This window comes from Vipera berus, assembly GCF_964194415.1.
Source record: "Vipera berus genome assembly, chromosome: 3".
Classification (NCBI taxonomy): domain Eukaryota; kingdom Metazoa; phylum Chordata; class Lepidosauria; order Squamata; family Viperidae; genus Vipera; species Vipera berus.
This window is the reverse complement of record NC_138204.1, coordinates 180966907-181111085: the sequence shown is the minus strand read 5'-3', so window position 1 is coordinate 181111085 and position 144179 is coordinate 180966907. Positions and strand designations below refer to the sequence as shown.

The following is a 144179-nucleotide window of genomic DNA, read 5'->3' as shown; positions in this document are numbered from 1 at the left end:
TTGTGAAAAAGCGTCTTTGGGACAACTAGGACCTGGATGACTGAGACTCTCCATAGACACTCTCTCTAAAGATGCATCACTTTTCTCTTCTTTCTATAAACTATCTTTTCGAACCATCAAAATCATAAATCACATTCACAAAGTTGTATATAATCTTTTAAGTAGTCCATTGAGTTGAGAAATTGTGAAAAAATGAGTTACTTATGGTAAAAAAGTATCATGGGTCCTTCAAATCCAGCTTTATTGCTAATATTCATGTAATTGGTACCGGTATAGAAAAGATTTTGTGTCTTTTGCTTTTACTTCTCAGTTCAGCCTACATTCCCAAGAGCCACCTGATTTTCTCATCTGATCTAAGCCAACCCTGAGTTTCTGAGTCCATTTAGAGTTTAGCTGGAGTTATCATACAAGTAGTCCTCAACTTACAGCCATCTATTTAGTGCCCATTCAAATGTAGAACAGCACTGAGAAAAGAGATTTACAACCAGTTTTCACATGACTTTTGCAGCATTCCATGGTCATGTGATCAAATTCAGGCATTTGGCAACCACCATGTATTTTTATCTCTTACAATGACCCAGGTTCATGTGAGTGTCACTTGTGATCTTGCCAGTTGGCTTCCAAGCAAAGTAAATGAGGGAAGCATTAATGATCACAGTGATTCATTTAACAACTGTGGCAGTTTTAAAAGGTCATAAATTTAGGTGCAACTCCCTTAACAACCACCTTGCTTACAAATAGAAATTCTTGTCCCAATTGTGGTCATAAGCCAAGGACTTACCTGCATGCTGAGAACTGTTATGATGCAAAGGTATTATAATTTATACTATGTCATTTGAATATGTAGTAACAGCTAAATATTCATAGCTATTTGCAGGTTGATATTCATGTTACAATATGCATTTTATAAAACAATGAGCAATGAGTTTTGTCCAACAGCTGATGGAACAACATCCACCAATAGAAAGGATTTTTTTCTTTCCTCCCTTCATCCTTCATTTTCCAAATTAGTTCAGGGAATTAAAGAAAGGAGAGCAAGTGGAAGTTCTATTGTATGAATGGAATGTTTTCCCCACAGAATGTTGGTTAATAGGCTTCTATCAATAAAAGATGGAACACTTTTTACTCAGGTACACTTCTCCCATGTTTCTTCACCCAAGTCACCTGGATGTTGTAGGTCAAAATATATGCTTTGTGGATTTTCTTTTATCTGATACATTTATTTTATCTATATGTGGATATAATGTGGCAGCAATTAAAATCCACAAACAGAACATGGGCAAATATACATAAAAAACCAGGTTTTTTTTATTCTTTATCATTAATACTATCATCAATAGTGTTTTAAACTGAACCCTTTTCCTTTAATTAAAATCAATTTCTTGATTCAATAACTTAGCCATTCCCTTGCAGATAAGTTTGTATTATATAGATAAATAGTTTTCTTGCTTTAAGTCCCCAGTTTTTTTTTAATACTGAACTTCAATATCTTAGTCTATTTATTTTAGTCCCTGTAATATATACTGCATGTTACTGTTACTATTACTAATGACCTATTGTAGACTCAATTTCCTTTCTTCCTCTCCTGGGACGGTGTTATTCACATTTGTATTTTTAACTCTCCTTACGGATTTTTGAAAAAAATATTTTCCCTAATTGGCTATGTAGCTGATAACTCATATAATTCTTATTATGAAGATGCACTATTCACCAATTACTTTCCACTATTTTCCCTCTCTTTGTGGATAAATTCAGAATATTAGTTTTAGCTCTGAGTTTAAATCTTGGTAATATTCTGTTTTACTACAGCATGTTATAATTCTACAATACAAAATACAAACGTTGTTCAAGAGCTCATATGGATCTACTTTGTATTTCTTTTTTTATTGCTTCACTGTTTTTGTTACGCTTTGGTTTTATGCTTGTCATTAACTGAAAGAAAGGAATATGCATGTTTCTTCCCTTCTTGCAAACAGAGGCTATCTCATATTTTTCGTGGAGAAAGAAGGCTTTGACTGCTCAAAGGAGGCAAGGCTGCAAAGCTTTCTTCAGTGCCACAATAAATGGGATAGTGGCAGAAAGCTCATTTTTGAATTCTAATTTGTCTTGAAAGAAAGCTATTTGAAATATTAAATACTTAAATTAAAGTAATTAAAATTAATATTTAAATATACTCAATGTATTCAAAACAACACAATAAATGCAACTGTTGCTTGAGGTGCACCACCATATAGTGTCCTGGCTTTTAGATCAAGGCTCATGCTATGCAAGACTGATTGAAATATTACAGCAAATGTGACAGAAACTCCCAGAGTTTCTTCCCTCCTTGCAGTGAATACACAATGAATACACAGTGAATAACAGTAAATAAATAGCATGTTCTCCTAGTCCATATCAGCTGCCTAAAGTGATGGTGATGTTCTGCTTAATGATAGAGCTAGTCCTATGAAATGCACTTCTTCCCAATAATCTGGAGGAATATATTGCAGAACAGAGGCATTTATCAATTGTATTGACAGGCTATCATTGCTTCCATCAGTGGAATCAGCTGTTGCATCGTCAACTCTTTGATGTTCTGGTCCCTTAGAAGTTGCTGTTGATGATTCCCAATGGTTGTTGTTCACCTTCATGAAGGAGGTGGAGTTTTCGTGTGTGGTATGGCAATGAAACAGATGTTTTCAAGGCGAGTCACAAAGCAGGGGTTATTTTCTTTTGTAATGGCAGGTGGTTGAGATACGTACGTACCCTGTTGACACATGAGTACAATGCTTTATCATTAAGAAAACATGCTATGAGAAACTTTGAGATGAACTGCATCACTTAGCACATGCTACCTACATAACTTGTTTTAGTCTTATATGTAAAAAGCTTATCACCTGTATCATCTGAATACATTCTGAGTGGAATGTTACTCTTTTCATCCAATTACTTTTCTTTATTCCTCACCCAGATTGTTCATTTTTAAAAGTTGTTGTGGAAACATTCAGCTTTCACTGAATGTAAAAAATCACAAAGAAATTGCTCTCCATGGTGTTGGTTATGGTCTATTAAAATTGTAATTTGTTACAATTACAAATAGCAATTGTCCAAGTTAAATTGTCCAAGTTAAATTCAAATGTCATAATTTTATTTAAAATCATCTTTGTAGGATAAATGTTTTATAAAGTAGAGTAAAGATTTTCAGGCCAGGAAATATATCTGGAATGTTGTGAAATTTTCACACACCAATTCCTTGACCATGATTTTTAGTATCTTATGGCAGTGTTTCTCAGCCTTGGTGACTTTAAGATGGGTGGACTTCAATTCCCCGAATTCCCCAGCTAATTCTGGGAGTTGAAATCCACTCATCTTAAAGTCACCAAACTATCTTACGGCATCACTGAGACACTACTAAGACAGTATAAAGCTTGCTGCTATTATTATTAGAGTATCTCAGTGATGTTTGATGATCCTAGAAGATGCTATAAATCACTAGTGAAGAAATGACCACAAATATAAAGAACAATTTATATACAGTGATTGTAACCAGTCACAAAAATATATATTTCCCCGGAAAGATACATGCAACATGTCTCAGAATAAAAATGTAGATAGGGATCCTGACCCCCAAATAAAAACACATTTTTAACCCATAGAAATATATACCATTGAGAATAGCAGATAAGTAATGCTAAAATGGAATGCAAACAGATGTAGAGGTAAAGACACATCCAGTTCAAAGACTAACATCGTTTTCTCCAGTCTGTGTGGCAGTGCAAAGGATACCAGTATAAATCTGCTCTCCCTCCATAATCTATGCTTTGTTAATTAGGCAGCCAAGAACAAGTGAATATTTCCTGAAATTTATCTCAGACAGATCTCTGGAGCTGATTTTGGGACTGTGAAAGAAATGGGATGGGAATATCTGAATACATGAGTAGTGAACATCAGGGATATTTTAAGTCAGTCCTCTCTGGGAAATAATGGTTAGCTCTTGGGTCTTGCATTCTGGGAAAAGGAGAGTCAAATAACTCTTGGAGACCAAATTTTAATGGGTTCACTAAAAAAAGTAATAGAATTTTAGCTTATTCAATTTCCAAGATTTTGTATTTAACCCCTTGCCTTCTTGACAAAAAACTTACTGTGGGACAGTAAGGTGCAGTAAATGGGAAGAAGTGCTCTCCATTCTTTTCTGATAGTAAAAATAAATAAATAAATCTGGTGATTTCTAGTGTGGACTGTGGCCAGGGAAAAAGATGACAGGACAGATGGCTAATCAGCAGGTCTAGTCATTTGCCAGAACCTTTGAATATAAGTAATTTTCTAATGATCATTGTGAGATTTGCTTTCAGGCAACATAGAAAAAAGTACATTGTGACTATTTTGGTCTGAGAGGCTGGTTACTTTAGAGAGTTCCTGGACTATGGTTTTCTCTCATGTGCTGCTTTTCCTTTCTTGAGGTCACATCAGCAAAGGACCACAAATCAAAAGAGCCATGATGATATGCCAGCAATTAGTGGGAAAAAGGGGCATAACCACAGTAGCTGAAAGTAGCAGATGCAGCCCCTGCCACATAATTGTCACAGTGGCTGCCTAAGTGATATTATGTACTTTAGCAAACTTTGTGTTGAGAGTAGGTATAAACACCACTAGTATCAGATCAGCTAAATCCAAAGTTGACTTTCCTCAGCTATGGGCTAGGATGAAAATAAGTTTGAGTCATGAGGAAGGGCCTTTCAAAAATGGTTAGTGAGGCATTTTTAGTTGCTGACAGGGGATGTGTGAATGTGCCCTGAGCTTCAGAATACGAATTCACACATTGGGACTCATAATTGTCTCTCTTGCTTAAGGTACCTGTCACACATCTGTGTTTCTTCTTCTTTCATCCACCATATGCATATAATTTGCTCCACACTTACAATACACAGTTCAGCTCCTAATTCTCAATCAGACATACATATCATACCCAAAGTACACATGCAGGTATCACAAGTTCTTCCCCTGCTTCCCGCCTCCCTCTCTGTAATCTCCACTGTTTCCATAGTCCATCTCCATGTCCCCTCACTTTCTTCACCTTTTAGGTCAGTCTCAATACAGCTACTACACATGGTCCTTGCTCTCCATTCAATGCCTGCTTCCCCAATGTCATCTCCTTAGAGGTTGCTTCTTATCAGGTACTGACAGTAAGATGAAACACTGATTCACAGCTGTCTGAAATTTTTGGTTAATCAAAATAATCCCTGAAGGGTGATACTATCAGTATGGGTGTGGTATCTTTCAAGAAATGCTCATAGATCGTATTTCCTTTTTAGTCATTGGATCTGTGTAGAATGTAGAACTGAGGAGCACAGCTCCTGAAACCTCTTGGCTAAACGCAACATAGATAACTCTACAGTTCCACTCACTACCTTTTTTGGAGTACAACCCATGGCCCTCCAGTACAAAACTGTGGGGTAGGTTCTGCAAATTGTCTAAAAGAGGTGCTTTATAAATAGCTGAACAGGCACGTGAAATATACACAGTTGAGAATAGCTGAAGCACATTTAGAAAAAGCCACAGCTGCTTTCATAATATGAAGGGATGTGTCCTTCTTTTAAGTTGTTGCATGATTTGCGGCTCTTGACTTAGAAAATGATGCACACCTCTGGTTTAGATTCTCTCAGACTGATGCTCTATGCAAGACTGAGGTAACGATAATCTAAGAACACTGTTAGGTTTCATAATGCCTAAACGCCTAGCTATATTCTTGAGCCTAAGGTGCTGAATGTGTTAAGGGCCCCATTTCCTAGCTGTATTGCTAACTGGCTAACCTAGCTAAGTATCTTGGCTGCCATGTCTATTTAATTTGCATGTTTCTATTGTTTTTATTAAAATGTTTTTAGTATTTTGATTGTAATTTTTTTTTAATTATAAGCCACCCAGAGTTATTGACTGAGACAGGCAGCTATAGAAATTAAATAAATAAGAATGTAGTCTTTATTGAATTAAGGAATCCTGATGAATGTAGTTAGATGCAATTGCGCATTAAAAGCTCTTGGCTGTTTCTAAACAGGATTACAAGGATGTACTTTTCAATGCTTAAATTAGTCAATGCCTTCTTTAGTTTTATTTTTTACTGTTTTTAAATATTAAATTATAGTTGTGCCTTGGTGGCTAGCATGAAGAAAGGCTGAATTGTGGTGGTTGGCTGGTTGTACTTTTATTGACAATTCTTGTACATGTTACTTTTAGCTTCTCAACTGACATTTTGGGAAACTGGCATTTTTAAAAAAACTGCCTGCTGCTCCATTGCATCCCTTTCTGAATAACCCACTCCCCCAAAAAACCTTATTGTTCAAGATTTCTTAGAGCAGGGGTGTCAAACTCCCAGCCCACAGGCTGCTTGGATCATGTGAAGGCCGCGCCCACCCCAGCTCCAGCAATGCAAAAAAGTTGTGATATGTCGCGACACATTACGTGATGTGATGAGTTTGACACCCGTGGTTTAGAGGAAGGAGGACAAAGGAGGAAGAAGGATGAGGTGTATCTATAGATTAGGATGTATATACATGCTTGAAATTAGTCTTTTTCTTATAGTCTCTGCCCTAAAAATCTGTGCAGTCCTCAGAGATAAGAATTCACCTATCATATAACAAGACAACTTTTGATATGTAGTGATAGACCACATTCGTACGACATGCTAAGCCATATTATAGTTTGGCTTACCGTTTCATCTGAACCTGGAAACTTGGGCACTTCATTGTCAGTTGAAACCCCATTAATCACAATCTGTAATCTTGCTTTGTCCATGGTTAAGCAGTTCTGGATGTGGCTTAGCATGTCATCCGAACCTGGAATAATGGTTAGCTTATGGTTAAGCAGCCATTAGTCCTCCAAAAAACAATACAGGTACAGGAACAGCTGCAAAGTGTAATTGTGCAGAGGCAACTCCTTCTGTTCTCCATTTTTTTCACCCCCAGTGACCTCTTAGCAACTTAGTTTGGAAACAAGATGTAAAGGAGGGATAACTGTTCATCACTGTAGTCATGACAGCACTGATCATGGCTTGGCTGTTTTGAGTTTGTGATATCATTTCATTAGCTCAAGTTCTTAAATTCTTGCACAAAATAGCAACAAATAGGATATGTCTACCAGCCATCCACTGGAAAAGATGCTGGGTTGCCTTCACAAAGGTGGGTGGAGGAAGTGAACTATGCTTTGCTGTCTTATCTAATCCATATTCATTGGGAAGTACCTTTAGCATATTGTGCTACATTTTGCTTAGCATACCCTATTCTTTAGTGTTCTAAATGTACCATGCTATTCTGACATGAGGAATAAGCATTATGTTCTGGAACACAGAAGTTCTAGAACAAAGAGGGAAAATATGGATTTATCACAAATGATGAGATTCTGAAATATTTTTAGAAAATATTACAAAAGTTATTTATTATGGATAGTGATAATGAAATTTGCTTTGAGATATAATAACGCATCTCTTCACTTCATGTATGCCTCAACCTCAATGTAATATCTTATCCTTAAAATATATGAATCACCAACTAGTCTGCCAATTCAGAGGGAATCATCTAAATCATACAAAAATAAGGTAATAAATAGTATAAATTAAGTGTAAGTAAGATGTTGTTACCATTGTTCTTACTGATTAGTTGCCTTTTGCAAGATTTCTTTTTCTTCTGCCCCCTTCTACGCTGTCGAGACTTTTGGTGCTTAGATCTACAGGCACAACTCTTTCTGTGTCTTGCCATTGTTGTTCAGGTTGATTTCATTAAGTTCCCTAATAAGACGGATACATCTGTTCATTGGGTTAAGATAGCCTGTTTGCTCTGATGGTCTTTGAGCTTCTGAGGAGATACAGTGGATTAATGTATTTTAAGGTGCAAGGTTTTATGATGTAACAAGAGTTCTGGCTGTTAGCCTAACTGTCAGCATCAAAGGCCACCAGCTGTTAAGTGAAAATTACCATAAAATGATCACAATTATAATGATTGCTTCTCTTAACGGATCCTGCTATGTCTCAGATCTACTTTGAGAAGACACTGCAAATGGTATATTTTTAGAATATTATTTCTAAATGACAGTACATGAAGAAAGTCAGCATATGTTTTCTGTCAATTCCTTATGTTTACAATGTGGCATACCATGTAATCTTATAGAACTGTAGACTAATGGCCTCAAGGAAAGTGATTGCAAAATATAATCACCTGCCCATGACCACATGCGGCCCTGAAGATCTTTTTGGTGCCACTTCCCCCCCAAATATCTTGTGAATGTCATTTAATTTCAGCAATATCAATATTGAAAATCAGCAGCACAATTACCATTTTTTTCCTGAAAACGATAGTATAAGATTGAGAATAGACCTAATACAATTTAAACACAGGAAACCCCCAATGCCTCATTTGAAATCTGTCTTCCTTAGCTACTTAGTTTTCTTCCCAACCCATTAACCCACTGCTGCTTTCATAGTCTCCAAAACATTAGGCATAGAATCAGTAAACAAATTGGTATGGTTGGTTTTAACCAATGGTTTTGAGTCATCCATGGTAACTGCTAAGCCAATGAGTAGCCTCTTCCCTCCCCCAATATTCATAGGGTTCCATGTTCAAATGTAAAATCATGTAAACTAATAGTTTGTGGAGAGACATGGATTTTCAGTGTTCTGTATAGTACATCAATTTTTCACTTTTCTCAGGGCCTTAGGTCAAAATTATTTTCAAGATTTTTAGCACAAGCAAGCACAAACAGTACCTTCATGCAAGATCTACAGTTTAACTTCCTATAATATAGGAGCATAAAAAGGATGATGTTTTCAAAGGGATGTTACTAGTAATTAACTTTGTATAGTAGTTTGTTTATTAAAAAGTATTGAGTGACTTTACTACCTTAAGATGGAATAAAATATTATACTGTTTGATACAATAAGGATGCTCCAATGACTTATTATTTTAAAAGACTAGAATGGGCTTCGTTTTTGATGAAACAGCAAAGATAAATGGCTGCTATAAACTCACTTGCTACTGTTATTCTGGAGGTACCTATTATTGTCTTGCTTCACAAATCACATTAAATCAGAAGCTCTGTATGTGTGTACTTTTTTAAACAACCAAAATCATGCAAACCATATTATGGCTTAGTGCAGTGTAAACTTGGATGTGTTGAAAACATTTTTACTCCTCAAACATTTGCACAATTAACATTGTTGAAGCTAAACACCCTATCTGAATAAAAGGAGCTTTATTTTGCTAAAATCACATTGCTCACCTCAAAACACTGTTTCATTCATCTATTTCTCTAGTGCTGAGAAGTTCCATGACTTTCCCTCAGAGCAGACATTGGAAATGTATGGTTATCCTGAAATATATGGTTTTCTGTATAACCTGAGCCTTTACTTATCAATATACAGATCGAGCACACAGGAAATAAATTTACTTTCTGCTTAACTGAGACTCTCTTAAATTTTCTCTGCATTGATAACCATGGTTACAATGATTAAATAATATATAGAACTGACAAGTACCTATTATGAGAATAGCCCATTTTCAATCCTCATGGGAGGTAGTTTCAGACATTTAATTCAGTCTGATTGAGGCATGGCTGAAGATCATGTTACAAAGGCAGAAAGGTTACCCAGGTGCTTCCCTTTTTATAGTAGGAATAGTATTTGTGTCTTTTAAAAACCAAAACAAAAACTGCGTCCTGGGGAGTAGTTAAATAAGTTAGGCAACTGAGTCTTTGAAAAATGGCTGCAATATATATTTTTAAAAAATGAAGAAGGAAGAAAGGGGAAGATTTTTGCTTTAGGAAACCTGTTTACCTTTGAGTAGTAAGTTTAGCTATGTGAGACTATTTTTATGTTGATTGTGTTTTTTAAAAAAAATTCAGTTCACTTTGTTGTCTCTGATGCTTTTTTCTATGCAAGTTCAGCGATTTTATACCAATGCCATCTTACAGTCTTTTCAGAGCTTTACATTTTTCTGTGTATTTCCTGTCATTTTTTTTACTGATATTCATTACAGTATTACCTGTGATTTTCATATTCTCTGCTTCTATTGCCCGTATCATTGTTTTGCAAGTGACCACTTAAACTTAAAAAAGAAGAATTTTTTTCTTTTTCTCTTGTCTGATTTTTAATAAAGCTTGATTCTGTTTATCCCTTGTAAGATTGGCCTCTTTTCTAACAATAGAGGAAGAGGAAGATGAGCTGAGTTCCCTAGCCACATGCTTAACTTAAGGATCAGGAGGTAGATACATTTACTCTTTTTTGTCTTTCCCTTTTACTTGAGAGAAAAGCACATGGTAAGGGTAGTGGGGAGAATGTCAGAAAAAGCCATCTCCCCAGATGATAGATGGTGTCACTGAGAATTATTAAGTATTTTACTAAGATAGAATGTAAGGTATGTAGATTCAGAGCTTTTTTTTGAAAAGGAGATTTGATATCTCTACTCATTCATCTTGTTGGCTCAATCTTGCTGCTATCATGCTATGTGATTAGCAGAGAGTTTTATCACAGCAGTATATGATGGTATGACTGGATTCTTTTAGAATAGGATATGTACTTAGGGTTACAAGGATGGTGGTTGGCACAGAGAAACCACAGAAAGTAAAGGCTTTTATGCTTCTTAAATTTTACTATTATATATAACAAAATTATTTACAATAGGTATTTACAACTATTTGCAAATATGCAGATTCTACTCAGTATCTGATTTCTTTGTTTTCTCTTTTGGAAACTATTCTTCTCTAACTCTTCTCCTAAATGCTCCTAAATGTGTAACAACGGATAAGTGCATTAGAGTTTACGGGAACTGTAAACCCTGGATGACTGCAGAGATACGAACACTCCCGAGAGCCCGGGATTCTGCCTTTAAGGCAGGGGACAGGGATAGATACAGAGAGGCCAGGGCAAATCTCAGAAGAGGCATTAGGATGGCAAAACAACAATACAAACAAAAGGTGGAGAACCATTTAGCGAACAACGATCCGAGGCAAGTATGGCAGGGACTGCAGCACTTAACCAACTATAAGGGCAGCACGAGGAGCATGGCGAACACCGATGCCTCATTGGCTGAGGAGCTGAATATCTTCTTCGCCCGCTACGAGGATAAAAGACCAGATCCCATAGCCTTTGCTGGCCGGCCTTCTGACTCTCAGCCACTCACCCTGTGTGAACACCAAGTGAGAGCTGTATTGAAGGCTGTGAATCCCAGCAAAGCCGCAGGCCCAGATGGGGTGCTGGGGATAGTGGTCAGGAATTGTGCCGATCAATTAGCAGGGGTCCTGACAAGGATTTTTAACATCTCCTTGCAAACGGCATGTGTACCATCGTGCTTGAAAGCAGCTACCATTGTCCCAGTCCCCAAGAAAACTGCAGTTGAGTGCCTGAATGACTACAGACCTATTGCATTAATGTCTGTAGTCATGAAATGCTTTGAAAGATTGGTTCTCCAACATCTTAGGACATGCCTCCCACTGGACTTTGATAAACATCAATTTGCCTACAGGGGAAATAGGTCGACAGACGATGCCATAGCTACTGCTTTACACTCTGTAGCAAGTCATCTCGAGAAACCTGGAAGTTACGTCAGGATGCTTTTTGTTGACTACAGCTCGGCTTTCAACACCATTTTGCCGAGCATTCTCATCGAGAAGCTGACTGACTTGAAATTCTCCCCCGCCATCTGCGATTGGATTCAAGACTTTCTTAGGGATCGGTTACAAACAGTGAGGGTCGGGTCTGCTTTGTCCACCCCCCTGAAGCTTTGCACCGGCACGCCACAGGGCTGTGTGCTTAGCCCCTACCTGTACTCTTTATACACTTATGATTGTGTATCATCTGACCCATCCACTGCGATAATCAAGTTCGCAGATGATACAACTGTGGTGGGTCTTATTACAGGTGGGGATGAGACAGCATATAGGGTGGAGGTACAAAAACTATCCATATGGTGTAGTAACAACAACTTGCACCTAAACATTGGCAAGACGAAAGAGATGGTGTTAGACTTCCAGAGAAAAAAGGAGGAACCTGCCCCACTTTACATCGGGGAGGACTGTGTAGAGAGAGTTTCCTCCTTTAAATTTCTGGGAGTCTACCTCTGTGAAGATCTGACCTGGAAAGTTAACACAACCCAGGTGGCTAGAAAGGCCCAACAGAGGCTTCACTTTCTTAGGGTCTTGCGGAAGAACAGGGTAGAACAACAGCTAATGACCCTCTTTTACCGGTCTACTATAGAGAGCGTCCTCTCGTATGGTATTGTGGTTTGGTATGCTGGTCTGACAGCCGCGGATAGGAAAGTATTACAGAGGGTAGTGAGCACAGCACAAGACATTGTGGGCTGTTTCCTGACACCACTGGATGACATCACCAGGGCTCGTTGCCTTGGAAGAGTGAGGAAGATTCTCAGGGATGACTCACACCCTGGACGGTATCTCTTTACTCTCCTACCATCCGGTAGGAGATATAGGAATATAGCCAGCCGTACCAACAGGCTGAAAAATAGCTTTTATCCGTGGGCTGTTAGGCTTTTAAATGGGACATAATCTTATGCAGAATTGACTTGGGAGGCCGGTGTGTGGTGTAGTTGGTTCACATGGTGTGGTAGGATGGAGGGTTTGTTGTCACTGTGTGTTGGGGGGAGAGAGCACGGGGGGAGGCTCAGCTAATCTCAATGTACACATGTTGTACTTTGACAATAAAGGTATTATTATTATTATTATTATTATTATTATTATTATTATTATTATTATTATTATTATTATTATCATCTTCCCCTTCACTCCATCGCCTCCCCCTGTTTTGGGGTTATCCAGAGAAGGTAAAGAAAGGAATTTCTGGATTCATGGAGGAGTGTGCTCAACTCTGATCTTCTCCTTTCCTTGGATCTTCTCAGCCAGTTATTGTTTGCATCTCACCTGTTGGGGATAGAACCTCTTTTTGAAGACTTCAGTTCTTCCTCAGAGCTTCCTATCTCGGACCTTGGATAAACATTCTGTCTCTCTGGGACTTCATTTCTTTTTCTCCAGGGAAGACACTTGTTGACTTTCCTTCTCCATTTCCAATCCAGGAATCAACACTGTTTCACACACTAGCATCAACTTTAGCCTTCAGCAACTGAGGAGGTAAGTGTCTTCCTCAGGGCTCTAATCTTCACCCTTATATAGAAGGCTGCCTGATAGGAATGTTCTCTCTTTTTGACTGACAAGAACCCTGGCTAGCAGCCTGGTCAGCTCATCAGCCCTCCTGACAGCATGCCTATACCTTAAGGCCAAAACTGAGGATCTTTCCCTCTTTTTCTCTCTTTTTTTCTGACTTAAAGCAGCACAACAGTAGCCTCACCTGGCCATTAAAAGCCATATGCCACACACTATTATAACATAATCACAAAGATGTGTTGCACAATCCATAAAAAATTATTTCCAGCAAACCACATGAAATAATGAGTTAGGTTCTTGCACATCTTTTCTTTGTTTCAATGAGATGTGTTTGGAGTTTTTGCACTATTGATAGCTTGAATGGAGCTTATCTGACTTGCCTCCAATTGTTTCTGAAAGTTTTAGGTCTGTCACATACCTGGTTTTGTTGAATTCATTGTTCTTGACATACAGTTTGAAAAAAGCTGCAAAAGTCAAAGGTGAATTACTTAGCAAGATGACAGCTCTAATTATGAATATTTAGAGACTGTTTAAATGTGTTCCTTTTTAATTACATCATTTTCTACTAATGTTTCACTGAAGTCATTTGTCTCATTTTTCAAACAAAAGTTTCTTCAAGGAAAAGTCTTAACTTAGAATAATAATTAAAAAAAACCTTTAAAAATTATTTTGCTGCTGCCTGACTCTGAAATGATTCCGGATGGCTCACAGTATAATAAAAGGCAAGACAAAAGCATCATACAAAATAGATAAAGAAAATTGGATTTGGCCATTTAATAAAAAAAACACATTTAACAATCAACCTACCACAAGACTTGAGAGAAACTAGGTCTTCAAGGCCTTCCATTAACGTCATCAAGGTGAGAGCCACACACGTCTCAGGAGAGATCCCATTGTAGAGACCAAGTGCTGCAGCAGAGAACATACTTCCTAGATTTTGATAGATGTTTAATGTAAGGAACTTGGAGCACGTACCAGCTGCGTAGAAACCGTGGAAATTTACCATATAATTTTCATTTTTATTTCACAAGGTTTTCTTTACTGTAATGCAGTTGTTTTTCATTCTTGGCAAAATAATTGATTTAGCAAAGTATTGTTTATTTATTTATTTATTTATTTATTTATTTATTTATTTATTTATTAATGGGACTTATATCCCGCCCTATCTCCCGAGGGACTCAGGACGGCTAACAACAACAAAAATTAAAGGTCTCTGTACAGTAAATTAAAATTAAAAATTGAAATAAATTAAAGATTAGAGTTAAAATTGTAAACATAATTAAAATCCCTGTCAGTCCAGGTCAGCCAGGTGGAAAAGGAGTGTTTTGAGGCCGCGGCGAAAGGACTGGAGATCTTGGGCCATCCGAAGCTCAGGGGGGAGCTGGTTCCACAGGGCTGGCGCTCCCACAGAGAAGGCTCTTCCCCTGGGGGTCGCAAGCCGACATTGTCTAGCCGACGGTACCCTGAGGAGGCCTTCTCTGTGTGAGCGTACTGGGCGATGGGAAGTCGTTCCCGGCAGCAGATGGTCCTGCAAGTATCCCGGGCCTAAGCCATGTAGGGCTTTAAAGGTAAGTACCAGCACCTTAAATCTCACCCGGAGGGCAACCGGTAGCCAATGCAGCTCACGCAGGAGGGGTGTAATATGGGAGTATCGGGGTGCTCCCATCACTACCCGTGCAGCTGCACTCTGCACCAGTTGAAGCTTCCAGGTGGTCTTCAAGGGCAGCCCCATGTAGAGAGCATTGCAGTAGTCTATACGGGAGGTAACGAGTGCGTGGGTGACTGTACGTAGGGCATCTCGGTCCAGAAAGGGGTGCAACTGGCATACCAGGCGAATCTGGGCAAATGCCCCCCTAGCCACGATTCCAATATGATCTTCAAAACTGAGTCGTGAATCCAGGAGGACGCCCAGGTTGCGTGCTTTATCAACGGGAGGTAACATCTCTCCTCCTATACTCAAAGATGGAACCTCTTGGACTAAACGAGATGTCGGTACATAAAGCCACTCAGTCTTGGCCGGGTTGAGCCAGAGCCTGTTCTTTCCCATCCAAATCTGTACTGCTTCCAGGCAACGGGACATCACATCGAGGGCATCACTGGGTTGGTTCGGGGTGGAGATGAAAAGCTGGGTATCATCAGCATATTGATGATACTTCACCCCGAAGCCACGGATGATCTCTCCCAGCGGCTTCATATAGATGTTGAACAGGAGGGGCGAGAGCACCGATCCCTGAGGTACCCCACAACTAAGGGGCCTAGGGGTTGACCTCTGCCCCCCTGCCAACACCGTCTGCGAACGGCCCGAGAGGTAGGAGGAGAACCATCGTAGAACAGTGCCTCTCACTCCCAACCCCTCAAGACGACACAGCAAGATACCGTGGTCGATGGTATAAAAAGCCGCTGAGAGATCTAATAGGACCAGGACAGAGGAGTAATCCCTATCTTGGGCCCACCAGAGATCATTCACCAGCGTGACCAATGCCGTCTCCGTGCTATACCCAGGCCTGAAACCCGATTGGTACGGATCCAGATACTCAGTTTCCTCCAGGACCAAAGGGAGCTGCCGTGCCACCACGCTCTCAATGACTTTCGCAAGAAAGCGAAGGTTGGAGACAGGACGAAAGTTGTTTAAGATAGGTGCACACAAATAGTCTTGGGTAAAAGGGAAACCAAACCAGAGAGATGGAGGCTATTCATCTGAAAATAAATTTTTCACTTTCAGGACTAGTACAAGGTTGGTACCAGAGGCATTTTCAATGGTGTAACTGCATCATTGCTCTTTTGAAAATAAGGTGAGGAGCAGTTTTATGAAGTGCAGGCAACAAACCGCCCAATCTTGTCAGAATCTGTGATCACAAGGGAAGTAGTAGCACAAAGCACTCTGCATTTTGGCTGCTGAACATGAGGATAGCAAGTCTATTTCTCTGCAGTGTGAGTGCTCATGGTTCCATCAAATTCGGAAGGAGGATTTAAAAGTTGCAGTTGACATATCTGGTAACCATAGTAAGAATAATGAAGTCAAATCATGAAATGGAAACAAGACCGTCAGACTTAGTTCAGTCCAGTATAGTTATGGTCAGAGTATGAGGGGACAAAAGGAAAGAGGGAGCTTTCTAATTTCTTGCCTTGCCCTGGTTCATTCTGAATTCATACATTAGAATGGTATCTTTTCCAATTTGGTCTTATATTTAGCAACTCTTACACCTGGATCTTTCTGTGCTGTTAACTTAAATGTCACACTGGAATATCACATATTTCTTTCAACTCTACAGAATTTGAAATCTATTTATAGATGAGTTTTTACTCTATAACTAGTCCTGAACTTGGTTGAACTTGGCAAAAAGGAAACCAAGTGGCAAAATTTGAATGGCACTTCTGTTTCAAATTATTTTGTGCATGTCTTTGTATGTTGTTTGAGAATTTTCTGCATATATTATGATAAATTTATATGTGAAGAGAGAAAAATATACTGCAATTTCTGTTTCACGTAGGCTTACTTCAGCCTTTATAAGAAAGTTATGCTTAGAATTTAAATTAGTTTAAAAGTGCTTTCTGTTTTTATAATAGGGTAGAATTTCCACCGTGTTTTCCTTCATGAAGATGCTCTCAAAATAATTAGGATATTATAGGTTATCCAGAGCTTCAGTATATGTGTAGGAGGTGTCAACTAAACACTGGCTAAATTTTGATATTAAATTTAGATAATATGAATCATCAACTATTACAATCTCTTTTTAAAAAATTATATTTAGGGTAAAGTTTTCAATGTTCCTGTAGTGTACCTCTGTGTGGAGCACAAAAAGTATATTGTTTTCCTAGAATATTCCAGTGATAAAATATTTTGTTGTTTTAATATTTGTCTAATTAATCTGATCTCTATTGGCTGGGATGGATTGGATAAAGCATACGATTAAAAATGCTTCAACTCCATTTTGAGACGTAGAATGCTACTGTTGAAAGACAAATCTTCAGGTCCAGTCCAAGCCGGGAATAATAAAATAAAAATAAATAAAATGGAGGCTGTTGGAAAGAAGGTTCTGTTTATTGAAGAACAGAACCAACAACATGTGGTTCTGGGACAGCTGACAAAATGGAGTTGGCATAGGTGGCCTTTTACACTTTCTTTGGGCTTTGTATTTGAGGTTCTTCTTGTTCCTGTGGCTTTGTATTTGAAGTTCTTCCTGTTCCTGTGCAATGTACTTTGACCTGAGTTTGAGTGTGCCTTTTTGGTATTCTAAAGGTGGTGGGTTAATCCTATTATGTTCTAAAGGTCATGTTCCTATCCTTGGGAGTCTTTGTTTTTCTAATCCCATCACCACAAACCTTCTCTGGGGCTGTGGCTGAAGGCATTTTGTTTATGAATAGGTGGTTCCAAATCTGTATTTCTAAAAGCTGGCCTCTGCCTGTGGGAAGGAGACTGGGAACTGCCTAAGATTTTTCTATTATTCCTTTGGGGAAATATAATATTCTGCCTTTTTTAATATCCCCCCAAATATTTCCTTCTCTAGGAAGGGGTTGCTGACTTCCTACACTAACATGTAGCTAGGAGGTTGATTTATCACAGAACAAATAGCTAATGAATGGTTATAATACCATTCTGTTCTTTTCCCCCGGCATATTAAACTACAGGTAGCCCTTAGGTTACCACAGTAATTGGAATTTCTGTCACTAAGTAATGTCATGTGAACACATTGCTTAGCAATGGCAATCCCAGTTGTCCAGTTGCTTCATTAATGGAACCCTACCCAGTTGCTATGTGAGGACTTTCCTCAATCCAAGCCATTCCTCGTCCGTCTCTGCCCTTTTGGCCACCCTGCACTCTGCTTGCTGCCTCTGCCAGCCTGCTGCCCTTTAGTCTGCTAGCTTTGCCACCCTGCATTGTTCTGGGCCTGTTGCCCTGCACTGTGCTGTCCCTGTGCTGGGCCTACCACCCCCATCTTCTTCCTCTCACTGCTAACAAACTGCATAGCCTGGCCCTTCATAGCTGCTGCCCATGCCAGGCCTTCTTCCCACAGCCATGTGCACCCTTGTCCAAATTGCACGTGACCTTGTGCAAATCACATGCAGCCCTTTTGCAAGGCTTTCAAATTGCATACAGCATTGTCCAAATCATGTGGGGACTTCACATGAAGCTTTCAGATTAGACAGTGGCACAAATTGGTTAAGGCTGTGTTCTATTTGGAGAAGGGCAAGCTACCTTGTGTAGAGTCAGACCAGAGGTGCCTTGTCAGTAGCAGGAGAAAGACAATGAAGGTCAGCTGTGGACAGCAGGCCCAGCTCTTGGCTTAGTGGATGGCAGGATGGCAGGGCTGGCAGAGCCAGCAGAGGCAATGGAGGGCAGGATTGTAAGAGTTAGGGAGGAGGTAAATAGATGGGCTGCCAAGTATTGGAATTTTGATCACGTGAGCATGTGGCTGCTGCAACAGCTATAACTCTGGGGGCTGGACATAACTACCATTTGTTCAATGCCACTGTAATTTTGAATGGTCATTGAATGAATGTGTCAGGACCCACCTCAATCCACATTTTAGGAAATAAGAACTCTTGGATGCAAGTTTAGTCCAAAAGGAAAATGTTTACTAGGATGGAATCGATTGTGGGAATACAAGACGGAATCTGAGAAAAGTTACATTTTAATCCTATATAAACCATTCCCATTCCAGCCCCTCCCCTCATCCATTTGGTCAGGCTGTCGTCAGTTGCTAGGTGTCAGGTCCTTCCATGGGAAAGGGAACTCTCCTTGGTTTTATGGTTATTGCTTTCCTTTTCAGTTGTAAATGAAGATACAATCCAGACCTATCTGTCCCCCCTCCCTTCCCCAGTAAAACATCCCCTGTTGTTTGAAAATCGCTTTAGTAACCATCCTCTCCCCCCCCTCGGAGAGATGGCAGAATCCCCAGAAATAGCACGTTGTTCTACCTATACAATTATGAAATGTGATATAAATGGATTCTGACATTCGGCTCTCCTTTCAGAAAAAAAGATGAGTCCATCTGTGGGGAAAGAAAACATATAAATGTTAGCCTGGTTTGTTTGGATATTCTGTATGAAACCTCTTAAGCAACTTAGGTGCTTTAACATGGAGTTTGTTAACCCACTCATTTTCTGAGGAGGGGAGGTGTTTCCATGCCACTAAATATTGTATCGTTCCATGGTATTTTCTGGAATCTAAGATTTCTTTCACTTCAAAATGTTGTTCTCCTTCCACCATGATGGGGGGTGGTGGTGGTGGGATTTTTTCTCGTAGTGGTGATTGTTGTTCTCTCTTTAATAGACTGCAGTGGAAGGTTGGGTGTATTCGTCTAAGATTTTTGGGTAGTTCTAATTCAACTGTTACTGGGTTTATGATTCTTTTAATTGGAAAAGGTCCAATATATTTTGGTCCTAGTTTTTTACAGGGTTGGAGTGATTTCAGGTATTTTGTGGATAAATATACCATCTCTCCTACCCTAAATGGTGTGGGATCGGTTCTTTTTTTTGTCTGCCTGTGTCTTGTATGCTTTTCTGGCATCTTCCAACGCTTTCCTAACAATTGGCCATGTATTTTGTAATTGAGCAATCCATTCCTTCAGATCAGGGATAACCGGTTCTTTTGGGGTTAGTTCTGGTATTGGGTTGAAACTCTGGCCTGTAGCTACTTGAAAAGGAGTGTAACCTGTGCTTGAGTGGACTGCATTATTATATGCTACTTCTGCAAAAGGCAGTAGGTCCGTCCAGTCGGACTGCTGAAAATTAATATAGCATCTCAGATATTGTTCAAGTATATTATTAAGTCTTTCAGAAGCTCCGTCTGTCTGAGGATGGTGACTAGATGACAGTCCTTGGGTGGTTCCTAAGAGGGATAAAAATTCTTTCCAAAATGCCGATGTAAATTGCACCCCTCTGTCAGATATGATGCGTTGTGGTACCCCGTGCAATCTGTAAATATGCTGTACAAAAAGTTTTGCTAATGCTTTTGCAGTCGGGATTTTTTGGCAAGGTATGAAATGTACTTGCTTAGAGAACAGATCTGTGACAGTCCAGACTACGGTGTTTCCATTACTTTCTGGCAGTTCTACAATAAAATCCATGGCTATTTCTTTCCATGGGGCTGAGGGGTTTGCCACCGGTTGTAACAGACCTGGCGGTTTCCCTTGCAGTCTTTTGGCCATCGCGCAAATTTGACAGCTACCCACATAGCTTTCTATGTCCTTTTTCATAGATGGCCACCAAAATTGCCTTTTAGTTAAGTGTAAGGTTTTTACAAAGCCAAAGTGTCCTGCTGATTTTGTATCATGGCACAGTTGCATGAAATTGATTCTCTGTGTGGCAGGTATATATAGCTTCTCCCCCACCCACGGCAGTCCATCTTTAATTGTGCACACATGTTTATTTTTCTGGAACCATTCATCACTTTCCAAAGATTTCCTGAATTCTATTCCAGTTTGGCTATCTACCTTCGGCTTCATTTTTTCTTGTGCCCTGGTGGTGACTGGTGCTGCTAGTTGTTGTTCCGGTACAAGTGGTTTAAAGTCAGTAACTCTTGTGCTGTTATATTGGGGCATGCGGGATAATGCATCTGCCAGGAAGTTCTTTCCCCCGGTAAGTGTTTGAGAGTGAAATTGAATTGGTGAAAATGTTGGGACCAGCGGGCTAGCTTAGGAGTGAGCTTCCTGGGCGTTTTTAGTGCTTCCAAATTTTTGTGGTCTGTCCAGACCTGGAAAGGTATTTTATTTCCTTCTAAAAATTGGTGCCATGTTAGTAATGCCCACCTCAACGAGAATGCCTCTTTTTCCCATATTGGCCAGCGTTGTTCTGTTTCTGTGAGTTTTCTAGATGTGTATGCGCATGGTTGCAATGTCCCCCCATCATTTTCTTGTAATAGTACGGCTCCTACCGCTACATCACTCGCATCTGCCTGTATTACAAAAGGTTTGTCGGGATCTGGGTGTTTTAGGACAGGTTCAGCAGAAAAAAGTCTCTTTAGCCTCTCAAATGCTGCTTGACATTCCATTGACCATTTCAGAGGCTGGCTGGGTTTCACGGGTGACCCCCCCCTTCGTTTTCAACAAATTTGTGAGGGGCATGGCTATTTGGCCAAATGCGGGGATGAATTGGCGGTAGAAGTTTGCAAACCCCAGGAAACTTTGCAATTGCTTCCGTGTGCGGGGGGGGCGCCCACTCTAGTACTGCCCTGACCTTCTCAGGGTCCATTTCGATGCCCTCTGGAGATATGCGATATCCCAGGTAGTCGATTTTTTCCTGATGGAATTCACACTTCGATAATTTAGCATATAAGTGGGCAGCTCGCAACTTCTTCAGGACTGCTCTGACTAGTTTGATATGTTCCTCTTTGGTTTCTGTGAAGATAAGGATGTCATCGAGGTAAACCAGGACCCCCTTATATAGGTGCTCTCTCAGCACGTCATTAATTAATTGCATAAAGACTGCGGGGGCCCCTTGCAGTCCGAATGGCAATACTTTGAATTGATAGCACCCCATTGGGCAGTTGAATGCAGTCTTCCATTCGTCTCCTTCCTTAATCCTAATACGGTAGTATGCTTCCCTCAGGTCTAGTTTGGTAAAAATCTTTCCTTTCGATAGGTGGGATAACATATCCTTCATTAGGGGAAGGGGGTACAGATTACATTCACTAATTGTGTTCAAATTTCTATAGTCCACAACCAAACGAAAGGACCCATCCTTCTTCTCCCTGAACAGAACCGGGGCGGCCACTTTGGGTTTGGCAGGCTCAATAAATCCTCTTTCTAAGTTTTTCTTTATGAATCTCTCCATTTCTGCCATTTCCCTTGGGCTCATGGCATACATCCTGGGTTTTGGGAGTTTTGCCCCAGGTTTGAATTCTATGGTGCAGTCTGTGGGGCGGTGGGGGGGAAGCTCATCTGCTCTTTCCTCACTGAAAACCTCAGTCAGGTCCCTGTATTCCTCCGGTATCTCTGGTAATCCCTTCTCTTTCCCCACTGCTGCTGTCTCCTCCCTCTGGGTTGGGGGGGTGCTTTTGGAGTCTAAGTTATTCTGCCCCCCCTTTGGGAAATTGAGTTCTGCTGTCCTCCAGTTTATCCCGGGGTTCCATTTCTTCAGCCATTCCAGTCCTAGGATCATTGGGCATTCCATGCCTGGGGCCACTATAAACGTTATGTCCTCCTCATGGGGCCCCAGTGATAGGTGGATTGGTAAAGTGGCTAGGGTGGCTGGTCCTCCCCCTGCTATTGTCCCATCTAATTGACTAAAAGAGATTGGTTGTTTTAGCCTCCTCACTGGGATGCTCAATCTCTCCACCAGCGTTGGGCTGATAAGGCAGCGGATGCACCCAGAGTCTATCAGAGCTTTTATTTTGGCTGCTTCAGGCATAGGGGAAGCTAATATAGTCACTGTCTTAAGTATGGGTGGAAGGGGTGCACTTACCAATGGTTCTCCCTCTGAGCTGTCTTCCGAGTTGTCCACCGTCCCTGCGGTGCAGGCCGGAGTCCAGTCCCAGTTCCTGGCAGGAATTGTGGACTCTACAGCCTCTGTCCCCTTCATGGAAGATTCTTTTGTGTTGCCTTGGGGCTTCCCCGGCTTCTTGGAGGATGATGCCTCTGGTTTTCATGGGGGGGCTTTTGAACGACATTCTGCAGCACGGTGGCCCTCTCTCCCGCAGTTGAAGCAACTTGTTGATTTTTTGGCTGTGGCTGGTGGTTTTTCCCCCTCGCGTGTTTGCTCGGGTGGCAGGCGGCCCCATGGTTTTCCTCTGCGGTGTCTCTTCAGTAGGTCTATTTCCACTTCCTCCGCCAGGATGTACCAGTCGTCGAGGTGGGGTGGGTCTCCTCGAGGCAGGCAAGCATCATACAGGTCGTAGTTCAGACCGTCTTTGAAGTGGCTAAGGAGGATGTCTTCTGGCCAGTTCAGCTTGCTGGCAATGGCTCGGAATTCTTGGGTATAATCAGCCACTGCTCGCCTGCCCTGCCTCACCGTTTTGATTCTCTCCCGGGCCTTACGGTCAGCCAAAGGATCCTCGAACCGTCGCCTCAAAGATGACATGAATCGGTTGAAGTCGTTGAGTTCTGGGGCGTTGGAGTCATGCAAGTTCACCACCCAGTCTGCAGCCGTCCCGTCCAGGGCAGATTGCACAATTCGGATGCGTGTTTTGTCACTGGGGATGTCCCGTCCGTACTCTTCCATATAGCTGAGGACTTGGGTTAGGAAAAATCCCAGTCGTGATGGCTCCCCCTTGAATTTGACTTCCAGGGGTGGGAGTCTTTGGCTGGAGCGTTGTCTGCGCCGTGGCCGGTATCGCTCCTCATCCTGGTCCCCATCTGTGGTTCTGGGGGGGGGGGTGGGTACTGCTGAGGCAGCAATTCCTGTTCCATTGGATGGCCCCGGGGTTTCAGGTGTTGGATCCCTTCCGTTACCTTTCCAGTTGCGTCCCCAGGCGCTGCCTTGGTTGCGATTTTCAGCTCTCTCCTCCCTCAGTGAACTCAGGGTTGCTTTCATCAGATCAATGGCCTTTTCCAGGATCCGCTCCTCCTCGCTGGCGTGCAGGGAACTCTCCATCTCTTGCCTCCATTCCGGTTGGTGGTTACTACGCCTCAGGGTCGTTTCTCCCGAAGCCTTTTCCCACTCACTTTTCCTTCCAACGCCCATCGACCACCGGGGTTTTCGGTCGTACTGCTCCACCGCTTCTTCCCCGGGGGAATATGCTGCTTCAGCTTGCCATTGTCTCTGGGATTCCATTTGGGGGGAAGACTCCCCCTCCATGGGGCTTCCCTCCTCTCTTGCTTCGTCGCCAGACATTTTATTTGTTGCAAAGTCCCCCGGTAAGGTTTTCCCTTCCAGGTTGACTCTTAAAGCAGATTCCGTCTACTGTCAGGACCCACCTCAATCCACATCTTAGGAAATAAGAACTCTTGGATGCAAGTTTAGTCCAAAAGGAAAATGTTTACTAGGATGGAATCGATTGTGGGAATACAAGACGGAATCTGAGAAAAGTTACATTTTAATCCTATATAAACCATTCCCATTCCAGCCCCTCCCCTCATCCATTTGGTCAGGCTGTCGTCAGTTGCTAGGTGTCAGGTCCTTCCATGGGAAAGGGAACTCTCCTTGGTTTTATGGTTATTGCTTTCCTTTTCAGTTGTAAATGAAGATACAATCCAGACCTGTCTGTCCCCCCTCCCTTCCCCAGTAAAACATCCCCTGTTGTTTGAAAATCGCTTTAGTAACCATCCTCTCCCCCCCCCTCAGAGAGATGGCAGAATCCCCAGAAATAGCACGTTGTTCTACCTATACAATTATGAAATTGAAATGCAGCTTTTAACATTAATGCTAATATTGGAGTTTCAGAAATAAAGCATGAATTATAACTTGTTATAGAATTATCTGTTTATAGGAAACTCAGGAAGTTTTCTTTATGTTAATAGTGTCATTTGTTTATAGACAGAAAGACCTATTATGCTATTTCTTTTCACTGTACAGAGTATAGGGGTAAGAAATAATAATCCAAATGAATTAAGGCATGAACTGAGAGAAAATAAAATGAAATATGGCTAAATATTTACATACTTTCAATATATGTCTCCATATCTTTCTATCCTTGCAAGCAATCCTTACTTCTTCTTTGTGCATATGTTCCTTTTGGTTCTTTAAACTATTCACCTCTTTCTTTTTGAGGATCTTATCAATTCCATCCAACCATGACCTTCTTTTCTGTCTTTCTCTTCCTCTTAATCACTGGGATCTGCCAGATGCTATGAGTACATCATAAATGTCATGATTTTATCATGCCAATGATACATCCTTGGCATTGATTTACATAATTTACCCAAGCTGCATTATGATGTAAATGACATACAGAACATAATTTGCAGGATGACATACATGACAACACTTCCCACTTGCCTTTTTGCAGATGCACATGTTGTCCATCATTCCTTCCTTCTTCGTATATTTGTTCTGCAATTCAGTCCTTATTCATTCTCTTATGATCAAACTCTTCAATGTACTACTTTCACACCGGTCACTCACTTTTGTATTCAAATCAACATTCATTTGGCACTTATCCATTCTTAAGTTTATTACTTCCTTTATCATGCTTACATTCTAAAAACCCTGCAATAAATTTATTTTTGTCTTTCCTGATATACCCAAATTCCATGTTGCAAAGTAAACAGAACTCTTTTTTCAAGAAACATTCATTTCTTTCAGCAGTTAGTATACTTACTACCTATTTCCTTTTTACTTTCTACCAGCATTTGCACAACTTAATTTTTTCCATTTTGCATCTTTAGAAAACTTTCCACCAAGATACATAAGTTCATCTATTGTTCTAGTTATTCACCATTTATATATTATTCAATCATTAACTTGAGTTTCGCTATCAGATATAATCTTCTTGATTTTTGAGATATTAATTTCCATATCTATGCTTCTCATTGTATCAAGCAATCTAATTTTGTTAGATTTGGATTGAATTGTATAATTATAATTTAGGTTCAGTCAAAAATATGGGATCATCTGCATGTAAACAACTGCAATTGGTATCAATACTGACTGCCTTTAATGTCACCACAAACATTTATTTTACTTTTATTCATAAATATATTATTTGTATTACAGCCTGCTGAATGTTGAAGCATTTGCAAAGTATCCTGTTTATTTTCACTTATTTTACATACTATGTTCATTCTATACCACTCTTACTGCATTAATGAATTCATCTTTGACTCCAGATTCTTGCACAATATTTCATAATTCAAGTATTCTCATTTTATTTTATACATTTCTCTGAATAAAAAATATACAATAAACTTTCTCATATTTATATGCTAAATCAGAATCCTGCCAAGTACCTTCTAACTAACACACTGTAAAGTTTTCATTTACTTTTGCTACCTTTCCCTTTGTATTGCAAAACTATAACAACATTTTTCCAATTGACACAGAGGGAGTCTTCACGCACATACTAAATCAAGTCAGACAGACACTCCACAAGGAAATCAGGTCCATTTGTAACATTTCTCAATTATGTTGTCCACTTGTTTTGCTTTACCATATTTCAATATTCTCATAGCAGTTACAATTTCTTTACATCATTGACTTTTTTGGGGTGGGTGGAGGTGACTAACACTTATAACATTTAATATATCAGGTTTTTTTTTCTTATACAGATTTTTAAATTGGTCCTCTAGCATTCCCCTACTTTAATTTGATCTCAAATTATTTCATTACTTTTATTTTTAATTCCATTCATTCTGTGGGAGTTCCTGATTTAGCCTCTTCACCCATTTCTAAAACATGTTTTTATTTCTAACAAAATGCTCTGCATTTTCTCTTGTCCCTGCACTGTTAACTATTCTTGCTCTTTTTGGCTGTAACTTTTGCAACCCCCTTGATTGTATAAGAACATTATTCAATGTCTTTTTCTTAGTGTCATTTTGTAGCAATTATTTTCGTATATGTATTTCACTTCATCCATAGCCTCTTTCACTTCACTGTTTCACTGAGCATTATTTTTCATTCTTACCATTAATGTCATCTCGGTAACATTCCATAAAATAATTATTTTCATTCTGTTCCAAATAGTGTTGAAATCTTTCCTTTTGTCAACTGTTCATTCATTGTGTCTTCTAATACTTGTTCATACTTGTACAATCACACTTAGCCAATAAAAAATTCTATAATCGATATTACAGTTTCTATTCTTGAACTTCTTTTATTTTCACTTGTTTTTTCATATACAGGTGAAACTCAAAAAATTAGAATATTGTGCAAAAGTTCATTTATTTCAGTAATGCAACTTAAAAGGGGAAACTAATATATGAGATAGACTCATTACATGCAAAGCAAGATAGTTCAAGCCGTGATTTGTCATAATTGTGATTATTATGGCTTATAGCTCATGAAAACCCCAAATCCACAATCTCAGAAAATTAAAATATTGTGAAAAGGTGCAATATTCTAGGCTCAAAGTGTCCCACTCTAATCAGCTAATTAAGCCTGCAAAGGGTTCCTGAGCCTTTAAATGGTCTCTCAGTCTGGTTCAGTAGGAATCACAATCATGGGGAAGACTGCTGACCTGACACTTCTGCAGAAAACCATCATTGACACCCTCCATAAGGAGGGAAAGCCTCAAAAGGTAATTGCAAAAGAAGTTGGATGTTCCCAAAGTGCTGTATCAAAGCACATTAATAGAAAGTTATGTGGAAGGGAAAAGTGTGGAAGAAAAAGGTGCACAAGCAGCAGGGATGACCGCAGCCTGGAGAGGATTGTCAGGAAAAGGCCATTCAAAAGGGTTGGGGACTTTCACAAGGAGTGGACTGAGGCTGGAGTCAGTGCATCAAGAGCCACTACACACAGACGGATCCTGGACATCGGCTTCAAACGTTGTATTCCTCTTGTCAAGCCGCTCCTGAACAACAAACAACGTCAGAAGCGTCTTACCTGGGCTAAAGAAAAACAGACCTGGTCTGTTGCTCAGTGGTCCAAAGCCCTCTTTTCTGATGAGAGCAACTTTTGCATCTCATTTGGAAACCAAGGACCCAGAGTCTGGAGGAAGAATGGAGAGGCACACACTGCAAGATGCTTGAAGTCCAGTGTAAAGTTTCCACAGTCTGTGTTGATTTGGGGAGCCATGTCATCTGCTGGTGTTGGTCCACTGTGCTTCATTAAGTCCAGGGTCAACGCAGCCATCTACCAGGAGATTTTGGAGCACTTCACGCTTCCTTCCGCAGACGAGCTTTATGGGGATGCTGACTTCATTTTCCAACAGGACTTGGCACCTGCCCACACTGCCAAAAGCACCAAAACCTGGTTCAATGACCGTGGGATTACAGTGCTTGATTGGCCAGCAAACTCGCCCGACCTGAACCCCATAGAGAGTGTATGGGGCATTGCCAAGAGAAAGATGAGAGACATGAGACCGAACAATGCAGAAGAGCTGAAGGCCGCTATTGAAGCATCCTGGTCTTCCATAATACCTCAGCAGTGCCACAGGCTGATAGCTTCCATGCCACGCCGCATTGAGGCAGTAATTGCTGCAAAAGGGGCCCAAACCAAGTACTGAGTACATATGCATGCTTATACTTTTCAGAGGTCCAATATTGTTCTATGTAGACTCCTTGTTTTATTGACTGCATGTAATATTCTAATTTTCTGAGATTGTGGATTTGGGGTTTTCATGAGCTGTACGCCATAATCACCACCATTATGACAAATCATGGCTTGAACTATCTTGCTTTGCATGTAATGAGTCTATCTCATATATTAGTTTCCCCTTTTAAGTTGCATTACTGAAATAAATGATCTTTTGCACGATATTCTAATTTTTCAAGTTTCACCTGTATTTTTTCCATGTCTATTTTATTATGTACATCTGATTGCATGATGATGCAATAAGGCTCATTAGAACCTTGCTTTTTTCACTATATATTGCTAAATTCACAATAGAGCATTACTAGCCATAGATTCATTTCTATCCTACTGATCAGCAGATGCTGAACTTCTCAGCAGATGTGAAATTTAGGACAACTTGGTCACTTCCCAAAGCTACCAGAAGCAGCAGCATTTCATTAGAAAGAAAGAGTACAGAGAAGAGCAACAAAGATGATTAGGGGACTGTAGGCTAAAACATATAAGGAACGGCTGCTGGAATTGGATATGTCTAGTTTAATGAAGAGAAGGACTAGAGATGACATGATAGCAGTGTTCCAATATCTCAGGGGTTGCCACAAAGAAGAGGGAGTCAAGCTATTCTCCAAAGCACCCGAAGGCAGCACAAGAAGCAACGGATGGAAACTAACCAGAGAGAAGCAACCTAGAACTAAGGAGAAATTTCCTGACAGTTAGAACAATTAACCAGTGGAAGAACCTGCCTCCAGAAGCTCTGACTGCTCCAACACTGGAAGTTTTAAAGAAGAGACTGGACAGCCATTTGTCTGAAATAGTATAGGGTTTCCTGCCTGAGCAGGGGGTTGGACTAGATGACCTCCAAGATTATTATTATTATTATTGTTATTATTATTGTTGTTGTTATTATTATTATTATTATTATTATTATTATTATTATTATTATTATTATTATTATTATTATTATTATTATTATGCATTTCACAGAATGGCCTGAGCTGTCACTAACTGCACAATAACAGAGCATTGCTTGGCAATCTCTGTATTCATCCATTAGCCAATGATGGCGCATAAAACTAATGGTTCTGTACATTCTTTGTGTAAACTGCAGGCCCATATGGACATAAAATTGCCTGTTCCTATATATTCCTATAATGGACTGGTCATGTAACAGTCAGAAGAACTCACTAAAATGATGTTTAGTTTCAACTGTGAAATCAGATGACTAGCCAACAGAAAGGTGGATAATGTGGAAAACATTTCATTCTCTTGAATATGTGCACAAGCAATTCAGTCAAGATTGCTCTTCTACAGAGTTTTCCATCTTTCTGTTTTATACTTACTGTTCTCTGCAGATCCATATACAGGTGGTCCTCAGCTTATGGCCACAATCAAGCGCCAGATTTCTGTCGCTAAGCAAGACAGTTCTTAAATAAGTTTTGCCCTACTTTACAACCCTTTTACCACAGTTGTTAAGTGGATCACTGCAGTTGTTAAGTGAATTATGCAGTTGTTAAGTGAATCTGGCTTCCCCCCACTGACTTTGCTTGCTGAAGGCCAGCCAAAGGTTACAAATGGTGATCATGTGACCATGGGGATGCTTCAATAGTTGTTAAGTGTGAAAATTGGTCGTATGTCACTTTTCCCAGTGCTATTGTAACTTTAAACAGTCACTAAATGAATGGTTGTAAGTCAAGGACTACCTATAACCTATGTAAACAGGGAATATTTTTCAGCAGCAGGAGCTGTTCTGTGCAAGTGGATTAAAATTTCCAGATTGGTTTCAAACTGTATATAATATGTGGTAATCAAATCACTGCATATAATTAGATGTATTATATCTGTATGTATGTATCTCTCTTGGGTTGGATGATTCAGTGCTGAGAAGAAGGAAGCCAGCAGTATGCAGACCAGACATGATATCAAAGGAAATGTAGGATGGAGAGGTTGACCTGATTAATTAGGCCTACTGGCCACTATCCATTTCCCCTGTTTTATGGTGGAACAAATGACAGTGTCAGAAAGATTCTAGACAGAATATTGAGGGATTATGAATAGCTGAGCAGGAAGACAAATGAGTTTGGAGCATAAGTAGCATTCTTAGCCATTTTTCCAACTTGATTATGAATACGTTTTGCAGCAAGACCACTCAAGATAGGATAAGCATTAATATTTAAAATCAGGAGTAGGGATTTTAACAGTTTATTTCTCCAAATGGAATGTTGACTTTTTGCATTCATTTATAATTAAGAAAAGAATAAACAAAAACCATATTTCCTTCTTAATAGGAGAGAATGATTAGGGACTGTGTAGACTTGGTATGAATTCCTCTGTAAATATCTTTTTTTTTTTGCATCACAGCAAAATGAAATTATAAGATTTGAAGCCTCTTAGATTTAATTCCATCTTACTAAGTTTGTTGAATTCAATTACCTACAAATAAACTCTGTAATGGAGAATGGCAGTATTTCATTGCTTCAGTGTCTAAAAAAATACTGGATGACATTTTCAAATAATATATGTTATGAGTGTCAACATTCTTGTCTGTGCATTTGAAACTGCTATTTCAAAAACATTCAGATGAAGAAGCACACACAGTCTTGCAGTGCTTCTGCTCCTTCCTTAGTGAACAATTCAAATTAGCTCAGCCCAGGATGTTGCATTTATTGGTTTCCTTTCTTTAACATCTGTATGAAGCTCCAGGGACAGGTCATTTGACTGTTGGGAGGTGGTATTATCTTATACATCATTGCCCTGGTTGTAAGGGAATTTCTGTTGAAGTTCTTTCTTGGTGCTTGGAGGCTTTAAGGCAGGGGTCTTCAAACTTGGCCCTTTTATGACTTGTGGACTTCAACTCCCAGAATTCCTCAGCCAGGCATGCTGGCTGAGGAATTCTGGGAGTTGAAGTCTACAAGTCATAAAAGGGCCAAGTTTGAAGACCCCTGCTTTAAGGGTCTAGGCAGAACAAATTCAAACTGAACCTAAGCAAGACTGAGTTGTAGTTTGTATATTGGAAATACTGATCAGTTGTGATTTCTGGATAGGCAGGCATGAGCTGGGAAGAAGCAGATTTGTGATTTGGGGTGGGGTCCTTCTGGAATCAAGACTCATATTTGAATAGTAGGTTCAGCTGGGCACCAATTGTGACTTTTCCTGGTGCGAGATGACTTGACTAGAGTTCCCACTCTTACTCCCACCCAGATTTACATGACATTCCTTTTAAATGCTGTTCAGAAATTACAATTAGGTCAGAAGTCAGTGATCTTATGTTAATTGGCACTGAAGACTAAAGGCATGTAATGCCAATAGTGTGGACCTTGCTCTAGTTTCCAATTCAGTTCCAAGTTCAATTTAAACTTCTGTTTTTATCCATAAATCCAGTTACAGTTTGGTAATTGAGTATCTGCAGAATTGCTTTTTCCAATTTTTTTCCTGAGCATGGCTGGCTCAGGAATTCTAGGAATTGAAGTCCACGAGTCATAAAAGAGCCAAGGTTGCCTACCACTGTACTAGATCTTTGAGACACACATTCTTTGTAGTTCCACATTTCCGGGAAGGGAGGGAGCCAAAGCTGGAAGGCACCACTTCTCAGTGGCAGTGCTGATACTATGGGAGGTTTCCCACGTAGAGATTGGGCTGTCCATTTCCTTGATGGCCTTAAAAAGTTCGTTAAAAATGAAGTTTTTCTGGAGAGCATTCCAGTGATACTAACATGTTACACAATGTTTTTTCTTTTTTTAGCAGTAGCCTTCATTCTATGTATATGCCTGCTTATTAGGGCTTTCACACACACACCCAAGCGGCATTATTACAAAGTCAGCTTAATTGCCCCCAACAATCTGGGTCCTCATTTTACCTACCTCGGAAGGATGGAAGGCTGAGTCAACCTTGAGCCTGGTGGGACGTGAACCTGCACTAATTGCAGGCAGCTGGTGTTACTTAAGGAGGCATTAGCCCACTGCTCCACCAAGGCTCTTTGCGAGATCTTTTTTTTCCCCGCCAGAAGTTGAAATTGATTGATTGATTGAATCCTTTTTTTTTTGCTCACAATGGTGGAGGCCTAAAGCGAAAAGGTTTTATAAAACCCAGCTGAAAGCCTAGGACTGGGGTGACGGCGCACGTGCCCACAGAGAGGGTTCTGCATGCCGCCTGTGGGATGCGTGCCATAGGTTCGCCACCACAGTTCTAGAGGGTCAGCATTATATCAGAGAAGGCTCTTCTCCTGGAGTCTGCCAGTTTGAGTTCCCTGACCAATGGGATCCTCAGAAGTCTTTCTCTGCTGGCACAAGTAGGGCAGGCTTGTCTTAGTGGGATGAGACACTTCATCAAGTAATCTGGACCAACACCTTCAACTGCACTTAGGAAAAAACCGGCAGCCAGTGCAGTTTGTGAAGCAGTGATGTAACGGGTAATTCTACAGGCCCCATAAACTGCTTGTACTGCCATTCTTGATACTAGTTGAAGCTTCTGAATGCATTTCAAGGGTGCCCCAGATAAAGCACATTGAGTAATCCAGATGAGAGATTACTAGGGCTTGAGTCACCAAGCTTCTGGACAGTAGATACAGAGAATTAATGTATGGAGAAAATAATATCATAAAAATTGAAATATTTTCTTCGATACAAAAACCAGAGTAAATTGTGACTATCCTCAAACATGAGTGTTTATTTATTTATTTTTATTTTTTTAATTTTAATTCCATTTATATCCCGCCCTTCTCCGAAGACTCAGGGCGGCTTACAAGCTTAGCAGTAGCCTTCATTCTATGTATATGCCTGCTTATTAGGGCTTTCACACCCCCCCCAAGCGGCATTATTACAAAGTCAGCTTAATTGCCCCCAACAATCTGGGTCCTCATTTTACCTACCTCGGAAGGATGGAAGGCTGAGTCAACCTTGAGCCTGGTGGGATGCGAACCTGCACTAATTGCAGGCAGCTGGTGTTACTTAAGGAGGCATTAGCCCACTGCTCCACCAAGGCTCAGGTTAAAAGATTCTGCTGCATAGGCATCTCTTATAAAGTGGTTGCTTTTGCTATGCAAAGGCAGAGTTATTAGTCAGAAAAGAGGTAGGAAGAAAAGGGTGAATATGTTTTTCAGGCGAATCTGATAGTTGGAGATCTGAATAATAATTTGAGCCTCTGATCACTTTGTATAAGGTAAACTGGATTGGTATATGTACGTGGTTGAATTGTAAGAGGAAGGAGAATCAATATCTGTATGTGAGTTGTTATTTCAGAGCTTGATCTTACAAGTTGCAATTTATAAACTGGCAATTGGCATTAATGTCTTACTGCTTGGAGCCAAAGTGGTCTGCAGAAGAATAATTGAAGTGTCTAGCACTTTGATGAACCAGAACAGTTGGACTGGCAGATTACAAGGTTTGCAAATAAATGTTACCTATTTTTCTTTGGACTAACAGAGATGCCTAGTCTGCATTATATATGTGATAAATCAGGTTACTTGTCCATTAATAATAAGCTGAATAACTGAATTAATTTTCTGTAGCTAGCTACATTTATTATATGAATCCTTTCTTTCTGTTAATTTTGTGTTATGTTTAGTCCATTTAACTATCATACCATAAGTAACATATTTAGGTTTTTTTTACTGTATTATCCCTATTCAATGCACAATACTACTACCCATAGTAGTAAAAGTCTAAACCTGAGCCTTGGCCATAACAACTGGAAATCAAACATTTAAAGTTTTTCAAAATAACTGTTGAAAGTATTTATGCCCAAAAGTAAAGTCTTTAGCTCCAAACTAACTAAGTAGGAAGGTCAAATAAAGCAAATCTCTTTTAACCATTAACAGACATAGTAGTCCTTTTAAAGTAAAAGGTCACTGATTTGATTATTTTTTTCTTTAGAGTAACCAATGCTTTAACATTCAGAAACATGCTTATCAAAGCCAGTCTTCAACAAAAGATGTAGCACTTTTTCTATACTTTATAACTGACCACAGTGTTGAAAAGAAGTTGTGCAAAAGAGCTTGGGCCTCTATCCATCTGTCTGCCAATAGAATAATCTCCTGAAAACAGAACAGAATGGGACCAAATTTGGTATGGGGGCCAAAGTTTGCAAAAGAAAGATGGAGTTTGAAAATGGACTGGATCCAGCTAGGACAGGGCTTTTCAACCATTGGTACGGGTACCACCTGTGGTACATTGGCACCTGGCAGGTGGTACGCAACCATCCTAGAAAAGTGGTAGCGGGGAAGGGGAATGAGCTGAACCAGCGGCAGCACCGCATAAGCCTGAGTGAGAGACGGCTGGAGCTGCAGGGCTGTCAGGGCTCAGTGGAAGTGCCAGGATCAGCGCCAGGTTCCAGCTGGAGCTCGATGCTGATCCTGGCACTTCTGAGCCCAGAAGAAGCGCCAATCAGCTGGAATGTTGCAGCATCTCCAGGGTCTTGTGATTTACATTCAGATGCTTGGCAACTGATTCATATTTAAGATGGTCACAGTGTCCCAGGGTCATGTGAAGTGACCAAAACCTGCTGCAACCACCCAGCAGAGGGGGGGGGGAATAAAAACCAAACACTCCCCACCCCCACTGCCAATCCTCAACAGAAATGCTCACAACAATGAAAACTTTGGACAGGAGGAAGATCGCCGCCGGGCGGACAGGCAGGTGTCTTACTCAGCTGTGGCTTGGGGGGCACTTTTTTAGTGCCATTGTAACTTAGAACAGTCACTAAGCAAACTGTTGTAAGTCGAGGACTACCTGTACTTCATCACTTTTTTCCTTTTTTTTTTGGTCATCAAGTTTTTGACACCTTGCTAGGCAACTGGTGGTACTCGGATGTTGCCATATGCTAAAAGTGGTACAATGGGTGAAAAAGTTGAAAAGCCCTGAGCTAGGAGATTGGAATTCTAAACCTTTCTCTTCTGCCTGCTGGTCACCTAATTCAGAGTGGTATGCCCCTCCCCCCAGGGCATACATACACAGTGACACAACTTGAAAGAAGAATAGCAATCAACTTATGCTCACACAGAAACATTATTTTGTTACACATAAGATGTATAGACAGCTCTATAGCCATTGTGGTAAAAGGATTTTAAAAAGTTGCAGAAGCTATGTTTTGCATATTATTTGTACCTTGCTTATATACAAGTTTGACTTTTGTTACCCATAGACTATGTTAGCAATTCAGTATGTGCAAATAAGCTCAAACATTGTTTATATATGACCTGTGCCTTGAGCCTTTAATGAACTTAGATATTTGGTGCTGTTCGTCCTTGTACATTTTTTCTTGGTTATTAAATAATAATATATTGTTTCCCAAAATTGTCCCCTTCAATTGTGACTAGCTACAGCCTTAAAGTTAAAGCCCTTTATTATTAAAAAATATTATTTCATAATATTTCACTTATTTCATAGGGCCATAAATTCAAGACTTAAAGTTTATCTACGTTTAAAAGGCACATATTTCTCATCTATTTGGCATCAAAAACATCTGTTTTCAGAGTATGTAAACACTTCTTAGATTTAATTTAGCAATAATTGCTAATGTTTCCATGCTAAAAATAAGAAAATAACTTTCATAAATGAACTAAAGTCCATAATTGACACACAGGGGTATTTATTCATGTTAAAATATCTTACACCTGCGATTTATATTTTTTTAAAACTGAACTTCAGTCTAAATTTATATAGGTGACTTTTTCCTAGCCTTTTGTTCTTACACCATACTTTGAATTGCAGTGAGGGTAATCTACATACAGATTGCCTGCTGGGCTAGAAACCATATGAGTCACTTTCAGGGCTGCATCCCCACATGATTACGACTATTCTCTTAAACTAAAAGCATGCACGCAACATAGAACAGATGGTTAGCACACTTAGTTCCAACAGCAATAATCACCTATTGAAAGATTAAAAGTGTAGATATAAAAAACCCCTTAAACAATCTGCTATGAAGATTAAATATTGTTTTATGGCATATTTGCTTTCTCTTCAAAATAAAAATCAAAACTTTATACATTCCTTTTTGAAGGTGAAAATTAAACTGACCAGGGTTTCTTATGTATCAGTTTAGCCTTCAGAACTAAAGATATCAAGAAAATTTGGAAACTAGCGAGCAATAGTTGCTGCTCTTATCATGAGCTGCCCTTATTTAACCTGGTAAACTTTTAAATTCACTTACAGGACATTTTGATTCAACTGGGGCAGTATAATCTTAGCCCCAAGATGGGCCGGCAATCAAAATTAAGAAAATAAAGTAAGGTACAATTTACATTTGTAGGAAGATCTCTTTGAATAAACTCTATTGCCAATAGTGTTTCTTCCTCCATTTATCTCCCTCCCCACAAATGGAATATGACACGGCCATGACAACAACAGAACTTGAGATCTATTAGATATAATGATGTATTGCTTTAGAATATTAATGTATTGAGTGTTGCATAGTGCACTGTATATATCTTTGAGCAGTGCATATATCTTTGAGTTAATGAGATATGGACAATGGTATATGATTCAAGGAAAGTGGAAATAAAAAGGTTGTGAAAAGAATTATGTATTAAAGGCCTGTTGAACTGCATGGAGTTATAGTAATGGGAGGAGTGAAAAAGGATACTCGGTGGAATGATGATGTGAAAGAGGTTATAGATGAGAATGATGCATTCTAAAATGATTGCTGTAAGGAATGTTGGGAGAAAGATAGTGTAGAAAGGAAATGATAGCTGCAGAGAATGCTGTCAAAGAGAGAAAGAAATGGTTAAGAGTAAAAGCGACAAAGAAAAGAGTGAGTTCAATAGAATTTTTTTCAACAACAACAACAATAATAATAAAAATTTAAAAAGTTGGAAGGGATCTTGGAGGTCATCAAGTCCAACCCCCTGCTCAAGCAGGAAACCATATACCATTTCAGGGAAATGGCTGTCCAGTCTCTTCTTAAAAACTTCCAGTGTTGGAGCGTTCACAGCTTCTGGAGGCAGGTTGTTCCACTGGTTAATTGTTCTAGCTGTCAGAATATTTCTCATTAGTCCTAGGTTGTTGCTTCTCTCTTTGGTTAGTTTCCATCTGTTGCTTCTTGTCCTGCCTTCAGGCGCTTTGGAGAATAGCCTGACTCTCTCTTCTTTGTGGCAACCCCTGAGATACTGGAACACTGCTATCATGTCACCCCTCGTCCTTCTCTTCATTAAACTAAACATACCCAATTCAAGCAACTGTTCCTTATATGTTTTAGCCTCCAGTCCCCTGATCATCTTTGTTGCTCTTCTCTGTACTCTTTCTAGAGTCTCAGCATCTTTTTTACATTGTGGTGCCAAAACTGGATGCAGTATTCCAAGTGTGGCCTTACCAATAGCATTGTAAAGTGCTATTAACACTTCATGTGATCTTAATTCTATCCCTCTATTAATACAGCCTATCACTGTGTTGTTGTTTTTTGGCAGCTGCAGCACACTGCTGGCTTATATTTAAGTGATTATTCACTAGGACCCCAAGATTCCCCTCACAGTTTCTACTATTGATCAAGGTACCACCTATACTATACCTGTGCATTTAGTTTTTCTTGCCTAAATATAGAACTTTACTTTTTTCACCATTGAATTTCATTTTGTTAGATAGTGTCCAATGTTCAAGTCTGTAAATATCCTTCTGTATCTTAAGCCTATCTTCTGGAGTGTTGGCTATTCCTACCAGCTTGGTGTCGTCTGCAAATATGATGAGTTCCCCATCTATCTCCTCATCCAAATCATTGATGAAGATGTTGAAGAGCATTTGGCCCAGAACAGAGCCCTGGGGCATCCCACTACACACTTTCCTCCATGTAGATGTAGTTCTATTGAGGACCACACGCTGAGTACAGCTACAAATCCATCTGGTGGTGATGCTGTCTAACCCACATTTTTCTATCTTATCAAGGAGTAGGTTGTGGTCTACTTTATCAAATGCTTTACTGGAGTCCAAATAAATTATATCCACAGCATTCTTCTGGTCCACTAATTTTGTCACCTGGTCAAAGAATGCAATAAGATTTGTCTGGCATGATCTGTTTTTGACAAACCCATGTTGGCTTTTGGTAATGACTTTGTTTGCCTCTAGGGGTTCATTGATTTGTTGCTTGATTATCTTTTCCAAGATCTTCCCCCCAAGGTTCCTGTGGTTTGAACACCTTCTATCATTTCATCTCTGCTAGTGAGATGATTATTTAGCCTTTTTCATCCTTTTAGAAGTGGATGAAGAGGACCAACAAGGGGCCTCCAGCAGGGGATAAATTCAAAGTGTATTTGGAGTGAAACTGAAGCGTGGAAAAGTTAGGAATACTTTAGAGATTTGAATATTGTAGGAAAGATGGTAATATGTCAAAGGTTACAAATTTGAGTTTATATAAAATATTATTAAAGGAATTAATAAATTCTCTGAGGATAGCAATAGCACTTAGACCTACTGTATATACCACTCCATAGTGCTTTAAATCACTTTATAGGAAAAACAATAAATATCAATAGGACTTAAACTTATATACTGCTTCTAAGCGGTTTACAGAGTCAGCATATTGCCCCCAACAATCTGGGTCCTCATTTTACCGACCTGGTGAAATGGAATGGAAGGCTGAATCAACCTTGAACCATTCAGAATCAAATTCCTGGAGTGAGTAGTGAGTTAGCCTGCAGTACTGCATTCTAACCACTGCACCACCACAGCTCAGGAATGTGAGTTGTAGGAATGGAATGTGTAACTGAAAAAATGTTAAAATATTGATTTGAAGTATTGATTGAACGGTTGATGTTGTATGGGAAGATTTCATCTGTGTATGATGATTGGAATAATGGAAAAGGTATAACCTGGAAAAAGTATTAAGATTGAATACAAAACTATGAGGGTTTAGTTTGTTAAGCATGACTGGGAAACTAATTGGCAACTATCTCCTTCTTTCCTTCCTTCCTTCTTTCCCATTTTTGCATTTGAACTTTGACTGAATGGCTTTTGCCTTGACAACATCAGAGCATACCTTATTGCCAGACTTAAAACCCAAATGAGTCATTTTTGTGCTTGTTCTCTTTCTTCCCCACCAGGCTCTTGTCTTTACTGAGTTCCTCTTAAGGATGGCTATGATGTTTCCATTGGGACCTTAGAGTGAGGATTCTCTGTGGATCAGGGAACTCTGTCTTCCTTCACGGAGCAATAGTGAAGCCTCTCAGCCTTGCAGGAGCAAAGGTCTGCACTCCCCCCCCGATCATTTTTGATATAAAATTTATTGTAAGTTTGCTGATTTAAAGTAAGTGTATGATTAAATGAGTAGGACTGAACAGAGGCATCCTTTTGCAAACATGGAGTTGAAAGAGGGTTGCAGAATGTGCTAAGGATGATAAATGGTGGAATTTAAACATGAGTTAAATGGAATATTTAGCAAATGTTTCACTACTGGGGATGGAATAAAGTAAGGTAATTTCTTTGATTGATTGATTGATGTATTTAGATATCTTTTTGGTGACATTAGAAGTGTTTGTTTGGGACATGAATGTTTATGAATGTTTGTATGCAGATAATGCCCTGTGGTCTATGGTGTTTCTCAATCATCCAGGTTATGGTTGTCCCAAAAGTGTTTTTTTCAAATGGCAACTGGAATCTCTTTTTTTTTTATTGAAAATGTTTCACTTCTCATCCAAGAAACTTACAGTTCTGAACTGAAGAAGCTTCTTGGATGAGAAGCAAAATCTTTTCAAAGAATAAAACAAGAAAATCCAGTTGCCTTTTGGGAAAACCACCCTTGGGATAATACTCTGTTGCTGATGGAACTGGAATAATTTGCAATACATGTTAGATAAATTGTATGGTGCAGCAAGGAGTATGGATCTGAACATTAATGTATCGAAGATAAAGATCTGTTGGAGAAGGAAAATGAAGCAAACCATTGAAAGTTGTACATTCATGACAAAAATCAACAGCAAGTACATGCATTTGTGTACTTTAATAAAAAAGTTAACAATGTTTTAAGTAATAGTTTTTATTGAAGTATAAAAAATATAGTGATAAAAATTAATACAAACTAAGCAAAATACACAAAAGAGCAAAAAGTGCAGATATAAAACAGTTTTATATTTTCTTATGTCATACCCTTTTTTTGGTTTTCTACATTTTACTCCTCTTCTGTGTTTTTACAGTATTTTTACAGTGTTGAATAAAACGCTTTTTTAAAAAAAATGGAAGGAAAATTGGTCACACCTGACTTCCTCCCTGTCTCCATCTTGATGTCATACTTTAGGTAAAGGTAAAGGTTCCCCCGCACATGCGTGCTAGTCGTTTCCAACTCTAGGGGCCGGTGCTCATCTCCGTTTCAAAGCTGAAGAGCCAGCGCTTGTCCGAGGACGTCTCCGTGGTCATGTGGCCGGCATGACTAGACGCCAAAGGCGCACGGAACGCTGTTACCTTCCCACCGGAGTGGTCCCTATTTTTCTACTTGCATTTTTTACGTGCTTTCGAACTGCTAGGTTGGCAGAAGCTGGGACGAGTAACAGGCGCTCACTCTGTTACGCGGCACTTGGGATTCGACCCGCCAAACTGCCGACCCTCTGATCGACAAGCTCAGCATCCTAACCCACTGAGCCACCATGTACTTTGCTTGATATTAATTAGTACATCTTTGAAAATGCCATTTTATTTCCTCCCATACAATTAAAATTGTAATGTTTTGCACTAAGGACTGTTCCTCCTTGGAAAGAAAGAGTATGCAGATTCAGGGTTGTTATATACACATATGCACCAACATACAAAGACATGCACAATACATACATGCATGCATTGATACATGCATACATAAGCTGTTGCAAAAGACAAAACATTTAGAATGAAGCAATGGAAAGTTTCTCATTGCATGTTCTATACATATAAGCTGCTTGAACTGAACTGATCTCACTGTCCTTGAACCCAAAAGTTCTCTGGATATTCCAAATATCCTTTATTTCAATATTATATTTTGATATATTATATATTCATTATTCTGACAGCCTTATTTTTGTAGAAAAATGTCATTATTTTAACTGCTCTTGTTAACTGCTAGCAATTACTTCAAATTACCTAGAGTTCTATCAATAGATTGTAATCTTCTTTCTTCACATTACTAGTATAGAAAAGCAGCTTAATATATTATCCCATGGATTTAGTTATGCTTTATCATGGTCTCCTGTCCCAGATGATGAAATACAGGAATTGATTGTAAACCTTGTAATAAAAAGGTCCTCCAACTGCATTTATTGGGACCAATCTTGTGAATCCTTTTTATCTACAAGCTCTGCATCTGCAAAGTTATTTCAGAATTAGGGTTACCGTATTTAAAGTACAGAAAACAACCAAGCTCAGAGAGCACCATAAGGTAAAGGTAAAGGTTCCCCCGCACATGCATGCTAGTCGTTTCCGACTCTAGGAGCCGGTGCTCATCTCCGTTTCAAAGCCGAAGAGCCAGCGCTTGTCCGAGGACGTCTCCGTGGTCATGTGGCTGGCATGACTAGATGCCAAAGGCGCACGGAACGCTGTTACCTTCCCACCAGAGTGGTCCCTATTTTTCTACTTGCCTTTTTACGTGCTTTCGAACTGCTAGGTTGGCAGAAGCTGGGACGAGTAACAGGCGCTCACTCTGCTATGCGGCACTCGGGATTCGACCCGCCAAACTGCCGACCTTCTGATCGACAAGCTCAGCATCCTAACCCACTGAGCCACCACGTCCCTAGAGAGCACCAAGGACCCCTCAAAATTGAGAATTGTCCTTCTGAATATGAGAGGAAGTCTTATCAAATTTGAGACAGCTAATTCTTTCATTGGTTGGGTCTGTAGACGTGCAAACAAAATCTCAAATCCCTGGAATACTGCCAAGTCTTTTTACATCCAAACATTTCCAATTATTAAAAGTATTCTGCTCCATAGTGGTGCAGCTGAGAGCAGCTTTGAGTGGGCAAAGGAATTAAAATGTAGGAAACCATCACTTCTGACTTAAGAAGTGCTTCTTAGATTAGAATAGATGATTTTTCTTTCTGAAGGCTGCCTTTTGTCTTTAAGATGATGGATGCTAGCTTAATAAAGCTGATCGATTAGATTTTTGGTGTCATCCAAAAACATAATGAGGTTTAGTTAATGACATCAGTTGACTAATAGTTCTCTCTTGAAAGGTCATGGGGTGGAGCTAACGTCTTGGCAAATACTTTAAGCTTAGAACTTTCTGAAATAATTATATCTAGACCTTTTTATTGTAGTTTTTATCTCTGTATAATTTTATACTTATGCATCTCAAAATATTTGTTGTTCTATTCATATATTTATGTGTAGTACTAAATATTATATCTTAGATTTATGAGTCCCAGGCAGACTCCTATTCAAAGATTAAACTAAAAAGTTAATACTTAGAATATTCAATGACAAAATGAATATAAAATACAACAATATGTGTAAGTAGGCAGTATAGATCAAATAATGGAGATGTGATACCAAGCCCACCTTCATAAGAATACCATTCTATTCATCATAACAGAAAAAAACCCTTCTGTTCTCACTAACCTAATTTCAGAAGGAAAAGATTTCTAGAGAAAGGCTTTGGAGAATGACCAGACCATTATAGGGAAAAGATCATATATATTATACAAGTTTTTACATGGTTGTGTTGTGTGCCATGTGGGTCTTAAACCTATCCTTTTGTATTGTACTCCACTGGACACTGGTAATAAATAAAATGGTTGTAGAATTGGTGAGATATATTCTATAGAGATGACCCATTTAGTCTATCTGCTATATTTAGAACAAGTGAAAAAATTTAAATCAGGTTTTCACGTTAGCCCCAAAATATGTTTGACAGTAACTGCCCTATCTCTAAAGCACAGCAAATTCACTGAATTCAGGCATAATAATGTTTAGAGTACACAAACGTAAATGTAACAAGTTAATAGTGACTGAAAATAAATTCCACTTACATGTAGTCCTGAATCTACAGCCATTCATTTAACAATGGCTCAAAGTTACAGCGGCCTCAGAAAAAGTGACATGACCCAACCTCAATAACACAACTGTCACACTACCTTCACAGTCATGTGATTACAACTCAAGTACTTGGCAACCAGTACACATTTGTGACTGTTACAGCGTCTTGCAGTCACATGATCATAATTATCTTCCCAGCTGGCTTCCAACAAACAAAGTTAACTGAAGAAGTCAGATTCACTTAACTACTGTTTGATTCACTTAACAACCTTATGAATTGCTTAACATCCACCATAAAATGGTTATAAAATCAGGTCTGGTCATGTGATGACTTAATTAACAACCTTATTGCTTACAATCAGAATTCCAGTCCAAGTTCTGGTTCTTAATCAAGGACTACCTATATTTCAGAAGGATTGTTTAAAATATCTTAACATGTCAATGCTTTGTTTTATAGAACCTAAAATGCAATTTCATATATTAGAGTTTTTCCTGTATTTGTAATACAGATACATAGTTATATATCATGAGTTAACTATGGATATATTTCTATTAGGAAATTTTGTTGGATGAACATTTCTTCATGTATTTATAGTTGTAGTTTACTTAATAGTTTGTTCTGCAGATATGGAGAGAGTAGGAAAGACTTACAGATGTAATAATCTCCATTAAGTAGCAGCCAAGGATTACGCCTAGTTTTGAGTTTTGAATCTGAGTTGCATCCAGTGATGTCATTCCTCTAGTGTAAAGCTTCTATACTTTTATCCATAGTCAACTGTGAGACCCAATATTTTGATTATTCTTGAGCAAATCACTTCACAACACTGAAATATTTTGGTACAGAGTAAAATGTTAAAAAGTCATTCTAGGTCTACAAGCTATGATAAAGCATTAAGCATAAAGTATTTGCTAACAATAAGGATGCAGAGCCAGTGCTTCATTATCTAGTTAACTCTAAAAGCTTCTCTTGCTAGGAAGCTACTCTAAATTATTATTTATGTATTTCTGTTGCTTGCCTTTTTTATTGAACTCAGCAACCTATCCATATAATGCTACTTTGCTTCAAGAAAAGTCTTTAGACTTCAACTATTTTGTTCTTGTTCTCACTAAATCATGTCTGACTCTTTGTGACCCCATGGATCATAGCTTGCCAGGCCCTCCTATTCTCCACTATCTCCCAGAGTTTGCCCAAATCCATGTTTAACATCAGGGTCTAGACTAGTTTGTTTTAAGTATAGCTTTGATGGATTAAGGCAAGGTTCATTTTGTCTCTGCATTTTCTTTTCCACAGGACCTATTGGATGTTGTATGGTCCTTCTGAGGAGGAGGGGAAGGCATAATCTTTTTTTACCACAGTTCTCCTGCAACTGGTACTGTATTGAAGCATGCTGTGTCACTACCTGAAAATAATGTAAGACTAATAGTTTTTAATAGAACTATCCTTCCTGAATTTGTCGAGTTCCCTTTAAAGTAATGTAATCACACGATTATATCATGCCTTTTCTCCCAGGTGAAAGAATATCATTTTTTAAAATCTATTTTAGTTTTAGAGGTGTTCAAACCTCTCCACAAATGGTTTCCCTAATTGGATACTACTATGGTCACGTTGGGAGTGCCAAAGTGCTTCCAGGTTGAAAGGATTAGCCAGTGACATCACAGTTGCCCAGGGATGCCCACTTGGGAGCTCCTTTCATGTTCCCTTTAAGCTGCCCACTAAAATGGTATCCATCTGTCTACTTATATTTGCCTGCTTTCAAATTGCTGGGTCAGCAGGAGTTGGAGTGAATGATGGGAATTCACCCCATCCTGCAGCAGTAACTGGGTCCCAAATGCAAGCCTGCCAATCATCAGCCCAACGTCCTAACTATGTGAGCTACCACGCTCCTTAATAAGGATTATGGTGTTGGCAGTTTATTTTCAGTCCTTTTCCTAATGATCTGAGGCATTGCATTTGCTTTTTTTTTTACAGCTACCACATAATGAATTGACATGTTCATGAGTGGACTATCCACTATGATCTGAATACCTTTTTCCTGGTTAGACAGATTTGGTGGATGAATCTATGTATATAGTTATTTATTAAAAGTTTACGCTGCTGGGTTCAACTGACTCCCGGTTGTTTATCAAACAATTATATACAATTAGAATAATAAAGCAACAACAAAATAATGCTATAAAATCATAAATTCCATCCGAAGCACTGATTTAAAACCAACTAATCACCCAACCAGTTCCAAATGCCCTGAGGTATTCAAGGCCTTTCTGAAGGATGTCAGTGTAGGTATAACTCAAGTCTCTGGTAGAGACTTGAGTTATAAGATGGAACAAAGTATAAATAAAGTGTGTGTATATGTGTGTAGGTGGAGGGTAGGAATTGCCACACAGTGTATATTATTAATTACTTAAAATGAACTGAAATGACCAACCTGATTGACTGGTCCCAACCCAAAGATGTAGCTTTGATGTGACATCTTTCTTCATGCTAGAGGCACATGTCCCACTTCCTTCTTTCCAGGCTTCTTTCCTTCTTCCATTCACTCTAAACTTTCCTTTGGTCGTTTATGGAGATTCTCAATCATCTAGGTCATGACTGTCCCAAAGGTGCTTTTCCAAAAGGCAATTGGACTTCCTTGGTTTTTCTTTGAAAATGTTTCAGCTTCTCATCCAAGAAGCTTCTTCAGTTCAGTTCAGGAAAGTCCAGTTTTCTTTTGGAAAAGCACTTTTGGTTGTTTCTCTGGTTCTTCCCTTGACTGAGGGAAGGCAAGGCAACTTTCCCCAGCTCCAAACTATTGACCACTAAACAAGAACAAATTAAAGCTGAGCACAGGGGAGTCAAGCAGGTTCACCAAGGTGGACTCACTCATTGACCAATAGAAATAGCCAATATTAGGGACTTTCAGACAGGATTTCACTGATTGACAATGACAGTTGATTGACCAATTATGTGCCATCAAGTCATTGTCAACTCTTGGCAGCCATCTAGATAGATATTAATGATATTAATGTTGTTTAACGTGGGCTCATTAATTGCATGGTAAAGCCAAATACTCAAAATTTGCTTACTTCAGCATAGAAGTGCAATGTTTTTATTCAATAAATTAATGACAAAACTTTTACAGAATAACAAGATATCTAGGACAATTGCAAGTGAGTTATATTATTTAGTTGAGGTGAAAATATGATTCATGAGTTCTGGCAAGTGATTTTTTTAAATTAGATTCACAGACGTTGCTAAATCTTTAACTATGTGTTGCCAACCACAGTGGTTGTGTTCATATATATGTGAAGCAATCAAACAATATTGTGATTCAATGCAGTGGTAGCATTTAATCTTTCCTACTTTGACAATAGGGGACGCGGTGGCTCAGTGGGTTAGGACGCTGAGCTTGTTGATCAGAAGGTCGGCAGTTTGGCGGGTCGAATCCTGAGTGCCGCATAACAGAGTGAGCGCCTGTTACTCGTCCCAGCTTCTGCCAACCTAGCAATTCGAAAGCACGTAAAAATGCAAGTAGAAAAATAGGGACCACTACGGTGGGAAGGTAACAGCATTCCATGCGCCTTTGGCGTCTAGTCATGCCGGCCACATGACCACGGAGACGTCCTCGGACAAGCGCTGGCTCTTTGGCTTTGAAACGGAGATGAGCACCGGCCCCTAGAGTCGGAAACGACTAGCACGCATATGCGGGGGAACCTTTACCTTTACCTTTACTTTGACAATGCAATACTCTAAAATGAAGTATGTGCATTTTGCAGCTGCAGAAATCCTACTAAGATATTCATATAATAGACAAGCCCTTGTGTTGCAGCCATTTAGACTGCAGGTATCAGTGAAGGTAAGATAGAAGTCATAATGATGGATCAGTTGACAGCTGCAGTTCCTGGGATATATTTCATTTTTATATTTATTTTCTAAAGATTGATTATTTTTAATTATTGATAAAATGATAGAATTTCTAATTACATATAGGGAAACAAAAGGGAAAAGACAGAAAAGAAAGGGAAAATAAGATTTAGTTATAGGTAATATTTTCATATTTTAGCTTCTCAGGTTGAAAAACTCAATTTCTTTAATCATAGATCCTAAGTAAAGTGACTCCATAAATATCCTGGCCAATGCATCATGGTGGTGACTCACTTGAGGAAGCCACACTGGGTGCATTCTTATAAAGCAGTGTGATGTCAGGAGTACAACCTATCTAGTGCAATATGCCCAAGGTATGGCGTATAGTATCTACTTCTTGACATTTGGCAGACCAAGTTTAAAATTGGTTTTGAAAGTTTAAAGGACTGAAGGAAGATGTAAACTGCATACACTTTTATGGAAAGGAAAGGCTTTGAACAATTTTTTTTTTGGTTCCAATGGAAAACCCCTTGTTTCACCAGTGCCTATTGAAGATGAGCTCTGAAACTATAGAAAGTACTTTCTACTGAGTAACATTAAATAAAATTGAATTCCTCAATGCATCTAAGTAAAATGTTTATGATTAATGAATCAAAAGAGCAAAAATAAAAATTCACTTATTTGTACAGGAGATTTTTTGAATGATTTCTCCCTGCTGATATCTCATCCCCATAACTTTCAGGTACAAGAGCACTATTTCTCATATTTTGCCAAAACGCAGTAGAATCGGAGATGAAACACAACAATCACTCTACTGCAGCAATCTTAACCTGCTCCTTCCATTTTTCTTCCACTCTTTCATACTTAATAGGAAACAAAGTGAAATATAACTTCATTAATTAAAACAGCAGGAGAAATTCTACAGAGACATGCTTTTAACTTTAATTACCTAATCTGGAAATTGACCAATACTTGGGACTTTTTCAGAATTTTGCAATACTCATGTAATTATTGGACATTTATCTACAAGATCTGAAAAATGACAATGAAGATGCTGTACTAGAACACTGGAGTCAATTGTGAGAAGTTTTATTTGAATGGGACAGTATAAGGAAATAACAGGGCTTCAGAATATATTGCGGAGTAAAACAAAAATACTGAAAGAAAGCAATGGTTAATTATATCCATACCAATTCCAAAAAACCACTACATGGATATGTCCATGAAATTACTCAGAGTTGAGCTTCATTTTGCTTACAATTAAAATAGCTTGATGGATATTATCATGTATTGGTAATACCGGTATGATATGCGAGTGGTGAATATGTTAAGCTTATCAGAAGATGGGAATATCAGTCACAAATTGATATACACATGATGTGATAAGTTGCCATCTTTTGTAGAGTTTAATGGGTATCACACAAATTCACAAAATGTTTTCATTATTTTTTTATGTTGTTGATTTATGTTGATTCACATTGTATTCATGTTGCTGGAAGATGATGAATTTCAGTTTATGGTAAGTAAACCATTTGAAAGCTGGACAATTTGGTTCAGTGGTCAAGCAGAAAATAATATAAATGGACAAAGTGGTTCTCAGTTGTTACAAATTGTAGCAGATTTAGTAAACTCTTTAAGTATAACAAGAAATGCATTAAAGTAAGATGGAATGCCAGGACTTGAGTGGATACATGCCAACTTCTCTAAGTGAGATGAATCATGCTGCTTGCCTTCCACAGAACATATCTAGCAGAGTACCGAGTCATTACTTTCACTGGATTCCCTGGAGTTTACTTAGGAGTAAGTATTGGCAAGTGAAGTACATAATGTAACTTGTTTTTGGTATATATGTTAAGCTAAAACAAATAGAATCTGAAAGGTCAGTATTTCTTAATCTCTTGGAGTTATCTTGTAGGCAATAAATAATCTTTTGATATAATAGACTATTTTTAATGTTCAGTATAAGATGTTTAAGGAAAATATCTTCAGTTCAATCCCACAAGTAAAACTTCTGTTTCAAAATTTATCTAGGAACAGACTCATCAGGCTCAGGATCTCAAACAATAACAAGCTGACTTTACCCTCCTGTCCAGAAAAGTGAGTTCCGTACAAATAATTCTTAACATTTTGGATAAAGACCTCCAGAGAATCCTATTCTGCTATGAGGAATTTAATTCATATTGGGTAACTTGGCCAATTTAATTTTCTTTAATGGTTCAAAATCCACATTATAACTTAACATCATGCAATGCCATGCCCGTGCATACTGGCATCTTGGGTTAACCAGACTACTCCATCTTTAACGATGGGGGGTGAGGTGTTACCCCCCGTTGATAGGGCTCGCAACTTGGGTGTCCTCCTGGATTCACGGCTCAGTTTTGAAGATCACATAGGAGCCTTGACCAGGGGGGCTTTAGCCCAGGTTCGCCTGGTGCGCCAGTTGCGACCCTATCTGGACCGAGATGCCATATGCACAGTCACTCATGCGCTCGTGACCTCCCATTTAGACTACTGCAATGCTCTCTACATGGGGCTGCCCTTGAGGACCACTCGGAGGCTTCAGCTGGTGCAGAATGCAGCCGCGCGAGTTGTGATGGGAGTTTCTCGATAGTCCCATGTAACACCTCTACTCCAGGAGCTGCATTGGCTTCTGGTTGCCCTCCGGGTGAGATTCAAGGTGCTGGTGATGACCTATAAAGCCCTAAATGGCTTGGGTCCGGGAATTCTGAGGGAACACCTGCTGCCGGCATCAAGTTCCCTTCGTCCAGTGCGGTTCCACAGGGAGGGCCTTCTCAGGGTGCCGCCGGTAAAAGATTGCCGGTGGATAACACCCAGGGGGAGGGCCTTCTCTGTGGGTGTGCCTGCCCTTTGGAACCAGCTGCCCGTGGAGCTTAGGACTGCCCCTGACCTTCGTTCATTTCGCCGGGACCTGAAGACCTGGCTCTTCGAGCTTTCCGGCCCAGGCTGAGAGTTTTAATTGGGGTTTTTTATATTTTTTCAGGGATTTAATTTAATCTTTTAAAATTGTTTTTAATTTTTGTATCGATGTTTTGAGTATCCTGTAAACCGCCCTGAGTCCTACGGGAAAGGGCAGTATATAAATTCAATAAAATTCAAATTCAAATTATTGAACAAACCACAATTGGTTGAGTTCACATAGGCTAGGCCAGAGGTAGGCAACCTCAGCTCTTTTATGACTCGTGGACTTCAACTCCCAGAATTCCTGAGCCAGCACAGCTGGCTTAGGAATTCTGGGAGTTGAAGTCCACGAGTCATAAAAGAGCTGAGGTTGCCTACCTCTGGGCTAGGCTATTGGTCATGGTTCACAGATTCCAGTGGCTGAGTTTACAAAATATATACAAAATGAAACAAATTACACTGAAAGAGTAATGTGCTATATGAAAACAATGTAAGTATTGTCCAAATCCCTGATCTGTGTTTTGAACACATGGCTTTCCAGCTTCTTGTCTGAAGCCCTGCAGTAAAAAGGAACTTACCACTTCATTTGGCAACCTACTTCACTGGTTGATGGATTCCTATTATAAGAAAATTTCTCCTCATGTCTAATCTGAATATATATCCCTGTAATTTCAGTTTATTAATTCTGGTCCTGCCACCTAGGGTGACAGAGAATGAGTCCATTCTTCTTAGCATTAGGGATGAGCTCAACTAATTATGCCTTCTAATATTGAAGAAAATAAACTACAATCCATGTGTCAATTTAGTCATTGTGCTAACAACTTGAGACATATTATAAAAGAAAATCTATCTTTGCAACCTATTTTTAAACCTATTCCAAGTGTTAACCAAGTGTTCATAAGAAATTCCGAATCTGATTTTAAGCCACATTTCTCATGCCTGTCTGAAAGCTATAAAACTGTCCTTTTATATGCTCCTTTGGAGCAGGAAGAGAAAGAAAGGTTCATTGTTATAACTGATATGAAAAATTAATTCACAGGTGACTGACAAGTCAATTAACAAATCATTTTAAACCAGCAGGTTTCTTTTAACAAGGGCAGAATTGTTCCCATAGAGCTAATGAAGCAATTCAATTTATCTTTAATTTCCATTAATTAAGTATGTGTAAATGGTTGAAAAAGAACATGTTTGAAATGTTACCTTTAGTGGTTGTGTGTGTGTATCTTATAATTATTGTTAAAGATGGAATATTTAATGGTTTGGTCAAGTATGGATGAGGGTAAATGATATTATAAGGAATTGTTTGATAGATATTAACATGAGAAAGCTATTTTCCAGAAGTATTGTTCTGATTGGATAAAAAGCTATGAAATCTGTTGATGCAAAGAACTTTTCAAATTTACACAATTTGCTTAGAAATATAAAATACATAGAATTATTGCTGTGTTGAAATGTGTCCTCGAGTTTAAGTAGTGTTCTTTTTCTGCAGAAAAAGATTTCTATCTACCTTGTTCTTAGGCTCTTTGAAAGCTCTTTAAAATTTCTTTTGGTGTGTTTTTTTAGCTTTATTGTTGAAGAATGATGTAAGGTGCTTCAATGTTTTTGTTTGTTGCACATTAATCCTTCATTGTGATGCTTCCTTGGCTTCCTATACTTCCAGCATGGTGTCTCCTTATGGAATACAATGGAAGGGCAGGAAGCTTGGGAGAATGAAGAAAATAACCATTAGAAGCAGTGGTGGGATTCAGCCAGTTTGCACCACTTCGGCAGAACCGGTGATATGCAGGTTCTGAGGTTTCGCTGGTAAAAAAATACAGGAAACCAGACGTTGCCTTCAAGCTTTACGTTTTTATTCAGTTAAACAAAAAGATGGGCTCCTCTAAATGAGAGCAGCCCCGAAAGACAAGAAATCCTTGTATTTATTCTTTCTGGTTACATAAGCAACCCATCCAGCAAAGCTGACACGCATATGATAAAGATTTCACCCAGTAAGTCTGGCATACTGTAGATAAGAGAGCAGAAGTAACAAACATGTTCCCTTTTGGATGTTTCCCTAAAGATATTGTATGTTGTTGGGCGGGCTAGGACATTGGGTGTTTTCCTTGCTGGCCTTTCATGACCCTGCATCCAAGACTTTGCAAGAGCCCAAAGACAGTAGGGCCATCTGCACATTCACAATTGATATTTCCTATACTGTCCCCTAATTCCGGGTCAACACTGGTAGTTAATTTTTTGTTGCCCAGACCCAGAATGGACTTCCGGAAGTAGCATCCAAACAGAGAACTGGTTATTCACATATTTGAATCCCACCTCTGATTAGAAGGTTATATTCAAACATTGGTTACTCCATATTATACAAATCTCATCAAAATGTTTTGCCATCAAATTGATTTAGCAGGGGGTGAAAATAGAGAAGAAATTTCTATCACAGTATTTTATTTGGTTCAGAGGCAATAGATATTAAGTCTCTTAAGTTATTTATATGGGTTTATGGATAACATCTTTGGCAATGGATAGTGATTCATTATAGAGTAACAATATACAGATTTTGTTCATGTATCACACTACACCAGACGTGTCAAACTTGCAACATCACGTGACATCGTGCAATGTATCAGAGCTTTTTCCCCATTGCCGGCAATGGGGTGGGTGCGGTTTTGTTGTGATGCTCCAGCCCGTGGGCCGGCAGTTTGACACCTCTGCACTACACCATTGTGCCTTATTTAACATAATGTAATTAATCAGATGAGTTTGTATAACATGGTAATCATAAAACATGCTGTTCAAATCACAATGACTGGTTTAATGCAGTATACAGGATCAAACCAAACAAACTTCATGATAGTTTAATGTGATATTCAATTCCGGTAACAGTTAATACATAATACAGGTCAACAAACAATTGAAAATCGTTTCCAGAATAAAATCCAGGATTAAAGACCTCTATGTAAGTGAATTCATGAAACTTTATACCAATCCAATGATTACCCCAGGCTTTGTCAAGTGGCATCTCTCTTCTGTTTCCAGACAGGTTGGTTCATTTTACTGGTACCAGAATTCTTTTGAAATCAACTTGGGCGAATCTTTTTTTGCTGAAATACATGCACCTCACCATCTGCATTACAGTCTCTCCTGTCATTGATTGTACTGGCCATAGAACATTTCCAGATGAAAGTACTTTTGAAGGTACATTCTGGCTTTGGTGTGAAATAAACCCTTGATAATTTGATGATGTGGTAATATGGGACATGACTTTGCAAATCTGATCATCTTATTGTTTTTCTTTAACAGTACTGTTAATGCTGTTTCAAGTCAGCCAGTGAAAAGAGATTTCTGGCTGAGTTAAAATAGTCCCTGCATCTGGAAACTTTGTTCTTAGGAACATCCAGACCCACTGACTTGGAGTATGGCAATTAAAAATGGAGGGTGGGGAAAAAATTGTCAACCTGATTCTATTCACGAATGCAGAGAATGCTAGAAGCTTTAGAAGCCCTCAAATATCTGTCTTCCTTTTCCTTTTTGCTCATGCCTTGGAAATGTAGGATAGGAAGGGAGGAAAGAGCATGTCAACACACATTCATTTTAAGTGTTCTTTGAAAAGAATTCAGATAGGATGGAAAATAAGCTCCTTTTCTGGTAGCGTTTCAAGACTTTGATGATTAATTTGGGCCAAATTATATGCGATGCAGGAGAAAAAGTAGGATGTGAATAGAATTCCAATGCATTCAGAGCATTCCAGCATAAAGGGAATAATAACATGGACAGAGCCTGAAGGAAAGGAGTTGACATTTATTCCAGATGATTTCTCTGATAAAAATCACTTTTCTAACTTGCTATTTGCCTCATAAGGTAAAACATTAAGCAAAGAAAGAAAGAAAGAAAAAGAAAAAAAAGCTTTTGACCCTCAGTCCTCCAAGCAAAAAGTAAGCAGGAGCTGAGAGTGGGTGTTAATTGGGGGAAAGGGCATGGACAGCAATAGGAAAATAATTCCACAGCACTGAAGATACATCGTCTGATTCCTATGGCTATTGTAAACACAAGATAATATACCCACAGCATCCAAACATAGTTATGCATGCTTAAAAGCAAGCATTAAGTCACCATACATATAGAGAAACATTATAGTGATTTTGCTCTACCACAAGCCCAGGAGATAACTTATTATGGTTGCCATTATGTAGATGCTAAGGCTTTTTTCAGGTGTTACCTACATGCATCCTATAACAATAATGAGCCATTCTTTTAAGACTGCATTAGTGGTAGGCATTTAATAAGTTACTTCTTGACCTTATGTAGCAAAATAAAATTGGGTGCTGCTGGAGAAATAGTGGGTGGGGATGGGGGGGGGTTAGAGAGAGTATATGTTCTATGTACTATATATAACTTCTAAAAACAATAAACAGATTTGCTAAAATGTATCAGAAAGGCTTGTATCAGCAGTAATAAGGATAGTAATAAGAATGATTATCATTTAATTATGGAAGGAGCTTTAAAACGCAAAGAAAGGACATATTTACAAAGCACAAAATTAATCTATGGGACAGATTCCATAAGAGTTTGATAGACCAATATGGTATTAAATGTACTGTGAACCTACACTTATAACCACAGTGTACACTTAATATTACATATAATTAACCAATGTTGGTTTGTTTGACAAATCATGGTACACTGAATCTATAACTGATGATGTAGGATCCACTTACAAACTCAAACCACTGACATATATCAACTCTAATCTAATTAGATTTATGTTACTGATTATTTTGGAGATAAGAATTGATTGAAAGGCCAGGAAGATCTATGTGTCTTTGAAAATATATCTATAAGTTTCCTATTCTTTTAGTGCTAATTATTATTACAATACATGCACGAACAGGCAGAGATTATGCAAGTGAATTTCCCAGTAGCTTGTTACAGGGCTAAATGGAGAAGTTTCATTTGCATTCCTTAAAGAACTGATTGAGATTCCAAAAACAGATTGGAAAGTTAAAGGTAAGAAATGCACAGCTTGAAAGTCTTTACTTTTTGGCAAGAAAGAGTAGTCCAGATTGACATAATCTGTGACATAGTTTCTAACGAAGCATTGATAATAAGGCATTTAAGAACAAGACGCTCTTTAACCCATTGGGATAGATACACAAGAGGTTTTTGGTTGAAATTCTGTCAGCCTTGAATAGACAAACTCATCTTGAACTGAGTTTAGAGAGGGATTCAAATGTAAATATAAACTATGGGAGAAAATGCTTGAGGAGGTATGTATGGATGGATGCATGTATGCATGCATATAAATTAGGAACTGGAATTAAGAGTTGCAAGAAAAATCTTTGGGAAATTAAGAAAAGAGGAAGAAATCTTTGCTAATTAACATTCAGCTCAAAGTAATTATGTATTTTATTTTTACAGATGATTCCTTCAAAAGTGACACAATGTAGATAAAAATATAAGATTTAGCTAAATGAGGAAACTCAAACTAATTCTGACAAAACTGACAAGAGGTGAAGAATGGATTGAAGAGTATGTGACTAAATTACAATCAGTGAAAATATATTTCTCATTGTGTGTATATTTCAATTTATTGGGAGAGAGCTCATATAGAAACATACTTCTCAATAGCATATAGAACATTACAGTACAAATGCAAAGCAGGAAGATAGTTATGAGACTGGCTGGATTGCCAAATATCAAATGAGTCAAAAGGCTGCTAAAGGAGAACAGGTAGACAGAGAAATGGAATAATTCCATCAGTCTTCATAATGGAAAATATTAAATAATCACGTAACCATTTTTAAACTAACCAGTTTCAGTATTTAATCAGACAGAACAGTTCTGAGGCTGTCAATCTAAAGATTAAAAAATTCTGTTTACAGTGTATTTATTTATTGAATTCTTATACTCAGTGCTTTTTTTCTAAAAAAAAAAGGTGCCGGAACTCTCATCTTGGCGGGCGCAGGAGGGGTGGGGGGGCACTGCTGCTGCAGTCACAGGTGTGAAGGGTGTTGGCGGCGGGCTCCCATCCCTGGGGCCGGAGCCGGCGTGGCTGGTGCTGTGGGAGCAGCAGAGCCCACTCTATATGGCAGGGCTGTGCAATGTGTGCAATGGAGGCGGTGCGGGCCAGGCGATGTTTTAATCTTATGATTTTAAAAATATATTTTTTCTATTGTAAGTTTCCCCAAACCTCGCCATGTGGATTGCATACAAATATTATATAATTGGTAAATAAAGGTAGAACATATGCTAAATATACATCAAATGATAATATGCTTCCCTACAAAGTCAATTCTTGCTCAATGACAGACCAAAGAGTTAACTCGGAAAGGCAAGAGGAAAATCTAGAAGAGGTCTGTGCAGCTCTTCAACATCTTCATCAACGATTTGGATGAGGGGATAGATAGGCTTAAGATACAGAAGGATCTGGACAGACTCGAACACTGGGCACTATCTAACAAAATGAAATTCAATGGTGAAAAAAGTAAGGTTCTACATTTAGGCAGGAAAAATCAAATGCACAGGTATAGTATAGGTGGTACCTTGCTCAATAGTAGTAACTGTGAGAGAGATCTCAGAGTCCTAGTGGACAATCACTTAAATATGAGCCAGCAGTGTGCTGCAGCTGCCAAAAAAGCCAACACAGTGCTAGGCTGCATTAACAGATGGATAGAATCAAGATCACGTGAAGTACTAATGCCACTTTACAATGCTTTGGTAAGGCCACACCTGGAATATTGCATCCAGTTTTGGTCACCACGATGTAAAAAAGATGTCGAGACTCTAGAAAGAGTACAGAGAAGAGCAACAAAGATGATTGGGGGACTGGAGGCTAAAACATATAGGGAACGGTTGCTGGAATTGGGTATGTGTAGTTTAATGAAGAGAAGGGTGAGGGGTGACATGATAGCAGTGTTCCAATATCTCAGGGGTTGCCACAAAGAAGAGGGAGTCAAGCTATTCTCCAAAGCACCTGAAAGCAGGACAAGAAGCAATGGATGGAAACTACAGTAGTCAAGGAGAGAAGCATCCTAGAACTAAGGAGAAATTTCCTGACAGTTAGAACAACTAACCAGTGGAACAACCTGCCTCCAGAAGTGGTGAATGCTCCAACACTGGAAGTTTTTAAGAAGAGACTGGCCAGCCATTTGTCTGAAATGGTATAGGGTTTCCTGCCTGAGCAGAGGGTTGGACTAGATGACCTCCAAGGTCCCTTCCATCATCTTCTTCTTCTTCTTTTTCTTCTTCTTCTTCTTCTTCTTCTTCTTCTTCTTCTTCTTCTTCTTCTTCTTCTTCTTCTTCTTCTTCTTCTTCTTCTTCTTCTTATTATTATTATTATTATTATTATTATTATTATTATTATTATTATCTTGTAGAAAGGAAAGGCCCACACTAATAAATTAAAAATCTTTGTGGTCTGCAAAGGAATGCTGGTGGGCTAATCAATGATTTGGTGACTAGAGGAGCATCTACAGTGTTGTAGCTTGTGGTCATGGTAAGCCATGGAGGCACTAGGCAACATGACTTTCAGGGCAGTGGTGGTGATTTTATTACTTAAAAAAAAGTCTGTGCTCTGTCCAAGGGTGCTTGGTAGGCTGCATGTACAGGCCTGGTCTAGAATTTATTTTGGAGCTTCAAATATCTAGAGCAGGCATGTCAAACTCATTTTGTTTGAGGCAACTTTTTATAAAAGAATTGCCATTAATTTTTTTAATAAAATAATTTTAATCAATTTTTCACTTGATTTCAAATTAAATGAATGAGATTTTTTTTAGTACAATTGCCAAATGCAATAAACTGGTTTTAGGTATATGTTACTGGAAGGAAAAAGCAATCCCTGTTGCGTTACTGATCCCAGAGAAACATTTGCATGTATGCAGGTATCCTTAGGGTGCCATAGTTATGGATGAGAAATATTGGTTGCAAAGTTGGCATTTCTAGATGTAATACAGATATTTTGGACTTATTTTTGTTTCTTTGCATGTTTGATATTTTTAAAAAGGCATATGCTACTGGCTACTCTTATGCACATATGTAACATGATCACTGCTTGTCCAAAATTTTACTATACAGATAATAAACCCAGAAATTATTTTAGCCTTTTTAATAAATGTTGTTATTGATGTTAAGCTCACCAGGGAAAACATCATATATTGTTATGTATATACTAGGTTAATTATTTAAAGACTGAAGTGCAACATAACTAATTCTAAATAATCTATTTTTCAAAACACACAACAGTCCAAACAGTAAAAGTAAAGTCCAAATTAAGAATATTTCATTCTTAAGAATTGTTTAGATTCAAAATAGTTTTCAAGAGTGTACAAAAGATACTATTTTTTCTAGAATCAGCTAAATTAGACATATTACATTGAGAAAAATCTTTCTCATTTCTTTCCTGTTACCTTTGATTTCATTGCAGAGATGTTAACATAAGAAATAGATTATTTTGTTATCTAATTTTACCTTCCAAAAGACAGAAGCAGATGAAAAATGTGAGGTTCTTTCCTGTTGGCTTTTCTGAATTAGCTGTTTTAGATTCTAAAAGTTTAGTTCCTAAAGAAGTAATCCTGTAAATAATTTTAATGTGCTCCTCTAGTGCAGGCTCTTTTATGACTCGTGGACTTCAACTCCCACAATTCCTGAGCCAGCATGGCTCAGCTTGGAAACCTCTCCCTTTCCCCTCAGCATGGCTGGCTCAGGATTTCTGGGAGTTGAAGTCCACGAGTCATAAAAAAGAGCCAAGATTGCTAGCCCTGCAATAGGCTTAGGAAAACCAATAAGGGAGCTGGTTTTTTTTTTGTTTTTTTTTGCAAAAAATAGGTTCCGGAACGCTGTTCTGAGCGTTCTATGAGAAAAAAAGCCCTGCTTATACTTCAATATTATTTCTACTATTATCTCAAGTGAATGAGCTCAATACTATGTCCAATACAAAACAAACAAAATCTAAGGAGAAACCAAGCACATTATAAGCACAATCCTCCATTGTTGAGTTTTAACTGGAAGAAAGCATCACTGAATTAAATTTTTAAACTATTCTAAGTGAAATGAGAGAAACAAGATTTGCTGAACCAGCATGGCTTCTGAAAAAGAGTTTTCTCTCTTTTGCAACATAAGGATATAAGTGGAGATATGTGATCTAGTATATAGATCAATCAATCAATCAATCAATCAATCAATCAACCAACCCTGTGTACATATCATACACATAAATACAATATCAGTAATAAAAGTATTGTAAAATTAATTCTAGCTCAAAGTGGTCCTATTCCTATCTTCCATTTGGCTCCATGCTATGAATAATTCCTAAGATGGGGATGTGTGTTTTCCCTTTGTTACTCTGAAAGACAGCAGGAGATACGCTCAACAGTGCAACAGCAATAATGAAGGACAGAGGACCAGCATAGCTTGGGAAGTGGAATTTCACTCTCATATGATTCAGATGTTTTCTTTGCAGCCTGAGGATTAGTTTCTTGATGCCTGATTCCATGCTTCCTCATCCCATATTTCACCAGAATATTCAAGCTTATATTTGAGCTTGGGACTATGAGAGGGCCATCTTAGAATAGCCAATCTCAAACTGGCCTATGACTAGCCAAGGTGATATTAGGCTGATTGAAGCAGCATTGGCAGCTTTTTGACATTTTGCCCAGGAAATAGTGTGAAGAGGGTGATAAAAATTATATTTAGAGCTGCAGTTGATTAATTGTTAGTAAAATATTATACTATATGGTATAAATTTATTTAAGCTTATAGGCTTTTTCACTCATGACCAACTCTAAGTGATTATTTTTTTAATAGAACATTTTGGCTATATTTTAAAATTATATGAAAACAGACCCATTTTTTTCTTAACTATATACAAGTAATCTGGAAGCCGCGCCCACCCCATTACCAGCAATGGCAAAACTGTCCCGATACATGCGCGACGTCATGTGATGTTGCAGGTTTGACATGTCTGCTTTATATGAATGTGGCCAATGTGTTGAAAATTAGGGCTGGCTTTAGCTTTGTACTACCAATGTGGGCAAGTTACTAATGTGGAGGGAGCTTATATTCATAGGTTTTTTTCTATTGCTTCCACCTTTCAACTTTTTTTCCAGCTCCCCTACTGTTATATTTTGTCCAGCTGAGCAGATCTATGGGGTTATCTTCCTATTATCTAGCTATTATTTTTGTCTGTGAAGTGATAATTGCATCATGCTCCCTAGCTAATATATCTTTGATTTAGGATTGCACTATTGGGTATTATATGATACTACAATATATACTTTATGTTTAGTTCTGTTATGCAGTACAACATATATGATCAAGAAAAAGATTGTAAGTTCAAATTTTAGACAACCATGGAACTAGTATTTAGGTATTATTTGATTCTGAAATATGTTTACATGACTTAAGAAGCAGAGAGTCTTAGGAAGAAAAATCCTGCTAATGGACAGAGATGGATCTGGAGCCAACCTCTGCCTTAATCACAGCAAGACTGAATTAGTACAAGTCAAGAAAGCACATGAACACTTCATCAGTGACAGTGTTAGTATTAATTTAAGGCAATCAAGTTATTTAATAGCAAATTGGATGGCAACTTATACTGTACCTGGAATCTCAGTGGTGTTCCAATTCACAGTAAATGAGATCATGATGAAAAACACCAAATATAAGGACAATTGGAGAGAAATATTCTGTATGAACAATTAACTCCATCATGAAAATAGCATGGAAGTGGAAGAATAGGATCACTTTTTCCTATGGAGAGAGCCCACTGTATTTTTTAAAGTTCCCATTCTTATCTGGTATCAGGAATATACCAACTAGAAGATAACTAATCAGTTGTTGTTGTTAGTTGCGAAGTCGTGTCCGACCCATCGCGACCCCATGGACAACGTTCCTCCAGGCCTTCCTGTCCTCTACTATCTTCTGGAGTCCATTTAGGCTCATGCCTACTGCTTCAGTGACTCCAGTCAGCCACCTCATTCTCTGTCGTCCCCTTCTTCTCTTGCCCTCAACCTTTCCCAGCATTAGGCTCTTCTCCAGTGAGTCCTTCCTTCTCATTAGGTGGCCAAAGTATTTGAGTTTCAACTTCAGGATCTGGTCTTCTAAAAAGCAGTCAGGGTTGATCTCCTCTAGGACTGACCGGTTTGATCGCCTTGCAGTCCAAGGGACTCACAGGAGTCTTCTCCAGCACCACAGTTCAAAGGCCTCAATTCTTTGGCTCACTAATCAGTCAGTCCTAAAGGAAATAAACCCTGACTGTTCTTTGGAAGGACAGATGCTGAAGCCGAAGCTCAAATACTCTGACTACCAAATGAGAAGAGGGGACTAATTGGAAAAGACCCTGATGTTGGGAAAAATTGAAGTCAAAAAGGAGAAGGGGATGATTAGATAGTGTCATTGATTCAGTGAACATGACTTTGGGAAAACAGTGGAGAATAGGGTGACCTGTCGTGCTGTGCTCCATGGGGTCACAAAGAGTTGCACATGACTTAGCAACTGAACAATAGCAACAGAAGATAACTTGGGAGAACCCAAAGTAGTGGGAGAAAGTCAAATTTTCTTCTGTTGCCATAGAGCTTGTAGAAATCCAAGGCTGACAACTTTAGAAAAATTAAGGAATGCTTGACATAAAATGCATTTAACTGCAGTATTTTTAAAATGCCAGCAGTATTTATTACAATCTTGAGATTGCATTAGTTGTGCAGAGGAATTTAATCCTTTCCTTTTGTGATGTGATCTTCAGACTGTGTGTGAGAAATCCCTTATTACTTCACCAGGCAGAAATTCTCTTTTCATGCTATCCCCTTCAACCCCCCCTTCCCCAGTAGCATCTTCTGAGAAAAGTTTTTATTCACGACTGGGATAAACATTGCTGTGACTGAGATAATTGAATGTATTTGTATTGGCTGTTGCTATCTCATTTTTTTGCTTTTTGTTTTTTAACATTATGGATATGAAATGCAAAGGTGCCATTAATACTGTCCTTAGTTCTTTGCTAAGTTAACTTAATGGTGACTGCAATCATAATGCTAAGGAAATTTAATATTAAGTAACTAAAGCCGAGTTCTGAATAACCACAGCCTGATTCTATACATCTATAATGAGCAAACTGTGTTTCTTGTATGACAAACTGATAAATAAGAATATTGTTAAAGAAATTAATGCTTGGAAAAGACAAATAGAGTCATGGGTATTATGGCCTGGCTGAGAGTCAATAAAAATGGTGATTTTGGTGTTGGAAGGTTTAGGCATTTGACAGTGAATACGAACTGCTTTCATTTGCTAGGCCTTACCAGCAGATCTGGAACTTAGAAATCCTTTTTCCTAAGATTTCCTAAAGCAAATTCCTAAATTCCTAAATCTTACAATAAGATTTTAACTATATTAGATACTTTAGATACAAATAGGTCAACACTCACTTCTCTTTTGAGGTATTTAATCTGATAGACTTCCACAGTTCAGTGCCCTGGGCAGTATTTCTCAACTTTTACCAACTTCAGTAAGTGTGAACTTCAGCTCTCAGAATTCCCTATCAGCGTGCTGGGGTTGAGAAATAATTCTGTAGGGGTGGGTTTATAATTCCAGAATTCCCAGAGTTCATTGTGAAGTTCTAGCACAGTTGGGCAATTCTGATAGGGAAATCTGCTAAAATCTCAAACATATTATCGTACACAAGTCTGATTCTTCCCTCTAAAGCAAAAAAAACACCTTTCTTACCCTAGTAATTTGGTCTCCTTTTCAACCTCCTTTGGGACTGGCAAAGATGAAAAAATAATGATTGAAGAGGAGGGCCTATAGAATTCATTTCTGCAATATATTTGAATATATATCTAATCTCTTCCATGCCAAAATAGAAAGTATTTTTTAAAATCTGACTGTCAAACCTGTGGCTGGGTAACTTTAATTGACTTTTTGTATGACATTCTTAACCCTCTCCCGATGACCTAATTCACACACTTAAGTGAACAAGGCCCACTTCAAAAGATAATCAGGGTCAGTTAGATTTTCAGAACAGAAAATATGAATCCAAATCAAGTTATAAGAGTGCTTAATTTGTCTAAATGAATTCATTTGAATGTTTTCAATTTATGAGCTACTTTATAAAGTGACATCTTTATGTGTCTTACTTAAGTAATATGTAACTCTCCAGATATTGCTGTCCAGCATAGGCAATGGGATGTGATAATGGGAGTTTCAATCTAACAATATTTGGAGGCAACATGTTTATCCCAATGGCATTTGTGTACATGAAACCTAAACAATAGCTGGCAATTACTGTGTTATAAAGTGTATATTCTTCAAGGAAAAGATCAACATTATTGGTAAAGGCAGCACACCTTAGACAGTTGATTCCCATAAACTGACAAATTTTAAATAAATTAAATTGTATGTAATGGTTATGGAATTATCTTGGTTAAGTGTAGGCATTCTTCTTATAACACTTCAATATATTTCTAATTAAAGACCAGTTCTTGCCTGATTATATTTAGTATGGTAATCATTCACCAACAAGACACTTTTTTGATTTAACCAGCTGTTTATTTCCGGTGTAGATTTTCCCAATTATTTCACCTGTCTTCTTTCCTAGACTCCAAACATGCTCTGAATAATTGCTGCTTTGCCTAGCTGCTTTTTTAGTGTTTAAGCATTGATCCAAGTAAGCAACATTTAGATAATATTTTAAAAAGACAAAGGGCTAATTCACTTGGGTACATTGGGGTAGGGAAGGCTAATTGCTTTGTGACTTATCCAATTGGTAAGTACATTTCTTATTATAAAATATAACCAAAAGTAATGCACAAATAAATGTACATCATTCCAATGTGACGTTGATCTCTTGATAATCCAATAAATGTGAGATTACCAGTCCAATTGGAATTTCCATTCAGTTTGAATGTTTCCAAATTTATCATTCTTAATTTGAACTCAAAGCCATTCTGTCTTTCCAGAGTTGAGTCATAGTTGGTTCCTTCATATGCAGGCTTTCACAGCCTCCAGGCACTGGATAATCATTGAAATGGCATCATCTGCTCCACCTGGGATGGAGATGTATAGCTGAACATCATTCTCATATGGATGATATCACATGCCATGGTGTGGAGGGACCTCCCCAGAAACATCCTGTAGATGTTAAATTGGTGAGCTGAGAGACACGAGTCATGATGCACCTCTTAAAAGATGGGCCTAAGGAAGGTCTTATCAGTCTCACCAAGACCAAATGGAATGTGCCACAAAGGAAGGAGCAGAACTACTGGAAAACAACATTCCCCCACTCCCAATCCTGAACCACTCTAGAAAGATGTTATGGTTAATAATATTGAAAGCTACTGAAAGATCCAGGAGGGCCAGGGCGATCACACTATCCCCATCCCAAGCCCACTGTCAATGCTGCTAACATTGGATGCTCTTGCTTTGACAATATATGAAGATGCAGCCATTTTCTCTATAACCTGCGTGTTACTTTTAGAGTTAGAATTAGATGATGCTGTGGGGAAGGAAGAATGTGTATGGGGATTAGTTAGACATAATAATACAGCTGCAGAACATTTTTCAAGGCTGTTTGAAATAAGAGATGATAACCAATGGGGGTTTGGAGGAAGGGGAAAAAGTTTGCCTTCAAACTAATTGGAGAATGTGATTTATGACTGTTAATTGGAGGAGGGAACTGTGCTTTAATTCTATATGCTTGGGGGAGGAGAATTCAGATTTCGCTTTACCATGTAGGTGCCAATGCTATGCAACTTGATTAAAGATTCTTTAAGGTAAACAATGCCTTGAAGTACTTTAGACAGTTCATCTGTCGGAACCCTGACATCCGCTTTATAACATGCAGAAATGCAACTAATCGGTACTATAATCCATCTTAAAATTTGACCGAAAAGGCCCAAATAATCCACATCATCCAAGGTCCTCTGAAGCTTTGATGATATGTGGGAATATCCTGGGAGATAGGAGCACGAGCTGTAACCTTGGCAACCATCTGATAAGAGATAACTCAGTCCACAGATGGTGGAAAATCATGGAAAATATTTCATAAGGGACTCCCCCTTATGAAACATATACCAGAGGGAGAAAATAACTAATAAAAGAGCAAAATAGCCTAATAATTAAGTGTCCAGATTTTTATTTGTATCTTTAAAAATATTAACCTACCACTTTGAGAAGAGTTGTCAATTCTTGGGGACATTTGAAATATAACCAAAATGTTCTCCTTAATGATGCCAACTACACCTTAGAAAGGAGAACCATGTGGAGGACTTCAGTAACACTGTTAGATCAACACATTTGCTAGCTCACATAAACACCCCCCCAAATCAAGGTATATACAATCCTCAGTTAAAAGCTGCCCTATTTAGAGACAGTTTGAAATTGCAACAGTGCTGAAATAGTAACTTTATGACCAGTGTTCGGACATTAGACAGTTGCAGTGTACTTATAGTTACATCATCACAATTTGGAGCTTTTGCAACTAGGATGAGTTTATGACCATTGCAGCATCCTGTGGTCATGTGATCACGTGTGCAAGTTTCACAGCCAGCTTCTGACAAGCAGAGTCAATGGAAAAGTCAGCAGTAAAATTACAAGTTGCAGTCATGTGATGTCTCACTTAACAACTACAAATGATTTGCTTTATGACTGCAGAGGAACTGATGTTGTAAGTACATCATGATCATTTGATGTTTCACTTAATGACCACATTACTTTACAATGGAGTTGCTGGTCCCAACTGTGGCATTAACTGAGCACTAGCTGTATGTAAGTCATTTTGCCACCTGAAGTAGAAAATCCCAGAAGTGCACTCTGCCACTAAAAATACAACAATATTCATACCTAGAAACTGAACATCTGCATGGAATTATGTAAAGTTGTTACCAAGTTTTTAAACCAGAATATTGTCACATAAAAACAGACATCCCATAGTTCTGTTGCCTTATCATTAACCAAGGAACAGCTTTCTAAATATGACTGCCATTATAGCACTAACATGCATCTGGCTGGCATCTGGTTGGAAGAGTAGACTAGAAACAACAAGTCAAATTATTATTCCCAGAAAAAAGTTGTTCTTTCCTGTCCACCAACAAGATGAACAAAGTTCCCCTTTAAATTGGAGAACTATGTAATTCTGAATGTTTCATCAAAACAGTTTCTTATGCAATATCAATTATCTCATTATCAAACTGTCCACATCCATCCTTTAGTATTAATTCCAACTCCTCCTGTCTATATCCAAAAAGACAGTCCACATGGTTTGTGATGATCCAGTCTCTCCTCTCCTCTCCTCTCCTCTCCTCTCCTCTCCTCTCCTCTCCTCTCCTCTCCTCTCCTCTCCTCTCCTCTCCTCTCCTCTCCTCTCCTCTCTCATTTCAAGAGATTCTCCTCTCCCCTCTCCTCCCCTCTCCTCATTACAAGAGATTTTCCTTCTCTCCTCTTTTCATCTTCCCTCCCCTCCCCTCTCCTCCTCTATCCCATTTCCTTCCCCTTCTTTCTACTTTATTATCCACTCCTGTCTTCCCCTCCCCTTCTCCCTCCTCTTCTTTTCCCTCACTGCCCCTCCACTCTTCCTCCCCTCCCCTCTCTTTCCTCCCCTCCCCTCTTCTCTTCCCTCCCTTCCCCTCTCATCCCCCTCCCCTTCTCTCTTCTCTTCTCCTCTCCCCTCCTTTTCCCCTCCTCTCTGTTTCAAGCTCTTCTTCCTCTCCTTTCTTGACCCCTCCTTTCCCCTCTTTCCCCTTCCCTCTCCCCCCTTCTCCCTCCTTCCTTCCTGTCCCCTTCCATTTATCAGACATAGGGAGGGAAATACATCCACAACCCAACTTCTTAACTTGGGCTCAGAGCAACTGGAGAATAGAGAATTAAAAAGTGCTTTTAACTGCAGCACAGTCCTTGCTATAAAGGAAACCAGATGGATTGGTGATGGCATTCACAACAGCAACTGTTCTGGGGTCCAAGTTCAATTCAAGTGTCACAGATTGGGGGTGAGAAAAGAAAAAAAACAGTATAGTGTGTGTGTGTGTGTGTGTGTGTGTGTGTGTGTGTGCTTCATCTCTGATATTGAAGCTTTTGGGTTGCACTGAGGAAAACAATGCTAATTGTTTTGTGTTCAAACTATTTTATGCTTATAAGACTAAGGACAGAAATGGTAAGGGTGACATAGAATCCAATGTAAATACGATTTAAAAACTAAAGAACTAATTCAGATCAACTTGATTCCTAACTCCACGTACATTCCTAACAAGAAAACTCAGGGGTTCTTGATGTTCTCTGAGTTTGCTTGTTTTTTTGCAAATGTTTCCTTACCTATTCATTGGGCTATGAAATGTTTGCAAGAAAACAAGCAAGTTCAGAGAACACCAAGGACTCCTCATTTCAACCCTGAGCTACAAATATTCTCCTTTATTGGTAACAAGAAAATTATTTGGTTGCCCCTATGAAGTCAATAAGGGACGCGGTAGCTCAGTAGGTTTGGACGCTGAGCTTGTCGATCACATGGTCGGCAGTTTGGTGGGTCGAATCCCGAGTGCCGCATAACAGAGTGAGCACCTGTTACTCGTCCCAGCTTCTGTCAACCTAGCAGTTCGAAAGCACGTAAAAATGCAAGTAGAAAAATAGGGACCACTACGGTGGGAAGGTAACAGCGTTCCGTGCGCCTTTGGCGTCTAGTCATGCCAGCCACATGACCACGGAGACGTCCTTGGACAAGCGCTGGCTCTTCGGCTTTGAAATGGAGATGAGCACCGGCCCCTAGAGTTGGAAACGACTAGCACGCATGTGCGGGGGAACCTTTACCTTTACCTATGAAGTCAATAGGAGTTAAAGTGTCCTTGAAGAAGAATTAACTTTACAGACACAAGCAGGCAAAGGGAGGGGCCAATAAAATTAAAAGGGACATTCAGCTATATCAAGTCACCCAGATCAAAGGAAATTTGAGGTAGGATTATCCCCAGCATTACTGTTTACCTGCATGCCAGAGATAAAAGCCTGTGATCATTTTGTTCTACACTTTGAAACGATCTCAGGCTATCAGAAGTGTAGAAAGAACAGCTTGGATGGCCCTATGTAGATTCAGTTGTATACTGTATACGAGATTGTCAGGTGCTAGAAAAGAAGAAAAGGCCATCAGGTCTAACTCCAATAAGGCCAACAGCACATCAAATTTTAAAGACTGGATCTACTGTGTATGGAAGTATAGCACAGTAGCAATAGCAAAAGAAAACCCCTCCCCATTTCTCCCTTCCTCCCCTTTGTGTGTGTTTCAGCTAGCCAGCTGGACTTTCACCTCCATATAATGTCTTTGGAATTCTTTCATGTCACATTCCAAGTTATTCAGCAGGGAAAGTTCAGTTGTAATTCATGGGATTTAATGCTCTGAAAGAAACAAGTTTAAGATTGGCAAACTTGTCAACTTCACCGCCCTGAGTCCTTCGGGAGAAGGGCGGTATACAAATACAATAAAACTATAAACTAAACTATGATCTATTTTAAGAGAATACTTTATCACTCTTTGCCATATCCACCCTCCTCACCACCCCCACCCCGCCCACTATTAGAAACAAAGCAGGAGAGAAAGGTGTGCTGCATATGCTTGCTTTACAATCAGGTAAACCAGGTTTCCCTGGTTTCAGTTTTTCATTTGAATTCTTTTCCTATACCAATAACAAAACCCAGTGAAAAGGTCACTCAATTTTTAAGATGTGTTATTTATGCCCTTGAATATTAGAAATTCTGTGGATACTCTTCCCTCCAAATGAGGAAAGTAGAAAGAATGACTGTTGGCAATAAACCAGACTTACTTTCAGAAGTTCTGCTAGGAACGACTTGTTACCCTTAAAGAAGTGTGATTCCAGTGCTTTGATTTCCTTGAGTTATCATTTCCTTAGAACAAACAAAGTGGAAAGTTTTGACCATCTTGACCGGGGATAGTAGGAGGTGGTGCTTGCTGATGTTCTGTTCTGTCCTCTCCCCCCCCCCTCCAGTTTGGGAACTCTTCATTCAAGAGTTTTTGTCAATGGGAAAGAGTGTCCTGCTGATATTCCCCACCACAGGCTTTGCTGACGTCACTAACGAAGCAATAAATATCTCTTGTTATAATTGGATGTGAGACTTGGGGTTGGGATTGCAGGACGTTGCCCACCGCTGCTATGGAGCGGCCCCCATGATTGATTCAGCAGTGGATCGGGGCACGCAAGCGAGCTGTCAAGGAAGCGTCAGCTTATTAGGCGAGGGCTGCGTGATTCCAGAACAGGGTCTAACCTATAAAAATCACACAGCCAGACTCTGATTAGGACACCAGCGGATCACCAGGACAGGCAGGAGACGTTAGGTACACATCCCAAGAAGGAAAGAGAAAAAGTGGGCACCGACCACTGACTGACTCTACTTCTCCCAGACTACTCCACCGATACCTCTTAAGGTAGGGAGGAAAGAGATATAAGCACAGGTTGCAAACTTTTCTCAGGAAGTCTGTGTATGTGTGTGCATGTTTGTGGATTGTGTTGGAAGTATGTACTATGATCTAAGAAACATAAGTCATCCTGAGATCATGTCATAATTGCGATGATAAAGCAGGAGGAGGGGGGGGGAGAGAAAACATCGTTTTAAAAGATTAAGCGTGCTGATTTATAGGAAGCCCCCAATATAGCGATTTTAGCTGTATAAATCAAGTACTACTCCGTTTATTCTGACCTTTAATAAGGAAGAGTGGATTGGTTTCAGGCAGCTCTTTCACCCAGAGAAAGAATGCAAGTCTTTCTCACGCTTAAGTTCGAGAAAAAGATGGTTCGAGTTGGGTTGATCGTTCCGGGAATAAGTCCGATGGTGTTCTCTGTCCTTTAAGAGTCTTCGCGAGGGTTGCTCGAAAGATTTCAGCACCTCGGACAGTAAATTGCACGGACAGCAAAACTCCCCAGTTGCTTGATAGACAGTTGTGCCTTTTCCCACCATCCCTCCTGTTACATTTTCAGATCTGGCCGTCCTGAATCATGAAGATCCAGCTGCTTGTCTCCACCGGGATCTTATTGGTTGCTCTCCAGCCCTGCCAGGAGTGCAGAACCCTCAGCAAGAGTGGCCCGGCCGCTCCCGCCGCCAGTAGCGCTCTGCAGCAGCTAGATTTCCAAGAACAACCCCAATCGCTTCCCATATTGCTCCGCATGGGAGAAGAATATTTCTTGCGCTTGGGCAGCCTTCGCAAGAACCCCGCTGCCGCCGCCGCTGCCGCCGGCGGATCCTTCTCCTCCACTACCAGCACGAGCACCAGCAGCAGCCACCTAGCTACGTCCGCGTCCGCGGGCAACTTTTTCCGAGCCGTTGTTCAACAGCTGCAGCAGCTGCAGCGCTTCCAAGAACGCTCGTTAGAAGGCGCCACCGACTCCTGGGACGGCGAAGACGACGGCGCCCACCTAGAGGCCACGGAGAAGGAGAAACGATCCGAGGAGCCGCCGATCTCCTTGGATCTGACTTTCCATCTCCTCCGAGAAGTCTTGGAGATGGCCAGAGCGGAGCAGTTGGCGCAGCAGGCTCACAGCAACAGGAAACTGATGGAAATCATCGGGAAATGAAGCGCTCTCCTTTGCCTGGCCCCGACCAAAGAGCTCCTCCAGTTAGCCCACCCCGCGTAGACCTAGATCTACTTACACCGCTCCCTCGCGCCGTCCCCCTTCCCTCCTCGTTCTTTTCATTCGAAAGCTTTCTCGAAGTAGCCTTGCATAGCATGTCCGGCGTCTTACCCAAGTGTCGTCGTTTGTAACTTCTTTTTTTTTCTTCTCACCCGTCCTGTCCTAGGCAAGATTCAGGCTAGGCCTTTCGGGGGGGGGGGGGTCCGTTGGTCTGGCCATCGGAAGCAGGCGAAGGACGAGAAGCGTCTTCTGGGGTTGGTGGGCGGAAAAGGGGGCCGGAGCCTCTCTGTACTCAGCTATTTCGATTTCACTCTTCTTTGTCTTTTCTTTGTAAACATTTCTTTCCACAAATAAAACATATTTCCAGCGCTCGGTCAACTTGGTCGTGTAAGAGAACGTTTAATACCTATCTATATCTATATAATATCTCTCTATATTTTTAATAAAAGCTGCAAAGGAACGTTGGCTTGCATACACTTCCTTGCCTGCCGGTACGTCAAATTTCAGAAAAAAAGGAGGGTTGGAGATCTTTGATGGTGATGAAGAGTTGAAGGAAAAGTCTTCATCAATGGGGTGGGGTGGGGCTATTAAATGGATTAACGGTGGAATATGGGGTAGAAAAACACACTCACACTTACAGAATCCCAGTGTGGGCAAAATGGTTGCGCACCCATATAGCCAAGGGTTCAATTTGCCTGTAGGGAAGAAATGATGTTGAAAAGGAGAAGGGCATGAGGAGGGGAGATATAACTGTCCAAACTGGTGCCCAACAGGGAACAAAAGACTACAAGTCCCATTGACCAAAGATAGCTGAGGACGATGGGAGATATGAATCAGCCCATCTGATTAGAGCAGGGGTTCCCAACCAGGGGTGCTTGCACCCCCCTGGGGGTGTGAGCCGATATTCCAGGGGGTGCAAAAACTTGGGTTTTCAAAATTACGAGAATATATCAGAAGCGTTCTAGGGGTGCGGGGGTATAGAAAATGTTGGGAGCCGCTGGATTAGAGGATGATCTCAATTTTTAAATTGCCTGACACCTGTTAGGATATCAAGTCGAGCTTAGCTCAGATACAAACAATTAAAAATGGGGAGCTGCATTGGACAGGTGCAATGAGCTCCATAGATTTTGGGTAAAAGGATAAAGGTTCCAGGTTTAACAAAATGATTCCCAAGCGAAAGCTCTCATTTTTGCCTTGCCTGTCCTTAACTCTGGGTTCTGAGCTTCCCTGCATAAAGGCAAGCAACCTGCTAGCCTCTGAGTCTTTGGAAAGTCAGCAGGTCCAAACTGTGACAACGGGCTGTGCTAACTGGAATTGATAGGACAGAAATGGAAGGAGTGAGGTTGTTGATCCTGCTTTATGTTTCAAGGAATTATTTGCAGCTTATACTACTCCAGAGTAAGCCTGTGCAAAACTGCCATTTGGTGTATTCATCTGTCTATTCTTTCCCCAGGTAATTCCCCAGGTGCCCTGTTCCAGTTAACTCAAATAATTCACCACAAATCCAACCAAAAGGTGGATTTCCAGGTGAAATATATTATTCAAGCTGCAGTGTTTTCCCCCCCCCTTCCTTTCAGTATATTTTGGCATTACAGGAATACAAGCAATGTTTGCTCTCACCTCAGATAATTAAAGAAAGATATATTCTTAGATCTACCTTTAAAACCATGTAAAAAACAAGCAAAGCTCCATTCTTGTTAATAACACGGCAAACATCCTCCAAACCTTTTACAATCTTTCTTCATCAGAGTTTTGCTTACAGGTTTTTGAGGACAGAGTGAGCAGAAACTATGAAAGAAAAGTAACACATTTTTTGGGCTGGAGTGGGATGAGAATAGGCTTTTTCTTTAGAAATCCTCCCCAAAGAGACTGATGGTTACAATATAGATGTTTGAGTGAACTGCTGGGTATTTCTCACATCAACAACTTCGCAAAGTATCTTATTTAGTGTCAATATTTAGACAAGGGGACAGACCTCTTAAGAATATTTAGAAGAGAAAATCAAGATAATGGATCTGAACTCCTTCCACAATTTACAGACATTTTTGAAAGCGAAATATTTTTTTGGAAACCATAGGATGGTGGCTAATTCAAAATCAACCCAAATGAATGACTGTCAACTTTCAAAGACATTCATTACAGAGAATGTTTTTTTACACCCCAAAATTTAAGCCACTGAAATATAGTTAAGAGAAGGTGGATATCAACCAGTCACTGTTTATCAGCTTAATTTACATCGCCAATTTATGATGAAGATTAAATGGTGGTGGTTGTGAAGATGGGGGACCATACTGTGAGTTTTGGAAGAAATTGTCAGTGATAAAAAGCTAAGTAGATGATTCTGGATGTCTGCATGTGCTCTTGTTGAATAATAAGCTTCTTGGTATGCCTTAAATATGTTTTTCAATGAAGATCTAGCCAATATATAGGTTTTCTTTCCCAGGCACTTGCCATCTCCCTCTGACATTGTGTCTCTTCTACAGTAATCTTCCCCAGATTGTGCTCCCTTGAAAGACTTGAACTGCAACTTTCAGAATTTTGTCTTGAATTTCTGCGAGTTATAATTTCTGGGGATCAGCAGACCAAGAAAAATCTAAAATAAAACATCTGTCAGCTTAATTTATTCAGTTAATTTTTTTCCCACCTGATTCCAAATATTTCTGGGCAGCTCACCAAAAGAATAAAATGTATTGTAATCCAAAAACAAATTACCAGAAAATAAAGAAGAAAGCAGGTAAAAAAAAACAAGATGGTGAACTGACCAAAGACAAAACTCACAAGGGGTTCCAACTAACCTAACTCAAGTACTGGGGAACAGCTGGGACTTCAAAGGTTTTGTGTTTGTTATATTGTTTTTACATTGTCTGTTATATTGTGAGCCACCCAAAGTTGTTTTGAAACAAATCAATTAAAATAAAAAAAGTAAAAATAAACTGTCAACCTGGTGTCCTTCCACAGGGATATTTCCAACCAGCAGTGCCTTTGGAATGGCAGTCAATGGTGCGAATATAGTGAAAATACAGGAGACATGTTCCTTGCTATCTGCAGGCACAGAAGGTCTACTGAGGTTCAGCTTGTCCCTTGGATATGGAAAGATACTTTATGCAATTAATAACCACCATATGCGGGCTACAAAAATCTGGATAATCACTAGATAGCATCAATGTTAGTTTTCTGATTCATTTTTCTGACACAATATTTTATAGCCTAGAAACAGCAGTTCATCTTCATGACCCCAACAAAAGCACATAATAATATTTCAGATTTTTGTAGATATTGTCTGCTTGACAGAATATATTTCTGATGGCTTAGTATGTCCATGGGGGGGGGGACTTGTGGTGAGAGGGGCATGATTGCAGAAGGTCAGGTAGGAATGAGGAAGAACATTTGGGTGGCTGAGGGGAAGAGAGATCATTTTAAGCCTGAAGTCTACTGTAGCAGAGTGTAATGGTATGTAGAACGATCTTGGGAAACAAGAGGAAGAGATGCAGCCTCAACAACTCTCTGATGAACAAAATCTGAATCCAAAGGATGGATGGGGTGGTGGTGAAGAAAGAGTCTGCAAATGGATCCTTCCTAGTTTTGAAGAGTGTATGTTCAGACTCAGATTCTTTTTATCATTCTGTTGACTAGACCAGAGGTCCCCAACCTTTTGGGCACCTTTTGAGAATTTTTTTTCCATGGACGAGAGTGCATAGTTTTGTGTGCTGCCTGCATCCCATGGATGGGGCTTTGCTTGTTTGTGCAGACTGCTTGCTGGCATGCCGTGGCCTGATATTGGTCCACAAACCAGTGGTTGGGGACTCCTGGACTAGACGGTGGGTCTTCCTCCTGTCTCCTAAAGTCATTCCCTCATACCATTACATAGTGGCAATGAAAAAGCAGATGTGTGACCTTCCTCTTCTCTATCTCCAGTCCATTCTAATTGGCTGCAATAGGGAGGGGGCATGCCTTGCCTGATAGTGGGGGCCTTTAACAAGTTTGCCTTGGTGTCCTGAAAGATGTACTTATTACCAACCTATATTATTTGACAGTGACTATCCAAAGTTTCAATTGGAATTTGCCCCAATTCTATATAATGAGGCTATGAGTTGAACCTGAGAACTTTTGCAGGCATAGCATATATTTTTTACAAGTAAAGTTCTACCTGATACCAGCTCCTGCTTCTGTGTCTCTTCTCAGTACATTTAACTCTAAGTTAGTCTGAATTACTTGTAGGCTTAACTCTGTCAATGCTATAAAACAGATAGGCTAATATTTGGTAGGAGGCACAGGAAGAACCAATATGTTCTTTTCTTTGTACATCATCGAATTCACCCTCTCCCACATATATTTGGATGTTCTCAAAAAAGAAAGGTGCAGTCCTTTTGATTTTTAGCATGACCATGACTATGTTCAAAGAAAATTCAAAATTTAGATTGACAGGTAGCATGAATGAATAAATGTATAAGATCTAGGCAGAATTGTCAGAAGGAAGTCATTTTTTTATTAAAAGGGAAAGGAAAATTCAAATCAAATATTTATTCCTTTTTCTCTAATCCATAACTTCTTAATGGACAAATAGGTTGCACACAGACATGAAAAATATTTGGGCTACTACTCACTAAGGAGATTCTATAATGTTGCACTATAAAGTCATGGAAGCTTTGATGAGATAATTTTTTTAAATTCTAAGGAATCATTGGTGTGGCATATATACTTGTTGCACCTTATCTGATTTTAGACACACTTCACATAATCCATGAGCATTGTTTAATCAAGCTAGAGAGGATGGGAGTTGAAGTCCAACATTTAGAGGGCCATAGATTCTCAGTGTAGGACATTTTAATTCATTGTTAATGAGAAGATGAGAATTTAACTTGGTTGTAATATAAAGTCTATGAATTAAAAATATCAGAATCCGAGCAATTAGGTCAGAATTTAGGATACTCCATTATACATCATCATTGTCACAAAGATTTTGAACATTGATTTGAATTGTTATTCTTTATACTATATGCTAAAATTACTTTGAAAAGTCCAAAAATTCAAAACCAGCTCTCTAACAGTGTATATGGCAATTCTGATTAAAAAAAAACACAACTGGAGTCCAAACATCACCAGGAATATTACTGCCTCATTAATTTCTGTGATTTTTCTTATAAATGTCATTTCTCATCATTTAATGTTCAGTAAGTGTCCAGTTATACATCCCCCCTTTTTGTGCAATAGGGCTTGTGGTAATATTCTGAGTTTTGAATTCTCTGCTGAAGAACATTACACTAGCTGTCCCCAAGCTCACTTTGAAGTAACAGATAAAAATATTTCTGTTCCATTATGCTTTTCATCAGTTTTAATTATATTTTTCTGTTATGCTTCCAATATTTGCCTTTTTAGATCATGTTAAAACTATTGTAAGGTTTAGTAATATTATATATATTTGTGCTTAGATTGTAAGCCGCCCTGAGTCTTCGGAGAAGGGCAGGATATAACTGGGATTAAAATAATTAATAAATAAATAAATAAATATATTTATATGCAGTAACATTCTATGAGCTAGACAATCTATGAATATTTTAATAAATATTTTAATTGCAGGGTTACAGAAGTCAATTACAAAAACAGTCAAGTGAAGAAAAGACCAAAGTAATGAGAAATTTATTAACAACGTCTTTAGTGAAGAAATGATAAAGTACAAACATAAAACTAAGAGTATGTCTAAGGCATTTACAAATATGCATAGTGAATCTTTACTTTTACTTTAGTTTTTAGTTTACTTGTAAATATATTATTCTTTTTAATTCATTCTTTCCTTCTGATTTTAATTTTATTTGAACATAAGTAGGGGCACTTGCCACATTCATATAATAATTTGGGCATAACCTAGATCAGCTATTAGAAATACTATAGAGCCTTATGCCCAAATCCCAGTGCCTAGAAGCAAACTGGACAAGTAACGTTATCATTGGATATTTGCCATGAGTTCAAAAATGTCTATGCATTTGACATTCAAATGGTTCAATGCAACTCCTACTCTTTCTTCCCCACCACCACCCTGCTCGAATTGTACAAAAGTCAGATCCAATGTGACAATTTTCAAAATAAAGTCTTTAAATAAAACCTGCTCCACTATTATTTTCAATGTGTTCTTTGTTGTTATTTCCTGCTACAGTATTGAGTTCACTAGATGCCATCTGGGCTTGGAGTCATCATTCATTCAATGAGTTCAACCAGGAGAAAGAGAAAACATGACGGGCTGGCTCATCAACTCTTTCACTGCTCCCAGGCTGTCCTTCCATACGTCCTTGTAAGGATGTCTCAGACCCAGTCTGAGGAAAAAAACAACCTGAAATCATATTTTATACCTATGTAGTTTGATCATATTAAGTATTTTATGTGTGAGAACATAAAATCTTTAGAAAACAGTAAAAAGTATCTGTGTACATGACTTCTAAGATGAAGCAGCACATTAGACTACCTGATCGTACGTACTACTTGATTCATTTCAAAAGGGCTTGCACAGAACTGTCCTAAATTATATGTTTTAGGGATAAAATCCACATATTCATAAATACATCTAGAATGGGATATTGCCAGTTAATTTAAACCTTTGAGAACTGTTATAGGTCTTTTTCCCATACTGGATTAAGGTGCTTATTCTTGAGATAGAATACACTATATAAGCATGAAATTCATGTCCCCATTGTTGATTCTAATCCTGCTTCCATTGCTTCTGTTTCCACCCAGGGCCCATCACCTTACATCTCTCCAAGGTAATGGGTGACAAAAACTCCCATTTTCTTGGAGGATGTCAAAAAGGTGGAAACTGCTAGGACACAAGTACAGCCCTGGACGCCTTAAGCTTGTTTGATTCATAGACTATGAATCATAAAAACATGGCAGTAAAATGATGCTAGGTATGTTTATGCTTGTACTTGTGTTTGTGCACCTCAGAAAGCCCATTGGCTATTACTTTTATTGAACAGTCTTGAGCTTTTGGAATTACATCTGAATCCCAGAAAGCAAACAGATATTATATATTGCTTCCTCTTAAATATATCAAAGAAACTAGGAGACTGTGAGTTTTAGTCCCACCTTAGGCACGAAAGCCAGCTAGGTGACTTTCGGCAAGTCATTTTCAGCAATTCCTCTAATAAGGTTGTGGTTGTGGACAAAATGGAAGGAGGAAGAAATATTAAGTATGTTCATCACATTGAGTAATTTATGAAAACAAGGGCAAGATAAAAATAATAAAATAAAATAAATGTGACTTTTACTTTTCTGTGGCAGATTGTAATAAAATTGCCAACTATGGTACAATTTTTTTTTCTTAGGCAATATAAAGTCAAAGGAAATATTTCTTTAATTTCCTCATAAATTGAGATTACATGCTAATTTTATGAAGAAATGCATATTTACCAGAAGCATCCATAACCACAAATCATAAAAATATACAGTTATAAACTGTCACAGATGCTTGCAAAGAATTGCTACATGAAATAGAAGATGATCTGGCATATTCCAAGCATCTTTTGTAAATGCATTATGTTAAAATTCAAAGCTGAGTTAGTGAGGAATGATGATATGTTATTAATTAGTTCACATGCTGAATGGACAAAGTCATATTACTGTATGACAGGTCCTGTTGTCTAATGATTGTAAAAAAATAAATATTTCTGTCTATTTTTCTATTTGAGTTGCTGCATTATGCAGCTTTATTATCTGGGGCTATCCTCTAAAATAGAAATATATTCTAATGTGGATTATTTTTTTTGCAGTGGTGAAATTATTGGTAATAAAAGAGTTGGTGTACAAATTTTGTATACACTTACAGAGAAGATTTTTAGAATTATACTCTTATCACTACTGAATCCTATACTTTCTTTTTCAGCACCAAGGCTGAGTCTTGGAATACACATTTATGGGCAAGACAGTTTTATCCATTCAAACTGACCAAGAAATAGGGCCATCAGAGATTTGTTAAAATAATAACTATGTTCTTAATCTTTGAAATATGCCATTTTTATTGAAGAGAATGAGGCAGAGAAAAAAATTACTGTCCTATTACCAAGGGGTCAAGATTTGGAAATGAAATGTAGCCGAATTTAATAATAATAATGGGTTTCTACCTCCACTAGGCAGTCACCATTGTTTTCTTTAGAAGCATTTTGATAATATCATTTTTTATTCTTCTGATGAAATGTCTTGCAGTAGGATGATTGTAGAGGTGGAAATTTCAAGTCCTGGGATAAATGTCAGTGGAAACGAACAGCAGTTTTTTAAAAAAAAGATGAACTGGGAATTTTGAGAGCATTTTTTATTACCTGACCCATATCCATTAATTTTGAATCTGAAGTTCCCTATAACTTTCTGTTTGTTTGTTTTTTTAACTCAACCTTAGTATATAACTAGCTCAATTTGATAGTGAAAAGGCTAGAACAGAAACCAGCAAAGGTCAATAGTTATGTGAGTTTCTCTCCTATGTCCTTTTAATAACACGTAGCAAGCATAAGATTCTTACAAAGGGAAGTAATTTTTACATGGGAAAAGTTGGAACTGGTGCATTTAAAATGTTTAGCTCGCTTACCCTAAACATTGCATTTCAATGTCCTGATGTTAATTACCGGTAATCACTAGCTATAGAATTTGGAACAGGCCTTCTGAACATTATACTCCCCTTTGTGACTTTGTTATTTTATTTAAAAATTACATTTATTATTTATACACTCCTCCAGCACTGATTTGAAATCAAAGTAAAGTACATAAGTTAACAGGCAGTCTCCCATCCAGGCACTGACCCACCCAGATTTTTTCTTCTTCTCATTTTTATAAAAATGCTGCAAAGGAGTATCTGGAAGATGGGAAGAGGATAAAAAAAGTCTATAGCCACTACTGTGCAATCAAATCTATCTTTATTTGACAGCCTTCTCTAACCCCCATACTCCCTCCGATAAACCCACTGATGCATGATATACTTTTAGACTATCCTTGTACAACAAACTATCCTTATAAACTCACCATATATCCTCTTACTTCCATGTAATCCCACTAGAAGGTAGAGTGGCAATTTCATTAGATAGCCCAGGAATATGTTGATTCCTACTGGCCAGTTATTAGTTGTAGAGTGTTTATTAACAACAAATCTTTATCCTTCTATTTCTACAAAGTCAAGGTGATTTAAATCATAGAAAAATTAAAGCCATCATAACTCATAACAACATAACACAATACTGAGAAAACTATAGAACATATGAGGTCAGGTGTCTCTTAGCTCAAGGGGCAGAATATTCCTTAACACGGGGACTGCCAATAGGAAGGACTCCAGGTTCCATCTCTTTGAGCTCATGTGGGACAGAGTTCTGGAAGAGCCCATTTGCAGTGGAATGCACAGGATAGGCAAATTCTAGTTGGGAGAGATGATTCTCCAAGCCACAAAAAGCTTAAAAATCTGAACTATTTCTGGACTGTACAGCAAAACAGTAAATTTTACTTTAGTAAATTTTAGTAAATTTTACTTTAGAATAGGGGTCCCCAACCCCTGGGCTGTGGCCCACTACTGGGCTGAGGCCTATTCAGAATTGGGCCGTGTGAGTGGCTGGCCGGTGCAACTTGTGTGAGTGGTAGGCTGGTGGGCAATCACATCTGTGCGTGCATGCTGGCGCCCCACTCATGCAAGCTGACCTGTGCGTGCGCATGCCAGCCCACCACTTGGACAAGGAATGTGTGCGTGCATGCGCATGCCAGCTCACCACTCATGTGGCCCATTTTCCCTCTCTTAACCCCCATCCCCCCCACCCGGCCAGGCTGCCAAGCCAAGGTTGGGGACTGCCGCTTTAGAAAACATGTGGGGCCAAGAATGTAAAGCTGAACAACTGTAATATTAGTTTCATACTTAGTTCAGCTCACATTATTACATGCAGTTTCATTGAGATTCATAATAATCAGGTGACCAAAGTGATATTCTGGGATGATTTATTACATTATTTATTTTTAAGAGTAAAAATAGAAAGCACTCTGTCCTCAGACAATTGTCATGAAAATGTTGGGTTTGATCCAGACTAAGACCATATTTTAAATGAAATGGTGTAAGTTATTTATAGCTAACATATGTTCTGTTCATCTCAGTGCCAGGAAAAACCCCCTAACAATTCAATCTTTTTCTAAATGGTGAATCCATTCCCCGCCAATCATCCACATTTTTACTTGTTCAATCTTATTCACGCATAACAAAACCAAAAGGTTTTTAAAGTCAGAATTAGTGTTTAAACCTAGATTATTTGGCAATTGCTTCAGTAATAAAGCAGAAACACAGATACCACATATATACATTTGCACTATGAATTAGTTTGAAGAGTTTCCTCTTGGGATTTTTTTATTTCAATGGGTGGCTCATTTTCACATAATTATTTTTTGATATAAGTAATGTGCAACTCATAATTTTTTTTATCAGAATTTTATCAGAATCAAAAAGCTTTACCATATTACTTTGGATGAATGTGCATCTTAACTCTGATGTAAAGAAAACTCTGTATGTCTGGCAGAAGAGAGATATCTGTATTATAAGTACACATTACAGAACTGTCCCTTGGATTATACTAAGTCTTCCCTGGCCTGTTGTCTTCTAAGTTGTATTAAGAATTAAATGTCTAGAACAGGGATGTCAAACTCAATTTCATTGAGGGTTGCATCAGCATCATGGTTGCCCTCGGGGTGTGTGTGGCCAGGGTGTGTGTCGCCTACTGGGTGGGCATGCCTGGAATGTGTGTGGCCTACTGGGTGGGCATGGCCAGCTCTACATTGTTTGCGTCAAGGGTGTCTATGGGGGCCTGGGCAGGAGTGTGACAGATCTGAAGGTCTCTGGAAGAAGGAGATGGGACCGGGGCAAGTGCCAAGGCATGGTCCACTGGAGGAGCCTCACTGTTCCTCAGGCCATGCAGGGGGGGGGCTGGATGGTGGCGCGGAGGTCAAATGCCCAGCCCAGCCCTCAAGCACCCACAGCACTAAGCCCAGCCCCACTTCCCCAAGGGGACGCCCAGCTGCACTTATTTCCTCCTCAAGGCTGCTCCTGCTGTGCTTGCTCTCCTTAGCTCATGATGGGTACAAGGGCAAAGTCAAGAGGGAGGCCCACTCCCTCTCCATGTGAGGAGACCTGGTTTTGTATCCAAAGCTTCCTTAGCAATAGGATGGGTGACACCCCAGGATAGGCCAGGAGGAAGAGGCAAGGGGATGGTGAAAGGGCAGCAGGGAAGGACTAAGGCAGGACTTCCCTCAGACCCTCCCTCTCCTTCCTTCCTTCCTTCCTTCCTTCCTTCCTTCCTTCCTTCCTTCCTTCCTTCCTTTCCTTTCTTCCTTCCTTGAGTGGTGGGAAAATATTTGAGATGAGGGAGGGAGAAAAACAGGCAAGAAACGCAGCTGGGGAAGTGTCATCCTTCGTGAGGAATGAAGAAATGCACCATTGCCTAGAAGTGGCCAGCACATGGCTTTTGCCTACTACACATATCCAGCTTGGTGGGCTCTGGGGGAGGGGATACCGTGAGCAGCATGAGAGTCGATGTTACCTGTGCAATGCTGTCCAGCCCCCAACCTGCCCGGTTTTGGCAGGCAGTGAGGTGCTCTCCTCACAGTGCTGAGAGGCTGAGCCGAGTGGCATGAATCTGAAGAGAAGTGCAACGCTGCCCAGCCCCTAGCCTGCCCGAAGTAGGCAGGGCCATGTGCTGGCCACTTCCAGGCGATGGTGCATTTCTTCATTCCTCACAAAGGGTGATACCTCCCCAGCATGCACCCAGTGGGTGGGGCTGACGTGGCAGGGACTGGTCCCTCGCTGTTTCCAGATGGACTTGTGGGGCTAAGACTGAATGTGTTTCAGCATAGATGGCCACCATGAAATTGTACATTGGCTCCCGGCCGGCCTGGGCCAGGGCCAAGGCAGCAGGGGCCGTTCCCTCACTGTTTCCAGGATGGGTTCGCGGGCCACATGAAACCACTTTGCGGGCTGGATCTGGCCTCTGGGCCTTGTGTTTGACATGTCTGGTCTAGAATGTTCACTGCCACAGCCAATGACTGGGTAATCTGGGAGCTGTAGCCACACTACATTTGAAGCATACTAAGTTGGTAAGTGCACCAGAATGTTATTTTAGAAAATCATTAATAATTCATTCTTAAGAATGTAAACTGTATATGCTGATGAGCCACATAGACCAGTGTTTTTTAATTCATGTTTTGTATTAACAAGAAGAAAAGGAATGCCAAGTCCTGAATATGTGTCCAGGGACTATTTTACTACATTAAAAATGTTACAAATGCTGTTATATTAAAGAATTCAAATCTTATAAAAGTATTGGTGTCAAACTCAGTTCAGAGATTAAAAAATAGTACATTTTACTACTTTGATTTGAATTTCATCTATAAAGTATGTGGAGAATGACACAATGGCAAAGAGATTGAAAGAGGATGACTTAATTATAACAAAATAATGCTTATTAGAGCCCTAAAAGGAAATGCCAGGTGTTAAAGATGGCCTTAGAAAAGCCTGAGGAACATGAGACATTACTGCTGATAACTCCTGGATAATTGAGAAAGTCAAAAAATGCCAAAAAGAAGTGACTATGTACTTTATCAACTACTGGAGAAAGGCCTTTGATTATGTCAATTGTGTCAAGTTGTGTTCAGAAAAATGGGAATCCCAGAACATCTCACCATCCTCATGAGAAACTTATATGCAGGTTAGGAAGGCACAGCATAGACAGAACACGGCAAAACAGACTGGCCCCAGGTTGGCAAAGTGTGACGTCTATAAACTTATATGCTGAATATAAGTTAAAGACAACTAGACTGGAAGATGAGTATGGTTTTAAAACTGGAGGAAGAAATCTCATTAACCTTTGCTATGCTGATGACATACCCTGATAACTGAAAATACAAGAGATCTACAACCTTTAGTAATAAAGAAGCAAAGTACAGAACAATTGAGTAAAATTAAATATAAAGAAGACCAAATTAATAAGAACAGATAGAACAGGGGTCTTCAAACTTGGCTCTTTTATGACTTGTGGATTTCAACTTCCAGAATTCCTCAGCCAGGGATGCTGGCTGAGGAATTCTGGGAGTTGAAATCCACAAGTCATAAAAGGGCCAAGTTTGAAGACCCCTGAGATAGAATAACCACAAATGCAATGAAGATTTGGTATTGGAGAAGAATCCTGAAGATACAATGGACTGCCAAAGAAACAAACTAATGTATCATCAAACAAATCAACCCAGAGTTCTTGAACTTAAGGTCTTACTTAAGGCTCAAATTAATTTACTTCAGACACATTATGTGAAGATTCAGCTGTGAAATCAAATCTTATCTCTCAAATGTATATCTCAGCATTATATCACAAATTATCTACTAATAATTTATTGTGCATATAACAGCTTATTTTTAATAGCAAGGGACTGCTTTCTGGCTACTGACCATTTTCAGGGAGTAGAATGATGTGAAAATCTGAGCTACAGGCAATTCTGATTTCCTGACAATAACTGGGATTGAGAACTAACCATGCCAACTTATGAAGCCAGTTTTGGCAGTTACAGTTGCCAGTATTAGGTTGCAATCACATGATTACCATTTGTGACCCCCCTGCTATCTTCCCCATTGATTTATTGGAAGCCAGCAGAGAAAGTTGCAAATGGAAGTTATGGGACTGTGCGACTCTGCAATTTTATAATTCTGAGCAGGTTGCTGAGCACCTTAACCACGATCACGTGACCACATGGACACTGTGCCAGTCACAACTACAGTACAAGGACCTGTTGAAAGTATCGTTCTCCACTGTTATTGTAAGTTCAAATGGTTGCTGTACAAGTGGACTTTTAACAAGGACTGTCTGTACAAGTTATTTTGAAATTTTTATATAGTTTCTGTTTATACTGCATTGTAATATCCTTCCTTCAACAGAACTTTCTATAGCTCACAACTTCTAGCGAAATAACATAGTTAGAGGCTCAAAAATTTCTTTCCTTATGCCTATTTTTAATTCTCTAGGAGCCAAATGAAATTCTTTTCTTATGAAATAAATTGTTCAACTACATAATTGTAGGCAGGTAAAATATGCACCAGAAAACTCCATCCATCATGAGATTAGCTGTTTAATTCTCAGCAAGGTGGTTGGTCGTGAACTTCTCGCACCCATGGGGACTGACTGTCTCACCAAAATAGATTTTCATTCTATTACAATTAGAGCCATGTGGCAAAAGGATAATGTAATGCTGTTTATTTCACACAACCTTAACAATTCCAAAAATAGTTCAGAGCAAATGAATTCAGTGTTCCTCTTTGTGTGTAGGCTGGGTAAGTTCCCTGAAGGATATAATGTCAGGCATTCTTTAGGAAACTTAAACTAATGGAGAAATCTTTTTCTTTTCTTTTCTTGGAAGAGAATTCTTAAAAAAGACTGTATAACGGGGAAAATCCCTTAGAGGTCACCTGAAAATGGTGCAATTTATTGCATCCCTAATCTAACTCAATGTACTATATAGTGGTTGAAAATGAAATTTTGAATATTTCTGCTAATAATCATGTATAATAATCATATTATATCCTGTATTATTTCTATACACTGATGCCCCAGAGACATCTTGCACACAGGGATGACTTTCATTTGGGAAAGGGAGTTTGGGAGGACAGCAAAGACTTGAGTTGTTCCCATGACCATGTTGTAGCTTGCCATTATGCACTGCTTCCTTCCGCATCACATACTGTATCCAAGGAACCAGACAGGGGAAAAAATCAGTCTCTAGTTGGCCAGTATGCTCTCCAAGCTATTTCAGATGGAACAAATAAATCCCACAATTGCTAGATAATTATTAAGCATTTCGTTCCCATCCAGAATTAAGTAAAAGACTAAATTGTATGGACAGGGAGTATAATTTTTTTTATTACAGGTAGTCCTTGACCTACAACCATTGCTTTAGTGAACATTTGAAGTTACAGTGGTACTGAAAAAAGTGACTTATGACTGTTTTTTACACTTACAACCATTGCAGGGTCATGTGATCAAAATTCACACGCCTGGCAACTGGCGTGTATTTATGGCAGTTGCAGTGATCCTCTGACAACCAAAGTCAATGGGGAAGTCAGATACATTTAACAATCATGTTACCAACTTAACAAAAGCAGTGATTCACTTAATAACTGTGGCAGGAAAGGTTGTATAATGGGGTAAAACTCACTTAACAATTGTCTTGTGTAGCAACAGAAATTTTGAGATTAGTTGTGGTTGTAAGACTACCTGTACTTATTCATATTTTAATCCAATAAAATATCTAGAAATAAACTCAATTGAATATATTTAATTCTACTGATAAATCAACACTGATAAAGTTAATTCTTTACCACTGTGATAATTTAAATCCATCAATTAACTATGTTGTTGTTGTTAGTTGCGAAGATGTGTCCAACCCATCACGACCCCATGGACAACGTTCCTCCAGGCCTTCCTGTCCTCTACCATCTTCTGGAGTCTATTTAAGCTCACGCCTACTGCTTCAGTGACTGCAGTCAGCCACCTCATTCTCTGTCATCCCCTTCTTCTCTTGCCCTCAACCTTTCCCAGCATTAGGCTCTTCTCCAGTGAGTCCTTCCTTCTCATTAGGTGGCCAAAGTATTTGAGTTTCAACTTCAGGATCTGGCCTTCTAAAGAGCAGTCAGGGTTGACCTCCTCTAGGACTGACTGGTTTGATCGCCTTGCAGTCCAAGGGACTCGCAGGAGTCTTCTCCAGCACCATAGTTCAAAGGCCTCAATTCTTTGGCGCTCAGCCTTTCATATGGTCCAACTTTCACAGCCATACATGGCAACTGGGAAGACTATAGCCTTGACTATATGCACTTTTGTTGGCAGGGTGATGTCTCTGCTTTTTAGTGTGCTGTCTAGATTTGCCATGGCTTTCCTCCCCAGGAGCAAGTGTCTTTTAATTTCTTGGCTGCAGTCCCCATCTGTGGTGATCTTGGAGCCCAGGAAAATAACTATCTCCAGTTATTTTCAAATAGGCCCTTACTGTTGATTTTTGACAAATCAAAACTGAATTATTGCTCCTGTTCTAGACTATGCTCATTAACTATTTTACAGAATATGCCTAGACACTACTGGCAAATCAATTGCCATAAAAATAATGTGGACTAATTGGTGGATTAACTGGCTGTTTGTTTAATGTATATTAAGTGGGTTTTGTGTTGTATGAAGTAAACTACAAAGAGCTGCAAGAATAAACTTTCTCTCATTGAAGAAAAGAAGGGCAGATATCCCTGCAGTGACGCAGAACAAAGTCTAAGTCTGCCACTTAGGAAGCAGACAGCACTTTAAAATATAGATTGCTCTCTGAAAAGGCCTGATGAATGAGACCCATTAACATTTCAGATTATGACTCATAGCAGAGTTTGTACCATGGATTCATTGGATCAAATAACAAAGACTGAATAATTTGTTGCGTTTGGATGCAGGGATCATTTGATCATGAATGAATGACTGAGTTGAGATGTTTAAAATATTCTAGGAGGGACCCATAAAAACTGCAGAGACCCTGTATGAGCTGTGGAAATCAGCCCAATTTTGTAAGAGCTCTGTAAACAGAGCATCTTGTTGAGACAATCACATTCTTATTTCTTGAAGTCACATAATGGTTGGAAAGAGTTCACAATATGCTGTACATTATCTTCTCTAATTTCCAGTTATTTTCAACTTTTGATCTCATTTGCCTGAGATGTGCTTTCTGCCCACTCTTATTCTGATATGAGTACTGGTAGATGAGAAATGCAAGAACTGTATCCTTGCTCAGCAGTTATGTTCAGAATGGCTAATAACATAATAAAGATAGTTGATTAAGGCTACAGTGCTGTGGTCTAAAGGCCCCTGGGAGATTCTCCATGAGCTTCTTGATATATCCAAATTCTCCATTAAAGAATGAGGGGAGAGAAAATAATTCCTATTTTAAAGAAAAACTGCCTTCCAAATGCCTGAAAAGTTTCTTTTGCTCTCTGATGCTGCTCAAGTTCTCGCCAACAGAGATAAAGAGAAGTGATCCAAGTTGCAGGAGGAGTTAAGAAAGACTTGGATCTACAGCATGGACAGTACCAAAAGGCAAAACGATATGACACTGGAAGATGAGCCCCTCAGGTTGGAAGGCGTCCAATATGCTACTGGGGAAGAGCAGAGGGCTAGTACTAGTAGCGCCAGAAAGAATGAAGCGACTGGGCCAAAGCCGAAAAGATGCTCAGCTGTGGATGTATCTGGTGGTGAAAGGAAAGTGCGATGCTGTAAAGATTTTTTCTCCATAGGAACCTGGAATGTAAGATCCATGAATCAAGGCAAGCTGGACGTGGTCAAACAAGAGATGACATCGACATCTTAGGAATCAGCGAACTAAAATGGACAGTAATGGGTGAATTTAATTCAGAGGACCATCAGGTATACTACTGAGGGCAAGAATCCCTCAGAAGAAATGGAGTAGCCTTCATAGTCAATAAAAGAGGAGGAAAAGCAATACTGGGATACAATCCCCAAAATGACAGAATGATCTCAGTTCGAATCCAAGGCAAACCTTTCAATATCACAGTAGTCCAGGTCTATGCCCCAACCACCGGTACTGAAGAGGATGAAATTGACCGGTTCTAAGAAGCCCTACAGCACCTTATAGAACTAACACCAAAAAATGATGTTCTTATCATCATGGGGGATTGGAATACTAAAGTAGGAAGCCAAAAGATAACCGGAATAACAGGCAAGTTTGGCCTTGGAGTACAAAATGAAGCAGGGCACAGGCTGATAGAATTTTGTCAAGAGAATATGATGGTCATAGCAAATACTCTTTTCCAACAACCCAAGAGATGGCTCTACACGTGGACATCACCAGACGGTCAACACAGAAATCAGATTGACTATGTGCTTTGCAGCCAAAGATGGTGAAGCTCTATACAGTCAGTAAAAACAAGACCAGGAGCTGACTGTGGCTCAGACCATGAGCTTCTCGTTGCAAAGTTTAGGCTTAAACTGAAGAAAGTAGGGAAAAGCACTAGGCCACTCAGGTATGAATTAAATCATATCCCTGTTGAATATACAATAGAGGTGACAAATAGATTTAAGGAATTAGATCTTATAGACAGGAGTGCCTGAAGAACTATGGACAGAGGTTTGCAACATTGTACAAGAGGTAGCAACTTGTTATGGAATTTATTGTGCAGAGGTCTCCTTGTGCTACCAAAGAGTTGCACAGACAAGGAAGGGCACTGAGAGCAGTAAAAGTCACACACAGAAATACACTGAGTTCTAAAAGCAAAAAGTATTTTACTTTGAGGTGGTGTAAAAACATAAATGCACAGTCAAAAATAAACAGTCCAAGTAGCAATCCAAAATACAAAGTCTTCTTACCGGTCCAGAGGTCAATACACAGTTTAGGTTACAACAGTAGTAAACCAACAGCAGAGCAAAAACAGTAATAGTAGAGATCAGTGAATTCAGAGAGAGAAAGAAGCTACGTTCCTAGCTTCCTCTTATGGCCATGAGAACACTTACACACCCATTGGCCAATTAACAACTTAAAGACATAGCATTATGGTTAATATATTTTCAACCCAACATTGTAGGCTAGCACCATATGCCTAACATTCTCCCCTTTGGGTAGAATAATATATAACTCTTACAATCTTATGCACATTCTTTCACAATTAGCATTGTGTTTCACAGCACTTTGTACCTTCGTAAAATGGTCTGCAATATTTACATCAGATGAACAATACTCTAGCTTTATTAATTTATCCTTGACACATTGTCTGACATTTAAATAACGAAGATCAGTATGTTTAGATCTTGTTCTTACTGCAGCATTATTAGCCATCTTTATTGCAGCTTGATTGTCCTCATACACAATAAATGGATCATTTGCATTTAAACCCATATCTAACAATAATTGTTTGTACACTAGCAGTTCTGTACATAACACTGATAGACATGAAAATTCAGCCTCCATTGTAGATAAGCTTATGTGTTTTTGCCTAATGGACTTCCATCCAATCAAAGAATCACCCAACATTACAGCCAACCCTGAGGTAGATTTACGACTGTTTGTATCAGAGGCAAAACTCGCATCTGCATATGCAGTAAGGATTAACTCACGATTTGGCTCTAGATATAACGAGTAGTGAATAGTCTGCTTCAAATACCTTAATACCCGTTTAGCTGATTGCCAGTGTCTAACAGTTGGATTATTGTTGTACCTAGCTAATTGATTTACACAGTAAGAAATATCAGGTCTAGTCCAATTACTCAGATACATAAGACTTCCTATCAAAGATTGGTACATAGTCTTATCAAATACAGGACTCTCCACATTAGTGTCCTTAAAATCCATAGCCATCGGAGTTTTTGCTGGTTTACACATTTCCATATTGTATCTCTTTAATAACTGAGATATTTTACTGGCTTGCGACACCTTAAAACCCCTATTCGTTTTCACAATATCTAACCCCAAATAGTGGCTAATTTCTCCAAGATTTCTAATTGTGAATTTATTTTGCAATCTTGAAATGATAGTTTGTGCTTCTAACTCAGTTTTTGTTATTATTGCAATATCATCTGTGAATAATAAAATAAAAGATAATGCTCCGTTGTGTTCCCTTCTAAACAAACAAGGATCAGCATTACTGGCTACAAAACCTATTGCACTTAACTCATTTACTATACATTTGTTCCACTCATAGCCTGATTGTTTCAATCCATAGAGGCTTTTCTTTAATTCCCAACAATCATGGTCTCTATCACTGGTCAATCCTGGTGGTATTCTTAAATAAATAGTATGTTGCAATGGAGCATGTAGATATGCAGTTTCAACATCTACATGGTTAACCATATATTGGTTTTTAGCCGCCCATACTAAAGCTGCTCTTAAAGTAGTTGCCCTTAGACTGGGTGCAAACACTTCGTCATAATCCTCAGTAGTTTGGGCAAAACCTTGTGCAACCAAACGTGCCTTATGGGTTATAGTTCCATCTACACCCTTCTTTATTTTATATATCCATTTACAACCTATAGCTTGCTCACCAGGTGGCAGTTTTGCTTTCTGATAAACCTTAAGATTCTGCAAAGACTTCAACTCCCTGTTCATTGCAGCTTTCCATGATGCCTGTTCTTTTTCAGGATACATCCTGATCTCATCATAGTTAGAAGGCTCTACACTAACTTGACATACTATACTAGCTTCATAGCGATCAGGTGGATGTCTGATACGCATTGAACGCCAAGGAATTACAGGGCTTTGAATTTCTGACTCCTTTCCTTCCTCTGATTCCTCTATTATCTCCCCTATCTCCTCTTCATCTTTTATATTTACAGGAGATGCATTATCATTACTAGTTACGTTATCAGAGGAGTCCTCAAACACTAGAGGATCAGTATTAACAGTTACTTGCTCTAACCTATCCCAACCAACGTGCTCAAGGAACTTTGCACTAGCACTGTTATATACATTAGTTGTGCCTCGTTCCCAGAAACGATAGGATCTGTGATTAGCTTCGTAACCTACGAAGTATAATTGCCTAGCCCTATGTTGGCCTTTACTCCTGAGTTGTGCAGGAATGTGGACCCAAGCTGGGGTGCCAAATGTGTGCAGGTAATCAAGGTTTGGTCTTCTACCATGCCATATAGTATATGGTATTTTACCAGTAGAAGTATTAACAACTATATTCAGAACATGGTTTGCACATTTTGCTGCCTCCCCCCACAGTCTATCTGTTAAGCCAGAATCTCTTAACATGGTTCTAATCATGGCTTGTAACGTTTGCCCACGTCTCTCAACAAATGCATTATGTTGAGGCCTATATGGGGCTGAACGTTTATGCTCAATACCAGCTGATTGTAACATATCAACAAAACGCTTATTTGTAAATTCAGTACCATTATCAGTAATTATGCACTGAACCTTTCTCTTTGTTTTTCTCTCCACGAACTTCAGCCAGTTTGCAAATTGTTCGAAAGTGTCTGCCTTTGACTTAAGCAGATAACAAAATCCATATCTAGAGTAGTGGTCCAATATACTTAAAATATAACATGACCCTCCTAAACTTGGTTTCATGGGTCCAATTAAATCAGCAAACACAACTTCCAAAGGTACAGTTGTTTTGAAGCTGTTTAACCTGTTTGCAGGAGTTGCCTTGCTCTTTTCCTGATTACAGGCATTGCAATTCAAATACTTACTACATGGCTTCAGTTTAACTCCCTCTACTAATTCCACTGTTTTACGTAGTGAGTTAAAGTTTACATGCCCTAACCGCCTATGCAATAAATGTATACATTCATCATGTGGCTTCTTGTTCTCACATATTGAGTTAGCTTTAACTGTACTAACCTGGTTACTTGTGAGAACGAATAAACCATTTTTCAAATTTGCAGTTACACAGGTTCCATTCCTCTCAATAGTGCATTGCTCCCCTCTGAATGTTACCACAAACCCAACCTTAACCAATTCCCTTACAGATAACAGGTTGAATCTTAGTTTAGGTATATATAACATAGGTAACTGTTCATCAATGCATGGACAATAGGAATTACCTTCACCAGAGGCCTTCATCCTCCAACCGTTTGCTAGTGAAACATATTGGTTGCTGTTTTTCATAGTAATAAACCTCTTTTTCACTTTAGTAATGCATTGTGAAGCCCCACTATCAACAACCCACAATTCATTATTTCTGGATGTTGGTTCACCAGAAATAGCCAAACCAATGCCCTTCTTAGCCTTCCCAAATCATATCCCTGTTGAATATACAATAGAGGTGACAAATAGATTTAAGGAATTAGATCTTATAGACAGGAGTGCCTGAAGAACTATGGACAGAGGTTTGCAACATTGTACAAGAGGTAGCAACTAAAACCATCCCAAAGAAAAAGAAATGCAAGAAAGCAAAATGGCTGTTTGAGGAAGCTTTGTAAATAGCTGAGGAAAGGAGGGAAGCGAAAGGCAAGGGAGAAAAAGAAAGATACGCCCAATTGAATGCAGAATTCCAGAGAATAGCTAGAAGAGATAAGAATGCCTTCTTAAATGAACAGTGCAAAGAAATAGAAGAAAACAATAAAATAGGGAGGACCAGAGATCTCTTCAAGAAAATTGGAGAGATGAAGGGAATGTTTCATGCAAAAATGGGCATGATAAATGACCAAAATGGCAGGGACCTAACAGAGGCAGAAGAGATTAAGAAGAGGTGGCAAAATTACACAGAAGAACTACACAAGAATGAGCTTAACGTCCCTGATAATCACAAACTGGTCTAATTGACTTTTGTTTTCCACACTCACACTATATTATATGTATAACCTAGGAAGGAAGGAAGGGAGGGAGGGAAGGAATGTCACAGACAATAGCCAGCAAATATGGATGAAACCAGAGCAGGAACATTCTCAAAAGAAATGACGACTAAATGAGCCTGGAATACTTGAAAATATAACGGTACCACAATAAAACAGATGGCTGAGGGATGACATAAAAAGTGGAGAGTAGGCCAAAGGGGTACAATGTGCATTCCTTGTACCCACATACAACTGATTTTAAGGCAAAAGGCAGAAGTCAACAATTCTGAGGAAAAGATGTGGTATTAAAAAAAAGAGACTTGTTATTGTTACATTATATTATTTAATAAGCAATTTAGGAGATGACAAGCTATTTTAAGGAAGCAATTTAACAGAAACCAGAATTCAATATTTTTCAGATTTCAATGAAATAAAATAAAAAGGCAAGGTCAGCCCACTGCAATTTCATTTTAAGAGGAAATCCCTCTCTTCCATTATTTTGGGTATAATTACTAAAAAAAGTTCTGAACTCAGATGCCGGAAGGTATGCTGTGACTCATAGTCTGTAGATGTAACTATTAAATGCTAAAGGAAGGAATCACTGACAAAATTAATTACAACAACACCATTGCCTTGAAATGTTACAAAATACTTGGTCTTTGCAACAGCTTTTCACTGGTGTTATTGAATCATATGAGCAATTTCCAGAAATCAGAAGTGAAGACTAAATTAAAAAAGAAAAACTCAGGAATACACTTCCAGATTTAAAAGACATGCTACATTACATTGAAAAGTGTATCTTAAGCACCAATATGTGAGTATTTTTTCAAAAACTGAAACCTTCAGGGGGCAATTGATTAGAGAAATAGGAAAAAAAGTTGCTGTCTGTATCTTTTTCCCCATTACTTCCCTTACCATCTATAGCCAGAACAAGCCCAACTTTCAAACTCCATATGGAAATGAAAAGAAGATTAGGGTGCAAATAAAGCAAGCAAATGGTAAGCTAACTCTACTCCTTATCCTTCCTCTGCTTGCTATGGGGAATAGGCCATAGTTACCTCCTTATGTTGTTCTTTTAAAGATTGAATAAAGATAATTATAGTTAAATAGATTATATGTAAAATCTAGTGTTCACCTTAAAGCTTGAAATAAGGGATTTCATTCCATCATGGAATGACCATCTCTGCCTCTGGATATAAAAAGAAAATTTAAAATGAAAGGGCAGTGCCAGTTTAAAGGGGGAGCCAGATTTTTTATTTAAGTATCTACTGAAGAAGGAACACATTGTTGTTTTAGATTGTTTCTCTGTTAACCATTTAGAGTGTTTTCTTGCATCACCAAAATATTGCTGGGGAAATATAAAGCTTATCATTGTTAGATCAGCACATTGATGGTTCAATGATACTGAACAGGCTATAAAGCACTGGTAGGGATATTTTCTATACTTAATTGCCACAAAATTTATGGCTTAATTTCAAAACCATGCAGCATGGCATTACTGTGTTACTTATTTTAAAACAAACTTTCATGAAGTTTTGCTCCTACTGAGACTCTTAAAAGCAACCAGAGTTTTAAAAGGTTCTTTATTTTTTTTATATGCAAAAAAGATAAAGCGCTCATAAAACACTTTTGATGGATTAAGTCTGGAAAGGTTGAAGCACTAAAAGCTTCTTTTAAAATTGAACCCTAAAATGTTCATTAAAACAGTGAACTTATTTGAGCTGATTTTGGAATTGAGAGCCTGCAGCTTAGAAAACTTAAAAAATGTAATCACAATTTATCTCTTGAAACTCAAATGTAGCATGGTATTAATTCACTGTCTGATCTTTCAGTCCTTTCTTTTAATGATCTTATTAGCCAGCATGCACTTGAAGTACAACCGCACGGTTAGCAGTTGTCTGAGATTTAGCATAAAGTTGACTCCTTTAACACTTGGCATGCTCCATCTCCTAGTCACACATTTTTAAAATGTTAATTCCAAATAAAATATCCATTTTGCAACTGTGGTAAACATCTACTATGCTATATGACCAAGGGAAGAATGATGACGGGAAGATGGAATTAGAATGGGGAATACTTACAGTAAAATGGAAAACAGCACTAACAAAAGAAATTAGTTTCCTTGTTAATTGTAATAAGAAACTGTTTAAGAAGACACAAGTGATGTGAACCATAAATAGAACCACAGTTCTAATAGAATTAACTGTTTCGTATTGATTTTTTAATGAATTTATAATCTGCTTTATAATTTTAGTAGTTTGGAAATGCTTATATAGAGATATGGACTTTGCAAAAGACATGTTTAAAATTTTTGTAACATAAATTTGATTTTTTCCAATAGTTGACATCATTAAGAGGTTAACAAACATTCAATTCAATGCATCTAATAATGTTACTATGCAGACAGTTACAAAAATCTGTATCTATGAATTATATAACTGGCATTTCCATTGCTCTTAACAAGTCAATCAATTAGGCTTGAGTATATCACCATGAGACATGAAATAATAAATTCCTTAACATGTACGTAGCTTTATGAGTAGCTATCTATTATGCTTGAAATAAACCCAGAAAAATATAGTTCCAATAGAAGAGAATATATATAGCTCAGGGTTGAACTGTGGAGTCATCAGTTACTAAGCTTCATTGATTTTCAAGATATCATAACCACAAACGTTGCATTTTGGAAGAACTCTCTCTCTCTCTCTCTCTCTCTCTCTCTCTCTCTCTCTCTCTCTCTCTCTCTCTCTCTCTCTCTCTCTCTCCCTCCCTCCCTCCCTCCCTCCCACCCTCCCTCCCCTCCTCTTCTTCCCTCTCTCTATCCTTAGAAAGTCCAAAATTCGCAAAAACTGAAAAGGAGCATGAAGTATTAATGTAAGTTGAACTGAGTCTACAATAGCAATATTATAGCACTATAAAACTTGGAAGTGCTATAAACATTTCAAATAATTGTGTTGGTCAACTACATGAAAATCATCTTGTAATAATAAAATAGTATCATTGTTAGGACTAGCTAAAAGACTACCAAACAATGACAAATATTTAGCAACTCTGCAAAGATTATTAAGCAAAACTAGTTAATTAAATGGCATGAGGGTTTTTTTAAAAAAAAGATGAAGGGCATGGTAGAAACCCCCTCCCTTCCATCTAGACTTCCTAATCTTTTTTAAAATGGACCAAGCCACCAAATGTCAGCATCAAAGAGCATCTGAAGGAATTGATTCTACTCAATTCTTACCATAAAACATATGGTTTGTCTCCAGAACATGTCCTGGCAATCAGCAACAGTGTTTCAGCATTGTGTTGCAAGCTCTGTCCCTTTTCTGTGTATGTTATGATGTTGCACAGATGTTTAGGCTGGTTAATATTTGAATGGGAGACTGTCAGAAAATCCCAGAAAATCTCCAATTTCCAATGGAAAGTCAGTAAAGTATATTCAAAATATGATTTCATGGTTACTATAACAAAAAGCTGATCTATAAAATTTGGAGGGAAATCAGGGAATGTGAAATGCATGCAAAGGACAACATGTTTAATACTTCCCCTTGATAGGAAACCTCCTGCTTATAGTAAATGAACGCACTAAGGAGAAGATTAGATTTAAAATTAGGGAGCAAGGACATGTTGGTTGGGTTCACTTAACATGCTAAGCCATAATGTGGTTAGTGTGATGTGTGAACCCATTCATAATTTCAATCATGTAGTCCTCTCTGTTTTGAAATATTTTTTTTCATGACAAGAGGAAAAATACAGAAGTAGTTGGCTATAAGGGACAAATAATGTTGCTTCCCAAGGTCTTCTGTGCTGAGAATAATCTGCATACATTTGGCAATCATTAAGATGCCTATTTATGTGGAAATTGCTCCTTGTTACACCCACCATTTAAAACATCTTCAGAAATGCTGACATATAAGTCCATGGGATTAATATGGGATTGCCAAGATCTTTTTTTTTCTTTTACTACAACTACAAGCTCTTATTTTTTAATCATGCACTGTAACATCCAGGATAACATTTCAGAGAAGGGAAAAATGAGGAGGAAAAGCTTTAGAGCATTAATGACATGATAGCATGGTCCTTTTAGATGAAAAAATGAGATCTTTGTTTCTTAAACTACCTGCAGGCATTGCTAAAGAAAAGGCTGGTGCTGTTAGTTGAGATAAAACAAAACAGTTCCTACCCCTTAAAGAAAAAACCATGTACTGAATCTGATTCCAGATATGGTGCAGTAAGATAAGAAAAGCCAAAACTGATATGCAGAATGTCAACCCCTGTGAGGAAATAATAAAACACGATTTCACTAATGTCACCAAAATCATCTGCTCATAACTGTTGAGCCAGGTGAAGAAGACATTCCACTCTCAGTATACATTGTGCCCAGTTTTTAAAATGCCCATATCAAGTAGACTGTGCCAGTTTAGTCCTTGTAAGAAGCACGTACAAACTAAAATGTCAGGCAACAATAAAGACCCTCAACTTAGAATATCTTGTTCAGTCTTTGCCTGCCCCAATTTGAGCTAAAGAAATTAAAATGCTGGCAGAGACCCAGCAGTAATTAGGGTGAACTCTCTGAATAGGAGTGAATTGACTCAGTAGGGGCTACACCATGGACAGAACCTCAAATTTATTAAAATGACACATATTGTGGTTTGTTTGGCTTTGGTTTATAGTCTGAATCCACTCACCCAAACTGATAAAGTGGGCCTTCTGAGCAGACACACCTAAAAAGGGCTTCCTTCCTCACAAAAAGATCCTCCTAGCTCTGGTACATTTCTGTGTGATTCTCAGTTCTGATCTCAGTAGGATCTTGATTCAAAGCTTTGCACTGATAGGTCCCTAGCACATTTATATGGCAATTTCAAAAGCACCAATAAGAGGTATAATTATACAGTGATACACTATACCAGGGGTAGGCAACCTCGGCTCTTTTATGACTCATGGACTTCAACTCCCAGAATTCCTGAGCCAGCTTGGCTGGCTCAGGAATTCTGGGAGTTGAAGTCCATGAGTCATAAAAGAGCCGAGGTTGCCTACCCCTGCACTATACTATATGGTAAGCTGCCCAGATTCATTTGGATAGGGAGATGGGCAGCATATAAACCAACCAACCAATCAAACAATCAAAACCCAACCAAACAAATGTGAATTAAATAAAAGGGGCTGTACCTGGGAGCAAACTATTTGGGGCAAAAGCTGTTGTCAGTGCCCCATTCTGAGGAGACCAGATGGCCACCAGCAGCATGGTGGCTAGCCACTTCATCTGCCAAAAGGTATTGACACAAGCATGACCTACGGCCAGGCAAGTAAGTGGCTCTGCTTTCAATACTCTTGGGTAGGTTCTTTATTTTGGGCAAGAGAACCCTGTTCAGCAATAGTAGCAGAGAAAGCCAAACAGTTTTTTTTTAACCAGAGTCTACCCATAGTGGTGACCTTGGTACTCTGCTCTATTCCTGGTTCTGAAATCCTATGGCCTGAAGTATAAGACAGGTGTAAATACAAACAGATAAAATTAAAGAATGTGGCTCTTGAATTATATTTTATCTTAATCTTTATATGCACTACATAAATGAACTGTTAGTGAATCATTTAAAATAATAGGTCTCAAGATCTTCACCCATACAAAAATGAGTTTATGATAATAATTGTTTGTATATGGAACTTGGAACTTTGTCTCAGCATAACTCTTTTATCTGAGAACTACATAAGGAGATTTGTTTGGAATCAGTGAAGATGAAATCTTAACTTTCCACTACAACTGGAGCTGGTTTTATTAACATACCATCAGTGTCAAAGCCATTAGCATCCTTTTGCAAATGCGCTAAATTATACTTCAGCCCAATCATTTCTTTTCTGAAATAAGCCCCTTTGAACTCAGTGTGATTTTCTCTTAATATCATTAGTTATTTCATAAGGTTAGATCCAAACATGCCAATTTGACAGTGAAAAATATTCCTTCCACTTAAAGAGGCAAATGAATCCAGGGGAGGCTGTCCATTTGAGGAAAATGGTGGGGAAGCATGTTTTGCTGACTCATTTTTTTTTACAGAATCATGTACTGTGGTGGAAAGGTACATCAGAGGACATCTGGCCCAACCCCCTGCTTAGTGCAGGATCTGCTAAAGCCCGGTTCAGTTCTAGAAATGCTTTCCATAGTGTTTTAGAGAGAGAAAACCTCCAGAGCAGTATTTCAATAGTCTAGTGAATTGGAAAGAATAAAAGGAACCGGAATTCAGTGATACATACTCAGCAGGGCAAAGTTCTTAATCTGTCTAATTTAAACATAAACACACGATTCAAATGAAAATTTGTTTTGGTATTTTCATGAATTACCATGAATTTGAATTATATACTTTCAGTTCTCCCCTGCATTTTCGCATAATCCTAGAACTGTTTTCAGAGCTTTTATTAAGATAGCTTTTATTGATATAGCAATAGCAATTAGATTTATATACTGCTCCATATTGTTTTACAGCATTCTCTGAGTGGTTTACAAATGTCAGTATATGCCCCCAACTATCTGGTCCTCATTTTACCAACCTTGGAAGGCTGAGCTGTTCAGGATCAAACTCCTGGCTACGGACATAGTTAGAAGGCTGCATTCTAACCACTGTGCTACCTGGGCTCCTCAATATGGAGGCCATTTTTTTTCAAGAATTCCCATATAATTTTTCTATGTAGGATTTTATGGAGAGAGGATAGCTGCATAGAACTCATCATTTCTCAAATTCATGTTTAAAGATCTAGAATCATTTGGACATTCTTGAGATCCCAGCCAGGTCACCTTGATGTATAGAATCACATATATATCTGTTTCATATAGACTGCAAATACAATTGGCTTCTGTAATCAGAACTATCGGGCAACTCCCAAAGCAAGCATTCCAACAGAGACCTCATAATCAAGACATATTCCTGATCTTGTTGTTGCAACTTCAGTTCTTGCCCAAGCATAAAAGAGGGGCAGCCTAAAACTGTCCTCCTTTCCAAAAGTAATGCAAATTGGACCCAGAGGATAGTGGAAACCAGAGACCTAAGAATGGCATTGGAAAAGCCAGCTTCTTTGGTGAGGGGGTGGGGGGTCAGTTAGCACTACTTATCTATAAATTCTCCAAATCTGGAGTTTGTTTGAGGACAGCTACGCAAAACAACTATGCAACAATGGTTGCTAATAATGTGCCTTGGAGAGTGAAGCTATTATATGTAAAATTTTTGTAAAGTGTTTGACTAGGGACACTTCTTTACTAAAACTTTGTAGCATTGGCCAGTGTCCTTCAAATAGTGTTGTGTTTACTACTATGCCCAGAGGTATTTCAAAGGCACTATAAATTACGAGTGAGGAAATTGCCTAGTCATTGATTCCCAAAATAATGCTGTCCACTAAAGGTATTGCACAATAAGCAAGAATGTCATGTGCATCATTGTATGAAAGACACACATCATATTGCTGGCATCACATTGCTGGCATCAGTTGCAAAGTGATCTCATGAAGCATCTGATGTCATTGCCCCCTCTTGTGAATGCCTACATCTTCTACATGTGTCAAATTGCAGTTCCTAGTATCCCTTGGTATTTTCTGGAGTATTATGTCAAGAAAGGCTCATTGGTTTTAAAAGCTAGTATATGTACTGCAAATACTATGATTGGCACCTGAAGTAAAAATTTACATAACTGTGTATGTCTAAGAATGTAGCCTTCCTTTTCCAATTTCCTTTTAAGATTTCATTGGGATTTTATGTGGCTGAATTGGCATATATTAGAGTTAACGAGGTACTAACATAATTTCCTTCATAAAAGTACTATTTCATACAAAATCATGGTTGAATGCAATGTACTCAAAGTTATACTAACCTGTGAAATATCTGTAGATGGGTTAACTTCCTTACCACACACAGCAGAATTTGTATTTGCAGAAGCTGCTTCTGGAGCCTCTGTCTTCTTGACATTCACTTCTACAGGAATGGAAGGCCCTACCTGCCTACTTTCGATCACTGGAGCTGGATTTGAATTGCTTGTTTGTCGTGGTGGTGCTTTATACCAACTAGGGTAGAAGAAGGGATCAGATGGCTCTCCATTTGACTGTAGTCCACTTTCTACTAGCCCAGGCTGTGGTGTAGTAGTGTCCACAATTTTATCCTTAGTAGGAAAGATTAAAAAAAGAAAAGGAAAAAATAGAAAGCATATTATTTGAGGTGTTTATTTTTGTCTTCTATCTCTTCCCATCTTTCTCTCTGAAAGTTTAAGTTTAAGTTTAAGTTTATTTGATTTCTATACCGCCCTTCTCCCGAGGGACTCAGGGCGGTTCACAGGGCATATATAAATAGCAGTACAAAAATTAAAAAGAAATTAAACCAATGCCCAATTAAAATACAACAACAATAAAATAGTAAAAAAAAACCATTAAAAAACCCATATTCCCCCATCAGGCCAGACCAGATAGTTCAAATAAGTGGGTCTTCAGCCCGCGGCGGAAGGAGCGAAGGTCCGATGCCATCCGGAGTTCAACCGGCAGTTGGTTCCATAATGCCGGAGCACCCACAGAGAAGGCCCTCCCCCTGGGGGCCACTAGTTGACATTCCCTGACCGAAGGCACCCTGAGGAGGCCCTCTCTGTGGGCACGCACAGGGCGGAGGGGAGTTGACGCCGGCAGCAGGTGGTCCTCAAGGTATCCCGGACCCATGCCATGTAAGGACTTAAAGATCATAACCAAAACCTTGAACCTCACCCGGAAGACAACTGGTAACCAATGCAGCTCGCGGAGCTAAGGTGTAACATGGGAGTACCGGGAAACTCCCAAGACAACTCTCGCGGCCGCATTCTGTACCAGTTGGAGCCTCCGAGTGGTCTTCAAGGGAAGCCCCATGTAGAGAGCATTGCAGTAGTCCAGGCGAGAGGTCACGAGCGCATGAGTGACCGTACACAGGGCATCCCGGTCCAGATAGGGCCGCAACTGGCGCACCAGGCGAACCTGGGCGAAAGCCCCCCTAGGGCAGCATCATGAAAATATATATTTTAATTTTCAATACTTGATATTGATTATTGAAAAATGCAGCAGATCTTAGGGCTTTACTATACTTATCTCCAACCAGAACACAACACATGACATAAACATGTCCTGGCAACATCTTTTTCTATTATTTCCCCACGAAGTTTGCTTCATGTTGACCCTATCCATGAATGCTTTCTACCTTATTCCAATATCACACAAGTGCAGCCGCAAGGGGTCATCTTTTAAACTTGTCCTGTTATTCTCTCTCCATTTTTCCTTTTATGTTAGTTTGTATTTTAATGTTTGGTTTTGAAATTTAATAAAGACTTTTTTTTTAAAAAAGTGTAAAATCTGTTAGTCATCACTTCCCATTACCATGCAAGGAATACAGATGATTTCAGCAATTTGAAACAGAAGAAATAGAGACAGGACAAGAATTGGCAATGGGAACAGCCAAGGTCAAGCCAGTATAATTTTCTGCCAATTGAAGGATCAGGGGATAACACTTTAACTCAGCAGTGGGGAATTAAAGTTCATATAGTATCAAACTAAGGAAGCGGTAAACTCAGCTTGATAGTTGTTAAATACACCATCTGCAGCCAAAGTAAAAAAAACACCCCAAAACACTAAGGTTTTAAATCTTTTTGTTAAATTCTGATTCTACTAGTTATTTTATTAATGATTATTATATTATTTTATTTTACATAATGTTAGTTTTTAAATCCTCTGTTGGTTTTTATTTTTTCTAGGCAATAGGGTACAGCTTTATTTTAAGATGACATTAACAGAAATTATAGTTTTAAAAGTACTGTATCAGAACAGAAAGAGCAAGATTGGCTAAGTGAGTTTTGTTTTCTACTGCTACTGGATTTTTAAATTATGCTTTAAGTAAAATTTTAAGGGCTGAATCCAATGGTGGACTTGTGTATGCAGAAAGATGAGGTTTTCAGTTTTCACTGATATCTTTACCTACTGCAACCTTCAGGGTAGGAATATGTTAATTGACAATTCCCAGAGAGCAAGAAAATTCTAGGAATTTTATCAACATACTCAAAATGCCAAAAATTGGGGAAGACTGAGCTAATGAACTATCAAATTTAATTAATAAAGGGATTAACAATGTGATAAAATATTTAACATAACTGATGTGAGAAGAATAGTTACCTGTTTTGCTGTAGTAGGAGTATTAACTAGTGGGTTAGAAGGTAATGATGGTATCAGATTACTCTGAGATACAGCTAATGTGTCTTTCAATACAATATCCTGTTGAAGTTGCAGAGATGATGCTTGTTCAGATATTTCATCTTCTTCACCTGACGATTCAGTGTGGATTTCACCTGATGTTTTCTCTTCTGCAGCATCTTCCTCCTCCTCCTCCTCCTCCTCCTCCTCTACTTCTATTGTAACATAAAAGAGAAATACACTAATTGGATTCCTCTAAAGTAAAATTTGTTGACAGAGAATCTTTGGTCCGAAAGGTGCTGGTTTACCGTTTTCTAAGCAGGAATATTTGTCTCTGACCCTATTAAAGGAATTGAATTGCATAAAAAAAAAACAGCCAGCACTCTGAGCAGAATAGTATTTTTGTATCAGTTCCTGTTCATAGATGTTTCTCTCAACACATAATAAAATTAACAACTTGTTTTTCTGTGAAACCTTCCCAAAGGACTTTAAGATTTCCTAGAATGGTTAGCACATTGTTTTTTTAGAAGCAGAAACTGTTCATCTAATAATCAGAACACAATAGAGGAAGTAGCCTGTGTAGAGAGTGGACAAACTATCACAGCAGCCTTTTGATTTTCACTCTTGAGTCCTTTTATTTTTGTCACTGAGTCTTTTATTCCTAGGAAAAGTGGGAAGTGCAATTATACCTAAGATATGGCCATTGGTCAGAAGAAGACATGATAGCTTATGGATAAATTATTAATCATTGCTATCGTATATTAGTTCAAATAAAAAAGGTCTCCAGTGGAACAGTCAAAGAAGATATTAGACATATGGGGTTGCCAAGTTTATCAAGAACATATGCTTATACCATTTATATATAAAAAAGAGAAGGGAAATGATTTCCCTTGGCATCAAACTTTCTGTGCTGTACCTATGTAAACAATCCCTCCTCCCAATCTGCCTCATGTTTGTGCTGAAATATATATTGAGGAGTATTTGTTTAACAGCAATATAATGTAGCAATTAAAAACGCTAAAGGATACAGTTCCACTTCTTCCCTTAAACTCTTACTTTTTCTATAACAACTAGGCTGTTCACATGATTTTGGATCAAAGATTTGAAAAGAAATAGTATTCTATGATGAATATGACAAGTTATAATGCATGTGATTATCTCAGGACTATGTGGAAAAGGCTTGTTCGCGTTCAGTACCTTTGTTTTTCTGTAAGGGAATTCTGAACTGTGTAAATGACTTTGTTATACTTTAAATACTGGGTCTAGCTTCACCTTTCTGGTGATAAACATTTCAGTAAAAGCACAAAATACCAAGTTCTGAAAAGTGATGGTATATAAAGAAGTATTTGTGAACTTTAGCTGCTTTCAGTATAACTAATATAAACGTGGTTAAATACTGTTACCTTCCCACCGAAATGATACCTATTTATCTATTCCCATTTGCATGCTTTCAAACAGCTGGGTTGGAAGAAGCTGAGGCAAGAACAAGAGCTCAACTTGTCACTTGGTGTTGGGTCTCAAATTAAGTAAGGTGGTCACACAAGCACATTATTTTAGGTGGCATGGCACCACAGAATCCTAATTTAGTTTATCTTGTTGGAAAAGTTGCCTTTCTGTATTGACAATATTTGTTTCACTCTTTAATTTAAAATAATTGTTTACACTTTTGTTTCTCACTCTTCATTTACCACTATACTTATGAATACAACAAGGTAAGAGTAGAGAATGAAAAGCTTTCAATTACCACTTTTTCAATAAGATTTCATGAACATTGACTATCAACAAAATTGACTTTCTTTCTTTACAATGGCTGTAAACACTGGATAAATACTATTGGCTGCTATATATAAATACATAAACAGATATGCATGTGTACACGCATAAATAACTTTTCAATATTTCTCAATATAACATTAGTAGTAATTAGCATCTTTTGGGTACATAAATACACATAATCAAGCTTAATAACGATCTTTATTAAAGGAAATGTTCTATCATGAATCACTGTTGGTAATCATTGCTAAGGTTCTGCTAGTCAAATAAACACATCAGAGGTTAATAGCTTTGATGTATACTGAATGTTGGGATCTTGAAAGATATACAACGCTAATGTCAAAGCTCAGATTCTATGAAAAAATGTATTTTTCAGCATACCATCTTAATCTTCATGAGTTTACTTTTGATTATTAGACATGTAAAATATATCTTTCACTTTTGTAGAATGTCAAAAAGGTCTTTCGATTATTTTTGTGACAGGAGGTCTTCACAAAAATTGAACGCTTCACAGCTAAAAGGAAAATAAGCTTTTTTAAAAAGGGAAACCTACCTCTGTAAAAGTAAATTTCTCTAATTATTTTTTCTTCTCTATTAAGATTGACTGTGAAGTGGGTCATATTTTCATAGCCTTTATCTATTTTTTCCATCTGAAATGCTTTAGAAGCTTCAGTAATTCTAAAATAGAAAGACCATTGTGTCATCTGCATTATTTTGCAACTGAACAGTTTAGAAATTATTGGCTTATGATGAAAATGGTAACACATCTTTACTTACTTTTGTAGCAATGCTTTAGCATTCTGTGAAAAACAAAATATAGCCAATAAAATAAATTATTTAATAACTTGTTCCTTTCTTTTCAGCATACATATTTAAAGTTAATTTATGTATAAAAATGGTAGTATATACTTTTAACAAATAATAACTGGAATTCTAACCATAACAAGATATTTCACCAGGGTAATGCAAAAGTGGACCCTCTGGGGTAAACCAAACTAGAAAGTATATTTTGATCCAGCAAGATATTTTAACTGTTAATTTCTCTAGGCCACATTGAGAAACAACAGATCCTCTTGATGTTGTTAAATTAAAACATCCAGCACTACAATTAGCATAGCTGCAATGCATGTTAGGAGTTATAAGACATATAACTTGACAACATGTAAACAATTACATGTTACCCATCCCTGTTATACACTGATGTACACATTCCTAAAATTATGCCCGTAAAGATTACGAGCTACTATGGTTTGTCCTGCCTGCTCCATCACAGTCTGAACATTTAGTTCAATACAGCAGCAGCCCCCAATCTTTTGGGCACCAAGGACCGGTTCCATGGACAAAGTTTTTTCCAAAGACCAGAGGGGGAGTGGTTTTGCATGCTGCCTGCATCCCATGGATTGGGTTTCACTAGTTTGCATGGCCCGGTTGCTGGCATGCCGTGGCCTGGTGCCGGTCCATGGACCAGGGGTTGGGGACCCTGCAATACAGAACAGGAAACCATTTTGTCCCTTGGGTAAAGCAATAATGTAGGCCAACTAATATCACAAATTGCTCTGTAGCTATGATTCTTGCTTCTTTTGCACTATAGAGTAATGACCGAGTTATGCATCAATTATAAACTGACAAGAGTATAGGATAAGTGCATTTTTCATATTGGGAAATATCAGGCTATTTATATTCAATTTACCTTATTTACTTAACAGAATGAATTACCAAACTTTAACTTTATGCTTTGGGAGCGCTCCCAGTTAAAAATAAAGATACATGCTCTAATATGATACACTGTCATCTCTTTGGAAAATCTGAATGAACTTGAAGATGATCTTCACAAAGTAGTAGTTACTTAAATAAGAATCATCTGATTCTGCAGATTGAAATATAAACTGTTCAGGGGAAAATCCTATTATCTATTAATATTCAAATTTAAATTTAATTTTTGGGAAAAATCAGGTCACATAATATAACCTAATTATTTCTCTATACAGTATGTTGTATTACATTCCAAAGTGTTTTTATTATCTTCATTAAATAACCCTAGGATAAATGTCATCTCCAATATGTATCTTTTGTTTTTCACTTTGAAAAACATATTTCCCAGTAAGTGTTATCTGTTTAACCATCTTCTCCTACTTTAAGAAAATATTATGAATTCTATATGTGGTGTGCAAAAATACAATATTCAGATTGAATATGGAAAACTACTACATAGGTAGCTATTCTATAAAACTTACAGTTGAGAAGTCCATGATGAACACTCAAATGGTACTTCCTACTCAATGCTAAGAATTTTCTTCTGAGAGGTTTAGCATAAGGGAAGGTTTAATTAGAAACTGTATAATAATATATTCTCATTAAAAAAACTTTTCTGCAACATACCTGTAAAAATACAGCCATTTCTGGCTCTTCCATAAATTGGATACCTGATTCCACCAGTTTTGATACTGTCTCTAAGTGGTCTGCATACTTTTTTATCAGAGACCGGACATGTTCCAATTTCTCCTCTTGGCTCCGAGTGATTATTTGTGTCATCTCACTTTTTCGTTCTTCCAATATTAAGTACAAATAATCAAATTTTTCACATAGTTGCTCTTTCTGCCTTTTGCAGCATTCCTGTGAAATGAATAATTAGCTTTGTGTTAAAAGTATTATGTCAACTGCATCTGTTTTTATTTTTATAAATTGAGGGAAATGCCTCTGCACTGAAAAAGCTTTTTCTTTTTCTTTTTAAACCTTTCACAGTGACTTATAGAAGCCAATAAACTTCACTGATTGAGACAACTCATGAAGGTGATACGAACAAAGAAGGAATTTTGAGTATTGAACATTCTAGACTAACACCAACTAAATTTGCCTCATAATAGTAATAATAATAATGAAACCTTTTTCAAACACTGATGGTAGAGCTCTAGAAATTTCTATTTAAGCATCAAGATTTTAGAATAAATATTCTAAAAATATGAACAATAATAGCTTTTAAAATAAATGCTTATACCAAAAGTGCTCAGAGTGACATGCAAATTCCTCCAAACCCCTCAAAGCATTGTCATTTGCAATGTTTATAATTACATTACATTATAAATAATAAATATTGTAATGTAATTGTAAATTATTAGAATTATTTTAGAATTACTTCTCAAGATTCAAATATCTTCTATTACATTATAAATGTAATAGAAGATATTGGAATCTTAAGAAGTAATTGTATGTAACTAATTTAATACAATGTGATTACATATTGTCAAACTAAATCAAAGTTTATTTTTGTTTAGGCTCCAGTGTTGGCTTTGTCCTGGCTATCTCTCTTGAAATATGATTAATTTCCAGGTACGTCATATAGACTTGCCATTTTAAATACCTGAGATAAGTTTTTTCTTTACATAAATTGAACACTCAAAAACCCTGTGAAAATTTCCAGAACTAAAAATAGTTTAGTAAGATATACTTTGCTTTTGCAACTGAATAATCATACTATTTTAATAGCTATACCTTATTTAAGATTTTCAGCAAGCCAATTTAAGAAAGGTCATAAAATATGTTATCTTAATAAACAAGTCAGAAACTCCCTCATATAACTTAGTTTTATTTTAGATTCCAGATGGAGAAATGCATTTTGCATTTTTACTCAATAGGAAAAGGATTGTATTTAAGTTCCGAGTGACTATTTGATTTCAAGATCGTATTGGTGTCTAATGAGCACAAACATTATATGAAATTAAGAAAAATGTTTGAGCTATTACTGTAGAAAGTAGAAAGGCTGTGATCCATATGTTCTATTACTGAGGGACACAGAGTTATTTTGAATTATGAAAAAGAACTTCCTTGGCTCACACAGACTATGAAAGATGTGTCCTCATTGGATTGCTTTGGATCTTCCTTTATTGTATTGATTTTTGTTGAGCAGAAAAAAATGTGTTTCCTGTTGATTTGATGTTTTAGATATAACCTTCTTATATTCATGTTTTCAGTTTTACATTAATTATATTTAAACAGTCTTGCACTTGGAATTTTTAATTGGTAAAATCATTCTGTTGTGCAAACATGTTAGAAGTTTGGGGTATTGCCTTTCTAAATAAACAAAGAAAACAAAATATGGAAAACATAATGAAGGCTGTTTCTCAAAATACCATGCATTATTCTTGGATGCTAAACCTATTAAATGCTATTAAAATGAAAGGATTTATGAGCATCTGCATTTCTCAGATTACATTTGGAAAGTAAGCATTTGGAAAAAGTGGGAATTATATGTAAGTAAGTCATTATTGAAAAGAAATAATATCTGTCTTGATGACTGCTTCTACTTCATATTGGATTGTTTTGGATTTATTTGAGAACTTTTTTTTGCTTGCAACTAATTATGGCATCCTGCTTTTTACTGTTGTGTTCATCTGATCCTTAGGCCATATCTGAGGTGGTGTCAACTTTCCTTAGGTCTATCAGTGCCTTTTTTGCCTTATTCTGACACAGCTTTTGCAGTTGGTAAAACTTTATGCATTTCTATTACCATGGTATCAATAGTGCAGTTGGGTGATCCCTAAAAGATGGATCAGCCCTGTAATGTATTGGGTTTTTTCTTACTAAAGAGTATCACGTGGGGTTAATTGCTGGAAGGCTGTTTAAGCAGGGAATCTGGCTAACAGCTCCTAGCTCCTCCGTCTCCAGCGCCACCATTGGCTGCTTCTAGGGCGGCAATAGGTTGCTTTAAACCTATTGGCCGCCACCTAGAGGCCAGGGTATAAATAGCTGCATTCGCAGCCCTGTTTCTCAGTTCAGTTCCCGTAAGCAAATAAAGAATGATTCTTGCTGAACTCACTCACCTCGTCTCGTCAATCAAGCAATGAACCCAGTATATAACAAGCCCAACAGCTATTGGATTTTTAGATTCACATCTTAGTCCTCCCCTCCCATTCTTGGACATTGTCTTCTAGAGCTATTCTGCTTTAAGCAGTGGAACAGTCCACTTCTTTCACATTGAGTTTTCACGAACTCTACCTGGTCTCTGAAACATAAGTCACCTTGAAAAACAGCTATTAGTGTTGGTGCCATACTAAGGGCTACACAGTGAATGGCAGAGGCAGACCTGGTTTTCTCTCTTCTGCTTTCCAACAAAACTCCCATCACAATGTCATCTTTGCTTGAGTTACTTTTCAGCATGCACTTAGTGTTCTTTTGAATATCAGCTGGGAATTGGGCTGCTTTGAACACAGCTACACAAAGCACTTGTAGAAAGCCAGATCATGTTTTGGCAGATGCCTAAACCTACCAGTCTAGCTATCTGTTAAAACTTGTCTTTCCCTCCCTCCCTTCCTTCACATCCTATTCCATGTTAAGGAAAATGAATGATGGATGTTTTCCTGCCAGTTGCTGACATTTGATAGGAAGAAAGAAAAAGCTAGGAAAATGAATGAATGAACCTTTATTGTCAAAGTACAACCATGTATACATTGAGATTGGCTGATTGTGCCCCCCCAACTCACAGTGACAACAAACCCTCCATCTTATTACACGATGTAAGCTAATTGCACAACACACCGGCCTCGCAAATCAATCATACATAAAGTTTATAAAATTATTTCCCGTTCAAGAGCCTAACAGCCCATGGATAAAAGCTGTTCTTCAGCCTGTTGGTATGGCTGGCTATACTCCTATATCTCCTACCCATTGGTAGGAGAGTAAAGAGATACCGACCAGAGTGTGAGTCATCCCTGATAATGTTCCTCACTCTTCCAAGGCAGCGAGCCCTGGCGATGTCATCCAGTGGTGTCAGGGGACAGCCCACACTGTCTTGTGCTGTGCTCACCACCCTCTGTAATACTTTCCTATCCGCGGCTGTCAGATCAGCATACCAAACCATGACCCTGAGAAAGTGGAGTCTCTGTTGGGCCTTTCTGGCCACCTGGGTTGTATTAACTTTCCAGGCAAGATCTTCACAGTGGTAGACTCCCAGAAATTTAAAGGAGGAAACTCTCTCCACACAGTCCCCCCAATGTAAAGTGGGGCAGGTTCCTCTTTTTTCCTCCAGAAGTCTAGCACCATCTCTTTCGTCTTGCCGATGTTCAGGTGCAAGTTGTTCTTGAAACACCATATGGATAGTTTTTGTACCTCCCCCCTGTATGCTGTCTCATCTCCACCTGTAATAAGACCCACTACGGTGGTATCGTCTGCAAACTTAATTATTGCAGTAAATGGGTTGGACGATACACAATCATATGTGTACAATGAGTACAGGTAGGGGCTAAACACTCAGCCCTGTGGCGAGCCAGCGCAAAGCTTCAGGGGTGTGGATAAAACAGACCCGACCCTCACTGTTTGTAACCGGTCCCTGAGAAAGTCTTGAATCCAATCGCAGATGGAGGGGGAAAATTTCAAGTCAGGCAGCTTTTCAATAAGAGTGCTCGGCAAAATGGTGTTGAAAGTGGAGCTGTAATCAACAAAAAGCATCCTGACATAGCTTCCAGGTTTCTCAAGATGGCTTGCTACAGAGTGTAGAGCAGTAGCTATGGCATCGTCTGTCAACCTGTTCCCCCTGTAGGCAAATTGATGTTTGTCGAAGTCCAGTGGGAGGCATGTCCTAAGATGTTGGAGAACCAGTCTTTCGAAGCATTTCATGACTACAGACGTTAATGCAACAGGTCTATAGTCATTCAGGCACTCAACTACAGTTTTCTTTGGGACTGGGACAATAGTAGCTGCTTTCAAGCATGATGGTACACATGCCGTTTGCAAGGAGATGTTAAAGATCCTTATCAGGACCCCTGCTAATTGGTCGGCACAGTTCTTAACCACTATCCCCAGCACCCCATCTGGGCCTGCGGCTTTGCTGGGATTCACAGCCAATAAAGCTCTCACTTGGTGTTCACACAGGGTGAGTGGTTGAGAATCAGAAGGCGGGCCAGCAGAGGCTACGGGGCAAGACCCATCCTTAACATGCTTGGTACATTGTAACTAGACAACACAATTTGTTGACATTGTTTCTATGGTAGTAAGGATCACCACTGGGCAATTTTTATGTCAATATAGTTTTATGTCAATCTAGTTTTCTGCCACCTCAAGGATTAAGCTTGACTGTAGGGAAGAGTCCTAAATTGCTAAAACTTCAATATTACAGTATCTTTCCTTTGGAGAGAGTTTAATTCTTACCGTGAATGTACTTGAAAGGCTTGCTATGGCCTGCAAACTCCTGATACCAACACATTTCATCCTTGCTATACAGACTCCTTTATACATACTTGCAATATGTGACGTCTTAACTTTTAAGTACTAATATTTTCATACTTTCCTTGGCTCAGAAATTTCAGCAATTCTGAACCATGTTTGCTACATTATCTCCTCTCCTATGTTCTGGTTACTGAAAGGACTCTTATGGATTTTTTTTGCAAATTAGAATGACGTATTGTAAGCTTTACCTCATTTTTTCATTTAAAAATGGAAATTTTTTTCCCATAAATGTGCTTTTTTTATACAAATGGATTCTTTTGTAACATCTTATACTGGGGTAAAGGTTTAATACAACATGGGAATTAACACAATCATAGTCTCTCACAGTCTTAAAAAAATAACAACATATAGAGCCATCATTTCTCTCACATATTTCTTCTCATAATTCAACCATGTAATCATTACTGTTTAATTACATTTTTATTTAAAGCTTAAATTCAATGTCTGAGATTCATGAGGTTGTAATACTTGATCAGAACCCTCTTTTTCACAAATTTCTGTAAAATGAAAGCATTATTAGCTGCAATTCATATTCATGCGTGATTATTTCCCACTTCTACAATTGTTTCCTTTGAGTGGCCTAATTTACTTTTCTCTACCTATTTATTATTCCATGCCTTTCTTACAAAATCATGGAAATATGAAACCCCATGTATTGTATTGAAAATGTGGATAGAGAGAAAATTCCCTCTCTTTGAAGATTAGAACTTAGGGTCATCTGTTAAAAGAAAATACAGAAAAATTCATATCTATTGAAATTGAATATAATATAAATGGACATATCAAAACTGTATTTCACATTGTCAGAGATCATGATGGTCACCAATTTTAGAGTTTTTACAGGGGACTCAATCAATTCATAGAGGAGCAGAATATCAATGGTTACTTGTCTTGATGATTGCTTACTATTTGTAGAATCAGAGGTGTTATACTTCAAAAATCATGCTTGCTTGTTTTTATATTATGAATTAATACAAAATTGGGAAGCTGGCATGTTATGAAGAAAACAAAGTACCAGGCTTTAGCACTGTCTGTTTTCAAGAATTCTTCAAACCCAAATGCATTTTTAGCAACAAAACAAAACAAACAAAAAAACAAAAACCACAATTATGGGTGGTTGGAGCCTGGTACTTGGTCTGTCTGCCCAAGAAAACAGAGGTAGGGAGTGAAGCAAAACAGAATGGGAAGAACTAAATGGGTGCCAAGTAGCATTCTGCTTAACAGATACCCTGTAACTGGTTATCTCCTCCATGACAGCCATTTTGTGACTGGGACAATCCCTTTGGCAGCAGTGGTGCCTGTGGGCTTACAGGGCAAGTGGTGAGTTTGAGGAAAACAGGTTATGATGTTGCTTTCACATCTAGAAGGGCAGAGCTTTGCAAAGTAGTGCTGCCTTTGACACTACTGTATGATGAAAGCAGCAGGCGCTTGCAAATCCCCCTGCTTGCTAGCTTTTCATGAGAGCACATACTATAGAGACCAAGGAATATTTGTTCAAGGGATCTTAGTGCTTCAGGTAAGCAAAAGGGGTTGAAACATTTTTCAAGTCTAGAGAAACAAGACAATGTTTCCAGTGAATCAGATGTTGTCTTGATTCATTGAAATATAAGGAGGGGGGAGGAAGTACAGCACAATCCAATTTGCAAGATTGTCTATAAAAGGAGTTTTAGCCTCCTTGTGGAGTTGATTTCCTTGCCTAGTTTACTAGTAGTGCAGCAAACACCTACCCCATAGACTAAAAATTCTAAAAATGTCTACTGGTTCCAGAAGGCTGGCGGCTCTAGACAACATTTGTGGAACTTGCATAGAGTTGTGAGCAACACGAACTCTTTCTCAGAAAGAAAGACTTGTGTAACCTAAAACTGTGGAATTCCTCATCCACACACCATATGGATGACAACATTGGAACAAAAAACCAAAATAGCACTTTTAAGCTGCACAGTCACAAACCTATATTTATTTACCTGGAAATAATTATAATACATTACAATGTCCTAGGTCCTTGGAAAGATCTTGATGCATATGAAGGCCAACACCTGTTAAAAGAACTGGCAGCTATGACTTCAAATTGTTGTGAAGAGATAATAATAATAATTTGATTCAGTGGTATCAAAATAGTATTTGCTTACTTCAACTGTTCTGCAGGTTTCCTCCAGCTGAGTTACAATTCCTTGTACTCTGTCATTACTTCCCACAAGCACAGCGATCCCATCACTAAGTTCAGACTGTGATATAAAATAAACATATACTTTGGGAAAATATAAAGCATTGTACTAATCTAATTTTTTAACGTTATAATCATTAAAACTTTCCTAAAAGGATACTGAAAAAGTGTATATTTTATTTAGTTACGGAAGAGATACAACTAGTTCTCAAAATTTCTCATAAATAAAATTGCTGAATATAATACTTTTGCCAAAAGAGGAAGTTATTATAACAAATTTATTTAACTGAGGTGCTTTCTGTTCATATTGAAGTCTGATTTGCATGATTTAATTCTCCCACTAAAAATATTTTAGACAGTTTCATGTTAATTATTCTGTCCTCTGATCTTTTCATATTTTTTTCCTGTGATTTTTGGAACAAACATACACCAGTAAATTTTACTATACGCATACAATAAAAATAGCTTCTTATAATCACAATATAGAGCTATTTCTTGTCCTCTGTAGCCAGAAATATAGTGATTGATGTACATAAATATAACACTTTCTATTTAGATGCTTTTTCTAAGCAGTATTTCACATGTGTTATTTCAGAGTAAGAGAACATGTTTATCAGGTTGAAAAAAATACATTTTTTTCAACCTGATAAACATGTACTCAGCTTTAATATTAACAAATATAATAATGGGCTGCTTCCAAAAGCTCTGTTTATAAACTGGCTCTGTATCATGGCAGCCTCAGCAAGGCTTTCAAGAAATTGTGTTGCATTTCTCATGAGGATATTCCATATAAACAGCTGTTTAATGAATGCTGTGTTAAAAATAAATAGACCTTTAACAGATGGCAGCAAAGGATTCTGGAAGCATCTCTGAACTTTTCTATTCCATGGCCAAGAAATTACTGGCAAAATAAAAAATTTCTTAATAACTAAAAAACAATGATGGACAGAAAGACAGAAATATATTGGTTTGCAGACAGAGGCATCATCAGAATAGAAACCAGAATCTGAAATCAAAGACTGAAGATATTTGGATACAACTTTTTAAAGAATGCTAGAGTCAGACTAGTAATATTTCAGAGTAGAAGAAAAACAACAATAATAAAATATAATTAGAAGGACTGTGGTCAACAGCAACAGGTTGGGACTGGATGGAACAAGTGTTTCAACTTGCCCTGTGGTACCCAGACTTCAACCTGATGAAGACTGAGACACTACATGTATATTGCCAGCACTTGAAGCTATCAGTAAAAATTTTATAATGTCTGCAATCTACTATTTATATTGCTTTCATGTCACATTTAGGAGCATTGTGAAAAGATAAAAGGCAGTTCTACCATGCCAGACTATGTTAGTCTGAAATATCAGGGGAACTCACTGATGGAGTTGTGTGCATCTTTGGGGTATGATTAAAAACTGCAAATTGATGGGTGTTGTGGTAGAAGCCCCACCCTTTTTGTATACAAATTCAATGCTGCTGCATATACAAATGGGGTAGGGCTTTGACTGCAAAGCTGTGCACACTGTATTGTAGATTTTGGCCATCTGAAGAAACCCTCCAGAAGATATTTTGTTGTGGGCTTTATAGGCATTCCTCTGGAAGGGATGTGTAGTTGGGGAAAGTGGTAAAATATATGTCATGACATTGTGATACTATGTATATTTGTATTGTATGTGATGTTGCAATACAAACACAAAAAGGGTGTGTAAAATCCTCCTTCTTGATGCTATGATGCCTGTTTCCTCATTTTGGTGCTGTTAGGGTTAAGAATTGATGCCTATGGTGAGTTGCATTGAATATGTAATTGAAATTGATGTAAGGAGTTTAGTTTCACAGGGAACAAAGACGGAATAAATTAAGTAGTTATTATAAGGATACTCAATATATGATGGCAACTATGTGAAAAACATAAAGATATGCTTCTATACGATACCAGACCAATTTGGAGACCATGAAATTAAAACATTTCTCCAGAAACCACTTGCATTGATTATATAGCATGGGATATCTGCACACCAATAACATACAGTGGTTATTCTGGCAAAAAATTTGAATTGGAAACTCCTCAAAGAAAACTTCACTTTTCCCCCATCCCGAATATTGGTGATGTTGAGAGTTTCAGTCTGTTACCTCTTCAAGGCACCATATTTGGAATGGCAGCATAGGCTCAAATATTCCGCATTGATTGTAATTGTGTGCCTGTCAGCTGGAGCAACAGATTGAGCAGATTAAAAAAAACATCCTTTAAAGACCTAAGATCTAAACAAAATAACTTCAATGGAAAATAATGATGTACTTTTATTAACTTAACTTATAACTTAATTTTATAAGCAGAGAGTTATTAATTTTCCAAATGAGAAGCCATTAAAAAAAGGAAAGATTTTGGTTTGTTTTTTTACCTTCTGTCTTTGGAAAACATTCGAGAGGGGAGCAACCTGACAGTCTTTATGAGCACCAAAAACCTTGCACATTGAACAGGTGGGCACTTCACAATTCAGGCAATAAATATTAATTTTCTCATCTTCATGTTCTTCACACATTGGCTGCTCAGTTTTTCTTTCAGGCCTGTGAATGGAATTAATTTAGGAGAAAAAAGCAAATCCAAATCAGAACGATTTAAAAACTTAAGATCAAATCAAAGAGGCAGATCAGAATATTTTTCTGTTTGGAAGGTAACTATAAAACTGATAGCAGCTCTCTGGGAGCACAGGGAGAGCAAACAAACTCCTATTATTTTATTTACTTACTAGGTTTTTATCCTGCTTTTATTACATTAAGAATAACTTAAGAAGAATAATTTCTTCCTCTTATTTTCTCCACAACAACAACCCTGTGAGATGGTTGAGCTGAGAAAGAGAGTGACAGGCCCAACATCATACAGCCAGCTTTCATGTCTAAGAAAGGACTAGAACTCACAGTCTCCTGGTTTCTAGGCCAGCACCTTAATCACCACACTAAATAGTTTTATCCAGCTTTTTAATAAAGATGTTAGGAACTGAATCTGTGACAACCTGCATGCAAGTGTGTGCTTCCTACTACTGAACAATTGGTCTCTTCCAAACAGAACAGGCTCCAATATAAAGAGAAAAAGGCCCTGAGAATGAAAAAAGATATGGGGATATAAAATCATCAGAGGTGTCTGCATGCTATTGTTCAAAAAGTAAAGATGGCGCCCATGACAATGCAATGATGCTCTACCTGTTTATTAATGTATATGTGTGTGTATGTGTATATGTATGTGTATAATATATATAATTAAACAATAGTCAGAAAACACTGATCTAAATGTATTGATTCTCATTAAAGATGTAAAGGACTGGCTGACTGAAAAATATCACCAATAATGTATTTAAAACAAGCTATCTTCTAATGGAGTGAAATATGGAAAGACATGAATATTTGGAAAGAACTCTGTGAAAAATTAAAAGACTGTTACTTGGCAAACATTCCCAATAATTTGCCTCCCTTGCTAAAGCACCAATATAAAACCATTATGTTTTTAATACAGCTGTAGGCAGTAGCTTAAAGCATCTTCTACCTAAGGGAAGTCTAAGGCCACTTCAGTACCAGCAGGAGTTCCACCCCATTCCCCATCAGTCACAAAGCAGTTATCTCAGTTTCAAGTAGGGAAGAAGTCAAATTCAGTCAAAGATATGGGATTCCATAAATCAATCAGACATCACAATCTTTCTTAATGTCAAATTAATAGTAGAATGCAAAGAATATATTAATTTCTGGTCAGAGCCTGTCTCCCTGAGCCATTATCAATTGCCAGGTGTGATCCACGGGCGGTAAAATGCCCAGGTCTAAGCAGTTTCCTTTGTTGTTCCTCACCTACAGACAGAAACCAAAGCAACTACTCACATCATTAAAGATATACTCTGAGAATTGCTAGGGTGGAGCTGTCTTAACTTTCTTTCTCTTAACCCCTCTCACCTGGGAATCCAGATTACATTCCACCACATCTTAATATACAGAATCTATTAGACATTCATCTTACACACACTGTCCTGGTAGAGCACATTTTTAAAAGCAAGACCCACAATACACTTTCTGAAATTAAACAAACTGTTTAGTTTTATGGACCTTCATCATTTGCAATAGTGTGACTAAATCATTTTTATAACGTAAGTTATTAAAAGCACAAATATACGGTATTTATTTTTGCTGAAGAATCAATAGACCTTGTTTTCATGATAGAATTCATTCAGAGTAAATCTTTCCTCTAATATCCATTATATTGCTTTGAATTAATTATAACAGTAATATACAACCATCACATCACTATATGTTTATAAATGATTATATATTTAATTTAAACTTCAAAGAAAGAAATCACTTAACATGACCAGTTTACTATTGCATCCTTTATAATTGTCTTGGGTAGCATGGTCCTATTTGATACACACCATACATATAATGAGCCATTTTTGAAATCATATCTGAGCAGAAGGAATTTTTTCTTGATCTTACTCAAGGAATAGATGTTGAACTACCCTGGTTAAAATGTCTGAAGTAAAGTGACCTTAACTTCTTTACAGACTGAGACTCAGGCCGGTAATACAGCAGAATAAAGTGAAGACTCATATACAAGACCAATATCAAAAAGTAATTACCTTTCTGTAGCAGTTGAATAAGGAGACAACATCCTCAAATCCTATTTTCTACTGACCCTTCCCCTATCAGGGGTAGGCAACTTTGGCTCTTTTATGACTCCAGCTGGCTCAGGAATTCTGGGAGTTGAAGTCCACGAGTCATAAAAGAGCCAAGGTTGCCTACCCCTGCCCTAGTTCCACCCTCCTTTCCTCTCCCCTCTCTTCTCTCAGTGCTGAATGTCTGCACACTGTCTTTTAAAATTCCCATGCACTAGTACAGCATAATTCCAAGCATTAATATTACAGTTGTCAAAATGTTATTGCTGTCTAATAGTTTTACATAAAACTCCACTGTATATAGCAAACTGCTGAAATAAGGTATTTACCTTTGGAAACTTCCTTAGGGGCTCTTTCATGTCTGCTCCTGTCATTTAATGCTTCTCCATATGAAAGCATTCCATTTGTAGAGAAATACGTAAGAAATGCTTTTATATGGAAAAATATACAGTAGTTATATGGACAGGCTTGCAGAGCCCCTTCCTAAAGTTGCTAAATTTCACAGATATATTTATGGCATTTTCTCCTATTTGTGAGAATTTGGCATGAGTATTGTACTATATGTGTTTTAAGCTTCTTAATCAACAAAAGAGATAAGCTTGTACCCAAACATAAACAATTTGTGGGTCAGGTAGATGCCAAGCAGTAGAAAAAAGAGGAGCACAGAAGCAGGTATTAGGCCTCTTTTTGCTGCTATTAATCTTTAGCCTTTTTAAAGAATCCTCTAAAAAGTAGAGGTGGGCAAGATAGGCCTATAGGACACATAACTATAGCAAACAAAATTTACTGTCCAGAATTACTTCTTGGGCAGTTAGAAAGATCTGAGGAAGACTGCTGTTGATACTTATTACAATTTTCCCTTCATAACTGCTTAGCATTAAAATTCCCAGGCCTGAATTTTCCAAAATTCTCTGTTTGATTCTTGAGAAGTCTAATTCCATGCATTTCAAAGGCAAATACCATTAAAAATTAAATGGGATGGATAAATGAACTTTCAAAGTGAAATTGTTAATTACCTAGAAGATTCCTGTTTGTATATATCAATTATATTTTCCACCAGCAGGTTTCTTTGAAGGCCATACACTCCATGCCTGTCAAGAACTACTTCATGTCTACAGGAGGGGCAGCGAAATCGACCTCCTGAAGCCACAGTGGTGCCTCCTCTGGTTGGGAGATATGGATTGGAGGCCTGTTCTTGCCAAACAATAAAAAAAAGTTGTAAAGCCAATCATATATTATTTCTCAATTATTCTGCACATCACAAGATACTTATCATATCATCTACTTAAGATATGATCTAATGTGTTAATGTAGTCACCCTTATGGTATTAGTGGACTTCACATGAAGTCAAATCTTGAAAAAGTAGGAAAAAAATAAGTTTCAGTATCATTTTGTTCAATGCTTGGAAGCTAAGAATATGACAAATTAAGCTAGAGAGAAATTTGCCATTTTTAGAGGTGTTGAGGAACAACAGGAATGAGTTTATGTGTTAATAGCTCTAAATACTTGAAATAACAGTTCAGTTCATATAAATAAAAGGGACATTTCCAAATGCAAGGGATCCAAAATCACACATAAGATAAATAACAAACAACTTTTGCTCTAATTAATTTTCTCCTGATTTAAATAAAATTCTGGTAATTAAATCAACACAGAAATATTCTCCTGATTCTGTAGTATGAGATCATTAAGCTAGATATAATGTTTATTGGAGGCTTAAATGTTTAAATCAACATACCTGGAAGATATCGCTGGCACATTTTCTACAGAGATTGTGCTGACATGGAAGGATAACCACTGGCTTAGTAAACATTTCTAAACAGATGGGACAAATAAGCTGCTTCTCTAAGTTATCCATAGTTTGCTGCTCTTTAGAAAAAGACTTATAATTTAGAGTGGCGCTCATCTCCTGGCGATTGCAAGGATCATAGACTCAGAATCAGGGTGCTTCCGGGTTAGGTCGCTGAAAAGAATTCCCAAGCTGGCAAGATCAAATGTCCTTTGAAAATCTTTCCCTGGAGGACATTGTTTTAATGGAGAGCAAAAGGAGCGGAGTTTATTTTAGAAGCAGAACGCAATTGGCTGCCAGACTCACTTTCTCCATATATGCCTCTGACACAAGGACAGATTTAGACAGGTGACAGCCTACAAGAGTGAGAGAGCCACATTCTTGTGTTTGGTATGGAAGGGGGTGGGGAAAGGGGAAAAAAAGAGGAAGATTTTGACAGTTGCCAGTAACGTCTGCACAGATGTACAACTCTGTCTTTGGAAAAACTGGTGTGTTAAAGTCACTAATTAATGGAAGCTGTTCTTATCATTTTTTAAAACTTTCATTCCAATATGGAAAGCATAAGATGCTGCAAAATAAATGTATACAATATTACATTTTGTGCATAACAAAACTATGGTTATTCCTTTTTCCTCCTAAGCATCCTCCTCAGCCTGGTGATAATCATTGCAAGATTCCCCAAATACATGCACTCTGAAGACTGATTTCTTCTTTCAAGCCTTTCCCTGAGTTTATTTTATTGGATATTTCAGAGTTGCATTTATGTCTTTTCTTTTCTGCACGGTTCTGTCCATGTAGTCAATATAGCTTGACTACATGGATTAGTTGAACTTAACCTGGCTAGTGATTGTAGTTCCTACGGTTTATAAATGTTAATGTTTGGATTTTATATTTTTTTTTATTTAATTGCACAGGACTTTACCATTGTAAGCCACTTTGTCACACAAGGAAATATTAAGTTTTACCTGAACACAAAATATTTCAGGGAATCCTCATTTAGCAATAGTAATTGGCACTGGAATTTCTTTTGCTAAACAATGTAGTCATAAAGCATAACAAAACTATGGTTATTCCTTTTTCCTCCTAAGCATCCTCCTCAGCCTGGTGATAATCATTGCAAGATTCCCCAAATGTAGTCATAAAACATAACAAAACTATGGTTATTCCTTTTTCCTCCTAAGCATCCTCCTCAGCCTGGTGATAATCATTGCAAGATTCCCCAAATGTAGTCATAAAGCATTACAAAACTATGGTTATTCCTTTTTCCTCCTAAGCATCCTCCTCAGCCTGGTGATAATCATTGCAAGATTCCCCAAATACATGCACTCTGAAGACTGATTTCTTCTTTCAAGCCTTTTTTATTTAATTGCACAGGACTTTACCATTGTAAGCCACTTTGTCACACAAGGAAATATTAAGTTTTACCTGAACACAAAATATTTCAGGGAATCCTCATTTAGCAATAGTAATTGGCACTGGAATTTCTTTTGCTAAACAATGTAGTCATAAAGCACACTTTCATGTTTCATGACTTAGTGACAGAAATCCCAGCACTTCTGATTGCTTTTGTTAAGCGAATCATCACAGGTTGTTAAATGAGATGTCACTATTTACAGCCTCCTGCTGGCTTCCTCATTGGGTCTGCTTGTAGGAAGTTGGCGAAAAAGTTGCAAATAGTGGCCATGTGACTGCAGGGCTCTCCAATGTTGTAAAGACAAGCCAAGTGTGAGTGCCCGTATTGCAATCACGTGATAGTCACTGCAATGGTTGGTACTTTGAGAACTGGTCATGAGTACTGTTTGTTCAGCAACATCATATGTTTAAATGGTAACTAAATGAATGGCTGTTAAACAAGGATCACCCATATTAGGATAGCCATCTCCAAACAAAAGTGCAGTTTCAAAGAAAGGTACTTGCTACTATTCAAATAGATAACAGCTTACAACCATTGTATGATTATTATAACATAGTATGACCACATGCGTTTTAAGAGAAAATGAAACCATTATTATAAGTGCTGACTCTTAATTAAATAACCTCTTGTATATTTTCTAGTTGTTTGATATTCAGTTGAGGTAATCAGAAAAAATGGTGCTATTAAGAATTGACCCAAAGGTGCTTTATCAAGAGGCAGTTGAACTTTTTTTGTTTTTCCTTGAAGACGCAAGTAGGCTGCGAGTGCTGGCACCTGTCTCTCACGCAAATGGGGCTGTGAGTGCCGGTGCCCTCTGCTCACGTAAGTGGGGCTGCAAGGATTGGCTCCCGTTGCTCACATGAGTTGGGCTGTGCTTGTGCGCACATGCACCAGCCTGCCACTCACACAGCCCTGTTGCAAGTAGGCCGCAGCCCAGTAGAGCACCACGGCCCACCAGTTGGGGACCCCTGGACTATAGGATAGGTAGGCCTTGACTTACAACCTGAATTTAGACCAGAATTTTTGTTGTTAAGCAAGGCAGTTAAAAATCAGTTGCACCTGATCAGGTGCAACTGATTTTTAACTGCCTTGCTTAACAACAAAAGTTTTAGAACTGTTTTTGCCATTATTGTTAAGTGAATCACTGCAGTTAAGTGAATCAGACAGTTGTTTAGCGAATCTTACTTTCCCCGTTGACTTTGGTTGTTGGAAGCCAACTCGGAAGCCTATACATGACAATCACATGACCCTGAAATGTTTCAATTGTTGTGAATACATGCCAGTTGCCAAGCACCTGAATTTTGATTGTGACCATGATGCTGCTGCAATAGTTATTTGTGCAAGGACTGGTCATAAGTCACAATTTTCCATGGCATTATAACTTCAAATGGTTGCTAAATGATTTATTTTAAGTTGAATACTACCTTTATACAGAAGGAAACTGATAAATAATGAAGAAAAGCTCAGCTTGACAACCCTCGTTATTTTTAGAGCATTGCAATGAAGAAAATAAAGTTCCTGTGATAAAGTTAAAAACTCCCTATTGATCCTGTTTCAGACATGTGTAAAAATGGAGTGGAGTAAATATGTCTTTTTCTTCCCTCAACAAAGTGGGTGCTATTGCAGAAAAGGGTCTTATTCTGGATCCTGCTAGAGTTCTTTGACTGATAGGATCCAAAGTAGGCTCTCTCTGCCAGCATGAGTAGGATGGGCTTGTTCTGGCAGGACAAGGTGATTCATCAGGTAGCCTGGATTTATGTCATTAAGGGCTTTAAAAGCTTTAACCAACATCATAAACTGCATTTGGAAGGAGACTGGTAGCCAGTGAAGTTTGCAGAGGTACATTATGGGCCATTCTAGGGGCCCAAAAGACTGCTCTTGTTCCTGCCGTTTGCACTAGCTAAAGCATCCACATGGACTTCAAGTGTAGCCCCATGTACTGTAAATTGCACTGCAGTAGTCCAGGCGAGAGGTGACCAGGGCTTGAGTAACTGAGCCCATGAAGTCATGTTCCAGGTCACAATTGGGTTTGAACAGGGTATTGCAACCCGATCCAGAACTAAAACGACAACCACTTGGATCCTGAGGCTCCATGCACGCAAAGCCACTCAGTCTTGCCAGGGGTCAGTCTAACTCTGTTGTCCCTCATCTAGATCCCTACAGCCTCCAGGCATCGTGAGAGGGCAAAACCAGCTTCATGTGCCAGGGAGTCAAGCTAATTGATCCAAGCTATGTTCAGGTTGGTCCTCCTTTGTTGTGTAGTGAGTTCTGGAGAGCAGGAAGGACACCGAGACAATGAGTACAGCATGGCAGATCTTTATTAGGTGGAAGTGACTGTGCTGGGGAATAGGGGTTACCTGCCCTCCTTTTATACCTGGCCAGGTGAGCAGCCGGCCAATCGGTTTGAATCTCTGTTTCCCGCCGAAACTGGGTTCCCGCCAAAACAGTTACAGTTCGACGCCCCCTGGTGGTGACTGCTATGTAAGTGTGTATGTGTTTTCTTCACCTGGATACATAACATCCTTCTTTTGCAGTTTTCCAAAATCATCTTGTCAATTAGGAGCTGATATTTTGTTCCTCTGCTGTTTGAGCAATTTCTTTTCTGCTCAAGTGGAAATAGCTTGTTTTCAACTGGATGCTGTTGGACTGCAGCAATTAACACACCAGTTATTATCAGTGCTTTTTTTGTATAAGAAAAAGGTGCCGGAACTCACACATGTCATACAACCCGCCTTGCCAATCCTACAAGGTTCCATCCCAAAAAGGTGCTGGAACTCTGTTCTGAGCGTTCTATGAAAAAAAAGCCCTGGTTATTATTATTGTGGTTGGTCTCATAGTCAGCCAGATGTTTAGATTAAATTTGGCATTTTTAGCTGCATATTCGTTCTTGTTATTATCACTGTTTACAATATAAGTTTCAATATGAACAGCAGGGTAGAAAGCTGAAACTAACAAACATCAATCTCATCCAATACCAACTCTTTAGCAATATTCTATGTACATAAGCTTTGATGGTATTTTTGGTGCACACATGGTTTTGGTGCATACATATATGGTTTGACTTTGTCTCTCTCTCTCTCTCTCTCTCTCTCTCTCTCTCTCTCTCTCTCTCTCTCTCTCTCTCTCTCTCTCCATGCACACATACATCCCAAAATTGGAGGCTCATCCCCAGTTACTTAGAAAAATGGTGATGGCCTGCTGCCATTGTTGGCTGAATCTAGGTGATAATTCCATGGCCATATTTCACTTCCAGGACTAAGTTCCAGCCCTGGGCATTGCTATGTTTCTAGCTGTTTATTAGACATATGCATCACTCAACACTTGGCACTTGTTTGAAAGTTATTTTTAAAATGACAGTTTTCCAGATCATGTCTGGCATGTGAGGCCTAATCTTAGGGCAAAGCCATCTGTGCTGTTATTTGCTAATACTTCATCACAGAATTGTAAGAGCAGTTTGCATCATAACTTTAAGCCAAATATCCACTGCACTTTACTGCAGCAAACTGTATTTTGTAAAAATTTTCTATTTCCTTAGTATTTAGCAAATTTATTATATGACAAAATTGATAACTGACGTAATGCATTATTTTGAATATTCAGAAACAAAGTGCCAGCACAAAACTTACACAGAGTTGAAAGTAAGCTCCTCTAAACTTACTTCTGGCTAAATGCAGGATTGTAGGAAAATGGTGAATTTAAAGGAAATGGTAATATTAAAGTGCTAATATTCAGAAATAAAAATAATCTTATTTGTCTACTTATTTATTCTAAATTTATGTATATAATGTATATGGCTGCAGATCTCAAAGAAGTGACTCTGGGTGGCATAGATTAAAAACAATAGTCTGTGATGCCCAAGACAAACAATACATTCCAATCCTAAAATCTCATTCATAGCCGATGTTGTCCAAACTCCTAAGGAAACCTAGGAGCCTTACAAATAGCTAATAGGAGCAAGATGACCCAGATCCCTGTGGGGCTGCTGTTCCACAGGACAGGCTCTGCCAAGATAAGGCAAGAAAACCCTTGGTCCAAGAAGAAGACATTGTTTAATGTAGTTTTTAAAAACCTGAGCAACTTTAAAGTGTGTGGACCTCAACTCCCAGAATTTCCATAAATTCTGGCTGGGGTTTCTGAGAGTTGAAGTCCACACATCTTAAAGTTGCTCAGGTTGAGAATGGAAGGGATGGGAAGCATGGCCTAGACCAGGGGTAGGCAACCCCGGCTCTTTTATGACTCATGGACTTCAACTCCCAGAATTCCTGAGTCAGCATAGCTGACTCAGGAATTCTGGGAGTTGAAGTCCATGAGTCATAAAAGAGCTGGGGTTGCCTACCACTGGCCTAGACCTAGGAGGATGAGCAAACGTAACAGGATTTTTATGCTACATTTAATTGCATTGAATTTTGATAACTCCATAGTACCAAATTATTTTGTTAATATAGATTAAATAAATTATTTCACTATTTTAGACAATATAAAGTAATCATTCAGTTAATGCATTTGCCAAATTCTGCAGCAAACAATATTATCAGTGAACAATAGGACCACAGAGGTCTTTTGCCTCTAACCTGTCTTAACATTTCTGCTTTAACGTTTTCAGACATGTGGTTTTATTAAAATAAAATTGTCAGGTTGCTGAATAGTTAAGGAAGCTGGACTGTAACTATTTGGTTATGTTTGTTCATTGAGCATTAGGAATGCCAGTGATCCAGTGTAGCCAATCAAATGGAGGCTATGAGCACATTATACTGTACATTGAGCCATGATAACTGAGCCTTCGTCGCTACAGGCAATATCACTCGATCAAATGTGAGAATGAATGGCATGGGAGATTTGGCAGGCCCTGTTATACGTTCTTGATAAGCTGTCCAGATTTATGTGTTGTGTCATTGCTAGAGGCATAACATTGAACTAGATGAACCATCTTCTGACATAATCTTCAGGCTGTTTTTATGCTTGTAAAATATTTTCATCCTTGTATTTTACATTACATTTTTGTAATAACCTTTGAGAAATTTAGTCATAGAACACATGGGTGACTGTGGGGAACAAAGGCGGGGGGGGGAATAAATGATGGCACGTGTGTAATGACATAAGATCAAGTTTTCAAGACCATTGTGAAAAATGAAATATTAAAATAACAATTTATGGTGAAGAGACTGAATGCGTGCAAGTATTTGCTTTCATAGGATCACAGATTGATCAAAGCAGTGAATGCAGTCTAGAACTAAAGTGCTGAATTGCACTGGGTCACACAGCAATGATGAACATGAATTGAGTACAGAAAGCTGCATGAAGGCTGCAATATATTTTTGATTAATCAGGTAAAGTATTAACATACTGTAATATGTTACAGAGTTTTTGATTGAATGTTTAGAAAACGTTTAGAAAACATTCGTTTTTATTTTCCTTCTTTCTCCAACTGAACATCTGACATAGTTCCTCATTAGTCCACTTGGGTGACTGATGTGAAGATTTATTTCAAATGAAATGGTTTATTTTCTTCAGCCATTAAACGTATAGAATTTAAATTCATTTCAAAGCACATTCTTCAATATGCATATATCCTATCAATAAATGTGCATAGGAAGGAAAAAAAACAAAAAGCCTCCTTCGAGCCGGAATCGAACCAGCGACCTAAGGATAACCATTTCCAATACACCTACAGTCCTCCGCTCTACCAGCTGAGCTATCGAAGGAATACAAGCATCGCTCCAAAACAGATATATAAGCTGCCAAAATAGAGTAGACTTTGTATTATTACCACATCACCCTAAAAGCATTTGCAGAAAGCAAATAGAGCACAGAAGCATTCTTGAATCAATTTTTACAGCAATTTGTGTAATCTGATGCATGGAAGAAACTCAAACCGGACGTGAAAGCTCACTGAACCAATACATTTTTATTATTTTAGATTTTTACAAGAAACTATTTCTCACAGAGGGCCAGTGGCGCAATGGATAACGCGTCTGACTACGGATCAGAAGATTGTAGGTTCGACTCCTGCCTGGCTCGAAAAGTTCATTTTGCAAATGACGGGAGCCCTTTAGTTAAAAAAACAATGCCCATGAAATTGTTTTTTTTCAAACCTGATAAGGAGCACTCGAATCTAGTTCAGAATAAATTTAACAGATCATTAGTAATACAGTGCACTAGGTCTAGATTTTCCTCTTTCCAATGGTCGACTCCTGAATTACTTTACATGTCCAAACGGCATATCTCAAATCAGACTGTTTTCCATTGAAATCGAATAAATTAGATAACTTATAAGTTTCTGTTTTATGTTTAGACACTTTAGCTGTTAATTATTTTGCAAAAACCCTGAAACAGATAAACATAGGACATGCAATCCATCCATTTCGCTTTGAGCTCATACAAGCTCTTCAATTCTAGAGGATTTGTGTCCTTTAAAAATACGTATTAAAAATACGCTTCGCTTTTTTGTCCCCTTCTCTTAACAATCCAACAGTCCGGGGCCCTCCGCGTTTCCTACTTGTCTCCTGACACGCTCTCCCATTTTGGAGTTGTAGAAATACTGAGCTACTGACTTCACGAAAGCAGCCAGAACATCTTCGACGCGCGCGATCTCCAGCGCCATCTTGCGATCTCGTCGGCTCTCTCAATTTAACAAGCAATTCTACTTACGCACTTTACACTCAGTAGCAAAAAAGCGGTTAATGTATTCCTTCGATAGCTCAGCTGGTAGAGCGGAGGACTGTAGAATGACTCGTACTGAAATCCTTAGGTCGCTGGTTCGATTCCGGCTCGAAGGAGGCTTTTTATCCTTTGTTACTATTTCTGAAGTTGCCATTCATTCTTTGAGAGGAAACAAACATTTATGACCTTGTTTTTGATTTGCGGATGATTTCGGTGAGAAACAAAAAGGTGTTAGGAATAAATAAGCCACTTTTGCTACATTGCTTTAATAAAACGAAACTAACTGTCAAACGGACTTTCATTTGAGAGAAGGCATTTCCCAGGAAAACGGCGAACTGCGATACTAAGCGTAACTCACAGACTTGAAGGGACGGAGGGATGGATGGGTATATATGTATGTGTGTGTAAAAAGATATTAGCGCAATCCCTCAATTTGTCAGCCACCCGCAGACGTAAATTAAAGCCCAAATGAAATAATAAACAGCAAATCCTCGACTAATTGGCTTAAAGTAGTTTTAGATTTATTTCTTCTTTCTACCCTTTTTTCTTCTGGCTGCTTTTATTGCATGATTCTTCATATTTATTTGGGGTGACGGCGATAATCTGTTAAAGCAGCCCTACGTACGTGCCACGCAGAAGAGTTCATTGCTGTGGCACAGATCTCTGCTCAAGCCAGTGCAATTTAAAGCTGTATTCATAGCTTTCTACAAAACAAACAAAAATCCATGGATGGAGAAAGTGGGAAAAATAGCTTAAACTGGAGCATTTTTGTTACTTTAGGAACTGAAGGAAAAATGCAATGTTTACATGAGGAGCCTCGGGAGAAGGGCGGTATATAAAAACAAACAAATAAATAAATTTTGCTAAGTATATAAGCATCAGTTGTGTACACTGCAAACCAGCCTGAGGAAGAGGCACGTGTGTTCCCTCATATCCACGCCCATAGAGGCGAGGGCTAGGAAGGGAGAGGAAGAGGGAACAGAAATCCGGAGGGGAAAAAAACCCCAGTCATAAGAAATAGATAACGAACGTACATTTAAACCAAAATAAAAACCTTTTATTTGAGACAAAAGAGCTGGTTTTTTATTTTATTTTAAAAGGAACACTGAAAAAGGGAGATACTGAAAGCAAGAAGAACTGACAGAGCGGAAAAAGTACAGTACTCCGTTTGGCAGAAAACGAGGAAGGGAGAAAACCTGATTAACATCTGCCTGGAGGGTTTGGGCAATTGCTCCAGGCAAAAATAGAAACAACATAAAAGGCAACAAACAAGAGAAGGTGTGTGTGTGTGTGTGTGTGTGGGTTGTAGGTCAAGAACATTCAAATTGAGATTAGACTTTAAAAAGACTGAGCAAACAAAGATGTAGCAGAATCTGAAATTAATGTGCTAAATAGGCAATTATTAAATACATGTGGAATTGATATTTTAATCATTTCAAATTATTCCATTAAATTATTTTCTGTTTTAATCCTGGATATATTTCTTCTTAGGAGAGTAGTCTTCCAAATACCACTGCAAAGCCAAACTATATTTTAAGCCAAAATAACCCCTTTTAAAAAGACACAGTAGTGGTAGAAGAAAATGATACTGGAAATTAGAAAAACAAGATTTTTTTTCCATGAAAAAGTGGAAATGTAGATCTTATATGGAATATTTATTCAGTTAATATATTGATCAGCACAAAGTGAAATGCAGTATAGAAAGTACATTTTGAATTGACTACCAACAATATCTACTCATGTAATCAAGATTATATTTACTGTACATTTCTAATTTTACAGGATTTGTTTTATATTCCTTGTCCTACTAGCCATGTAATGAAAAGCAAATGCTGTGTTGTCAAATGGCTAATGAATATTGTATGACTTTATCTAAAATGGAATATGTTTGTTCTTTTACAGATTGTAGGCCTATATGTTTATTTAAACATCACTAGACTAGTCTTTGATATCCTGACTTTTTTTCCTGCTGTATTTTTCTGTCATTCTTTCAAATTATTAACTTTCTAGCTTAATTAAGTTCATGATTATTTGGATGTAAAATCCAAGAAATACAATAAGATTTTATTTCTCAGTAAATATGCATCCCACAGGGCAATAGCCATGATTGGATTTGCATTCATCACCTGGAAAACTTGTTCTTTTCCATAAGCACAACCCAGTTGTACATAGTCTTTACTACAAAACTGAGCTCTGCTTGAAATCTTTCAGTTAAACCATTCTCAAGACTGTTTCTGTGTATACACAATGTAAGTTTTATAAAATGAGGTTCTCTGAATTCACTTTCCACGGAGTAGGATGTTTAAAGTTGGTCTTACTATTTCTATATAAATTTATATTGTTAACAGTTTGCTTCATTCCAAAGACTGGGGACAGATTTCCAGCCATTGTTAATCTCTCTTTGATTAAACAAAAGCATAACAATAACAATTGATATGCAGAAGTTAAATCCAAATTGCATGCTCAGAATATTGCTTTAGAGTTCAAATCTACCTATATCTGTAAATGTATATTATTTAATCTTTAAATATAATTCTAAGAGCTAGATTACAAGTTGTATCAGAAGCACAGATGCAGTATACAAATTGTATTGGTTTTCAATTATTAGACATACACCTGGTAAGTAAATAAGTTTAAAATTATTGCCGTATAGATTTCTGGTCGTGTATTTTGCAGTGAAGGAAACTTGAATATGTCAAATAGAAATCTAATGTATCAATAAATCACATATTCATTGAACAAAAGTAGAGTCACAGACATTTCAGTTGCTGAAGAGAGGTACAGTAACTTTTCAATTATTTATACCTACAGCATGCCCAAATGCAAATTAATTTATTCCCAAACTGAGTTTTTTAAACTTCCCAAATAGTAACAGATCTGTGCAATAATCCTCCATGGACAAAACAAACCTATTAACATTACATGTTGTTTTATATATGTATTCTCCAGGGGAAAACAATTTACTGAAGGAATAGTAAGAAAAGCAGTGTTGCATTTAAGAAAAAGTATATAGGTCAAGAAGCACACTAAAATTAAAATAATTGTAACACTGCAGAGAAAAGTAAGGATGTCAGACATTTAAACACTTCTAGGACTTGAGAAGAAGCAGTACTAAAACAACCTTACTGATTTTAAATTCACTAGAAACCACATGCAAGTACACAGAATATTAGGGACTTTCATATGTAATATGAGAAGAGCTTGTTGTGTGTAATGTTTCTAGCAATATTGGAAGTGCATGTATTTTAAAAATAGTTTTTTCCTATTGTAGTATTCACGCATGCAACAACACAGTTTTGGAAACAATATTATAGTAGAGCATTTTCTTAGAATTAGGGCTCAAGTCAATTTGGTGGTATATGGTATGCACAGTGTCCTAATGTCTTTCATGTTCTAACAATGCTTTACAATCCAGAACTGGTCATTTATACTCCTTTAAATTCTAAAAGCTGATGGTTTATTATTCGGTGCGGTAGCTGCGATGACTGTCACCAATAAGCTGGGTTTTCTCAGTTGCATTTGTTGGCTGAAGCAGAACTGGAGCTTCCCCATCTAAAACAGCAAGAATCAGGAATTAAATATCTTAAATTCTTCCATTCTTGTTCACAATTATAGGTAGTAAGAAATTACTTCCTATTTGGCAATATGCAACTATTCCTACATAAGATACAGTCTACAAGATTCATTGGACTATACCCCCCTTTATCCTCAGTAACCATATTTATCTCAGGTTTTTTTTCTAACAGTTTTTGGGGGGGCACCAAATTGGAGAAGATCACTTTATCCAGTTTCCCTTTAAATCAGGCATGTTTTAAGTCTTACTAAAAAAAATCTAAGCAGATGCTTACATTTTTATGTTCAGTTGACGTGGGCATACTTTAACTACATATTATTGTGAAAATGTATCTTATTTTAAGTAGTAAAAAGCTTCAGAGCTAGAATTTTTATTTTTCTATGAAAGATCACTTCCTTGTTCCCTGGCCATTCCCATTTCCAGCATATACTGCTCTTTAATTCCTTCTGTACTTTCTTTGTTCCTACCCAATTCAGTTAGTACATTCTGATCCTCTTTCAAAATCCTATGCTCTACGGTACACAGGAAAATCCTACAGTCTTCTAAATTTCATTATATAACTGCACAAAAACAGGTTGATTTATTTATAGTACATATACTTTGCTTTACAGCAGAATACTTTCAGAATAGACATTCAATTTTTATGTATTACTTACGTGGTATTGTTTAGTTTCTGGGATGGGTGACAATAAGTGCAGAAACAGTAATTTATTATTATTCAGAAGATTCCTTATGTGCAAAACATAGAGTGCTGTGTGATCCTAGCCACAATGTACTTTCCCCCCTTTTTATGGGGAAAAACAATAATATATATGTTGGCACAACAAAACAACCAAATGTCAGCTTACATTTATGATGGACTATGATATTAAGAATCCCCTGACAGCATGCCTAATAGGTGCTTCAGCACATTTGTGCTCTTCTGCACTGTCTAGTTCAGTGTTTCTTAGTTTGGCAGCTTGAAGCTGTATGGACTTCAACTCCCAGGATTCCCCAGCAAGCATGGATTTGAGTTAAAGCACTATGCTTATTTTCACAGAAATTGAAGTATTGTTATTATTTGAAATTGTTATTTAAAATAACAATACAGAACTAGGCAGAATAGGCAAGGTTTGAAAGCACTAAATACAAGGTATTTCACAGTTATAGTTTGAATCACCTGGTAAAAAGTATGCCTATCTTAAAGAAAGCTGTTCCTGGTAATTCAAAAGGATTTGAATTGAACATTTAGGAGTAGAATAGGCATTTATTGATGTGCTCCTGTCTAATTAGAACTATGCCTCAGATTCCAGTTTTGTGCGAGAAACAGAAAAATTGTAGTTTAACCCACAAAATAGGCTTAAAGTGGTTTAAAAACAGTGACAGATACCCTTGCTATTTTCCCAAATCCTGCCTGTTTCTGTTTTACTTCATTTTCCCACCAACTATTGCCTTTATCATCCCAAAAATGTTATGCCAATCTCCTTGAAATCAGCCCTTGCCTAGGAAGATTTAGACATAAAATAAAATTGCCATCTGGGCTGCATTTGTTTTAACTCACATGCTATGTGGGGCATTTAAAATTCTTTCAAAGTGTATACTTGCATAAAACATGGATGCAGATTGTCAATGGACAGTCTGCATATTCAAGAAATAATCCCGTAGTAAAGAACAGATTTTTAACTGCCCTGCAAAGAGTTCACAATTTCAATCAAGAATATTGTTTCAGCTATCATACATTTGCAGTGGATAAAAGTCATTTTCTTTCAATTGTTTTTTCAATTGAAATGACACATCTCTCCTCAAAGCATATTGGCTATTCTATATCCACAAGGGTTGACAAAACTGATTCACCAAAATAAAAATCACTAACGTTTTCACCTTTCCTAACTAAATAGCTTGACATTGGAATAGACAATAAGTGTCTCCTCTGGAGTTCCAAATATCTTAAAATATGTGGTACAGTACAGGAAATCCTCGACTTAAAACCATTGTTTAGTGACCATTTTAATAGCACCGAAAAAAGTGATTCCTGACCAGTGTTTGTAACAATGAGTGTTTCAGCATCCCCAAGGTCATATGATCAAAATTTGGATGCTTGGCAACTGTTTCATATTTATGATGGTTGCAGTATTCTGGGGTCAGGTGATCACCTTTTGTGACCTTCTGTCAAGCAAAGTCAATGAGGAAGCCAGATTCACTTAACAATCACATGATTCATTTAACAACTCTTAGTAACTGTAGCAAAAAAGGTCATAAAATGGGGTGCAACTCACTTAACAATTGTCTTGCTTAGCAACAGAAATGTTGGGCTCAATTGTGGTTGTAAATCGAGGACTATCTGTACAGAAAATCTGATCTTCACTTGATGGAAGCAATAACAAGAGACTGAACTTTTTTTTTTAATGGCTCTTTGTGTTCTGATACTTGTTGGGTTAGGAGATCAGGCATCTGAAATTTTATTCTTTTTAAAAAGATTCATTTCAGAATCTTTTTATGAATAGGATTTTTTTTTTAAAAATGCAATGTCCTATAAATCGTGTTTCTCATCCAAATGCTCTTCCTTCTAAACCTCACATTAGCATTATAAAGGAAACATTATTAATTTATCAATTTTCTACTCTGCTTTATCATTTGAAACAATCCTGAATCTCCTGTTTCCCTTGCAGTGCAGCTAGTAAAATTCAGTGTTATAAAAATTATTCTGCACATTTTAAAACTGATAAGGTACTATACTTTTAATTTTATAAGTAAGAAGGCAGTAAAATAGGACCCATTATTAAATAGCCAAAAAAATAATGTGTGGTAGAAGAATAGGAACAGGGGAGATAGCCTCCCAAAGTAAAGCTGAAATAAGATCATAATGCAATTCCATTTAACACTGCTTCACTTAACAATCAAGCTGCTGATCCTAATTTGGTCACTAAACAAGGGTTACCTGTATGACAAACAGCCTCAAACAACATAATATCTAAAACCAGCACAAGTCTGAGAATTGTTGTCTAGTTAAACACCCCCCCACCCCCCAAATTGCTGTAATGGCTTGTTATCCTGTTCTGTGCAGTGAATCAGAGAAGGAAAAGTTGACAGAGGAGGAAAACTTTTATTGTGCCTTTCTAGCAGTCACGTTCTCTCCCTGAGTCTGTAGTTAGCGGCTTTCTATTCTTATTTTCCTAGCAGTAGGAAATCAAGCATTTGATTTGTATCATTTAATAGCTGATTTCTCTGTGTGAGAAGCTAGACAGATTATTATTTTTAAATTATTTCATATATTTACAACTACTAAAATTTAAACAGAGGTTTGCATATATTATAAAGGTCATATATATCATACAGATCATGGTGCTTGCCTTCTGGAAAAATATCCCCCGCCCAAGAATCATTTCGTCTCCAACTTATTCCTATTTAAATGAACCTTTAAAACTTGACTCTGTCCCTGAGCAATGCATCAGAGAGGTTGATAGATACCTGTGTGGTATTAAATGAATGTTGATTTTTCCAGATTTTCTCTTGATGTTGTAATTCTTTGTTTTTACTATTTTTTAATTGTTGCATTATGAGCTGCAAAGTTGTACCAGACTTGAGTGGCCTATAAATCTCTTAAAACACACACACACACACACACACACACACACACACGTAACAGACACAAATTCAAACATATACCTTATTATTTTATTTATTTATTAAATTTATTTACCACCCATCTTGCTATCACACGATTCTGGGTGGCACGTGGCTAACAAATTTATGTAAATCAGGATCTTTCTTTTCATTGTTATACTTCTTCAGTCTACTTCATTTTACACTGAAAATAATATTCTTCTTCTCATTTCAGTGCTCTATAATCCAACAGTTGTAACTTCTACCCTAGAAATTAACTAATCACATAGAAATTAGGATATTAACCAATTACCGCTGCTGAGCATTTAAAGTAACCTCGCCTGCAGTTTGAGAGGAATTAAATTAACACTTCTTTGTATAGGATGTCCTTTCTCAAATTAAGATTCCCCAAACTGAGCAGCTGGAGTAAAGCCCTTGTGTATTCTTTTTGAGAAAGTAAGAGGGTTCTTATTTTTTCCTTTTGGTTAAATAGTATAATCCATGACTCTACGACAACAGGTACCTTTTTCCATGTCTGTCTTAATTTGCTCTTCCAGATCTTCAGGAGACATGCAGAACTCTTGCTCTTCTGCTGTGGGCTTGGGTTTGCATTTTCCACAACAGCAATTGAAACAGCAGCACAGGCAGCAACAACAGTAGCACCCAGTCAAAAGACCACAAAGTGTAAATAGGCCCTTAGAGAAGCAAAAAAAGAGGAAGAAATGTGTTGAGAGAGGTCAGACTAGAGAATAAATGCCTTTCTGACTTGATTTAAGAAACATATGAATTGACCACAATGGTTTAAAGGATTCTTCCAGAGTTGACCGAAGAAGTGTTGATACCCAAGAAACTACATGGCATTGAAAGAAATATCCTTCACTGCATCTAAAGATAATGGCTTTGACTTTAGTGACTTGCTTGACCTTTCCTTGCTTCTCTGTGTGTGTGTGTGTGTGTGTGTGTGTGTGTGTGTGTGAGAGAGAGAGAGAGAGAGAGAGAGAGAGAGAGAGAGAGAGAGAGAGAGAGAATGCTTGATTAAGGGGCCACCCTATAAACTTAACACTTTTTAAAATTAAGTGGAACTTGCAGGTTCAGAGAAAATTGACTTCTGAGCATTAGTTGCTGCAAAGAAAAAGAGAGATATAGTAACTCTACTGCCAACAGGGTAGAGGCCATTCAAATCTCAAAGAGATGCTGTTCCATAAGAGAGTAGCCACGATAGAGAAGGCATGCTTCTTACAGCCCACCAAATGAAACTGCTTTACTGATGAGACCCAGAACCTTCTCAGTCTACTTGATTTGGGTAAATAGACAGAAACTATTGGGAAGAAGTAACAAGTAATTTCATTCCATGCCATGTGGGGCTTTAAAGATGATGACCGGTGCTTTGAATTGTCCTTGGAAGCTTAGTAGGAGCCAATGCAGCTCATATAGCAGTGGTATTATGTGGTGTTCCACACAACATCCAATATCTCATGTGTCACTGAATTCCAGAACAACTGAAGCTTTCAAATTATATAGTCTATAATTGGGAGTGACTATGGCATGAGACACTATGAGCAGTCCCTCTCAATCTAGAAATGACTACAACTGGTGCACAAGATGTAATTGTGCAAAGGTCTTTTTTGTCACAATTGCCACCTGTTGAAACAGGAGCCACACATCTAGGAGTACCCCCAAACTGTTCACAGACTGTGTAAAGAACGTAATCCCATCTACCATTAATGATGGAGACTCACTGGATATGGGGGACTTACAGCTAATTGAGATCTTGCCAGTATTGAGTCAGATCTGGATCTTTCCCATCAATACCTGCACAGCCTTGAGACATTGGGAAAGTACCTCACTGATATCACTTGGCAACCAGAGATGTATACTGAGTACTGATGTACTTAACTCTTTGCTAATGAATGACCTTGGCCAATTGTTTCATGTAAATGCTAAAGAGGAATAAATCAATGGCCTATAGCTAGATTCCCCTCCCCCACAATTTTAACTGGAACCAGCATTGTAGAAAGAATCACCGACAACTGTGCCCCCATCTCCCTACTGTTTCAGCTGTCCAAAAAAATATAATGATCAATTATATTGAAACTGAAAAATCAAGAAGGAACAGGGTGGGTACACCATTCCTATTCTGAGACTGCCAGAGGTCATCAACAAACACAAGCACAACCAGTGTCAGTATATATTTTGGCTTGAAGCTTTAACTGCAATGGGTCCAAATAATCAGCTGCTTCCAGCTTCTTTGGAACTGTAAGCCTGCCACCTTCTCAAGAACCTTCTCTCAAAAGGGAAGACTGGAGATTGAACAGGAATTGTCCAGTACTGCTGAGTCCAAGGATGGTCTCTTAGGCAGGGGGAAACCCACCACCTACTTTAAAGCAGGTGGAACCCATTCCTCTGGAAGACAGGCATTCAGTACTGCTTGGACCCAGTTACAGGTCATCTTCTGGGGACATTTGACCAATCAGGAGGTACATGAATCTAGCACATGGGTTGTAGACGTCAGAGTTCCAAGGATTCTCTCCACTTCTTTGGGAGTCACTGGAGTGAATTCTGACCAGGTAACTGGACAATATTGGGCATAGTCATCTCCACTGAACCATTGAGTCAGAAGCCAACTATGAGCAGATCTGAATGACTTTATTCAACAGATGCTTAACAAAGTCTTTACAGCAGCCATGCAGGAATTCTATCTACTCCTTCTTCCTTGGAAGAAGCTGAGTCATGTGAAATGGGGTTGTCAGGTGACTATCCATGGACACAATGGGAGAGAAGAAACAGGTACATTTCAATGCCCTTATTGCCACAAGGTAGTTCTTAATATAGACTCTTACCTGAGCATCCTTGGGCTTGCTCTCATCTTCCTACATCAGTGCTCTATGCAACTCTTATACCACTTCATCTCTCATCTTCCTACATCAGTGCTCTATGCATCTCTTATACCACTTCATCTCCCAGAGTTTTTCTGAAAACTGAGGGGCCCTCTGGAATCCAAGTGCATAGAGAGTTCACATAGGCTTGACCTTATCCAAGACCGTTGTTGCCTGTTCATCCAATAGTGACTAAAGCCTAGATAAACTATGCAGCAGAACTTCAGGAACTACCCCAATTTCCCTCTGGAATTCCACTGGATCTGCAAGCACTTGGAATAGACCAACTGAATTGGTTCTCCTTCCCTATAGTAGGGAACAGTCATGCAAAACTACAGGACTTAGATGGAGTGATCTATCCATGACAACTCCCCTCAATCCAGATCATGCTGCCATTGCCCCAAGAGAAAAATCAGATCTAGTATATGACCCCCACTTTTTGTGTGAGACTATCAATAACCATGGTTGCCATGAATTCTCAAGCCACTTCCAACTCAGGATCAAATGAAGTCAGGGCCTGAAGAATTCTCCTTCAGCCCAGCTGCAGAGTCAAGCAGCTCAGGCAGAAGAGTATTGTGTAGCAGGAATGTATGTACACAAACAGCAATCGGTACTCTCTCTCCCTAGAACTTTATGTTTGAATCATGAACGGGGAAACTTTAATTTTAAGGCTGTCATTTCTCTCGCACCAAATAGTAACTAAGTGCTTTGCAGCCAGGTGATTCCACACAGATAGAAACAGAGAGAAGTCATGAATGGTCTGCTGGCTGAGAAACCTGCAAATGTCAAAGGAGTCCAGAATTTGTGAAAAGTACTGTCTGCAAAATTTCTGGCATGGGCTTCACACCTCACTCTTCACCTTTCAAAAGAATCAAAAGGACGGGTATCTTTGCAGCTGAGTCAATTCCCCCATAGCAACCATAGTTTTAACCAGTTTTTGTTTTTACAAATTTCAAATGCACCTAATGCATACCAGAAGCCCGGATGGAGAGAACTAAAAACTTTAACCTTCCTTTATATGTGGTGGGAATTTGTTATTTCAGGTGTTGTGGTGCTTAGGGGGCAAGGATTAGCTGAATGACCTTTTTTGCACTATCCAGCAGGGAGTGCTATTTAGTCATGTGTTTTCTGCCTGATCTTAGCATGTCAACATCAACAGATGTGAAGACAGTTGGGTAATTGGGGTGGTTTTTTTTGGTAGGACTCAGAAATGAAAACAATGCTTTGTGCAAGTGCTGCAAGTCACATCCAGGAAAGCCGTACTATAAAGTTAGTTCATAGAAAATAAAATATAAAAATATAATATTATTTTGTACACTCGTCCCTATTCAAAATGGCAAGCCTTGAGTGTCTATGTTCTAGCTAAATTAATAATATTGTCTTATCCAAAGGCTCTTATAACTAGAAATAGCAGTGAGAATAACACGTAAGGTGTGAAATCTGGCACTTTTTTGGATGCCTGAGGCCTAATATCTTTGGTCATACTGTGATGGAAATGCTAATGTGTGTGATAGGTATAAATGCCAAATCTTTACAATTACATAACAAACAAGATGAGTAAGATTTTCAGTGTCATCAGAATCCATTTTCCCCAGGTCAATCCATGATGTCTTGTTCCAGAAAGTCCTCCTTAAATCTTCTATTTCCTTTTTCCAGCTTTTTTTACAAGGTTTTTAAAGTGTGCCATTATGATACATAGTGTTATGTATTACTACTGCTTACGCATACACTACGCCATATATATCCCAAAATAGGGCTAGGTTTGTACTTTAATAACTGATAATCTGGTTGTCACACCAAGAAGACTTTTCTCTTTGAAAAATGAGTCATTTTCATTTAGTCATTTCTGAGAAGAAAGAAAAATTAACCTGAAGCTTTAGCTTCAAATATAATTAATGTCTTCAGGCAATTAAATGTGTATGCAGCATATTTAATTAGCAAATAAAAGAGACAAGGATATATCATTTAATAAGCACTTTACCAGAAGTATAGAGATAGACCAGCCATGTCATCAGTGTTCCTGAGACTAAAACCTTTTATAGATTAACTGATCTAGAATTCTGCAAAGCTTAAGTGCAGATTCTGTGAAAGCTGTAATAGAAAGGCCAAAACAGATTATAACAAACCAAAGACTGTGTGTTTCAGTATCTGGTGTATCCAGTGCTTTTTTTGTAAAAGAAAAAGGTGCCGGAACTCACACATGTCATACAACCCGCCTTGCCTACCCTACAAGGTTCCATCCAAAAAAGGTGCCGAAACTCCGTTCTGAGCGTTCTATGAGAAAAAAAGCCCTGGGTGTATCAGTTTTGCAGTTAAATACTTACTTTTGCCCACCAACTAGAAAGCATGAAATATGTATTGACATTTTCTTCACCAAACTGTTCAGCGATGTACAGCCCTAATGATCCATATTGGTCATATATATTTCTTTTGGACACATCTGTTAATATTGCATGAGCATTGTTAATTTCTTTAAATTTTTCTGCAGCCTCTGGATTATCTGGGTTCTTATCAGGATGATATTTCAGGGCCAATTTCCTTTGATAGAAAAGAAAAGGTGAAGGGCAAAAAAAAAGAGAGAGATGAGGATAACATTAGGATCGAGACAATGGCTTTCTTGAGAAGAATACATAAACCACCTAATGTTAGATTTAGATCCCTTGTAAATGGAGGAAAAAAATAGCTTCATGGTGTTACATTGTACATGTAATAATTGTTCAGTATTCTAGCTGACATTTTTGCTCATTTTTATTTTATTTCTATTGTACCTGTCCATACTGTCATTTTATTTTTAGGGGGTCTTGATAAAACCACAAGCCCATCCCTTTCTTTTATCCCAAAATTACATTTGGCATTGTAAAGATAACCCAAGATTGAAGAAGGAAATGTTTACATTTTAAAAATATGATATTAATAAAACCAAATTCTGTTCTGTTCTGATATATTTATCTCTAAACACAATAATTTTACTCTTTTATTTTGTCTGAACCTAACAATGCATTTTTCAACCATCATAACAGATATTGTTAAGATTCTGTTGCAGACCAAAACAAGCTGAAAGCATGGGTGTAACAACTTATTCCTACAGTCTTTCAGAACTTTCAGTGGTATAGAAACTTAGTTATGCAAATAAACTAATTTTTGATGTTAACATTCTTATAAGTCTCCCTCCTTAAATAGAAAATATGAATTACTTGTGCATATGCCATGTACTGAATTTTATTATATAACAAACCAGGATCTATTTATTCAGAACAAAGACCTATTGAGTTTAATAGGTCTAACTGTTAGTAGTGTTCCTATTGGGCTCCTTCCAAACTGTTAAATAGATCAGAAAATGAAAGCCTTAGAGACATGGTAGCAAACCTATGGCACGCGTGCCACAGGTGGCACACAGAGCCCTCTCTGTGGGCACGCGTACCGTTGCCCCAGTCCTAGACCTTCACCTGCGTTTTATAAAATCTTTTCGCTTTAGGCCTCTGCCGCCATGGGCAAAAAAAAAGTTCAATCAATCAATTTCAACTTTTTGTGGGGAAAAAAAGATCTCGCAAAGTTGGAATTGATTGATTGAACTTTTTAGTCCCACCCAGTCTGCCATTGGGCCACACCCACCCAATGGGCCACACCCACCCGGCACCTAATGATACATAAGTGGGTTTTGGATTGCAGTTTGGGCACTCTAAAAGGTTTGCCATCTCTGCCTTAGAGTGTCAAAATCTAGGATTTTTCATTCATTTATGAATCTACAGGTTTCCTAGATCACTTCTTGATTAGTTTTATATAAAGGTGGGAAACCATTAGATAATTGTGGGGAGGGCATTTAATGGTTTTCTGACCAATGAAGGCAAAGCAATGAGTCAAAGTGTATGAAAGGGCCAGGATTTTCTACTGGAGCAGTGCAGGTAGAGGTGGAAGGATTGGATTATTTTTAAAGTTCATATTTTAGATTTACACTTCAGATTGTTCATGTCCCCATCTCAAAATAAAAGGAAACTATACTCTGCATGACAGATGGATGGGCTCCAGGGCTCATGAAAAAGAGCCTCAAGGTTGGCATGTAGCCCAGGAATTAGAAGTTGCTCAGCCAAGTTCCTAGTGCTACTGAGAGAAAGTAGGGAATGGAAAACTAGTATGTGAGATACAGGACATTTATATGAATTAGTTATTTCCTTTGTGCATCCTGTGTGGGTCAATGTGCCCTAGCAGTGTTCTCTAACTCAAAGCAGGTCCTTTGCAGGTAAAATGATATCAAACTGAAAAAGAAGCATCATGCTAAGCACATTGGTTTGTGCTTAAATTGTAAGCTGCCCTGAGTCTTCGGAGAAGGGCGGGATATAAATGGGATTAAAATAAAAATAAATAAAATGTAGCGGTACCACGTTTATGACATCTAAAACATAGATGGTTATGTTCTGGCAAGCACCAAGCTAACTAATAACAATAGGAAATTTGAAGTCAGGTATTCTATGATTATTATACTGCATTGTCAAGTGCTTACTTCAGCAGCAGGCTTTTAGATTCATGAAGCAAATTATCATAAGTTAAAGGATCAGTTAAATGAAATCCAAGAGTCTGACTCATCATTTTGTCTTGCAAGTATTTACAACAATTCCATTAAGTGTGAATCCCTTTGATATTTCCACTTTATTCAGAAGCAGCCTTTGTTTTTACCATAATTGCTAATAAAGATGGATAAAACACCACTGTCAGTTTTGCCATAGATTGTTATGTAAATTATCACTATTCATGTACAGGGCAAAATGAAATTCAGTTCACTTTGCATTCTTCCATGACAACTCTCCCCTTATGGGATTAGAGAAAGTTTTTCTTCTCTTCCACATGGAAAAACAACATTGAGCATTCAGATATGGTCGCCAGTTTCAGGGATACATCTGATTGGTAGCTAGCAAGGAAGACCAGTAGCCATTATTGCAGAGCTAAATTTTCAGAAACTGAAAACTCTGTTAACCCCCAGACAGAGCAATAAAAAGCCCTGAAGGTGCCATAAGATTTCAGTTTTGGATAGGTAAAGTATATGTTGTTTTAATGCAGCAGAGATTATAGAGGTGGTATTATTAAGAAATAGCACCAAGAAGCCTGTGTAGTGATTTAAGGGAATGGATTACTTGCCCACAGAATCATGGAAAGTAAGGGTTAGAGGCGACCTGGAGATAATTTCATCCAGTGGAGGAACTCATTGCTACAATATCGCTAACATAATTTATTCATCCTCTATTTAAACATCTGCATCCTGGAGCAGCCCCATGCATTCCACATTCCCCCCCCCCCTCTTCCTGCTCCTTATCTTCTAGTTTGCTGTCCTCAGGACATGCTGCATTTTATCAATGCCCTTGATAAATGCAGTATCTACATCCAAATTTTAAAAAGACATTTACGCTTAATGTGATGATATATTTTATGAATCAGTCTAAGCCAGTGGTCTGATTGCCATACTGTGTTGCACTGGAAACTACCCATATCCCACTTTGGTCCATTAAGACCTGTGAAAAGAAAATAT

General features: G+C 38.3%; 3 protein-coding genes across 5 annotated transcripts in view; 1 reads left to right on the top strand and 2 right to left on the bottom strand.

Moving 5' to 3' along the window:
- The first annotated feature begins 53081 nt into the window (after positions 1-53081).
- On the top strand, positions 53082-70737 carry CRH (corticotropin releasing hormone). The gene is made up of 2 exons (XM_081326004.1): positions 53082-53097; positions 69852-70737. Exon 2 carries the CDS (start codon positions 69870-69872, stop codon positions 70443-70445), a length of 576 nt encoding a protein of 191 aa, XP_081182130.1. The 5' UTR covers positions 53082-53097; positions 69852-69869; the 3' UTR covers positions 70446-70737.
- A 5319-nt stretch (positions 70738-76056) lies between these two features.
- TRIM55 (tripartite motif containing 55) lies at positions 76057-120683 on the bottom strand. 3 transcript variants are annotated; one of them, XM_081324998.1, is made up of 11 exons: positions 120505-120683; positions 119782-119954; positions 116513-116678; positions 114079-114174; positions 107111-107344; positions 105509-105531; positions 105285-105409; positions 102941-103167; positions 100639-100923; positions 96972-97062; positions 76057-76810 (listed from the first exon to the last, which is right to left on the bottom strand). In XM_081324998.1, exons 1-11 carry the CDS (start codon positions 120670-120672, stop codon positions 76800-76802), a joined length of 1599 nt encoding a protein of 532 aa, XP_081181124.1. In that variant the 5' UTR covers positions 120673-120683; the 3' UTR covers positions 76057-76799. The 3 variants fall into 3 exon arrangements, with proteins under 3 accessions (XP_081181124.1, XP_081181123.1, XP_081181125.1); XM_081324997.1 differs by lacking the exon at positions 96972-97062; XM_081324999.1 differs by lacking the exon at positions 96972-97062 and having other exon boundaries at positions 100762-100923.
- An 11406-nt stretch (positions 120684-132089) lies between these two features.
- DNAJC5B (DnaJ heat shock protein family (Hsp40) member C5 beta) overlaps positions 132090-144179 on the bottom strand; it is a gene marked incomplete at both ends in the record, with an annotated part of 14321 nt that continues 2231 nt past the window's right edge. Inside the window, 3 exons of the mRNA XM_081326127.1 lie at positions 132090-132181; positions 136309-136480; positions 140986-141199. Of these exons, the coding sequence (XP_081182253.1) occupies positions 132090-132181; positions 136309-136480; positions 140986-141199 (478 nt within the window). The remainder of the gene's footprint in view (positions 132182-136308; positions 136481-140985; positions 141200-144179) is intronic.

Bases quoted from the DNA above. Each gene is read 5' to 3' on its own strand.
- TRIM55 (XM_081324997.1), bottom strand. From the start codon at position 120,672: ATGAGCGCCACTCTAAATTATAAGTCTTTTTCTAAAGAGCAGCAAACT. The intron at 107,345-114,078 runs GTAAGCAAATAC...TTCATTTCACAG, and splicing joins AAACCTGCAGAACAGTTGAA to GAATGCTGCAAAAGGCAGAA. The intron at 105,532-107,110 runs GTATGTTGCAGA...TGTTTTTCACAG, and splicing joins AAATGGCTGTATTTTTACAG to AATGCTAAAGCATTGCTACA.
- CRH (XM_081326004.1), top strand. From the start codon at position 69,870: ATGAAGATCCAGCTGCTTGTCTCCACCGGGATCTTATTGGTTGCTCTC.